Source organism: Taudactylus pleione, unplaced genomic scaffold, assembly GCF_031769625.1.
Source record: "Taudactylus pleione unplaced genomic scaffold, aTauple2 ptg000720l, whole genome shotgun sequence".
Classification (NCBI taxonomy): Eukaryota; Metazoa; Chordata; class Amphibia; order Anura; family Myobatrachidae; genus Taudactylus; species Taudactylus pleione.
Window position 1 is genome coordinate 642562 of NW_028285122.1, and position 116340 is coordinate 758901.

Genomic DNA, 116340 nt, shown 5'->3' on the forward strand with positions numbered 1-116340 from the left:
AGGTGCCCTTATTGATATATATATATTCCAAAATGTCCCGTACTCACAACCATCCAATGTACAATGTTGGGGTGCTTCCAAGGATCACACGAGGATGATCCCAAAATAGTCCTGTATATCCATCAAAGGAAGGAGGCACTCTCCAAGATATTTCTTTAAATGATTTAATTCATTGATGGGCTTTACACTTGCTTAGATGTAACAAACTCTGGTCGACGTTTCGGTTCCAAACTGAAACTTTTTCAAGACCTCATCCAATAATTACAGTAAAAACATAAACAGAGACATAATCTGTGAAAAAAAAGAAAACACATTGATATGTCTACCAGGCTCCTTATAGACAAATCCACTGCTTATATTGGGACAATCACAAATATCTAGCACATATAGTGCAATATAGAGTGCTACTACATGTACATAATATTAACATAGCACCATCACCAGGGAAACCAAGTAACCATTATTACCATGTACACACCTCAGTGTTAACCACCAAGAGAGTGGGAGTCACTAAATATAAATACCTCAATGATACAGCGCTGTACATAAAGCGCATAATACAATATAACCCATCAAGGTCCTATACCTATGGGGGACAAAAATGCTATTAATTTCAAAGATACAAATGCCGATCAATCCACAATCCATGTGGAAACTGGCTTACCTTATAGCTTAAGGCTGGCTGGTAATCATCTCTGGTCAATCCCTTCAGTGTGCCGCATGTCAGTTCGCCATACGGAACACTCTGTCTGCTCTCTCACATCGTGATTCCGGCTAGAAAAGCCGTGAAACCGGAAGTGCGCGGTAATGTTACCAAGCGCTTCCGCCTGGAACGCACGCTGATACATGTTACCTAGGCAACCAACCACGGAGTCCCAAAGCGTGTGTGCATAACAGGGGGTTATCTAAAAATAGGGGTATACAGCGCTCTCAATCCTTTTATAAATCGTCCCTAGCTGCTCCACTAATACGTATACACAAATAATAAATCGTGGTGCGCTCTAGGACAATTGGAGTATGAACAAGATATAAAGTAAAAAAGTCACTTTCTCTCTGTAATTTGGACTGCAAGATGTCCTACTAGTGTCATAAACAGAATGTCCCGACTTGAATCTGTAGGTAGGGTGTTCTTAAAAAATGTTAATCAGGCAGTTTTGAAGATGACGTGTAATCCTTGTCCCTGACCAGGAGTGTGTGAAATCAAAAAATCCTGCTGTCTCTTATGGAGAAGGATCTTTCGATAGTTCCAAGGAATGCGTCCCCCAAAGGATTACAATCTGTGATGTCTGTAGGATGGGTGTTATTATATGTGCTTGATGCCACCATAAATCTCCTTGTTCGCCTTCCACCTCAAATATAATATATTGGCACAGTATCAGGGATCATGGTGAACACAATGGTGCAGGTAGGTAAGAAATGGCTTGTACTTACCCAATACGGTGTATCAATCCTGCTGGTTCTCCTTCTCCTGGTGCTCTTTCAATTTCTTGTGAGGGTACTGGATGTGTGGAATGTGCTGCTGCACTTTTGTTGGTAAGGTGTGGAATATACTACAGACTCCAGTCTGGTTAAAACTAATTTATTAAATAAGGTATCTGACTCAGAGGAGTCTGTGAATCAGCATCCTAACCACAATATACATAAACTGTGCACCAAAAAGTCACTGAATTACATATTGTATAAACAAAGTTCTCTCATAAAAAATTATTATAGGCAAGGGATGTGGCCCAATGCGTTTCATCCGTTGTGCGGACTTTATCAAGGTGCCCACCATTCTCTTTTTCACCCTTTATATAGAGTAGATGATTATTATGACTGAGGCTCCGGTGTTAGCAGCCCACACTTCCGGGTTGCGCGCACAAGCGCATCATAACCAATTATTGTGGACTATACTCCTGACACTAGAGTGTGCTCCGGAGTCTCCATTTTAGTTCCGCGCATGCGCCATCTGTAGCAGCCATTTTGTCATGGGTTTTTCTATTGAAATGATGCGTTAGCCTGCTGTAGCTGTTGTTAGTGCTTGCAATAGAGTATATGTTGGATGTCACTCTTCCCCGGCGGCCATTTTGTCTATGATTGATCATACCAACTTGCTGTATTCTTAATAGGGGGGCCATATTGTTGGCTACTTGCAAACCATCTCAATCTGTGTATTCATGCTGCGTCCATCTCTATTCATCTGCCTGCCTCATGTAATAAACTATTAATTAAATATATGTTCTGTGGAATTCTTTTGTTATGTTATGAATACATATTATTGTATGAATGACCTAAATGACCTAAATCTGCAGATGTTTGCCTCTATATTTGGGACAATGGTGCTCATGGGTCTATATTTAATCCTTCTGGGATTAGGGTCCTTAGATTGAAGATCCATCTACTTTCTATTTTATCAATTCTGGAGTTATGGTCCCCGCCCCTCCAGTTTGGTGTGACTTGATCTATTGCAGCAAATTTGAGTCCCATAGGATCCATATGATGGGTCTCCTTGAAGTGTTCTGACACACTATGTTGTTCAAACCCTTTCCTGATGTTGCGAATCCTAATTTTCAGACTCCTAGTGGTACGCCCCACATATTGCAAGTGACATGGACATTCAAGGATATAGATGACGTCTTTACTATTACAGCTTAAAGTATGTCGTATTTTATGTTCTTGTTTAGTTATGTTGCTAATTATGCTATTAACTGGAGTAGTGCTCTGATTTCCTTGATTTTTACAGGGTTGACAATAACCACAATAATAAAAACCGGACTTAATGGTTGTACCGTCCACTGTGGATTGTCTTGCATATTTTTTGTTTTTAAGGTGATTCCTAACTAGTTTATGTTTTAAGTCAGGAGCCTTTCTATACACTACGTCAGGTATGTCAGGTAAAATTGTAGTTAGTTTGTCGTCTAAATGTAATATAGACCAATGTTTTTTTAATATGTTCCTGACTTTAGGGGCCGAATCACTATAGTTGGTGACGAAGTATACTTTGTTGCTACCAAAGTCGCCCTGCTTTTTTTTTGTCTTTATACGTTAGTAATTCCTTGCTAGAACTCACTTTCACTTTTTCATAAGCTGTCTCTACCTGTGTTTCATCATATTGTTTTGCCTTAAACTGTTCTTTCAGTCTTTGTCCCTGCACTTCATACTCTTTCATGTCTGTGCAATTCCTTCGAAAGCATGTGATTTGGCTCTGGGGGATACTGCGGATCCAGCTTGGATGGTGATTGCTTGCTGCCAAGATGTAACTATTCACATCTACTTTTTTATAGTGTGTTCTGGTCTTGATGCATAGATCTTCAATGTAAATATCTAGATCGAGGAATTCTACTCTCTCTTTACCGTATTTAGTGGTAAAGATCAAATTCTGATTGTTCCGATTTATATATTGTGTAAATTCCTGCAGTGATTCCTCATCCCCCTGCCATACAAACAACACATCATCAATGTATCATTTCCAGAGGACCAAGTTTGCACCAAGCTCGTGCGCCCCCCATACGTTCCTGATCTCCCAAAGGCTCATGTACAGGTTTGCGTAGCTTGGTGCAAACTTGGTCCCCATCGTGGTGCCGCGGCGTTGCAGGTAGAACTCTTCCTCAAACCACATGTAATTGTGGGTGAGTATGAACTCAATCCCTTGTAGTATGAATCTAACCTGCGTGTCATCAAGATCTTCATCTCGTTCTAGGAAATATTTAACACTTTCTAGGCCTTGTTTATGATCAATGACTGTATACAAGGATGTACGTCACTGGTGGCCAGCCAGTAATCAGATTTCCACTCTAGATCTTGAAGAATGTTAAGGGTCTGGGTGGTGTCTCTGAGGTATGATTTCTGCTCCTTTACATATTTCTGCAAAAAATGGTCTATATATTGTAGAGTGACGATGTCAATGAATTTATCCCTGAGGTGATGGGTCTACCTGGAGGGTTATTGCTGTTTTTGTGTATCTTAGGCAAGTAGTTGAAGATGGGTATGACAGGTTGGTCATTCTTAATAAACTCAAATTCGTGTTTGTCTAGAATCCCACTGGACTTTCCCTCTTTTAATGTCTTGTCTAGTTCCTTCTTGAATTTGGATGTGGGGTCTCCCTTTAATATAAGGTATGTGTCGGTATCGGTGAGGATGTTGTAAGCCTCTTTGAGGTAATCTTCCTTATTCAATATCACAATCCCCCCCCCCTTTATCTGCCGGTTTGATCACTATTGTAGTATCCTTTTCCAGTTCCAGAAACTTAAAACTAATACAGTAGGAATACACAAAAATCTAACAAAAGAAGAGTTGAATGCACTACAGGAAGGAGAACCAGCAGGATTGATACACCGTATTGGGTAAGTACAAGCCTTTCTTACCTACCTGCACCATTGTGTTCACCATGATCCCTGATACTGTGCCAATATATTATATTTGAGGTGGAAGGCGAACAAGGAGATTTATGGTGGCATCAAGCACATATAATAACACCCATCCTACAGACATCACAGATTGTAATCCTTTGGGGGACGCATTCCATGGAACTATCGAAAGATCCTTCTCCATAAGAGACAGCAGGATTTTTTGATTTCACACACTCCCGATCAGGGATAAGGATTACACGTCAGCTTCACAACTGCCTGATTAACATTTTTTAAGAACACCCTACCTACAGATTCAAGTCGGGACATTCTGTTTATGACACTAGTAGGACATCTTGCAGTCCAAATTACAGCGAGAAAGTGACTTTTTTACTTTATATCTTGTTCATACTCCAATTGTACTAGAGCGCACCACTATTTATTATTTGTGTATACGTTTATTTAGAAGGTTGGGATACCTCTATTAGTCGAGCAGCTAGGGACAATTTATAAAAGGATTGAGAGCGCTGTATACCCCTATTTTTAGATAACCCCCTGTTATGCACACACGCTTTGGGACTCCAATGGGATTCCGTGGTTGGTTGCCTAGGTAACATGTATCAGCGTGCGTTCCATGCTGGGAGGCGGAAGCGCTTGGTAACATTACTGCGCACTTCCGGTTTCACGGCTTTTCTAGCCGGAAGCACGATGTGAGAGAGCAGACAGCGTGTTCCGTATGGCGAACTGACATGCGGCACACTGGATTGACCAGAGATGATTACCAGCCAGCCTTAAGCTATAAGGTAAGCCAGTTTCCACATGGATTGTGGATTGATCGGCATTTGTATCTTTGAAATTAATAGCATTTTTGTCCCCCATAGGTATAGGACCTTGATGGGTTATATTGTATTATGCGCTTTATGTATAGCGCTGTATCATTGAGGTATTTATATTTAGTGACTCCCACTCTCTTGGTGGTTAACACTGAGGAGTGTACATGGTAATAATGGTTACTTGGTTTCCCTGGTGATGGTGCTATGTTAATATTATGTACATGTAGTAGCGCTCTATATTGCACTATGGCCCTGATTCAGAGCCGCTCGTTAGCGGCAGTACACTCGTTCTGAGCGATGTTCTCACATCTGCGCATGCGTACGGATTTTAGCACGCATGCGCGAACCAGTCAGTGCGGCCGAAAATCGTTTGTACGCTATATAGCGAGTGCCTGCTATTTTGAGTGACAGAATGAGGCATATGTGGGTGGTAACAGGGGAAGGTGCTTGAAAACGGGGGAGTGGAATTCGAACGCAGGCGTGCTTAAAGGTCAAAACGGGCATTTTAAGTGAGTGCATAATTAATACAGCAGCATCATTGACCACGTCACTTGTTTTTTTTTCACTCAGAACTGCTCGCAAAATAGCGGTTGAAAAAACCAACCACAAGAATAGCGAGCAGTTCATACGCTGTTCGATGTACTCGATTAATCTAATAAATAGCGGACATGACGTATGGTGCGAGCGGACAGAGGGCGTTTTTATCAAATAAACGAGCGTATGTTTTGCTCGCTCATTCAGACTTAGAGGTGTGAACAGACTGCAATGTGCGAACGGATCATTTGAATAGCCACCCCTTGTTTTTGAACGAACGACCGCAAATAGCGAATGGCTCTGAATGAGGGCCTATATGTGCTAGATATTTGTGATTGTCCCAATATAAGCAGTGGATTTGTCTATAAGGAGCCTGGTAGACATATCAATGTGTTTTCTTTTTTTTCACAGATTATGTCTCTGTTTATGCTTTTTCTGTAATTATTGGATGAGGTCTTGAAAAAGGTTCAGTTTGGAACCGAAACGTCGACCAGAGTTTGTTACATCTAAGCAAGTGTAAAGCCCATCAATGAATTAAATCATTTAAAGAAATATCTTGGAGAGTGCCTCCTTCCTTTGAAAAAAAAAATAAGTGTGTTTCCTTGATCCAAATTTGCACTTTATAGATAATTGTGGTTTGGATTCCAGATAATCCCCATTTATTTGCCTGGTGAGGTGCTACTCTTATGTGTTACAGTCTACCCCTTACTAGGGCGAAACGCGTTGGTTGATATATGGGCACGCTTGTTTGGGACCCCACAGATGTAGATCAGGGAATTTTAAGGTGGGGGAACCTCTCTAATTAAACCCATAGACAATGCTAGGCCCCACTGTAATATTACACTAATGTCATCACTGAACAATATATTTTAAAGATTTTTATCAAGAAAGATTTTTATTGTTATAATAAACATATTCATGCATATATGAACTATTGATAAATTATTCTTTTGGGTGTTTTTCCCTTGGTGCGAGGGTTTATTTTTAGTAGGTTTATCCACGTGGATGATCCTCTCCAAGTAAAAAGACATAACGTGGAGTATATGGTCTTAAAGAAGACAACAAGATCTGTGGGTCATCATTATACCTTTGCTCATAAATATATTGACACACAAAAAGGACATCTTGTTATTGAACATTATCTAGAGACTTTAAATTATTATTAGCACCCCCTCTCATTAACAGGGGATTTTTGTGAGGGGAGCAGCTTGTGGACCATTTGAGTTCTATGTTTATCTTCAATATACTCTTAATTTTATTCTCTGAAATGCAAGCCAAATGCATTGTTCTTATATATAAATGTTCTGCTACAAAGATTCTAAAGTAGAACTGGTACACTGAAGGCACCGTTCCTTCACCATTTCCTTTATATGGATATATATATATATATATATATATATATATTGTGAGGGGGGTGAATTGACAATTGGGCGACTAGTTTGCTACAATACCATGTGTAAGTATACAAATATATAACATTCTGCAAATTATTTCAATAATGCATAAATATAATAAGTACGGTGAGACAAAGTGCCAGTGCAAAATAAATATATATAAAAAATTATCATGAAGTCATCATGAAGTCTTAGGACGAAACGTGTTGAGTGTGGCTGCTGTATGCCTTGTGAACTCTGGAAAAAACTACCTTTCTCTTACACTCAGACAAGCTGCTATATTTATTATTAATTTGTTTTACCTTCATCTAAACCCATCACTGTATGAATTGTCTCTTGATTTGATCTGTTTTTAAATGTTGCCTATATTGTATGTTTAGGAAAAGCCTGGAATTTATTAAGGCTTTTTATCTTTGTTTCTAAAATAAATTGTTAACTTTCTATATACTGTATATTTATTTTGCACTGGCACTTTGTCCCTACCCTAACTATATCCTAACCCTAACCGCATCTTAATCCTACCCTAACTGCATTCTAACCCTAACTGCAGCCTAACCCTACCCTAACTATATCCTAACCCTAACTGCATCCTAATCCTAACTACAGTCTAACGATATCATTAAAAATTCACCTAGTGTGTATGCGGCTTAATTCTAATCCTATGCTAACTGTAGCCTAACCTTACCCTAACTACAGGATAACCCTAACCACAGCTAAATCCTGACCCCACTCAACTAAAGGCTAACCCAAACTGCAGGCTAACCCTAACAGCAGCCTAATCCTAACCCTACCCTAACTACAATCTAACCCTAACCAAATCCCCATTACAGCATAACCCTAACCGCAGCTAATCCGAACCCTGCCCTAACAACATTCTAACCCTAACCACAGCCTAATCCTAACCCTAACGTAACTACAGCCCAATCTAACCGCAGCTAATCCGAACCCTACCCTAACGACATTCTAACCCTAACAACAGCCTAATCCTAACCCTACCCTAACTACAACCTAACCCTAACCGAATCCCCATTACAGCCTAACCCTAACGCAGCTAATCCGAACCCTACCCTAATGACATTCTAACCCTAACAGCAGCCTAATCCTAACCCTACCCTAACTACAACCTAACCCTAACCGAATCCCCATTACAGCTTAATCCTAACCCTACCCTAACTACAGCCTAATCCTAACTGCAGCTAATCCGAACCCTACCCTAACGACATTTTAACCCAAACCACAGCCTAATCCTAACCCTACCATATCTACAGCCAAACCTAACCACAGCTAATCCGAACCCTACCCTAACGACATTCTAAACCTAACCACAGCCTAATCCTAACCTTACCCTAACTATAGTCTAACCTTAACTGCAGCCTAACCCTAAACGCAGCCTAAACCTAACCTAACTATAGTCTAATCCTAACTGCAGCCTAATGTTGGGCACAAATTTAACTATATGCTCCATGAGTGATATCGTTAAGTATTTTCCCTTGCACTGCCGGGCTCAATGTAATTAACGATATCATTCAGTGACGTCACCGGCTATAACCCCAAACTTGCAGGAGCTGATGATATCATCAGATTGTCCTGCAAGATCGGCCGATGAACGATATGATGTCTTGCATACACACTGAACGATATGAACGCATATGAACGATAACTATATGGTTAAAAAAAATCATCTAGTGTATATGCAGCTTAAATCTAACCTACCCTAATTGTAACCTAACCCTACTCTAATTACAGGATAACAATAATTGCAGCCCAATCCTAACCGCAGCTAAATCCTGACCCCACTCAACTACAAGATAACCCTAACTGCAGCCTAATCCTAACAGCAGCCTAATCCTAACCATACCCTAACTACAGCATAACCCTAACCGGTCCACAGCTAATCCTAACCCTACCCTAACTACAGCCTAACCCTAACCGGTCCACAGCTAATCCTAACCCTACCCTAACTACAACCTAATCCTAACCTAACTGCAGACTAAACCTAACTGCAGCCTAAACTTAACGATATGCTCCATGAGTGATTTTGTTAAGTATCTGCCCCTGCACTGCCAGGCTCAATGTCTATTATTAAGCTACTGAAACCATTTGAAATAATAACTACTGATGTGAGTTCAAACACTGCCAGAGTCAGGTCATACCCTTAAATAAACTACTGGAAAATAATCTAGACAAGCTAGGAGGAGATTAAACTATGCAATTCCACTAAAAATGTTGGACTTAATGTTGTACCAAGTTCTTGTTTTGCTTTAGGGGAACAAAGGGTTTGCAAGATCTTGCAATTTGATCAGTACATTTTAGCATCCATGCTTGATCCTAGATTTAAGTTGTACATAATGATTTCTTTTCAACTGACATAGATCTTAAGAGATGCAAAGAGCTCCTTGCAAGCAAGTTGTTAGCTCAAGTGGCACATGATGTGATGACATTTCCTGCTTCAGTTTTTCCTGCAAATGCTACTGCCAAGTAAAAACTGACCTTTCTCAAGAGACACACTGGTGATAACGATGAGTCAACTCAGCACACCAGAGTGAAAAATATGACATCTGGCCAAGCTTAGAAGAATTATTCACAATTACTGAAACCTCTACCATGACTCAATCTGATATGTATGCATCAATAGACTGGTGGAGGATTATTTTAATCAGAATATACAAATTAGCATGAGAGTAAAAAAGACAATTTGGAGCCTCTTCTACAAAGTAGATTTAGTTTTCTTAAGCTGTCCACCCTCCAGTGTGTACTCGGAAAGAGTGTTTAGCACAGTTGGGAACCTTGTGAGCAATCAACATAGGAGAATACTTCCAAAAAGTGTAGAAATACTGATTTTCTTAAAAATGTTGTACAAATTTGATTAGGAAGACCGTTGCCAGCAATTGCAAAGTACAGACATTTTTATAACAGTGGATACCAGTGGGGATGAGCTAATAATGTGTGATAGTTATATTAACAACAGTGACAAGGATGAAAATGATGATGATGATAATGGCATATTTTAACTGTGACAATGATTAACAACACTGTTAGCTACATTAAGCCAATTGGTAGCTTGGTTTATGGGAGCCCAAACAAACCAAGCACTTCAGCCACAAAAGTGACAGCACCTGTCAATGACATGCTTGGTTTTTTAAACTGTGCATGTCCTTTTTAATATACAACATCAGAGTGGGTGGGTCAGAGTTGCCAATTCCATTGTGCACCACTTTTCTTTATAGGCTTTGACAAGATTCTGTGTGTTTTGAGAGGCAGCATATATCATTGTACTTTACCTCCATTACCAGCTCCTTATACAGGCATATTGGCCTTATATCCTGCAGCAATTCTACAGATACAGAGTAGTATCATCAATTCAAATAATCAATAACTATCAATTTCAACTAGGCTGTTACTCTTCCTTGAATCTTTTAGATTATCCTGAAGCCTGTGATTTGCTGTTTGGATTCAGTTTCTACTCTAATAACATTGTTATTTTGAAAGCATTGTTATTTTTTTCCCATGTCTCTTATTTGTTTTTCTTGAAACTGTTAGAAATCATTCAATCAATCAATGCTATACCTGGCTTCCACTAAATACTCCACCTCCATTTACCTCAGGCCTATGATCTAGTTCTTGATAATGAAAACATTCCATAGCATCTTAAAGTTTAGTTTAGCCATCCAACTTGCTGCAGCCTTTGGCCAATATTAATCAATGAAACAATATTGTGAAATGTGCTGTGGTCAAAACTGACACGCAATGAATGTTATTGATGTTAATAATAATGTAAGAACAAAAAGCAGGACACATTTGCATGACTTTAACTGTTTTTTTTTACATTTTATAGAAATCCCAAACTAATAAATTTGACAGTTGTTTTGCAAAAACCAAAACTTTATGAAGATTTAAAACCAAAACCAAAATAAGGGAGTTCACACACTACTCTAGTAAAAAGGACTCTGATGTGAGCCGCAAATGCTCATCATCACATCAAGTTCCTTTTATCCACATCTTTGTAGGTGAATAATACCAATTCCTGTGTGGTTAAAGTAGCAGCCTAGAGTCTCAGGTAAACTGCGAGTGATCTTTAGCTGCATCAGTGATTTCAATAAGGTGCTAAATTTTAAGATAAATGTTTGCACTCTGGTCAGCGTCTCAGTAATGCCAGGCATCCCGCACCATAAATATGCTTGGTGTATGAGCAGTCCTGTAACAGGGCTATTAAGGGCCCTTTGCAGGCCACTCCTCCTGACATCATGACATCATGCGGAGGGGGCAGGACTGGTAGCTCCTGGATTTACAGCACTGCCCGGAGGAGGCTCTGACTGTAAGAGCAGCAGTGTGCACATCTGGAGCATCCACAGGACATTGCAGCAGCAATTCTGCCTTTCTAGCCAGATTCAGGGGCCAGGGGTGAGTGCCAGTGCTGCCCACAGGAGATTTAAGCTCTAAGCTCTATGTGGTGGCACCGCTCGCAGACCCCTAGTTACAGACCTGTGTATGAGGACGCATCTGTTATCACATAACCACAAAATATTCACTGTCACCTACTACATTATGCTGTGTGACATACAGTATAAGAAGACAACACAATAAATGACTGTATCTACCTTAGTATGTCAGACCATGCCATGTATCTGTGTATGTATATGGATGTATGGATATATAATATACATCTGATATAAATATAGTCACTATGGAAATAAAACAACAACTTCCCCATCTGATCTTTGTGTATATATGAGGCATTTGCTGTATCTGACATTCCCACCTAACACAATACAGTAAATACATTAGACGCATTACACGTATGTTATTGTCACCTGCACTAATAACACAATACAGTAAATACATTAGACGCATTACACATATGTTATTGTCACCTGCACTAATAACACAAAAGCCCCCTCCCCTGACAGTCACACACAGCCCACACTGACTGCTTGTGCTGCTGTATGGAGACATTTACTGCTGATAATAAAACATTTACAGATATTCTAGTTACCGTCAGTGATCGTTTCAGCCACTAAATCCAGCATCCGAAAGTGAAAGTCCCTCTGTCCCTGAGTTATATTATCTATATTACAGACATACAGAGAAGAAAAACCGGTTCCCGGCCATCGCAGCGACGCTTGTGCCGCACCTCAGCTTCTATCTGTTTTGCTGACATTTTACCACTATGCAAGCTGATGGTGACCTCAAATATTTGGAATATGTGGTTTACTCTGCACTAACAACATCATTCCGGTCACTGGTTGTTGCTGGGAATATAGGGCCCGATTCAGCATTACGACAAGTGCACTGTTGATCGCAGACTCCTTATTATCGTGAATCTGCGCGTGCACAGGACCTAATCTTCCAGTGCGCAGAAATTGGTCCTGCTTAATTGCACGCCCTTGAATGCCTCTGCCTGATTGCAGGGACTGCATGAGTGTACACATGGCCTGATTGCAGAGACTGCATGAGTGTACACATGGCCTGATTGCAGAGACTGCATGAGTATACACAGGGCCTGATTGCAGAGACGGCATGAGTGTACACATGGCCTGATTGCAGAGACTGCATGAGTATACACAGGGCCTGATTGCAGAGACTGCATGAGTGTACACAGGGCCTGATTGCAGAGACTGCATGACTGTACACAGAGCCTGATTGCAGAGACTGCATGAGTGTACACAGGGCCTGATTGCAGAGACGGCATGACTGTACACAGGGCCTGATTGCAGGGACTGCATGAGTGTACACATGGCCTGATTGCAGAGACTGCATGAGTATACACAGGGCCTGATTGCAGAGACTGCATGAGTATACACAGGGCCTGATTGCAGAGACTGCATGAGTGTACACAGGGCCTGATTGCAGAGACTGCATGACTGTACACAGAGCCTGATTGCAGAGACTGCATGAGTGTACACAGGGCCTGATTGCAGAGACGGCATGACTGTACACAGGGCCTGATTGCAGGGACTGCATGAGTGTACACATGGCCTGATTGCAGAGACTGCATGAGTATACACAGGGCCTGATTGCAGGGACTGCATGAGTGTACACAGGGCCTGATTGCAGAGACTGCATGAGTATACACAGGGCCTGATTGCAGAGACTGCATGAGTGTACACATGGCCTGATTGCAGAGACTGCATGAGTATACACAGGGCCTGATTGCAGAGACTGCATGAGTGTACACAGGGCCTGATTGCAGAGACTGCATGACTGTACACAGGGCCTGATTGCAGAGACTGCATGAGCGTACACAGGGCCTGATTGCTGAGACTGCATGAGCGTACACAGGGCCTGATTGCAGGGACTGCATGAGCGTACACAGGGCCTGATTGCAGAGACTGCATGAGCGTACACAGGGCCTGATTGCAGAAACTGCATGAGCGTACACAGGGCCTGATTGCAGGGACCGCATGAGTGTACACAGGGCCTGATTGCAGAAACTGCATGAGTGTACACAGGGCCTGATTGCAGAAACTGCATGAGTGTACACAGGGCCTGATTGCAGAAACTGCATGACTGTACACAGGGCCTGATTGCAGGGACTGCATGAGTGTACACAGGGCTTGATTGCAGAGAGTGCATGAGTGTACACAGGGCCTGATTGCAGAGACTGCATGAGTGTACACAGGGCCTTATTGCAGAGACTGCATGAGTGTACACAGGGCCTGATTGCAGAGACTGCATGAGTGTACACAGGGCCTGATTGCAGAGACTGCATGAGTGTACACAGTCTTCTGGGATCACAAGCCAGCCTGCCTGAGTAAGTTGAGGCTTAATCAGCTGGCCGGCTGTAGGTGCCATCCACCATCGCAGCCATCAACCACCGATGGTCGTTATGGTGATCCTAGCCTGCGAACTCTGTTGCAGTGCTGGTATCACAAATGCAGCAGGAGGTGTCATATAGGGGGTGTCATACAGGGGGTTTCATACAGGGGATGTCATATAGAGGGTGTCATACAGGGGGTGTCATACAGGGGATGCTATACAGGGGATGTCATATAGAGGGTGTCATACAGGGGATGTCATACAGGGAGTGTCATACAGCGGGTGTCATACAGGGGGTGTCAAACAGGGGGGTGTCATACAGGGGGTTTCATACAGGGGATGTCATATAGAGGGTGTCATACAGAGGGTGTCATACAGAAGGTGTCATACAGGGGGTGTCATACAGGAGGTATCATACAGGGAGGTGTCATACAGGGAGGTGTTATACAGGGGGTGTCATACAGGGAGTGTCATACTGGGAGTGTCATACAGGGGGTGTCATACAGGGGGTGTCATATAGGGAGGGTCATACAGGAGGTGTCATACAGGGGGTGTCATAGAGGGGGTGTCATACAGGGAGTGTCATACAGGAGGTGTCATACAGGGAGGTGTCATACAGGGGGTGTCATACAGGGAGGTGTCATACAGGGGGTGTCATACAAGGGGTGTCATACAGGGGATGTCATACAGGGAGGTGTCATACAGAGGGTGTCATACAGGGAGGTGTCATACAGGGGGTGTCATACAGGGAGTGTCATACAGGAGGTGTCATACAGGGAGGTGTCATACAGGGGGTGTCATACAGGGAGGTGTCATACAGGGGGTGTCATACAGGGGATGTCATACAGGGAGGTGTCATACAGGGGGTGTCATACAAGGAGTGTCATACAGGGGATGTCATACAGGGGGTGTCATACAGGGGGTGTCATACAGGGAGGTGTCATACAGGAGGTGTCATATAGATGGTGTCATACAGGGGGCGTCATATAGAGGGTGTCATACGGGGAGTGTCATACGGGGGGTATCATACGGGGGGTGTCATACGGGGGGTGTCATACAGGGAGGTGTCATACAGGAGGTGTCATATAGAGGGTGTCATACAGGGGGTGTCATACAGGGAGTGTCATACAGGGGGTGTCATACAGGAGGTGTCATATAGATGGTGTCATACAGGGGCTGTCATACAGGGGGTGTCATACAGGGAGGTGTCATACAGGGGGTGTCATACAGGGGGTGTCATACAGGGGATGTCATACAGGAAGGTGTCATACAGGGGGTGTCATACAGGGGATGTCATACAGGGGGTGTCATACAGGGGGTGTCATACAGGGAGTGTCATACAGGAGGTGTCATACAGGGGGTGTCATACAGGGGATGTCATACAGGGGGTGTCATACAGGGGGTGTCATACAGGGGGTGTCATATAGAGGGTGTCATACAGGGGGTGTCATATAGAGGGTGTCATACAGGGAGTGTCATTCAGGAGGTGTCATACAGGGGGTGTCATACAGGGGGTGTCATACAGGGAGGTGTCATACAGGAGGTGTCATATAGAGGGTGTCATACAGGGGGTGTCATACAGGGGGTGTCATACAGGGGGGTCATACAGGGGGTGTCATACAGGGGGTGTCGTACAGGGGATGTCGTACAGGGGGTGTCGTACAGGGGGTGTCATACAGGGGATGTCATACAGGGGGTGTCATACAGGGGGTGTCATACAGGGAGTGTCAAACAGGGGGTGTCATACAGGGGGTGTCATACAGAGAGGTGTCATACAGGGAGGTGTCATACAGGGGGTGTCATACAGGGAGGTGTCATACAGGGGGTGTCATACAGGGGGTGTCATACAGGGAGGTGTCATACAGGGGGTGTCATACAAGGAGGTGTCATACAGGGGGTGTCATACAAGGAGTGTCATACAGGGGGTGTCATACAGGGGGTGTCATACAGGGAGGTGTCATACAGGGGGTGTCATACAGGGGATGTCATACAGGGAGGTGTCATACAGGGGGTGTCATACAAGGAGTGTCATACAGGGGATGTCATACAGGGGGTGTCATACAGGGGGTGTCATACAGGGGGTGTCATACAGGGAGGTGTCATACAGGAGGTGTCATATAGATGGTGTCATACAGGGGGCATCATATAGAGGGTGTCATACGGGGAGTGTCATACGGGGGGTATCATACGGGGGGTGTCATACAGGGGGTGTCATACAGGGAGGTGTCATACAGGAGGTGTCATATAGAGGGTGTCATACAGGGGGTGTCATACAGGGAGTGTCATACAGGGGGTGTCATACAGGAGGTGTCATATAGATGGTGTCATACAGGGGCTGTCATACAGGGGGTGTCATACAGGGAGGTGTCATACAGGGGGTGTCATACAGGGGGTGTCATACAGGGGATGTCATACAGGAAGGTGTCATACAGGGGGTGTCATAGAAGGGGATGTCATACAGGGGGTGTCATACAGGGGGTGTCATACAGGGAGTGTCATACAGGAGGTGTCATACAGGGGGTGTCATACAGGGGATGTCATACAGGGGGTGTCATACAGGGGGTGTTATACAGGGGGTGTCATATAGAGGGTGTCATACAGGGGGTGTCATATAGAGGGTGTCATACAGGGAGTGTCATTCAGGAGGTGTCATACAGGGGGTGTCATACAGGGGGTGTCATACAGGGAGGTGTCATACAGGAGGTGTCATATAGAGGGTGTCATACAGGGGGTGTCATACAGGGGGTGTCATACAGGGGGGTCATACAGGGGGTGTCATACAGGGGGTGTCGTACAGGGGATGTCGTACAGGGGGTGTCATACAGGGGGTGTCATACAGGGGGTGTCATACAGGGGGTGTCATACAGGGAGTGTCAAACAGGGGGTGTCATACAGGGGGTGTCATACAGAGAGGTGTCATACAGGGAGGTGTCATACAGGGGGTGTCATACAGGGAGGTGTCATACAGGGGGTGTCATACAGGGGGTGTCATACAGGGAGGTGTCATACAGGGGGTGTCATACAAGGAGGTGTCATACAGGGGGTGTCATACAAGGAGTGTCATACAGGGGGTGTCATACAGGGGGTGTCATACACCTCCTGCTGCATTTGCATTATTGCAAGGATTGCAATCAGGGGCGCCGAGAGGGGGGGAAGCGGGTTCAAATTACCTGGACCCGGCCTTGTTGGAGGGGCTCGGCGGGGGCCCTGGTCCGGCACCTCTCCTCCCCTCTTACATCACAGCAGCTCAGCACACGCTGCTGTGTGCTGGGCTGCACTGGGAGACTGCTCGCTGCTGAGAATCAGCCACAGCAGTCTCCTATGTCTGTGAGGGGAGAGTGATCAAGCTGATCGCGCCCCCCTCTGGTTATGCGCCGGACTGAGGGGGCTCACTGCGCCCCCTTCACCAGCACAAAGCAGCGCTGCAAAACTTTTAACCTAAGGGGTGTGGCTACGCATCCGTGATTAGGACATGCCCCCTTTTTTTACCAGGGCCCCGCGCGGTTCTTGACGGCCCTGATCGCAATTGCAAAGCTGCCTCTGTGCATACATCATATATCTACTGTATAGCCTGCGTGCAGCTTTGCAATTGCCATCCTTGCTGAATCAGGCCCTTAGTTACATGAAGTAGACATTAGATACTGACAGTGAGCATATATAAACATAACGTATATCTGTACAGGATTCCTCACAATTCTCCAAATCAGTGCCAGATCCTTTAGCCTAAAGCAGCAGCATACAATAACATTCTGTAACACAGAGACACATACATAGACACACAGGGGCAGATTGGGCCTCCGGGGGCAGTTCTCACTCCGCCGGCACCACACTCTCCTCAGTGGCTTCACAACCTGGTCAGGATCCCCCCAATCCCCTGGGAAGCTGTCACTCTACATTTTGTCCAATCTGTAACTTCTATACTATCTGTTGTAGACCTGTTGGGTACTACTAGACTCAGCATGCTCTGCAACTTTGTCTTGTAGTTCCTCCACACCTGTATCTTTTATACTATGTCTTATGGACCTGTGAGGAGGTACCACAAGGCCCAGAATACGCGGCAGCTGTATTTCTTCAATTTTCTTCCAATTTGCGTAGTAATGACTTGTTGGTATATCAGTAGCTTTAGCTGCCTGACACAGGTAACATTACATACAGAGAAGTGTCCTCATACACCTAGGGGGATATTTACTAAAGTGTATGATTTAAGAAGATGTTGCCCATAGCAACCAATCAGATTCTAGCTGTTATCTTCAGGAAGGTGCTAGATAAATGATAAGTAGAATCTGATTGGTTGCTATGGGCAACATCTCCATTTCTAAAAACCCGCACTTCAGTAAATATACCCCCGAAGGCTCAATAAGCCATGCGGCATGGGAGAGTCACCAGGTCCTGTGTGACATGACTTACGCTGAGCGTCTTTCCTGCATCTTCTTTGCCCAGAAACGCGTCTTAGTTACAACTGAATGCGACAATTTGCTTCAGGAATCTGCACTGATTAATATGATAAGGACACTTACACATCTGTGTGTGACTGCGTCTGTATAACAAGCACAATGGAACTTGGCGTGGAAAAAAGGCTGCGGGAGAGAGACCAGAAGATCCATAGGCTTATAGCCGTTTACACCAAACACTTTGCTTTCCAGAGTTTGATAAATAGGGTCCAGATCATAGTCCTCTCTGATAATAATGGGGAATGAGGTTTCTGGGACATCTCTGCATTGTGCTATTAGTACATTCATAAAATCATACAGAAACCGCAGTTTTTACATAATGATAAATAGGCCCTTAAAAGAGCTCTCAATAGAACTGTTTACCCGTTACTGTTTATGTTGTGTCATACTAACTATTTCTTCCCACTTTCAGGGGAGGCGCAGCATGGCCTGCAGCGTCTCTTTGCCACCCTGGTTAGGTTAATTAATTATAAATAAAAGCTGTGACCTTTTAGCCAAACTCTTGTTGTCTGTGTCGTTATTTATTAGTTTAAGTTAAGTAACCTATACAAGGTTGTTAAGGGTTAGAAGTAATAAATAAACCAATGTATATCTTATGTATTTGTTACTATGGTGTTTTTTATACATGTATATTTATTATATTGTATGGGAAACCACCATTGTAAGCTCTCAATAGGCACAATATGCCCACTGTGTATATAATTACAGTACTATATACTATATTAGAGGAAGGGGGAAGGTACTGGGGCACAAGCTGCTTCTAGAACAATATAGAAGCTTCAATTGGATACGGGAGCACAAGCACTAGGCGGGAAAGCAGAGGAGTCTCCTGGCCAGGGTGAGAGGGTATAAATACAGCAGACTCAGTGCCAGTAGTTAGATTCCTGATCCCCCTCCAGTGCATACTCCTCTGTCTTACCTTCTCCAGTAGGCAAGTGGCAGCAGTGTAGTGACAAAGGGTGTATAGCCAATGTGGGCTTCAATAAACAGTAGTACTCAGGAGGGTCCGAGGCAGAGAATAGAACAGCAGCTCCCAGCATTACCAGCTAGCCTCCACAGAGCCTGTCAGCAGCAGTGCCCCTGCGGAAGATGTATGAGGAGAGCAGTGTCATAGGGGTGTGCAGCAGTGCCCCTGGGGAAGCTGTATAAGGAGAGCAGTGTCATAGCGATGTATAGACTGGCAGGCTGTCAGCAGCAGTGCCCCTGAGGAAGCTGTATGAGTAGAGCAGTGTCATAGGGGTGTATAGACAGGCAGCTTGTCAGCAGCAGTGCCCCTGGGGAAGCTGTATGAGTAGAGCAGTGTCATAGGGGTGTATAGACAGGCAGCCTGTCAGCAGCAGTGCCACTGGGGAAGCTGTATGAGTAGAGCAGTGTCATAGGGGTGTATAGACAGGCAGCCTGTCAGCAGCAGTGCCCCTGGGGAAGCTGTATGAGGAGAGCAGTGTCATAGGGGTGCATAGACAGGCAGCCTGTCAGCAGTAGTGCCCCTGGGGAAGGTGTATGAGGAGAGCAGTGTCATAGGGGTGCATAGACAGGCAGGCTATCAGCAGCAGTGCCCCAGGGGAAGCTGTATGAGGAGAGCAGTGTCAGAGGGGTGCATAGACAGGCAGGCTGTCAGCAGCAGTGCCCCTGGGGAAGCTGTATGAGGAGAGCAGTGTCATAGGGGTGCATAGACAGGCAGGCTATCAGCAGCAGTGCCCCAGGGGAAGCTGTATGAGGAGAGCAGTGTCAGAGGGGTGCATAGACAGGCAGGCTGTCAGCAGCAGTGCCCCTGGGGAAGCTGTATGAGGAGAGCAGTGTCATAGGGGTGTATAGACAGGCAGCCTGTCAGCAGCAGTACCCCTACAGAAGCTGAATGAGATGAGCAGTGTCATAGGGGTTAATAGACAGGCAGGCTGTCAGCAGCAGTGCCCCAGGGGAAGCTGTATGAGGAGAGCAGTGTCATAGGGGTGTATAGACTGGCATCCTGTCAGCAGCAGTGCCCCTGAGGAAGGTGTATGAGGGGAGCAGTGTCATAGGGGTGCATAGACAGGCAGCCTGTCAGCAGCAGTGCCCCTTTGGAAGCTTTATGAGAGAGCAGTGTCATAGGGGTGCATAGACAGGCAGGCTGTCAGCAGCAGTGCCCCTTGGGAAGCTGTATGAGGAGAGCAGTGTCATAGGGGTGCATAGACAGGCAGGCTGTCAGCAGCAGTGCCCCTGGGGAAGCTGTATGAGGAGAGCAGTGTCATAGGGGTGCATAGACATGCAGCCTGTCAGCAGCAGTGCCCCTGGGGAAGGTGTATGAGGGGAGCAGTGTCATAGGGGTGCATAGACAGGCAGGCTATCAGCAGCAGTGCCCCAGGGGAAGCTGTATGAGGAGAGCAGTGTCAGAGGGGTGCATAGACAGGCAGGCTGTCAGCAGCAGTGCCCCTGGGGAAGCTGTATGAGGAGAGCAGTGTCATAGGGGTGCATAGACAGGCAGGCTATCAGCAGCAGTGCCCCAGGGGAAGCTGTATGAGGAGAGCAGTGTCAGAGGGGTGCATAGACAGGCAGGCTGTCAGCAGCAGTGCCCCTGGGGAAGCTGTATGAGGAGAGCAGTGTCATAGGGGTGTATAGACAGGCAGCCTGTCAGCAGCAGTGCCCCTGTGGAAGCTGTATGAGATGAGCAGTGTCATAGGGGTGCATAGATAGGCTGGCTGTCAGCAGCAGTGACACTGGGGAAGCTGTATGAGGAGAGCAGTGCCATAGGGGTGTATAGACAGGCAGCCTGTCAGCAGCAGTACCCCTACAGAAGCTGAATGAGATGAGCAGTGTCATAGGGGTTAATAGACAGGCAGGCTGTCAGAAGCAGTGCCCCAGGGGAAGCTGTATAAGGAGAGCAGTGTCATAGGGGTGTATAGACTGGCATCCTGTCAGCAGCAGTGCCCCTGGGGAAGGTGTATGAGGGGAGCAGTGTCATAGGGGTGCATAGACAGGCAGCCTGTCAGCAGCAGTGCCCCTTTGGAAGCTTTATGAGAGAGCAGTGTCATAGGGGTGCATAGACAGGCAGGCTGTCAGCAGCAGTGCCCCTTGGGAAGCTGTATGAGGAGAGCAGTGTCATAGGGGTGCATAGACAGGCAGGCTGTCAGCAGCAGTGCCCCTGGGGAAGCTGTATGAGGAGAGCAGTGTCATAGGGGTGCATAGACATGCAGCCTGTCAGCAGCAGTGCCCCTGGGGAAGGTGTATGAGGGGAGCAGTGTCATAGGGGTGCATAAACAGGCCGCCTGTCAGCAGCAGTGCCCCTGGGGTAGCTGTATGAGGAGAGCAGTGTCATAGGGGTGCATATACACGCAGGCTGTCAACAGCAGTGCCCCTGGGGAAGCTGTATGAGGAGAGCAGTGTCAGAGGGGTGCATAGACAGGCAGGCTGTCAGCAGCAGTGCCCCTGGGGAAGCTGTATGAGGAGAGCAGTGTCATAGGGGTGTATAGACAGGCAGCCTGTCAGCAGCAGTGCCCCTGCGGAAGCTGTATGAGCAGTGTCATAGGGGTGCACAGACAGGCAGGCTGTCAGCAGCAGTGACACTGGGGAAGCTGTATGAGGAGAGCAGAGTCATAGGGGTGTATAGATAGGCAGCCTGTCAGCAGCAGTGCCCCTGGGGATGGTGTATGAGGAGAGCAGTGTCATAGGGGTGCATAGACAGGCAGGCTGTCAGCAGCAGTGACACTGGGGAAGCTGTATGAGGAGAGCAGAGTCATAGGGGTGTATAGACAGGCCGCCTGTCAGCAGCAGTGCCCCTACAGAAGCTGTATGAGATGAGCAGTGTCATAGGGGTTAATAGACAGGCAGGCTGTCAGCAGCAGTGCCCCAGGGGAAGCTGTATGAGGGGAGCAGTGTCATAGTGGTGCATAGACTGGCAGCCTGTCAGCAGCAGTGCCCATTTGGAAGCTGTATGAGGAGAGCAGTGTCATATGGGTGCATAGACAGGCAGGCTGTCAGCAGCAGTGCCACTGGGGAAGCAGTATGAGGAGAGCAGTGTCATAGGGGTGTATAGACAGGCAGCCTGTCAGCAGCTGTGCCCCTGGGGAAGCTGTATGAGGAGAGCAGTGTCATAGGGGTGTATAGACATGCAGCCTGTCAGCAGCAGTGCCTCTGGGGAAGGTGTATGAGGGGAGCAGTGTCATAGGGGTGTATAAATAGGCAGCCTGTCAGCAGCTGTGCCCCTGGGGAAGCTGTATGAGGAGAGCAGTGTCATAGGGGTGTATAGACATGCAGCCTGTCAGCAGCAGTGCCCCTTGGGAAGGTGTATGAGGGGATCAGTGTCATAGGGATGTATAGACAGGCAGCCTTTCAGCAGCAGTGCCCCTGGGGAAGCTGTTTGAGGAGAGCAGTGTCATAGGGGTGTATTGATAGGCAGCCTATCAGCAGCATTTCCTCTGGGGAAGCTGAATGAGGAGAGCAGTTTCATAGGGGTGCATAGACAGGCAGCCTGTCAGCAGCAGTGCCCCTGGGGAAGCTGTATGAGGAGAGCAGTGTCATAGGGGTGTATTGATAGGCAGCCTATCAGCAGCATTTCCTCTGGGGAAGCTGAATGAGGAGAGCAGTGTCATAGGGGTGTATAGACAGGCAGCCTATCAGCAGCAGTGCCCCTGGGGAAGGTTTATGAGGGGAGCAGTGTCATAGGGGTGCATAGACAGGCAGCCTGTCAGCAGCAGTGCCCCTGGTGAAGCTGTATGAGGAGAGCAGTGTCATAGGGATGTATAGACAGGCAGGCTGTCAGCAGCAGTGCCCCTGGGGAAGTGGTATGAGGAGAGCAGTGTCAGAGGGGTGTATAGACAGGCATGCTGTCAGCAGCAGTGACCCTGGGGAAGTGGTATGAGGAGAGCAGTGTCATAGATGTGCATAGACAGGCAGGCTGTCAGCAGCAGTGCCCCTGGGGAAGCTGTATGAGGAGAGCAGTGTCATAGGGGTGCATAGACAGGCAGGCTGTCAGCAGCAGTACCCCTGGGAAGCTATATGAGGAGAACAGTGTCATAGGTGTGCATAGACAGGCAGGCTGTCAGCAGCAGTGCCCCTGGGGAAACTGTATGAGGAGAGCAGTGTCATACAGGTGTATAGACAGGCAGCCTGTCAGCAGCAGTGCCCCTGCGGAAGCTTTATGAGATGAGCAGTTTCATAGGGGTGCATAGACAGGCAGGCTGTCAGCAGCAGTGACACTGTGGAAGCTGTATTCGGACAGCAGTGTCATAGGGGTGTATAGAGAGGCAGCCTGTCAGCAGCAGTGCCGCTGCAGAAGCTGTATGAGATGAGCAGTGTCATAGGGGTTAATAGGCAGGCATGCTGACAGCAGCAGTGCCCCTGGGGAAGCTGTATGTGGAGAGCAGTGTCATAGGGGTGTATATACAGGCAGGCTGTCAGCAGCAGTGCCCCTGGGGAAGCTGTATGAGGAGAGCAGTGTCATAGAGGTGTATAGACAGGCAGCCTGTTAGCAGCAGTGCCCCTGCAGAAGCTGTATGATATGAGCAGTTTCATAGGGGTGTATAGACAGGCAGCCTGTCAGCAGCAGTGCCCCTGGGGAAGCTGTATGAGGAGAGCAGTGTCATAGGGGTGTATAGACAGGCAGCCTGTCAGCAGCAGTGCAACAAGGGAAGGTGTATGAGATTACCAGTTTCATAGGGGTTAATAGACAGGTAGGCTGTCAGCAGCAGTGCCCCTGGGGAAGGTGTATGAGGGGAGCAGTGTCATAGGGGTGTATAGACATGTAGCCTGTCAGCAGCAGTGCCCCTGGGGAAGGTGTATGAGGGGAGCAGTGTCATAGGGATGTATAGACAGGCAGCCTTTCAGCAGCAGTGCCCCTGGGGAAGCGGTTTGAGGAGAGCAGTGTCATAGGGGTGCATAGACAGGAAGGCTGTCAGCAGCAGTGCCCCTGGGGAAGGTGTATGAGGGGAGCAGTGTCATAGGGATGTATAGACAGGCAGCCTGTCAGCAGCAGTTCCCCTGGGGAAGCTGTATGTGGAGAACAGTGTCATAGGGGTGTATAGACTGGCAGCCTGTCAGCAGCAGTGCCCCTGGGGAAGGTGTATGAGGGGAGCAGTGTCATAGGGGTGCATAGACAGGCAGCCTGTCAGCAGCAGTGCCCCTGGGGAAGCTGTATGAGGAGAGCAGTGTCATAGGGATGTATAGACAGCAAGGCTGTCAGAAGCAGTGCCCCTGGGGAAGCTGTATGAGGAGAGTAGTGTCATAGGGGTGCATAGACAGGCAGGCTGTCAGCAGCAGTACTCCTGGGAAGCTGTATGAGGAGAGCAGTGCCATAGGGGTGCATAGACAGGCAGCCTGTCAGCAGCAGTGCCCCTTCGGAAGCTGTATGAGGAGAGCAGTGTCATAGGGGTGCATAGACAGGCCGGCTGTCGGCAGCAGTGCCCCTGGGGAAGCTGTATGAGGAGAGCAGTGTCATAGGGGTGTATAGACAGGCAGCCTGTCAGCAGCAGTGCCCCTGGGGAAGCTGTATGAGGAGAGCAGTGTCATATGGGTGCATAGACAGGCCGGCTGTCAGCAGCAGTGCCCCTGCGGAAGCTGTATGAGGGGAGCAGTGTCATAGGTGTGTATAGACAGGCAGCCTGTCAGCAGCAGTGCCCCTGCTGAAGCTGTATGAGGCGAGCAGTGTCATAGGGGTGTATAGACAGGCAGCCTGTCAGCAGCAGTGCCCCTGCTGAAGCTGTATGAGCAGAGCAGTGTCATAGGTGTGTATAGAAAGGCAGGCTGTCAGCAGCAGTGCCCCTGCTGAAGCTGTATGAGGGGAGCAGTGTCATAGGGGTGTATAGACAGGCAGGCTGTCAGCAGCAGTGCCCCTGGGGAAGCTGTATGAGAAGAGCAGTGTCATAGGGGTGCATAGACAGGCAGGCTGTCAGCAGCATTGCCCCTGCAGAAGCTGTATGAGGAGAGCAGTGTCATAGGGATGTATAGACAGGCAGCCTGTCAGCAGCAGTGCCCCTGCGGAAGCTGTATGAGGAGAGCAGTGTCATAGGGATGTATAGACAGGCAGCCTGTCAGCAGCAGTGCCACTGCAGAAGCTGTATGAGGAGAGCAGTGTCATAGGAGCAGTGTCACAGACCCCGATACGGCCACCGGACAATACAGCATTGCTATGGTGTGGCGGCAGCTGATGTGAAATCAGCTGCCCCCGCGAGTGGCATCCTTACTCCTTTTGGAGCAGTGAAGCTTTTCACTGCTCCAGTCGCAGCAGTGACAGCAGAGCGCATGCGCAACCTACAGGTCGCGCATGTGCACAAGAGCCCCGACATCCGACGGAATGAGACGGACCGGTGGCGGATGGATCGCAACCTGGACCTTCTTCCCATAGGGAACAGCGGGCAGTGATCCACAAGCGAGAGTATTCGCCAACTGAAGATGGCGAATGCCCACGCAGTCAAGCTCTGAAAATATAATATTTTCAGAGCTAGATGAATTCTGTCCCCATAATAGAGTTTAGGGACAGCGGCCATTCCGCAAATTGAAGGTAAGAAGGAGATATGTGTGATACTAGTGTATGGGGACGGCAGCCATTACGGGAGAGGAAGGTAAGTAGGAGATATCTGTGATACTAGTGTATGGGGACAGCGGCAATTCCTGGAGAGAAAGGTAAGCAGGAGATATCTGTGATACTAGTGTATGGGGACAGCGGCCATTCCGGGAGAGGAAGGTAAGTAGGAGATATCTGTGATACTAGTGTATGGGGACAGCGGGCCATTCCGGGAGAGAAAGGTAAGTAGGAGATATCTGTGATACTAGTGTATGGGGACAGCGGGCCATTCCGGGAGAGGAAGGTAAGCAGGAGATATCTGTGATACTAGTGTATGGGGACAGCGGGCCATTCTGGGAGAGAAAGGTAAGCAGGAGATATCTGTGATACTAGTGTATGGGGACAGCGGCCATTCCGGGAGAGAAAGGTAAGCAGGAGATATCTGTGATACTAGTGTATGAGGACAGCGGGACATTCCGGGAGAGAAAGGTAAGCAGGAGATATCTGTGATACTAGTGTATAGGGACAGCAGCCATTCCGGGTGAGAAAGGAAAGCAGGAGATATCTGTGATACTAGTGTATAGGGACAGCGGCCATTCCGGGAGAGAAAGGTAAGTAGGAGATATCTGTAATACTAGTGTATGGGGACAGCGGGACATTCCGGGAGAGGAAGGTAAGCAGGAGATATCTGTGATACCAGTGTATGGGGACAGTGGGCCATTCCGGGAGAGGAAGGTAAGCAGGAGATATCTGTGATACTAGTGCATGGGGACAGCGGGCCATTCCGGGAGAGAAAGGTAAGTAGGAGAAATCTGTAATACTAGTGTATTGGGACAGCGGGACATTCCGGGAGAGGAAGGTAAGCAGGAGATATCTGTGATACTAGTGTATAGGGACAGTGGGCCATTCCGGGAGAGGAAGGTAAGCAGGAGATATCTGTGATACTACTGTATGGGGACAGCGGGCCATTCCGGGAGAGAAAGGTAAGCAGGAGATATCTGTGATACTACTGTATGGGGACAGCGGCCATTCCGGGAGAGAAAGGTAAGCTGGAGATATCTGTGATACTAGTGTATGAGGACAGCGGCCATTCCGGGAGAGTAAGGTAAGTAGGAGATATCTGTGATACTAGTGTATGAGGACAGCGGCCATTCCGCCAGAGGAAGGTAAGCAGGAGATATCTGTGATACTAGTGTATGAGGACAGCAGGACATTCCGGGAGAGGAAAGTACGTAGGAGATATCTGTGATACTAGTGTATGAGGACAGCGGCCATTCCGGGAGAGGAAGGTAAGTAGGAGATATCTGTGATACTAGTATATGGGGACAGCGGCCATTCCGGGAGAGGAAGGTAAGTAGGAGATAACTGTGATACTAGTGTATGGGGACAGCGGCCATTCCGGGAGAGGAAGGTAAGCAGGAGATATCTGTGATACTAGTGTATGGGGACAGCGGCCATTCCAGGAGAGGAAGGTAAGTAGGAGATATCTGTGATACTAGTGTATGGGGATCACGGCCATTCCGGGAGAGGAAGGTAAGTAGGAGATATCTGTGATATTAGTGTATGGGGACAGCGGCCATTCCGGGAGAGGAAGGTAAGTAGGAGATATCTGTGATACTAGTGTATGGCGACAGCGGCCATTCAGGGAGAGGAATGTAAGCAGGAGATATCTGTGATACTAGTGTATGGGGACAGCGGTCATTCCGGGAGAGAAATGTAAGTAGGAGATATCTGTGATACTAGTGTATGGGGACAGCGGGACATTCCAGGAGAGACAGGTAAGCAGGAGATATCTGTGATACTAGTGTATTGGGACAGCGGGCCATTCCGGGAGAGAAAGGTAAGTAGGAGATATCTGTGATACTATTGTATGTGGACAGCGTCCATTCCGGGAGAGGATGGTAAGTAGGAGATATCTGTTATACTAGTGTATGAGGACAGCGGGCCATTCCGGGAGAGAAAGGTGAGCAGGAGATATCTGTGATACTAGTGTATGTGGACAGCGTCCATTCCGGGAGAGGAAGGTAAGCAGGAGATATCTGTGATACTAGTGTATGGGGACAGCGGGCCATTCCTGGAGAGACAGGTAAGCAGGAGATATCTGTGATACTAGTGTATAGGGACAGCGGGCCATTCTGGGAGAGAAAGGTAAGCAGGAGATATCTGTGATACTAGTGTATGTGGACAGCGGCCATTCCGGGAGAGGAAGGTAAGCAGGAGATATCAGAGATACTAGTGTGTGGAGACAGCGGGTCATTCCGGGAGAGGAAGGTAAGCAGGAGATATCTGTGATACTAGTGTATGGGGACAGCGGCCATTCAGGGAGAGGAAGGTAAGCTGGAGATATCTGTGATACTAGTGTATGGGGACAGAGGGCCATTCCGGGAGAGGAAGGTAAGCAGGAGATATCTGTGAAACTAGTGTATTGGGACAGCGGCCATTCCGGGAGAGGAAGGTAAGCAGGAGATATCTGTGATACTAGTGTATGGGGACAGCGGCCATTCCGGGAGAGGAAGGTAAGCAGGAGATAACTGTGATACTAGTGTATGGGGACAGAGGGCCATTTCGGGAGAGGAAGGTAAGCAGGAGGTACAGTATCTGTGATACTAGTGTATGGGGACAGCGGCCATTCCGGGAGAGGAAGGTAAGCAGGAGATATCTGTGATACTAGTGTATGGGAACAGTGGGACATTCCGGGAGAGAAAGGTAAGCAGGAGATATCTGTGATACTGGTGTATGAGGACAGCGGGCCATTCCAGGAGAGAAAGGTAAGCTGGAGATATCTGTGATACTAGTGTATGGGGACAGCGGGCCATTCCGGGAGAGGAAGGTAAGCAGGAGATAACTGTGAAACTAGTGTATTGGGACAGCGGCCATTCCGGGAGAGGAAGGTAAGCAGGAGATATCTGTGATACTAGAGTATGGGGACAGCGGCCATTCCGGGAGAGGAAGGTAAGCAGGAGATAACTGTGATACTAGTGTATGGGGACAGAGGGCCATTTCGGGAGAGGAAGGTAAGCAGGAGATACAGTATCTGTGATACTAGTGTATGGGGACAGCGGCCATTCCGGGAGAGGAAGGTAAGCAGGAGATATCTGTGATACTAGTGTATGGGAACAGTGGGACATTCCGGGAGAGAAAGGTAAGCAGGAGATATCTGTGATACTAGTGTATGAGGACAGCGGGCCATTCCAGGAGAGAAAGGTAAGGAGGAGATATCTGTGATACTAGTGTATGGGGACTGCGGGCCATTCCGGGAGAGGAAGGTAAGTAGGAGATATCTGTGATACTAGTGTATGAGGACAGCGGCCATTCCGCCAGAGGAAGGTAAGCAGGAGATATCTGTGATACTAGTGTATGGGGACAGCGGGCATTCCGGGAGAGGAATGTAAGCTGGAGATATCTGTGATACTAGTGTATGGGGATAGCGGGCCATTCCGGGAGAGGAAGGAAAGCAGGATATATCTGTGATACTAGTGTATGAGGACAGCAGGACATTCCGGGAGAGAAAGGTAAGCAGGAGATATCTGTGATACTAGTGTATGGAGACAGCGGCCATTCCGGGAGAGAAAGGTAAGCAGGATATATCTCTGATACTAGTGTATGTGGACAGCGGGCATTCCATGAGAGGAAGGTAAGCAGGAGATATCTGTGATACTAGTGTATGGGGACAGCGGGCCATTCCGGGAGAGAAAGGTAAGCAGGATATATCTGTGATACTAGTGTATGGGGACAGCGGCCATTCCGGGAGAGAAAGGTGAGCAGGAGATATCTGTGATACTAGTGTATGTGGACAGCGTCCATTCCGGGAGAGGAAGGTAAGTAGGAGATATCTGTTATACTAGTGTATGAGGACAGCGGGCCATTCCGGGAAAGGAAGGTAAGCAGGAGATATCTGTGATACTAGTGTATGAGGACAGCGGTACATTCCGGGAGAGGTAGGTAAGCAGGAGATATCTGTGATACTAGTGTATGGGGACAGCGGGCCATTCCTGGAGAGACAGGTAAGCAGGAGATATCTGTGATACTAGTGTATAGGGACAGCGGGCCATTCTGGGAGAGAAAGGTAAGCAGGAGATATCTGTGATACTAGTGTATGTGGACAGCGGCCATTCCGGGAGAGGAAGGTAAGCAGGAGATATCTGTGAAACTAGTGTATTGGGACAGCGGCCATTCCGGGAGAGGAAGGTAAGCAGGAGATATCTGTGATACTAGTGTATGGGGACAGCGGCCATTCCGGGAGAGGAAGGTAAGCAGGAGATAACTGTGATACTAGTGTATGGGGACAGAGGGCCATTTCGGGAGAGGAAGGTAAGCAGGAGGTACAGTATCTGTGATACTAGTGTATGGGGACAGCGGCCATTCCGGGAGAGGAAGGTAAGCAGGAGATATCTGTGATACTAGTGTATGGGAACAGTGGGACATTCCGGGAGAGAAAGGTAAGCAGGAGATATCTGTGATACTGGTGTATGAGGACAGCGGGCCATTCCAGGAGAGAAAGGTAAGCTGGAGATATCTGTGATACTAGTGTATGGGGACAGCGGGCCATTCCGGGAGAGGAAGGTAAGCAGGAGATAACTGTGAAACTAGTGTATTGGGACAGCGGCCATTCCGGGAGAGGAAGGTAAGCAGGAGATATCTGTGATACTAGAGTATGGGGACAGCGGCCATTCCGGGAGAGGAAGGTAAGCAGGAGATAACTGTGATACTAGTGTATGGGGACAGAGGGCCATTTCGGGAGAGGAAGGTAAGCAGGAGATACAGTATCTGTGATACTAGTGTATGGGGACAGCGGCCATTCCGGGAGAGGAAGGTAAGCAGGAGATATCTGTGATACTAGTGTATGGGAACAGTGGGACATTCCGGGAGAGAAAGGTAAGCAGGAGATATCTGTGATACTAGTGTATGAGGACAGCGGGCCATTCCAGGAGAGAAAGGTAAGGAGGAGATATCTGTGATACTAGTGTATGGGGACTGCGGGCCATTCCGGGAGAGGAAGGTAAGTAGGAGATATCTGTGATACTAGTGTATGAGGACAGCGGCCATTCCGCCAGAGGAAGGTAAGCAGGAGATATCTGTGATACTAGTGTATGGGGACAGCGGGCATTCCGGGAGAGGAATGTAAGCTGGAGATATCTGTGATACTAGTGTATGGGGATAGCGGGCCATTCCGGGAGAGGAAGGAAAGCAGGATATATCTGTGATACTAGTGTATGAGGACAGCAGGACATTCCGGGAGAGAAAGGTAAGCAGGAGATATCTGTGATACTAGTGTATGGAGACAGCGGCCATTCCGGGAGAGAAAGGTAAGCAGGATATATCTCTGATACTAGTGTATGTGGACAGCGGGCATTCCATGAGAGGAAGGTAAGCAGGAGATATCTGTGATACTAGTGTATGGGGACAGCGGGCCATTCCGGGAGAGAAAGGTAAGCAGGATATATCTGTGATACTAGTGTATGGGGACAGCGGCCATTCCGGGAGAGAAAGGTGAGCAGGAGATATCTGTGATACTAGTGTATGTGGACAGCGTCCATTCCGGGAGAGGAAGGTAAGTAGGAGATATCTGTTATACTAGTGTATGAGGACAGCGGGCCATTCCGGGAAAGGAAGGTAAGCAGGAGATATCTGTGATACTAGTGTATGAGGACAGCGGTACATTCCGGGAGAGGTAGGTAAGCAGGAGATATCTGTGATACTAGTGTATGGGGACAGCGGGCCATTCCTGGAGAGACAGGTAAGCAGGAGATATCTGTGATACTAGTGTATAGGGACAGCGGGCCATTCTGGGAGAGAAAGGTAAGCAGGAGATATCTGTGATACTAGTGTATGTGGACAGCGGCCATTCCGGGAGAGGAAGGTAAGCAGGAGATATCAGAGATACTAGTGTGTGGAGACAGCGGGTCATTCCGGGAGAGGAAGGTAAGCAGGAGATATCTGTGATACTAGTGTATGGGGACAGCGGCCATTCAGGGAGAGGAAGGTAAGCTGGAGATATCTGTGATACTAGTGTATGGGGACAGAGGGCCATTCCGGGAGAGGAAGGTAAGCAGGAGATATCTGTGAAACTAGTGTATTGGGACAGCGGCCATTCCGGGAGAGGAAGGTAAGCAGGAGATATCTGTGATGCTAGTGTATGGGGACAGCGGCCATTCCGGGAGAGGAAGGTAAGCAGGAGATAACTGTGATACTAGTGTATGGGGACAGAGGGCCATTTCGGGAGAGGAAGGTAAGCAGGAGGTACAGTATCTGTGATACTAGTGTATGGGGACAGCGGCCATTCCGGGAGAGGAAGGTAAGCAGGAGATATCTGTGATACTAGTGTATGGGAACAGTGGGACATTCCGGGAGAGAAAGGTAAGCAGGAGATATCTGTGATACTGGTGTATGAGGACAGCGGGCCATTCCAGGAGAGAAAGGTAAGCTGGAGATATCTGTGATACTAGTGTATGGGGACAGCGGGCCATTCCGGGAGAGGAAGGTAAGCAGGAGATAACTGTGAAACTAGTGTATTGGGACAGCGGCCATTCCGGGAGAGGAAGGTAAGCAGGAGATATCTGTGATACTAGAGTATGGGGACAGCGGCCATTCCGGGAGAGGAAGGTAAGCAGGAGATAACTGTGATACTAGTGTATGGGGACAGAGGGCCATTTCGGGAGAGGAAGGTAAGCAGGATATACAGTATCTGTGATACTAGTGTATGGGGACAGCGGCCATTCCGGGAGAGGAAGGTAAGCAGGAGATATCTGTGATACTAGTGTATGGGAACAGTGGGACATTCCGGGAGAGAAAGGTAAGCAGGAGATATCTGTGAAACTAGTGTATGAGGACAGCGGGCCATTCCAGGAGAGAAAGGTAAGGAGGAGATATCTGTGATACTAGTGTATGGGGACTGCGGGCCATTCCGGGAGAGGAAGGTAAGTAGGAGATATCTGTGATACTAGTGTATGAGGACAGCGGCCATTCCGCCAGAGGAAGGTAAGCAGGAGATATCTGTGATACTAGTGTATGGGGACAGCGGGCATTCCGGGAGAGGAATGTAAGCTGGAGATATCTGTGATACTAGTGTATGGGGATAGCGGGCCATTCCGGGAGAGGAAGGAAAGCAGGATATATCTGTGATACTAGTGTATGAGGACAGCAGGACATTCCGGGAGAGAAAGGTAAGCAGGAGATATCTGTGATACTAGTGTATGGAGACAGCGGCCATTCCGGGAGAGAAAGGTAAGCAGGATATATCTCTGATACTAGTGTATGTGGACAGCGGGCATTCCATGAGAGGAAGGTAAGCAGGAGATATCTGTGATACTAGTGTATGGGGACAGCGGGCCATTCCGGGAGAGAAAGGTAAGCAGGATATATCTGTGATACTAGTGTATGGGGACAGCGGCCATTCCGGGAGAGAAAGGTGAGCAGGAGATATCTGTGATACTAGTGTATGGGGACAGCGGGGCATTCCGGGAGAGGAAGGTAAGCAGGAGATATCTGTGATACTTTTGTATGGGGACAGCGGGCATTCCGCAAACAGAAGGTAAGCGGGGGATATCTGTGATACTAACGTATGGGGACAGTGGGCCATTCCTGGAGAGAAAGGTAAGCAGGAGATATCTGTGATACTAGTGTATGGGGACAGCCGCCATTCCGGGAGAGAAATGTAAGCAGGAGATGTCTGTGATACTAGTGTATGAGGACAGCGGCCATTCCGGGAGAGAAAGGTAAGCAGGAGATATCTGTGAGATTAGTTTATGGGGACAGCGGCCATTCCGGGAGAGGAAGGTAAGTAGGAGATATCTGTGATACTAGTGTATGGGGACAGTGGGCCATTCCGAAAACAGAAGGTAAGTAGGAGATATATATGATACTAGTGTATGGGGTGTATATCTTTGATATCTCCTGCTTTACCTTCTTAATGAATTGCCCGAATACTTAATTTTCACAATTGCAGGTGATAATGTGCTTTTTCACCTACTTTTGTGACAATTAAGTGATGAAGAATAGGCCCCCAAGTGACTCACACATTAACTGTAACAGCGTCCTGTCTGGGGATATATTCAGCCTTTGACAATTAGGGACCTATTCATTAACACATAAAATTCGATGGAGGTAATTAGGTTTAGAACTTGCATGGAGTTCTACCTAATTGCAGGAGGAATTCATCATTCCTCCACTTCATAACTATCTATTCCAAAAAGCTGTCATTTTTGCGATGACAGCATTTCAGGAAATAGATAGTTTTCCCTCACTACACTACACTACATTACCGCAACTGGTCTGCCACCTTTGGCTCAAGCTTGCATACATTTTAAACATGAATATGGGTCCTGGCTTAAAGAGACAGGACCGCACCCAGGGCTATCAGTTAATAAGTACCTGGAAAAAGAAAAAAAGTTTGTCTTACATTTGAAAAACAGGGTGCCCTAGCAAGTGTGACCACAACATGTATATAAACGACAGGCTCAATCAACGGCACTCAAACCTCAAAATGTATGCAAGCTTGAGCCAAAGGTGGCAGACCAGGACCATTTCTCTGAGAATCAGTGTAGGGACTGGCCAGATGGGAATGACTGTGAAGTGGTGGTCAGCTTAACCAATTATTGCAATGTTTTGGAACCAACATTCCCTGTATTCAAAAGAGTTGCAGTTTGAAAAGCATGTGAGTGCCGAGTATGTATGATAATAGATATATATATATATATATATATATATATATAAAATGGTAATAAATAATTTATATATACAGTATATATATATATATATATATCTCAGAGGGTACTAATACAATATCAAAAATATTATATTTTTCTTTGTACACAATGTTTAGTCCACAAAATTAGTGTGGGTTACTTAGTTCTCTTGATACCATCAATCAACTCCAGAAGGATGAGCTTGATTGCTTCATTGACATCTGTAATTATAACCACTTACCAAAACAATTCACCCACAAAGTGAGCCCAAATATTAACAAATACCAATAAAACTTCTTCCAGTGTAAAATATTTTTTTATACAATGATAATTTTCTTACATAAATTGATGTTAAGCTTATTAATGTCATAGTGTAGATTAGCAAAATTTGTAGACATTAGCTTTGACATAAAATCCTTACGTGTTTTGTTCCCTTGGGGACTTTATCAAGGATAATCAATAGGAACACTGTGGCCAGAGGCCGAACACACGTGATTAAAATGGCTGTCAAGGCATTGAGGGGATTAACCCTCATGCTGTTGTGCCATTTTTAAAAGGACAGTGTAAAAGCACACTGCCCATGGTTTATAATAAACTGTATTAAAGTATATATGTATTGCTGTAATGCACTGCAGCTGATCTGCAATGCATTAGTGCATGAAGCAACATATATTTAATAGGCTATGCACTATATGGTTTAAATGTAAACTGGTTTTAAATGAACTTTTTGTATATGACATGATCAGCCTCTGTGTCTGCAGAAACTAACAGGAGGTCTGATGAATAGGAAGAGCTGTTGTGGTCAGTGACCTCTGGCTGGAAGGTTACTGTGTGAAGGTGTGAATGGTGTAATATAGCCAAACACTTCATGTACAGAACTTCCTTTTGAAAAGACAATTTGTTTTTAAGAAGATCCTTTTGGATGCCACTTCTAAAAGCTGAATGTGTTAAGGTTGGAAATGCCAAACTGATTGATAAGGATGAATGTCATTTACCATTTCCTGTGAAATGTTATATCAAAATTTGGGTGGTGGATTAGGAAGGAGGATATTGAGTGACTCCTTTGAAATGTAATATGTTGTTAATTTATATTTTGTGAGCTAGAATGATTGGCTAGAAGGAACACAGGGTGGATTTGCCCTCCTGTGATGTTGTGTGTAAGAATGACATAAAAAGAAGGACTGTGAGCCCTGTTTTTTGTACAACCCTGTAACTTCTTTGAGGAGAAGAGCTGCTGATAAGATTCCTGTATGTGGTTCATCTTTGAAAACCCTGTGTGGAGAAGAATTGCTGTAACATCTTATGTATGCTGATTATTGCCCTTCAATCCGAAGGGAGGGTCTTTTTTAAGACTGAGAGCAATAAACACCTTTGCCTTTAAATTCTACTACATCTGTATCCTGCGACCAACAGAATTGCGCAAAACGCTATTCCATTCTCCTCCTGTTCTGGGTAAGAGCTCCTTGTCTCCAAGTTCAAGCCCTCTGCCAAGCTACCGTGCAGACCTGGTCCATTGTGAGGGATCAGATGGTAACAGCCGACACCAAACAGGAGGTGTGTCCTCAGTTAGTCAACGCATATGCAGCAGAAGCGGTTCCAGGCGCCAGCGGTAAGAGCCTGATTGTACATAAAAAGCGGTTCCAAACGCCGATGGTAGAGTTTGGTGGTGGCAGCATCGTTAAACGCCCATGGTGCAGTAGGCGGAGTCAGTGACAGGTGGTCACTGATGGTGAGTGGGAGTCCAAAAGCGCTAACCCGTGACCAGGGCCAGCCTAGGCGAAAGGCATCCGGTCACAATCACAATCAGTTCATATGTGGTCACACTGGATGTTGCAAAAATGCCTCACAGATCAATGGAGAATAGATACAGGCCTTAGCCAATAGGATCACTAATGATTCATGTGCAAAGTGAAAATCTCAGAAAATAATGAAGAGCCTTAAATTCAGTGTAGATTCAGTGTAGATTTGTGCAAGCTTTAGCATATAGCTGGTTCAATTCAACGGTACACCATGGGGGAATTACACAGTCCCCTACCTATTCGTAGACTCTCTGCAGGGATTTGTGTTCATCAGCCTTAGTTTTCCTTTTGTGCACTGATTTACCTGTTGTAAAAGGTGACACCTTTAGACTCGTACGGGATGGCAGCAGTCGGGATCACAGTGGTCAGAATTCCGATGTTGGCATCCTGACAGGGTTAACATACTGTCACTTGTCAGTCGGTATGCTAGCCCACCTACTCTCCCTACCCTAACCCTCTCTCTTTGGTGCCTAACGCCAACCTCCCCCCTAGTGCCTAAAACTACCCTTCTCCTCCCCGCACCCTAAACCTAACCCTCACCCATTAAATCCTAACCCTCCCCCTAGTGCTTAACCCTACCCGCTAAACCTAACCCTCCCCTCAACCCATGTTAATTACCTTTGGCATCCCGGCCGGTCAGATCTCCTGTCTCCCCGGACCCTCTGGAAGTGACGCGGCAGTCTGTGACCAACAATATCACTACTGGAATCGCGTCCCAGAATTCCGTGTGAAGTGCTCTCTGGGGTGCAAGCATTGAAAGTAAAAGTGAGAAGAGGGGAACTCAGGGCCTGATTCAGAATTAGGAATAGAGCGAGATCTCTCTCTCAACTGATCATCTTGGTGACACCATGCTGCACTGCAGGGGGGCAGATATAAAATGTGCAGAGGGATTTAGATTTGGGAGGAGTGTTTCCAAACTGACATCTAAATTGTAGAGTAATAATAAAGTTGTGCAGTATTTGTGGGCTACATGTAAAAGCAGTCAGTATTTACCCTACATGCAAAAAAAAAAAATATTGACACCACTTGCATTGCAACATGGTTTGTCCATGTACACTGTTATGTGCTATCTCTCTCTCTATTCCAAACTCTGAATCAGGCCCTTAGTTCCCCCCCTCTGAGCACCGTATACAGAGACCAGCCACAGTCCCCTCTGCCCCATGCTCTGTTGCTCTCTGCTAAGGTGAGGGGGTGGAGCTATCCCAAATCTCCTATGTATATTTATTTAACTAAAATATTTAAATATATTTTAAAATGTACCTTTTAAACTTAATTACATTTTTTGTGCAGTTTTGATAAAAAAATTAATCAGTTAAGTGGTTAATAAGAGCATATACAGTATAGTGATTTGTTGACGAAAGCCCAGCTGGGGTCATTTGTACTAACATACAAAAGCCACAGTTTATTGGCAGTTGCCCATGGTAATCGCAAATATGAAAGTGGATTGAATGGGCTGATATGGTAATTGACCATAGTAACCTTCATTGTTGGCTATGATAATAAGTTAGTCAATACATCCATGCAGTAATCCATCTGGTAATAAGTATATCACTTAAATTAATCCATATGGATCTCCTGGGAATGCATGTCTAATATAACAGCTTAGTTGTTGAAAGCTTGGACTTGCACAAAGGTCCCAGGCAGTATTGTTGAAACAATCCACTCCGGGCAATCAGCAGCAGCAAGATGGTACCAATGCGATGGCTGACTGGTCTGAAAATTGACTTTTAGTGTGTCAAACTTTTGTCCCTGTCGATCTATTGTCTGTCTAACATCAGGGGGTATAAATTACTAGGGTTCGTTCTTTTTTCCTGTTCAATACTGCTTTCGATTTTGGTTCGATTTTTTTATGAAGGAATTTACTAAAGGCCAAATCGAATGTCAAATCGAACAGAAAAAGCAATTTGAAATGAAATCGAATTTCTGAAAAACATCGAGTACAATAAAATGAGTAAAATGAATGTAAAATTAACACAAACTGAAACTGAAAATCCCCAAATGGATAGTAAAACTTCACGCATTCATTTTTAGCATGATCAGTTCAATTTCACATGATACATGCATACATCAGCGAGATGCATGCATTTATCTTACTATAACAAGCTTGTAAAGAGTAAATGTTTTAAAAACAATGACGTGGGGTCCCCCCTATATACACAACAAGAACCTGACTTTTCATAGCCAGTCCTGGTGTGTAGAGTTCCCCTGTACTTAGAACAAGCAGCACCAGGCTCAGAAAAAAAGCGTATGGTTGCTCTGTAAATTCCACACCAGGCACCGGACCCTTTTTAGCGGGTAAGGGGGATAATGTCACAGCCAGGGGAATCGTATAATCGGGTTCCCCAGCCAAAACATTACTCCTAACTGCTAGTCAGCCCAGGCCGGTGATCCCTGTGAAGTTGGGGACCCCCCAATAAAGGGGTCCCCCTCTCCATGGCATCCCAGGCCTAGGCTGATAGCCCGGGGCTATCCCCGCCACCCATGGGCAGTGGGTGGCAGGTTGATACTTTAAGTGTAGTGTAAATAAATAATAGTAAACATTGTCTTTACAAGTAGAACTGCAGGTCCCAGCAAGCCTCTCCTTCATGATGGTACTTGGAGAACCATAAGTACCAGCATGCGGGCCATTAAGGACCTGCTGGTACCTGTAGTTCACCTGTATAGAAATGTTTAAATAAACTCAAAACACACACAATGACAGTATAGTTTTATTACATGCATACAGAATCACACATACTCACTTACATTACCTGGACTGGTCCCCTTCTCCATGTAGGCATCCATGGTTTTTGGAAAATAAAAAAATGAGAAAACCGACCCACGCAACAGGTAACAACCATGATGGTTGATACCTCCTGAATGAAGAGCACAAATGCAGCTTTTCCCTTTGTAGGTTCATGTCCCAGCATTCATTGACTCATAGAGGTCAGCTCCCTCCTCTCTCAGCCAATGAACGGCTCCCATCATTGAAGTCAATGGTGAGAGCTGCAGGGTTAATAAAGGTGATTCTGTGGATCCCACCATTGACTTCAATGGTGGGAGCCATTCATTGGCCATTCTTTGTAACTGCAAGACAATACAGAGAGCATTTTGGTGATGCCAGACAATACAGAGAACATTTTTATTGAGTACCATACAATACTAATAGCAATTTATTGACTGCCATAAGCCACTGAAAGCATTTTTTGTGCCCACAATATAAGGCAGAGAACATCACAGCAACCATCATATAATACAGAGGAAGTCCCAGTGACTGTTAAATAATGCAGAGCGTATCAGTGATCACCATATAATCGAATATAGAAAAAGAATTTCACAACATTGGGCGCTGCCTCATATAGCAGCAGGAAAGGTCAAAATATAAGTCACCAACTTACAAATACAAACATATAACATCAAAAAAATGACCTTACAAGTCCGCGCTAATGAGATGTTCAAGGATAATGAACCTTTTCACAGATTCCAAACGTATCTCAGTGAGTCCATATGTAAAAACACAGAGAAAAACAGAAGAAAAAAAAATATTCTTTTGTCAAACAATAAATGTTCCAAAATTTTTTTTTACACCTCAGGTGTCAGAAATGGATGAGGGTGTGATATTAATCCCAACCAAGGACAGCTGTAGATCTTGAGAAAGTATCCAAAATGTCCATATAGATGTACCAACACCGTGATAAGACCAAGTAGTGCTTACATGTAAGCTTACATAGGAAATGCAGGAAACAAGTACGTAGCAGTTTCTTTGCACAGCCCTTTTCCACACCACACGAATCCACTGGTTGTTCATATGAATCGGATCCACAAGGCCCCAAAAAAATATATAATAAGGGGACCGTGACGTCACAATGAATGATAAAAATTACATTGGTTAATTGAGAACAAAGTAAAAAACATGATAAACATACCCTATGTGAAACACCAGAACCTAACAGCGAAAGATGGATATCGGGTAAAACGCTGAATTAGGTGTGGTGGGACACACAAAGGTGGCAAACAGACACTAGGACGCGTTTCGACGCTCTGCGGCGTCTTTATCAACTAAAGTGTCTGTAAATAAAAGTTCCTATTAGAATGCCAAAGTATGCATTATGGTAAAAGTCTCTATAGAAGTATGGTAACACTTACCAAAAAACGGAGCATGTATGATCACACGGCCGCCATCTTGATAAACGGAACTACATTTCCCATAAGTCCCTCCGAATATATATACACAAGGTGGATGGTGCCACATGACCTTAATCAATGATGTCATAAAGACCCGCCGCGCATATCTCTAAAAATGCCGGTCACGTGGTCTAACCCTCTCAACTCTTTAATCGGAGCATATGTAATCACACGGCCGCCATCTTAAAAATAAAACTACATTTCCCATACGCATGCATAGAGGACAATACCACATGACCATAGTTAATAGCGTCATACGGACCCGCCGCGCATATCTTCATATGCCGGTCACGTGGTCTAACTCGCTCACCCCTCTATAGTACAACCCTACAAGATCCCTCAACGACGTCATCACATATAGCCATGCGCACTCCCACAGTGCCAACCGCGCGGCAAAGCATACACGCTCACTTAACTAGAATTACAAATACCATGAGATTTCTTCATGGAGTAAGAAAAATCACATGACAAATAATCAGTCATGTGATCCGCACCGGCCTATGAAAAACATATCTATAAAAAACATGTATTATATAACCGCTCATATGGCTGTAACATAATGATACCGCACAGTACCATAATGTAAGGGGGGAACATCACATCCCATAACATAAAGAAGATCTAGTGAGCCCCACCCACCATGAAGAAGGACTTAAAGAGTTCTGTACTTATCTTAACAACAATTCTCATAATATAGTCCTCACCTTTTCTGATAGGAGGAATGAGGTGAATTTTTTGGATTTACATATTTGTGTGAGAGATGGTCAAATAGAGACCAGCAATTTTAAGAAACCTACAGATTGCAACACATATATCGATAGAAAAAGTAACCATCTCCCCCTTTGGTTGGATAGTGTACCAAAGGGACAACTTTTGAGACTAAGACGGAATTGTTCCAATAGCAGAACATATGAAACTCAAGCTAACGGAATGATGAATAATTTTGTCCAAAAGGGGTATAATGTCCCTAAATTAAAAAAAGGATATGGATGAAGTACTAAAGGTTGACAGGAAATCTTTGCTGGAAAATAATAATAACAATAAAAATTACAATAATAAATTTATGGTGTCCTTCAGTACACAATTTAATAACAAATATAAATATATTGAAGGCATCTTTAGAAAACATTGGGGAATCTTATTAAAAGATGAGATTCTAAAAGAAATTTTACCAGAAAAACCCAGAATTGTATATCGTAAAGCTCCTAATATTAAAGATAGATTGGTATCTAGTGCATTGCCCAAGGATGAGAGACGCCTATTGCCTAGAAATAAAGGTTTCTACAGGTGTGGTGACTGTAGGATGTGTAAGGCATGTAAAATCTCTCAATCAAAGATAACTGAGGTATACATAAATGGACAGTGCTTTACTATTAAAGATTTTATCACCTGTCATACTAATTATGTCATATATGCGTTAACATGTACATGCGATCTAACGTATATTGGGAAGACGAAACGTCAATTAAAAACTAGATGGTCTGAACATATTTATAATATCATTAGAGGTTGTGAAGATCACCCATTGTCGATGCATTTTAAAGAAAAACACCATAGTTCAATCAAGGGTTTGAAACATTGTTGTGGTATAGTCTGGGTTAAGGACAATTGGCGAGTTAAAGATAGAGACATCAGACTCGCCAAAACAGAGATGCGTCATATATATGAACTTCAAACACTCAAACCCACAGGATTGAACTCCGATTTTGAAATTAAGTGGTTTTTATAAAGTTTTTATTTTATTTTTTGCATTATTTTTTGCATTGTATGTACAAGATGGATACTGGTTAAAATGTTTATTTTAGGTGTATCTATTATTTTATCTTGTGTGCCTTTTTTTCGGCCCTATGGTGGGTGGGGCTCACTAGATCTTCTTTATGTTATGGGATGTGATGTTCCCCCCTTACATTATGGTACTGTGCGGTATCATTATGTTACAGCCATATGAGCGGTTATATAATACATGTTTTTTATAGATATGTTTTTCATAGGCCGGTGCGGATCACATGACTGATTATTTGTCATGTGATTTTTCTTACTCCATGAAGAAATCTCATGGTATTTGTAATTCTAGTTAAGTGAGCGTGTATGCTTTGCCGCGCGGTTGGCACTGTGGGAGAGCGCATGGCTATATGTGATGACGTCGTTGAGGGACCTTGTAGGGTTGTACTATAGAGGGGTGAGCGAGTTAGACCACGTGACCGGCATATGAAGATATGCGCGGCGGGTCCGTATGACGCCATTAACTATGGTCATGTGGTATTGTCCTCTATGCATGCGTATGGGAAATGTAGTTTTATTTTTAAGATGGCGGCCGTGTGATTACATATGCTCCGATTAGAGAGGTGAGTGGGTAAGACCACGTGACCGGCGTTTTTAGAGATATGCGCGGCGGGTCTTTATGACATCATTGATTAAGGTCATGTGGCACCATCCACCTTGTGTATATATATTCGGAGGGACTTATGGGAAATGTAGTTCCGTTTATCAAGATGGCGGCTGTGTGATCATACATGCTCCGTTTTTTGGTAAGTGTTACCATACTTCTATAGAGACTTTTATCATAGTGCATACTTTGGCATTCTAATAGGAACTTTTATTTACAGACACTATAGTTGATAAAGACGCCGCAGAGCGTCGAAACGCGTCCTAGTGTCTGTTTGCCACCTTTGTGTGTCCCACCACACCTAATTCAGCGTTTCACCCGGGATCCATCTTTCGCTGTTAGGTTCTGGTGTTTCACATAGGGTATGTTTATCATGTTTTTTACTTTGTTCTCAATTAACCAATGTAATTTTTATCATTCATTGTGACGTCACGGTCCCCTTATTATATATTTTTTTGGGGCCTTGTGGATCCGATTCATATGAACAACCAGTGGATTCGTGTGGTGTGGAAAAGGGCTGTGCAAAGAAACTGCTACGTACTTGTTTCCTGCATTTCCTATGTAAGCTTACATGTAAGCACTACTTGGTCTTATCACGGTGTTGGTACATCTATATGGACATTTTGGATACTTTCTCAAGATCTACAGCTGTCCTTGGTTGGGATTAATATCACACCCTCATCCATTTCTGACACCTGAGGTGTAAAAAAAATTTTTGAACATTTATTATTTGACAAAAGAATATTTTTTTTTCTTCTGTTTTTCTCTGTGTTTTTACATATGGACTCACTGAGATACGTTTGGAATCTGTGAAAAGGTTCATTATCCAAGAACATCTCATTAGCGCGGACTTGTAAGGTCACTTTTTTGATGTTATATGATCACCATATAATGTAGAGAACATTACAGTGCCTACCATATAATACAGAGACCATTAGTGCCCACCATATGCATAGAGCATTGCAGTGCCTGCCATATAATTTAGAAAGCGTTGCAGTACCCACCATATAATGCAGAGTGCCACAGTGCCCACCATATAATCCAGTGTCACAATGCCCACCATATAATGCAAAGTGTTGCAGTGCTCGCCATATAATTCAGTGTTGCAGTGCCTGCCATGTAATGCAGATTGTCACAGTTCCCGCCATGTAATGCAGAGTGTCACAGTGCTTGTTATGTAATGCAGGGTGTGTTGCAGTGCCTGCCATGTAATGCAGAGTGTGACAGTGCCTGACATGTAATGCAGAGTGTGACAGTGCCTGACATGTAATGCAGAGTGTGACAGTGCCTGACATGTAATGCAGAGTGTGACAGTGCTCGCTATGTAATGAGGAATGTCACAGTGCCCGCTATGTAATGTAGAATGTGTCACAGTGCCTGCCATGTAATGCAGAGTGTGACAGTGCCTGCCATGTAATGTAGAGAGTGTGACAGTGCCTGCCATGTAATGTAGAGTGTGACAGTGCCTGCCATGTAATGTAGAGAGTGTCACAGTGCCTGCCATGTAATGCACAGTGTGACAGTGCCTGCCATGTAATGTAGAGAGTGTCACAGTGCCAGCCATGTAATGCAGAGTGTGACAGTGCCTGCCATGTAATGTAGAGAGAGTCGCAGTGCCCACTATGTAATGAGGAGTGTTGCAGTGCCTTCCATGTAATATAGAGAGTGTCACAGTGCCTGCCATGTAATGTAGAGTGTCGCAGTGCCCACTATGTAATGAGGAGTGTTGCAGTGCCTACTATGTAATATAGAGTGCCACAGTGCCTGCCATGTAATGCAGAGTGTCGCAGTGCCCACAATGTAATGTAACGTGTTGCAGTGCCTGCCATGTAATGCAGAGTGTCGTAGTGCCCACCATGTAATAAGAAGTGTTGCAGTGCCCGCTATATAATGAGGAGTGTCGCAGTGGCCACGATGTAATAAGAAGTGTTGCAGTGCCCGCCATGTAATGCAGAGAGTCCCAGTGCCCACAATGTAATGCCGTATGTTGCAGTGCCAACTATGTAATGTAGAGAGTGTCGCAGTGACCGCTATATAACAGAGACTATCAGCAGTGACCCGCATTTACCACAGATTATATGAATACACCCTTACACACAATATTAATATACCTCCTCCCCCACACAACATTAATGCACTACCCTACCACCACAGACAGTATTAAAACTAGGGGTGAGCGGGTTCGGATTTCTGAAATCCGAACCCCCCCGAGCCCCCCCGATCCGAGTCCGATCCGAATCAGGCTCGACTTTTCCCGCCTGACTCGGATCTGAAATCGAGGCAAAACGTCATCATCCCGCCTTCCGAGTCTCGCGGGTTTTGGATCCTATATAAGGTACCCACGTCGGCGCCATTTTCTCACTCGGCTGTGGACAGTGAAGAGGGAGGGTGGGAGTTAGGGCTGTGTAGTGTAGTGTAGTGTAGTGCTGCTGTTGTCCACTACTTCAAAGTCCATAGGGGCTGGCTGTGTTGTGCTGTGCTGCTGTTGTTAATAGGGGCTGTGTCCACTACTTCAAAGTCCATAGGGGCTGGCTGGACTGTGTTGTGCAGTCAGTTCTCCATAGGGGCTGTGTCCACTCCAAAGTCCTGTGCAGTGTCCCAGTCCTAAAGGAGTGCTGCAGTGTTGTCCAGGGGGTGCTCTGTCCATCAGGGGTGCTCCCCCCAAGTGCTAAAAAAATAATATATTTTCTGTGTTTGTGAATTGTGTGCGCAGTAGCCGCACGTGCATCAACAAAGTAGTGCCAAGCGTGCGCCTGTGTCATAAGTAAAGGGCCGGCTGGCTTGACCGTTAAAGGGTGCTGTAACCCCCGAAAGTACACTCCAGTCCAAACCAAAAAAAAATTATTTTCTGTGTTTGTGAATTGTGTGCGCGGTAGCCGCACGTGCATCAACAAAGTAGTGCCAAGCGTGCGCCTGTGTTATAAGTAAATGGCCGGCTGGCTTGACCGTTAAGGGTGCTGTAACCCCCGAAAGTACACTCCAGTCCAAACCAAAAAAAAAATTATTTTCTGTGTTTGTGAATTGTGTGCGCAGTAGCCGCACGTGCATCAACAAAGTAGTGCCAAGCGTGCGCCTGTGTCATAAGTAAAGGGCCGGCTGGCTTGACCGTTAAGGGTGCTGTAACCCCCGAAAGTACACTCCAGTCCAAACCAAAAAAAAAATTATTTTCTGTGTTTGTGAATTGTGTGCGCAGTAGCCGCACGTGCATCAACAAAGTAGTGCCAAGCGTGCGCCTGTGTCATAAGTAAAGGGCCGGCTGGCTTGACCGTTAAGGGTGCTGTAACCCCCGAAAGTACACTCCAGTCCAAACCAAAAAAAAAATTATTTTCTGTGTTTGTGAATTGTGTGGGCAGTAGCCGCACGTGCATCAACAAAGTAGTGCCAAGCGTGCGCCTGTGTCATAAGTAAAGGGCCGGCTGGCTTGACCGTTAAGGGTGCTGTAACCCCCAAAAGTACACTCCAGTCCAAACCAAAAAAAAAATTATTTTCTGTGTTTGTGAATTGTGTGCGCAGTAGCCGCACGTGCATCAACAAAGTAGTGCCAAGCGTGCGCCTGTGTCATAAGTAAAGGGCCGGCTGGCTTGACCGTTAAGGGTGCTGTAACCCCCGAAAGTACACTACAGTCCAAACCAAAAAAAAAATAATTTTCTGTGTTTGTGAATTGTGTGCGCAGTAGCCGCACGTGCATCAACAAAGTAGTGCCAAGCGTGCGCCTGTGTCATAAGTAAAGGGCCGGCTGGCTTGACCGTTAAGGGTGCTGTAACCCCCGAAAGTACACTCCAGTCCAAACCAAAAAAAAAATTATTTTCTGTGTTTGTGAATTGTGTGCGCTGTAGCCACACGTGCATCAACAAAGTAGTGCCAAGCGTGCGCCTGTGTCATAAGTAAAGGGCCGGCTGGCTTGACCGTTAAGGGTGCTGTAACCCCCGAAAGTACACTCCAGTCCAAACCAAAAAAAAAATTATTTTCTGTGTTTGTGAATTGTGTGCGCAGTAGCCGCACGTGCATCAACAAAGTAGTGCCAAGCGTGCGCCTGTGTCATAAGTAAAGGGCCGGCTGGCTTGACCGTTAAGGGTGCTGTAACCCCCGAAAGTACACTCCAGTCCAAACCAAAAAAAAAATAATTTTCTGTGTTTGTGAATTGTGTGCGCAGTAGCCGCACGTGCATCAACAAAGTAGTGCCAAGCGTGCGCCTGTGTCATAAGTAAAGGGCCGGCTGGCTTGACCGTTAAGGGTGCTGTAACCCCCGAAAGTACACTCCAGTCCAAACCAAAAAAAAAAATATTTTCTGTGTTTGTGAATTGTGTGCACTGTGGCTGCACGTGCATCAACAAAGGAGCAGCGCCAAGCGTGCGCCTGTGTCCCATAAGTAAAGAGCCGGCTGGCTCATTTCTTAAAGGGTGGTGTAACCCACAAAGTGCACTACTCTCCAGCAAAAATAAAATAATATTTTCTGTGTTTGTGTGCGCTTTAGCCGCACGTATATATATCAATATAACATAAATGGAGGACCAAACTTTCTCCGATAAAAATAAAATAGGGAAAGATCAAGAACCACTTCCTCCTAGTGCTGTTGCTGCTGCTGGGAGTTGTTCATCATCCCAGAGAGGAAGTAGGAACATCACTACTTTTACTAAACAATTGACCCTCCAACAGTCCCTAGCGATGAGGATGAAGTACGACAGCAGTCATCCTGAAGCAAAACGTATAACTGAGGCCTTGACTGCTATGTTGGTGTTAGACGTGCGTCCGGTATCCGACATTAGTGCAGTGGGATTTAGACAATTGATGGAGGTAGTGTGTCCTCGGTTCCAAATCCCGTCTAGATTCCACCTGCATCCTCAAAGCAGCAGCGACAAGCGTGCGTCTGTCTGTTAAAGGGTGGTGACACCCTCAAAGTGTGCTACACAAACAATTAAAATATTGTTCTTTTTTTTTCTGTCTTTGTGAATTGTGTGGGCTGTAGCCGCACCTGCATCGTTAAAGCAGCAGCGACAAGCGTGCGTCTGTCTGTTAAAGGGTGGTGACACCCTCAAAGTGTGCTACACAAACAATTAAAATATTGTTCTTTTTTTTTTGGTCTTTGTGAAATGTGTGGGCTGTAGCCGCACCTGCATCCTTAAAGCAGCAGCGACAAGCGTGCATCTGTCTGTTAAAGGGTGGTGACACCCTCAAAGTGTGCTACACAAACAATTAAAATATTGTTCTTTTTTTTTCTGTCTTTGTGAATTGTGTGAGCTGTAGCCGCACCTGCATCCTTAAAGCAGCAGCGACAAGCGTGCGTCTGTCTGTTAAAGGGTGGTGACACCCTCAAAGTGTGCTACACAAACAATTAAAATATTGTTCTTTTTTTTTTGGTCTTTGTGAAATGTGTGGGCTGTAGCCGCACCTGCATCCTTAAAGCAGCAGCGACAAGCGTGCGTCTGTCTGTTAAAGGGTGGTGACACCCTCAAAGTGTTCTACACAAACAATTAAAATATTGTTCTTTTTTTTTCGGTCTTTGTGAAATGTGTGGGCTGTAGCCGCACCTGCATCCTTAAAGCAGCAGCGACAAGCGTGCGTCTGTCTGTTAAAGGGTGGTGACACCCTCAAAGTGTTCTACACAAACAATTAAAATATTGTTCTTTTTTTTTCGGTCTTTGTGAAATGTGTGGGCTGTAGCCGCACCTGCATCCTTAAAGCAGCAGCGACAAGCGTGCGTCTGTCTGTTAAAGGGTGGTGTAACTCTCAAAGTGCTCCAAAAAATAAAAAACTATTTTTTTAATGTGTTTGTGACTTGTGTGCGATGTAGCCGCACCTGCATCCTTAAAGCAGCAGCGACAAGCGTGCGTCTGTCTGTTAAAGGGTGGTGACACCCTCAAAGTGTGCTACACAAACAATTAAAATATTGTTCTTTTTTTTTCTGTCTATGTGAATTGTGTGGGCTGTAGCCGCACCTGCATCCTTAAAGCAGCAGCGACAAGCGTGCGTCTGTCTGTTAAAGGGTGGTGACACCTCAAAGTGTTCTACACAAACAATTAAAATATTCTTCTTCTTTTTTCTGTCTTTGTGAATTGTGTGGGCTGTAGCTGCATTTGCATCCTCAAAGCAGCAGCGACAAGCGTGCGTCTGTCTGTTAAAGGGTGGTGTAACCCTCAAAGTGTGCTCCACAAACAATAAAAATATTCTTTTTTTTTTCTGTCTTTGTGAATTGTGTGGGCTGTAGCCGCACTTGAATCCTCAAAGCAGCAGCGACAAGCGTGCGTCTGTCTGTTAAAGGATTACATCGGTGACAGCATCCAAGTAGGCATGTCAGACAGTCCGTACCTGTACTGGCAGGAAAAAGAAGCAATTTGGAGGTCCCTGTACAAACTGGCTCTATTTTACCTGAGTTGCCCCCCCTCCAGTGTGTACTCCGAAAGAGTGTTTAGTGCAGCCGGGAACCTTGTCAGCGAAAGGCGTAGGAGGTTGCTTCCACAAAATGTGGAGAAGATGATGTTCATAAAATGAATTATCAACTCTTCCAGGGAGACCAGCCTCCAGAACGTACAGAGGGACCTGTGGTTCCAGCAGGGACGAATTAATACTCTGTGAGGATGAGGATGTACACACTGAAGAGGGTGAGGAATCGGTGGATGAGGAGGATGAGGATGACATCTTGCCTCCGTAGAGCCAGTTTGTGCAGGGACAGATAAATTGCCAGCTTGTTTTGTGGGGGCCCAAACGAACCAATCATTTCAGCCACAGTTGTGTGGCAGACCCTGGCGCTGAAATGATTGGTTTGTTAAAGTGTGCATGTCCTGTTTATACAACATAAGGGTGGGTGGGAGGGCCCAAGGACAATTCCATCTTGCACCTCTTTTTTTTCTTTGCATTATGTACAGTTTGGGGCCTAGTTTTTCAATGCCATCCTGTCTGCCACTGCAGTTTCACGCCTAGATGGGTCACGTGTTTGTGCCGCCCACTTGTGTCGCTTAGCATAGTCATCCAGCTACCTCGGTGCAACCTTTTGGACATAAAAACACTATTGTGAGGTGTGAGGTATTCAGAATAGACTGGAAACGAGTGGAAATTAAGGTTATTGAGGTTAATAATAGCATAGGAGCAGAAAAACCTACAAATTCTGTGATTTTAGCTGTTTTTATGCTTTTTTTCAAAAAAATACAGATCCAAAACACAAAACCCAGAACCCAAAACACGCAAGGGTGGTTTTGGCAAAACCAATCCAGATCCAAAACACGAAGAAAGATCCAGATCCAAAACCAAAACACAAAACACGAAAAGTGGCCGGTGCACACCCCTAATTAAAACATATGACCCTTAAAAATTAAATAATGAAACACACATTTTATATAACACACGCACACACACGTATATTATACACTTACATACCAGATACTACAATGTAGTTGCTGACAGAGGTGAAGGATCCAGAGATTTGCGGGGAAACTTAAAAATGGGCGGATCTAATCATAATGTCTCCGCCCCTGCATGCAAGCAGCGTAGGAGGGGGGGGCTGTTGTTTTCATTATATGTGCCCATCTGTAGCTGCCGGGAGCCCCCCTGAGTGCCCTTCAGGAGCTTGTCTCCTCCACCCATGGATCCTTTGTGCTGCTGCACACAGCCACACACACACCCAGATGAATGGCCACTGCCGGCAAGCAGCTGCAAGATGCCCGGCGGGCCAGTCCGACTCTGGCACTGCAGGCACTTCCTAATAGGTGGTGGAGAAAGGCTGGTGATCACCTCCATTCTCTCCAGCAGTTCCACCCCTGAATACAACCTCATATGACACATTGTCTATTGGTTGAACCTGTTTCCCCTTCAACCTAAGGACCTGGCAGTGACGTCAGTGAGGGCAGAAGTTCAATTCCATGTCCATAATGGCCAACACAGGTTTATATACCCCCTCTATGCCCACGTGGATAGTAAAGAATGATGTTGGACAGTAAATTATAACGTCAGGGTCCGCGCGGTGAAGGGCATCTAGATACTACCATTGTCTAATGTATCCCACATTAATGAGAAATGCAGAATGAAATGAACCTGAGTGCAAAACCATGACATTTGTGTGTCAGCCCATGTCTAGCTGTTGCCCCGCAGGAAAGTCACAGCGTTGTCTGACTGAGTTTTTTGGCACAGATGATAAAAATACAGTTTATTCTGTCCAAATCAATTGTCTGTCACCTCATACAGTTTAATAAATACTTCTACCCATTCCCTTCTCAGTCAATGGTAAATAGAATTAACTATTCAGTGCTAAGAATAAGTCGGACATGTAACCCGCATATAGGAGCTGATTCAGACCCGCTCGCTAGGATGTGATCGCTCGTAGCTGGCTGATTTCTGCAATCTACGCATCTGTATGCATCACAATGCACGTGCGCAAACCAGTGCGAACGCTCGGGAAAAGATCGCTTGCTAGACAGCCCAGCAGAGTGAGTGACAGGAGAAGCCATTTGTGGGTGGTGACAGGGGCAGTCCACTAGAAACGGGGAAGTGGAAGTGCGAACGCAGGCGTGGCTGAGTGTCCCACCGCTGTTTCAGATGCGTGCATAATTGAAAAGCAGTGTCATAGTACACGTCACTTGGTTATATTTGATCGCAGTGCTTGCGACAGGGTATAGTCAACCTCAAGCGCTGCGATCGCATCTGATGGTGCACTATGTACCAATGTTTCCATGCTCTTCCAGGAGATGACGTGCGCACGTGGGCGTCTAATGAATGGCTGGTGGGCATCTGCATACACAAAGTGATCGCTTGCCAAGACATAGTGGGCGTGCTAATGCCTTGCCATGCGATCGCCTGCCTTGCTGGGCATGTGCTGGATTTGCATATGCAGGGTGTGAGCGAACGCATCTAGCGAGCATGTCTGAATGAGCTCCATAGCACTAAAGTGCTAAGGAGGAGTTCTGGTCATCCTGAGCCCTCATGGGATTTAATCATATAAAATTAAAAGTAGAAACTGCAAGTAAACGTTGCCCATGAGGAAGGGGTAATGCATGATGTCAGCAAACCAGTGCGCAATGACATCACAGTGTTCACAATCCTCTAGAGGGCACTAAAAGGTTGGAAAGATGTGGCCTGTCAGAATGTAGCACCTGGTGAGTATATGAAATCGATGGACACTTATTGTACACTTGTAAGAAATCCAGGGTTGCGGGAGGATGTAATTCATGTCTTACATTCTGGCTTCAATAAACTCACAGGCAGGGCTACCACCATAAATTGTGAGGCCCGGTACTAATAAAAATAGGCAGGGCCCCCCTGGGGGAGAGCATAGGGCATGGAAGGCTGAACCTTATTGGGGGGGGGGGCAGGTTAGGAAAGGCTGGAGTAGGAGGGAGGCCTGGCATGGTACATGGGCAAAGTGGTGACAAAGGGTTAAGTTGGTCTTATACTGTGCAAGGATCTGGAATACTTGTGCACTTGTGAGCAAATGGTAGAGGCAGAGGGCAGGGGATGCTGCCTGGACTTGGGGGGGCCGAAGTACAGTGAAAGGCTCCTTCATTAGGAGGACTTACCTATGGACTGACTTCAGCTGGTCCGGAGAGAGCGAGAGCAGCAGTGCAGTTATGCAGCAACAGGCAGCTGGAAAGCATTGGTGTCACTTCAGATATGGCACTGACCGCAAGCCAATCACAGCTCGCGGACCGGCAGCCAATCAGGAGAGCCCACTGCTGATTGGCTGCTCGCGGGACAACCAATCAGGAGTTGTCGCTCCTGATTGGCTGCTTGTAGAACGACAACCAATCAGGAGCTGCCGCTCCTGATTGGCTGCCGTTCCGCAAGCTCTAATTGGCTCTCCGGCTATCTATTTATTTGGAATACTGCCTGCGCTGCGCAGCGCTGAGTCTTCTCGCTGGATGCAGCTAAAATCCTTTAATGCTGACATCCGGGCCCCCTCTATCTCCGGGCCCGGGACTACAGGCCCGGCAGTCACCCCCTGATGGCGGCCCTGCTCACAGGTACAGTAATTAGAAAGAGGTTGAAGTCACCACTTTGCAGTTATCATCTGATAGTAACATGTCATCACCAGACAATCATATAATCATGTGTTATGACCAGATAAAAAAGTGTAAAGGTGCATACACACACAAAGATTTTTTGAACGATTATCGATAATGATATCATTTATCGTTCAATCGTTGAAAGATTTTTCACTTTCTGAGTTAAAACGATGAACGATTATTGTTCATGTGCGTTCACGTTTGTAGTTTGCAGTTCAGTCAGACTAACCAACTCAACGATCTTCAGTAAGGCAATACGCAAAAATCGTTTTAGTTCAAAAAAATCGTTCATTACATTTAGTAAATGAACAATTTTAGTAATAGATTTTCATTCATTTTTCCCTTGAAAAATTAAACAAAAATCGTTTACTAAAATCGTTCATTTACTAAATCGTTGTGTGTGTGTATGCAGCTTTACTTTATAGAAAACATTAAGCAGTTCAGTATCAGGAGTAATGTCAGACTTAAAGACAGGAACATAGGAATACCAGTAGCCTTAGTGCTATCACTAAGCCTCAAACATTTGGGGAGATGAATCAAATGTTGCAAATAAATTGCTATCTCCCCTTCTACTCACTTGCAGAACTGCGTTTTTAATCTCCGGTAAACAGGAAAACCTTCTACTGATGTAAAGCCGTCCTGGAAATGTATAGACCACCAGGCTTCAGACCATTGTTTTAGAGTAAGAAATACCCAAGTCACAAGAAACAGAGAGACACAAATTCAGATAGGTACACCTTGCAGATAAGGATTGGCATGTTTAGCAAAGACTAGCTCCAGATAGGTACACCTTGCAGATAATGATGGTGTTATCTAGCAGAGACTAGCTCCAGATAGGTACACCTTCCAGATAATGATGGTGTTATCTAGCAGAGACTAGATCCAGATAGGTACACCTTCCAGATAATGATGGTGTTATCTAGCAGAGACAAGCTCCAGATAGGTACACCTTGCAGATAATGATGGCATTATCTAGCAGAGACTAGCTCCAGATAGGTACACATTGCAGATAATGATGGCGTTATCTAGCAGAGACTAGCTCCAGATAGGTACACCTTCCAGATAATGATGGCGTTATCTAGCAGAGACAAGCTCCAGATAGGTACACCTTCCAGATAATGATGGTGTTATTTAGCAAAGACTGGCTCCAGATAATTATGCTGTTATCTAGCAGAGACTAGCTCCAGATAGGTACACCTTCCAGAAAATGATGGCGTTATCTAGCAGAGACAAGCTCCAGATAGGTACACCTACCAGATAATGATGGCATTATCTAGCAGAGACTAGCTCCTGATAGGTACACCTTCCAGATAATGATGGTGTTATTTAGCAAAGACTGGCTCCAGATAATTATGCTGTTATCTAGCAGAGACTAGCTCCAGATAGGTACACCTTCCAGATAATGATGGCGTTATCTAGCAGAGACAAGCTCCAGATAGGTACACCTTCCAGATAATGATGGTGTTATTTAGCAAAGACTGGCTCCAGATAATTATGCTGTTATCTAGCAGAGACTAGCTCCAGATAGGTACACCTTCCAGATAATGATGGCGTTATCTAGCAGAGACAAGCTCCAGATAGGTACACCTACCAGATAATGATGGCATTATCTAGCAGAGACTAGCTCAAGATAGGTACACCTTCCAGATAATGATGGTGTTATTTAGCAAAGACTGGCTCCAGATAATTATGCTGCTATCTAGCAGAGACTAGCTCCAGATAGGTACACCTTCCAGATAATGACGGCGTTATCTAGCAGAGACAAGCTCCAGATAGGTACACCTACCAGATAATGATGGTGTTATCTAGCAGAGACTAGCTCCAGATAGGTACACCTTGCAGATAATGATGGTGTTATCTAGAAGAGACAAGCTCCAGATAGGTACACCTTCCAGATAATGATGGCATTATCTAGCAGAGACTAGCTCCAGATAGGTACACTTTGCAGATAATGATGGCGTTATCTAGCAGAGACTAGCTCCAGATAGGTACACCTTCCAGATAATTATGCTGTAATCTAGCAGAGACTAGCTCCAGATAGGTACACCTTCCAGATTAAGATGGCGTTATCTAGCAGACACAACTCCTGATAGGTAAACCTTCCAAATAATGATTGGCATTATTTAGCAAAGACTGGCTCCAGATAATTATGCTGTTATCTAGCAGAGACTAGCTCCAGATAGGTACACCTTCCAGATAATGACGGCGTTATCTAGCAGAGACAAGCTCCAGATAGGTACACCTACCAGATAATGATGGCGTTATCTAGCAGAGACTAGCTCCAGATAGGTACACCTTCCAGATAATGATGGTGTTATTTAGCAAAGACTGGCTCCAGATAATTATGCTGTTATCTAGCAGAGACTAGCTCCAGATAGGTACACCTTCCAGATAATGACGGCGTTATCTAGCAGAGACAAGCTCCAGATAGGTACACCTAGCAGATAATGATGGTGTTATCTAGCAGAGACTAGCTCCAGATAGGTACACCTTCCAGATAATGATGGTGTTATCTAGCAAAAACAAGCTCCAGATAGGTACACCTTCCAAATAATGATGGTGTTTTCTAGCAGAGACAAGCTCCAGATAGGTACACCTACCAGATAATGATGGCGTTATCTAGCAGAGACAAGCTCCAGATAGGTACACCTTCCAGATAATGATGGCATTATCTAGCAGAGACTAGCTCCAGATAGGTACACCTTGCAGATAATGATGGCGTTATATAGCAGAGACTAGCTCCAGATAGGTACACCTACCAGATAATGATGGCATTATCTAGCAGAGACTAGCTCCAGATAGGTACGCCTTCCAGATAATGATGGTGTTATTTAGCAAAGACTGGCTCCAGATAATTATGCTGTTATCTAGCAGAGACTAGCTCCAGATAGGTACACCTTCCAGATAATGACGGCGTTATCTAGCAGAGACAAGCTCCAGATAGGTACACCTACCAGATAATGATGGTGTTATCTAGCAGAGACTAGCTCCAGATAGGTACACCTTCCAGATAATGATGGTGTTATCTAGCAAAATCAAGCTCCAGATAGGTACACCTTCCAAATAATGATGGTGTTATCTAGCAGAGACAAGCTCCAGATAGGTACACCTACCAGATAATGATGGCGTTATCTAGCAGAGACAAGCTCCAGATAGGTACACCTTCCAGATAATGATGGCATTATCTAGCAGAGACTAGCTCCAGATAGGTACACCTTGCAGATAATGATGGCGTTATCTAGCAGAGACTATCTCCAGATAGGTACACCATCCAGATAATGATGGTGTTATTTAGCAGAGACTAGCTCCAGATAGGTACACCTTCCAGATTAAGATGGCGTTATCTAGCAGACACAACTCCTGATAGGTAAACCTTCCAAATAATGATTGGCGTTATTTAGCAAAGACTGGCTCCAGATAATGATGGCGTTATCTAGCAGAGACAAGCTCCAGATAGGTACACCTTCCAGATAATGATGGCGTTATCTAGCAAAAACAAGCTCCAGATAGGTACACCTTCCAAATAATGATGGTGTTATCTAGCAGAGACAAGCTCCAGATAGTTACACCTACCAGATAATGATGGCGTTATCTAGCAGAGACAAGCTCCAGATAGGTACACCTACCAGATAATAATGATGTTATCTAGCAGAGACAAGCTCCAGATAGGTACACTTTCCAGATAATAATGGGTGTGGCCACATTGCAGCCCAATAGAATTATATGTGTTTTTTATTCCATATGGGGATCCATATGTATTGTGGTAAGCCTCAGAAAACTGCAGGTTTTTGTAGGTTTTATTATGTTTCCTCTTTGATACATCCTGCCCCTTATCCCCAGGTACTAATACCCTGATTCATCTGTTTCTCACTGTGACATTTGGGGCCAAATGTAATAGGGTGAGAGTTTATTAAATGTGAGAGTTTAGCAGTCCGAGAATATGGAAACTCGCATGGTTTTAAACTAAAAAACTCTCACGATTTAAACTCTCATCCAGATGTTTTCCCATATGAAGATAAAACTCAATCAATGTGAGAATTTACTGCTAAACTCTGACATTTTCTAAACTCCTATCTGACTAAATTTGGCCCCAGGAGTCCGAGAGTGTCAAAGCATTCTGAGTTAGTCTGAAGCATAATCACATTTTGAGATATTTTTTAAAAGTTGCATCTCTGTGACCTAAAGATGTGCCCTCATACACTGCTGCTGTAGTTGCAGCAAATATACCCTTCCGGCAAGTCAGGTCTCGGGTGACTTGGCCGCACTGAGCGCCTCTCTCGCTCAGATTATGGGGCGTATTCAGTTGGGTGTTAGAAGTGCAAGAGCCCTGCAGCTGTATGGTTTTTCCAGCAGGTGCAGGATTTTTGCAATTCAATTTGGTGCAGGTTTTCTCTTTTTTGAGTGTCGGGAGTTTCACCTTCCACTTCCAGAGCAAGGGTGATTATTCTTAAAATTGTTAACATTAGGAAAAATCAGTGGGACTTGCTCTGGGACCCTGGCGGAACCCCCCCCCCCCTTTTGGACTAATTAAGCAATTGGAAGTTTCCAATTAGCTTAATTAGTCCTTAATTACTTACCTTCTGTAGCACTGTCTTCTGCATCCAGCGTCTGAAAACAGCTTTTCTGCAGCAGGGTGAGTATGTCACTGTGTGTGGTGTTTGTAAGTGTGTATGAGTGACTGTGTGTGACCCTCAGTGTATGTGTAACCCCCCCAAGTATATGTGGCCACCCGGAATGGGCCACATATACTATGAGGTTAGGGTTAGGCTCTCCTAAAGGAGGGTTAGGGTTATGGGGGGAGAGGGTTAAGCAGTTAGGTATAGTAAACAACTCTTACCTGTCGGGATCTTGTCACGCCATTCTTCTGGCTTCGGAGTTGAACCAATACATAACGATTTCCAATTGAACAGTGGTTGTTACAGCATTTTACTGACTTACAGTCTAATGGACATTACATCTTCTGTATGTAAACAAACTATAACAATCTACACGTCTAAAACCAGAAGGCACAAAGTCAGTGGTGTAACAAGCTGGCCAAGTGCCCTCTGCTGGCCCCGCCCCCCTGAGCATATGACATCATAATATCACACAAAGGAGTCAGAGCCACTAGCCCTGGGAAGTGCAGTATCCTGAGAACGCTCTGAGTGGCTGCACAGACTGTATGGTGCCTGTCTGTAGTGGACTGTAGGCTGCCTGCCTGTAGTAACATAGGGACGCTCTGGGTGGCGTTACTACCCCCAGGGCCCTCCGCCCTTTGTGATGGCATATGTCGCCCTGTGACTCGCACACCCCTAGTTATGGCCCTGCGCACAGCACAAGTAACCTGGGCCTATAAAATGTGCAAATTACTAAGCAAACACTTTATGAATCTCAGAACTCAGCGAAGAATCCACGAGTGACACAATGTTTATAGGCAAAAAGAAAATTAATACTGTGATAGTTTTCAAATCATTTATTTATTGTATCACCTTCTACTTAGATATGTATTTCACTATAAGAATGTCATTTTCTCCTTAATTTGCTAGGGGACACTGGAGTCTCAGTACAGTGGGGTATAGATGTGGGATAACTGGGAGCTGGCACTTTAATAAATTTGAATAGTAGCTAGCTCCTCCCCCTCTATACCCCCCTACAGGTTAGTCTAAATTTTGTGCCAAGGGAGCTGGTCACATACAAGAGCTCTCTGCTATAAATCAATGGATCCTTGATCAGCATGAGGATCAGACAGGCAGCTCACTGCCCCTGCCTGTCTGCTTCGTTGGAGCTGCTGAGAGACCTCATCGCTGCTGCTTGAAGCGCACGCTGGGGTCTTCAGCTACAGAGACCACTGTCTCTGGGGGGTTGCCGGACGCGCTGCGTGTGATGTTTGTCGTGCTCCCCCTTTAGCAAGCCTACCGCCGGCAGCATTTGGCAGCAGAATGTTAGTGACTCCTGGCACTCTGATTAGCAGGTTGACCAGGAGGAAATGACAGATGGGCATTAAAAACACTAAGCAGCAAGAATGGAGGGGGAGGAGCCTAACACACAGTTCAGCTTCTGCCTTCCAGCAGCCCCAGCGCTTCCAGAAGGAGGCTGGTGGCCACTTTACAAACACAGACTGCTGACACATGCAGAGAATAATATCTGTCTGCCCAGATTGTGCCTGCACAGTGGGGATAGACTTGTGAAGATCAGGTTGGACTGTGTTTATACAGTGATTACAGAATTATATTGTGTTCATAGCACTGGTCTCTGAAGCAGAGCTGGTTGGGCAGGGTTGATAGCATAATCTCCCTCTATGCTCCTATCTCTTCTTCAAACAGTGTCTCTGTGTATGTGTTTGTCTGTATCACTATTCTCTGTGTGCTGTGTACAGTGAAGTGGTAGAATGTCATCTAAGGGGTCTAAGGCTGCACAAAAAACTTTCTCCTGTAAGAATTGTGCAGAGAAGTTTACACAGGGACTATCATCCAGTTCCCTGTTGTGTGAGAAGTGTGTTTCAGAAACACAGACTGCAATATCCCCACAAAATTCATGGACTGATCAAATTACATCAGTTATGTCTCAAATGTCTGCAGAGCTGGAAGATCTCAGAGCTCTGCCTTCTCTGAGCCAAACTGGGTGCGGTCTTTAGCCAGGTCTGTAGAAGGGCTCACAAGGGTTATGTCAGCCCAGGTTCCTCCTGTGGCATCGTCCTCTAGTGTCCTTATCAGGAGACATACTGAATCCTCTTATGTGGAATGAGCCAGAAGAGGACGACATGCCTGATACAGAGGAAGGAGAGGTACAGGACCCTATAGAGGAACAGGCGCCAGAGGAAGCAGAGCCTGTATCTCAGGGAGTAGAGGCGCTGATTGCAGCTATACGCCAGGTGTTACATGTTGAGGACAGGGGTCCTGTAGAGGTTAGGCCATCTATCTTTAATAAAAAGCAAAAACTGTCAGCCTCCTTTCCAGTGTCTGAGAATTGGACGAGATCCTTACCTCAGTGTGGAAACACCCTGATAAAAGGTTTCAGATTTCAAGAAAGCTTTTATCATACTATCCCTTTCCTGCAGAAAGCAGGCATTTATGCGAAACACCTCCATCAGTGGACCCTTCAGTGTAACGTCTGTCTAAAAAGACAGTGCTCCCTGTTCCAGGTGCAGTGTCTTTAAAGGAGTCTTCTGACAGGAAGTTAGAAACTACCTTGAAGTCAATGTACACTGCAGCAGGGGTGTCTCTTCGACCAACATTAGTCAGCTGTTGGGTCAACAAGGCGGTGGAAGCATGGGCTATGCAGCTCGCTGAGGGCCTTAAGACTGGGGCTCCGGTGGAGGATCTGGTTCCCCTAGTGGAACAGATGGCAGAGTCTGCTGCTTTTCTTGGAGAGGCTTCTAAGGATATTTGTAGTCTTTCCTCTAGATCCTTGGCCTTGGTTGTCTCAGCCCGCACAGCCCTGTGGCTGTGACAATGGCAGGTGGATGCGGAATCCAAGAGAGCCGTGGAAGTGCTTCCATTCACAGGAGAAGCTCTGTTTGGAACGGAACTGGATATCTCAAGCCACAGGTGGTAAGTCCACTTATCTCCCATCTGCTGCTCCTCCCCCCAGGAAGCCATTTGTCGGACCATCCTTTCGGTCCTTCCATATTCCAGGGAGATTCAGGGGCCATGTCAGAGGTGTTTCCTCTATCTCCCATAGTCCCAGAGGCAGGGGTAGAGCCACTGCATCCTGCTTCAGTTAAGCCTCCAGCATGACGCGCTCCCTTCTCTCCTGGGGGACCCCAGGGTGGGAGCTCACCTTTGCTACTTCAAGGAAGTTTGGACCAAGTCTTCCCAGGACACGTGGGTCTGGGACATCATTATTCAGGGGTTGAAGCTGGATTTTCAGATCCAACCTCCTCCTTGTTTTTTACAACTGATTTGCAGGCATCTGCAGACAAATGGGTTGTTATACAAGAGGCAATACAAACGCTACTGTCTTCTCGAGTGATAGTGCATGTCCACCAGCAGGGTCAAGGTTTTTATTCCAACTTGTTTGTGGTTCCCAAGCCAGATGGCTCAGTGAGACCCATTCTGAACTTGAAACATCTCAATCCTTATTTGCAGATTTTCAAGTTCAAGATGGAGTCCCTGCAAGCCATCATTGCAGGGCTAGAGAGGGGTGAGTTTCTCGTATCCTTAGACATAAAGGATGCTTATCTCCACATTCCCATTTGGCCTCCTCATCAGGCATTCCTTCAGTTTGTAGTGCGGGCCTCTCATTTTCAATTCCAGGCCTTACCTTTCGGTCTTTCATCAGCACAAAGAGTGTTCACAAAGGTCATGGCAGTAATGATGGCCCTTCTTCAGATACTAGGGGTTACTATTGTCCCTTACTTGGATGACCTATTCCTCAAGGCTCTGTCATTCTATCAATTACTGCAGGACAGCCGGGTAACACAGAGTCTGCTGTTGCAACACGGATAGATCCTGAATTAAGAAAAATCTCATCTGCGGCCTACACAGCATCTGCCTTTCCTAGGGATTATTTTGGACACAGTGGAGCAGAAGGTATTTTTTCAGCAGGAAATATCACCTCCATCCAACACATGGAGCTATTGATACTGCGTTGCAGGGTGTCAGTGCACCTGTATATTCGCCTTCTGGGAAAGATGGTTACATCTTTCGAGGCCATCCAATATGGGAGATTCCATGCCCGTCCATTCCAACTGGACCTTCTCTCTCAGTGGTCAGGGTCCCACCTCTTCCTTCACCAGCAAGTTCAACTGTCACCCAGGACTCTGACATCTCTCCTTTGGTGGCTGAATTCCTCTCACCTATTGGCAGGCAAGAGGTTTGCATTGTGGGAATGGATACTCCTCACCACAGACGCAAGTCTGAGAGGATGGGGGCAGTGACTTAGGGAAGACACTTTCAGGGCCGCTGGACTCAGCTGTAGGCCGTACTGCCCATAAACATTCTGGAACTAAGGGCCGTGTTCTATGCTCTTCAGGTGGCACATCCTCTGTTGAAGGGCCAAGTCATCAGAGTGGTATCCGACAATGCCATGGCTGTGGCGTACATCAACAAACAGGGCGGTACCAAGAGTTGGTCCGCCATGAGGGAGGTAAGCCGCATTCTTCTCTGGGCAGAGGAATATGTGGTAGCAATATCAGCAATTTTCGTACCAGGGGTAGAAAATTGGGAGGCCAATTACCTCAGTCGACAGGACATTCATCCGGGAGAGTGGATGCTCAATCCGCAGATCTTCCAACAACTGATTCAGCATTGGGGTCTCCCTCAGGCAGATCTTATAGTGTCGAGACTGAACCATCAACTGCCATGTTACTGCTCCAAGACAAGGGATCCTCAGTCAGTGGCGGTGGATGCTCTAATAGCTCCTTCGCGGTTTCAGTTTGTCTACCAGTTTCTGCCACTCCCACTCCTTCCTCGTCTGCTGTAAAGAATCAAAACTAGAAGGGGTAAAGGTTCTGTTGGTGGCTCCAGACTGGCCCAGACAGGTGTGGTATTCCAACCTACATCGTCTACTGATAGACGACCCATGGCCTCTTCCTCTGCAAGAAAATCTACTGCAACAGGGTCCGTTTATATATCAGGACTTAAAGCAGCTTAGTTTGATGGCGTGGCTGTTGAAAGGGCTCTCTTAAGAAAGAAGGGTATCCCTTCCAGGGTGATTCCTACTATGTTAAGGGCTAGAAAGGAAGTTACCTCTAAGCACTATCATTGCATATGGAAGGCATATGTCGCTTGGTGTGAACGCAAGAGTGCGCCACCATCAGCATTCAACTTAGCCAGGCTGCTTCTTTTTCTACAGGCTGGTTTAGCAGCAGGTCTTCGTCTGGGATCTTTAATAGTTCAAGTATCAGCTATGTCGATTTTCTTTCAAAAGCGACTAGCATTATTACCATATGTCCAGACTTTTCTACAGGGGGTTGTCAGATTACAACCTCCATTTCTACCTCCTACTGCCCCATGGGATTTGGATTTGGTCCTCTTTTCTCCAATGTTCCCTATTTGAATCTTTACAAACTAATTAACATTTTTATCATGGAAAGTGGTTCTCCTGTTGGCGCTCGCCTCTACTAGGCACTTTCTTTTTATCCGACTTACCTCATTTTTCATGAGGATAGGGCTGAGCTACGTACGCAGTTATCCTTTTTGCCTAAGTTAGTGTCGGCGTTTCACATCAACCAACCGATAGTAGTTCCAGTGTTTAAAGAGGATTCTTTGGCTTCCAGATCCCTAGATGTGGGCTCTTCGGATTTATGTTGATAGGACAGCATCCCTCCAGAAGTTGGATACGCTGTTTGTTTGATATGATATGGCACAACCAGGCTGGCCAGTTTCTAAGGCTACTATTTCTAGATGGATTCGTCTGACAATCAGACAAGCCTATCTGGCTGCATCAAAGCACCCACCTACTTCAAACCACAGCACATTCTATGTGCTCGGTGTGTCCTTCATGGGCGGTTGCCCGCGGGGTTTCCTTGACCCAGCTTTGTTGAGTGGCCACTTGGTTGGGCCGGCATACTTTTACAAAGTTTTCCCGTTTTGACACATTTGCGGCTTCTGCTTCATAGTATGGCCGTGCTGTTTTGCAGGGTTCTCAGTGCTCTCCCGTCTTGGATGTGACCTCTGGGACATCCCCACTGTACTGAGACTCCAGTGTCCCCTAGTGGATGAAGGAGAAAACATGATTTTGGTACTTACCGATAAATCCCTTTCATTGATTCCACAGGGGACACTGGACGCCCACCCGGCACTGTTCCACCTGCATTTGTTATTGTTCTGCCAGGTTTGGACAGTCGGTTTTTTCTTCAAGGTCTGCTTGATTTGTTTGCATATTTGCTTGTTGTTTAGGTATGTTCTAGTTCTCTTCTCCTCTTTTATTCTATTTCCAGCTCTCCTCTGGCACAGTTTATTTAGACTGACCTGTAGGGAGGTATAGAGGGGGAGGAGCTAGCTACTAAATTTATTAAAGTGCCAGCTTCCAGTTATCCCACATCTATACCCCACTGTACTGAGACTCCAGTGTCCCCTGTGGAATCAGAGAAAGGGATTTAACGGTAAGTACCAAAATCCTGTTATTTTTTCTGCATATAATATATTCATTCTCATTCACTTGTTAAAATTATTCCATTATTTATTTTATTTGTTCTGTTTTTTTATAATTCATATATTCTGCCTTTTCACCCAGCGTATTCCCTTAGTCACACTGTAGGACCTCCAGGCAGTGCTGACAACACATTACAGTATTCTGATGTCACAAAATCTGTAGTTATTTACATAATTTCCATTAATATAACATTGTCTTTATCTATTTCCGGATTATTACTGTATATTTTCTATCATCTCCTTAACTCTCTGATCCTTTACCGGCTGTTTATCTAATTACAATTTATAACTCTCATTCTATTGTCTACTAAGATATGTACTTTTATTATACACTCATTTGTGTTTTGCAAAATTTTCTATATCTATATTAAGCAATATTTTAACAATTTTTACAAATTTTATGATTGATCCTGTCTTCACCCACCACAAGTGAGCAGTTTACTTAGGGGCTGCAGCCCCTCCCCATTAAAATCTGCCATCGGCATTGACTGCCTGCTCGACAGAGCCAAACAGGCAGCCCCAGGGGAAGGTGTTTTCTCCCCAGGCACTCCCAGGCCATACTGCGATAGCAGAGAGCGCCTCCCATGGGAAGTCTCCACCCTGCTACTATGGCGTCACTTACCAGCTTCTAGGGGCTGTAACCGATGCAGTGCACAGAAGCCAGAAAATTTGCTTATTTGTGCACATGCACGAGATTGTGATCCTGCGCATGTGCACAATTACAGAACATCCCCCGTCCCCGGCCAGACAGGTAAAGATCCCCTGCTGCCCACAACCAGCTCCCTAATACCTCCAGCACCAGTTGTTATATTATTATTATTATTATTATTATTATTATTATTATTATTATTATTATTATTATTCCCTTACAAGGTAATATTTAAAACCTTTGAATGTACAATGTTACAGTAACAGAAAACAAACTAGCAGAATACAATGATATAAAGACAGAACAGGTTGTGGGGTTATGCTTCCAACACTAGCAATTGTATGTTAATGATGGACAGTCTTCAACCAAACAAGTAATGAACAAAAAACTATAAGTAGCAATAAAATAAATACAAAAAAGATTAGAAGCGTAATCTTCAGTCCCGCGTTCTTCCCCTGAAAAAGAAGAGACCGAATCAATAATGGCTAAAAGTTGTACTTTACTATTTAATTTACCAATTTTAATTTGACCCGGACACAACTAATCAGCTGAGATTGACTCCACATAGAAATTTGAAATGCTATAAATTACTTGGGATGCTGGGATGACAGTGATATAGCGCATAGACCAGCTGCCAGCGCTTGGTATTGAGGGACTCTGGTGAAGCCAATGTGAGCTGATGAGGGATAAATACTGTAAGCTTGGTAACTCCTTCGCTGCTGAGGGTTTCTTGCCCCTGTGCTGATGCCATTTTACGACGTTAGATCTTATCACATTCCAGAATCAACATCACTGATTTTTTTTATGCTGCGCACACACACACACACACACACACACACACACACACACACACACACACACACACACACAATCACACACAATCACACACAATCACAGACACAGACACACACACACACAGACACACACACACACACAAAGACACACACACACACACACACACACAAAACTATGTATTGTAATAATTCACATTTTTAAAATAATAATAAAAAAATCAGGATTCTATTGATATTGACAAACAAATCTGTACTTGAAATGAAAATGTAATTTTGGCTGTCTCGATGTAAACGCTTCCTATGTGTAGGTAGAATATGGGAGCATGACAAAGCCTAACCTTTCATTAACTAGACATCCTTCTGTACCGCATTAACTGAGGGTCACTTTTTTATATTTCACATAAGATGGGGGAAATTTGAGCTTAAGATTCCCTCATCTGTGATAATTTTGTTTATCAGATATCATTTATTTTCAGTTAATGTCTGGTGATCACCAGACAATTACCACCAAGGGGGCAAACTGTTTTAAAGTGGAGACCCATCTCTTTTATATGTGAGTGCCCCAAGATTTATAGGTACAATGATGGATGTGATAGGGGCACGCAGACGGTTATGCACAGTAGCTGCATCTTTGCACTGTGTAAAAAAAATATGCTAACGCCAGCAGGAGGTGTCTAAGGTGAAGAGACGCCTCCTGCCGCCATCTCAGATACGGTTCCTGTGTCCGAAGATGCAGGATCTGATCAACAGCGTGACCATCGATGTTTGCAGCAACAGCCATGGGCCATAGGAGAAAGCCTAAGATTACCCAGACTGGCCACCTCCTCTTGCGAGGACAAAAATATGTGAATCACAAGACGCAGACACTGGCCTTAGCACTCTAAAAAATCAGGACCAACACGTGAAAGTAGGTAGCGTTGCCCCGTTATTGCCCCCAAATAGTCGCAGCCTATCAATCATGTTGCAGCTTGGGGGCACTGCACATGAGCTCTCAGAACCCGTTCTGCACAAGCGCAGTCCTCCCGTTATATCCTGCAAAATATTGGTTAATCCCAGCAATGCAGGTGCTAAGATTTGGGAGATTTTAAATCCCCTCTCCCTACTCAAGCAATATTGTATTCACTTTAAAATGACATTGGTGCTTATATGCAACAACATCACAGCTCCGGGACCAGCCTCTGACTCTCGGGACTCCCCACCGGTGATTATTACTGGTGGGGAGAAGCAATCGTGGGGGGGGGCTTTGCTGTGGATGACGCGTGGGACTTGTCATCTGCAGTAATAGAGTATATATGGATGAAGAGTCCCACCAGTCCACCACAGAGGAGGCAGTGAAGGGGTTAAAGAGAAACACTAATATGACTAATCCTTACTTGACACATTACCATATATACATTGGTGGCCTAATGTCTGTTCCTATAAGAGTGACGCTCCCCAAGTGTAAAGCACTGTGACCTATTTATACCAGACATCAGACATATACATCGGTTTTACTTACCAATAAACTGTTGTGACCTATAAGAGATAAAAAAAAAAAAAAAAAAAAATCTTAATACAAATCATTTTACAACTAATTAGTAATGAGCTATATATATATATATATATCAACAGGCAACAGCACACACCCCACAAAAGGTATTTTGCAAGGGTGCTATAATCCTAAATAAATCAATATAACAAGCTTTTAAGTTCCAATTGCAAAGCAAAAACAGAGGACCAGCACATCACTTTCATTGCAAAATAGTAATTAGTTTAGTTGTGTAGAAAATACAGCCATATTAAAGTGCATCAACAAAATGCCTGTCACAGTATCATTAACATGTAGCAGCAGCCAAGGAGAAGTGCAAAATGATGCATGAATGCAGAGCAGCGTATACATAGCAACAGCCTGGTGACAATATGCAGGGGCTGGCTGGCAACTTTTAGCCTTGGGGGCAAATGCATGCAGGTGGCCCTGGCAGAGGAGAAGCGTGTAGCCAGGGTGCCCAGAGCATGTAATTAGAAAACATAATTAAAAAACATTGGAATGTGCTAAGAAAAGATCTCATTCTCAAAAATCATCTCAGAGAGAAACCCCATATTATATATAGGAAGGCGCAGAATTTAAAAAATGTATTAGTTAAAAGTGCTCTACCTGTTGATAAAAGACTTTCCCGCATTAATTCAAAAGGTTTTTATAGATGTGGCATACGCAATATGTGCAAAAATTGCAAAACAGAAAATAAGATAACTGAATATAAATCAAATGTAACATCTAAGTCTTATCCAATAAAAGATTTTATCACATGTGCAAGTAACAATGTAATATATCTATTAGAATGTGAGTGCGGATATCAATATGTTGGTAGGACGGGTAGAATGTTAAAGGAACGTACATCTGAACACATAAGAAATATCAAAAAAGGTTATGAAAAACATAGTGTTTCCTTACATTTTAAAGAGAAGCACACATGTGATATAGGAAAATTGAAAAGTTTTTGTGGTATTAAAATCTGTAAAAAGAACTGGAGAACTAATGACATGGAAAGTACTTTAGCTAAGTTAGAAATGAGGACCATTTTCCAATTAAGAACCCTGACACCTAGAGGCCTTAATATGGATTTTGAATCAAAATGGTTCATATAAACACTCTAGGTTTTAATGGTGGATAGTATCTCCATATTGTCATACTACATTATATCCTGTGTAGATGGCTCTTCCCATTATATTTATCATACATATATATTTTTATTTTATCGATTGAATTTTACTGATGGTATTTTTATTATATACTATATACTCTGTTTGTACTATCACAGTCTAATTTTATAATGTGTTATACTTATCTTTTAATTAGTGTATTCAATGTTTATATCTATTAATGGATGTTTTTCTTATTTATTTATTTTTTGAATGGATGAGACCCGATGTTAATGCCCAAATGGGTTAATTATACGGCCTGGAGTATCTCAGCTGTTGGAATTGAATTCATTTATGCGGCTCCGTGATCTGGCCGTTATGATTGGTTAAGAATATCCATGTGACCAAGGAGACCGGAGGATAAAAAACCGGTTGCTCAGTAGATACGGCATGTCTTGACAAAGGAGGAAGCAAGCTCCGAAACGCGTTGACAGTGTGACCGCTACAGTGAGACCACCATCCGGAGGAAGCAAGCTGCCTATATTTTTCCATCACATCCTCAGTCTGCAGCGTGGATGCTAAGAAGTGCGGCTTTATCTTCTTTACCGGAGCGGTGAATATCCACTGACTTTTAACCTAGCAAAGTTATCTGGATTCCTTTTTTAGTGTTTTTTATACCCACCTTTTGCGGACTATGGCCCTCATTCTGAGCCGTATGCTCTGAGCAGAGCGCACGCTCTGAATGAGGGCCACCCTCCATAAAAATGGAACGTCCTCCTGGATGCTTGTATAGCTGTGGGTCACCACCCACAGGCTATACGAGCGTGCAGTTTGATGGCCGCGATGGTCTTGACCATCGCGACCATCGAAACTGCGAGCCGGAGCCTGCAGTTGAGGTTTTCAACCGCAAGCTCCGGAGTGATTTTGGCTCTATCAGAGCCAAAATCACTCCCACTGACATCACTAGTGATGTCAGTGGGCCGGCTTCTGACGGGAGGCGTTCCCGTGGGAACGCCCCCATCAGGGAGGCACGCCCCCGGCACGCCCACCAAAGGGGGCGTGCTGTCAATCAACATCGACAGCACGCCCCCTTTGATCAGACACAACGAGCGAAGGACTTTCCTTCGCTCGTCACGTCTGGCGCATGCGCACGACGGAGCTCCCTCCGTCGTGCGCATGCTCAGTGCAGAACATCGACCCACCTGCAAGCGGACAGCCGCTCGCGAGTGGGTCTGAATCAGGGCCTATATCCGTTATTTTGATGTATCTTGAATAAAGTGGCGATTTGATTGATATACCTGGTGTCGGTAATATGGAAGTCTGGGATCTCAATTGCTACAGTTCAAGGTTTTAAAGAATATCTGATGTGAACTCGGGACTGAATTAGAAAGTAAGTTTCTGTCTAATAGAACAGTATCCATTTTTCTACACTTCATTGTATCCAGTTTCTATTGCATTAAAGAAACCTTTTAGGACAAGCGGGATAGAAATAGAATGTAAGTTTTGTCACATCAGGGGATTTCTTCCCCATACATTGTGGTTGCCTGTGTAAAGATACCTTTTTATATACACCAGTCAGAATATTAATGTAAGTGGGACTCCAACTGAGAGGAAGGAGAAAAGAAAGAATATCTATATTAGAGGAAAATAACGTCTAGCGCTGGTTGTTCCACATCCGTTTTGTCCTGTCTGTAGAGTATTGGGTGTTCTCATTTTTGGAACTATACTGCAGCTGGTCTGTGTACACAGAGGCGCGGAGTTCAACACTTTTATCCTGCTTCATGCTGATGGTTCGCCTCTTACCAAATATCAGTTCCAATTCATTTTTAGACGCTGTTTGCGTCACATTGGCCTCTCCTCGGGTGGATTTCGGTAGCCATTCTTTTAGAATTGGTGCAGCTACTTCTGTCGCCACGGCTGGGTTGTCAGTTCCGCAGATCATGGCCTTGGGCATTGGAAAGCTGCTTGTTATAAGCGTTATGTTAGGCCGGGGACGCTGGCTGAAACTACTGTTGCGTTTTCTTAATGTTTTGTTTACCTATGTGTCATGTGTTTGTTTATTGTTCTTCTTGTTCTATCTGTGTGTAGTTTGTCTTGTTATGTCTCCCCTGTCCATCCTACTCAGGTAATACTTGCCACTTGTCGCTGGTAACAAGTGGGGGTCTTGAGGGACTTTACTTTACCTGACTAGACGGACTAATTCGGCCAAACATACAGTCTCTCAGCAGGGTTTTGGTTTAACTCTTGACGAGTTGTTTTCATTTTTTCCTCTCTCCATCCAACCCTCCCCCCCCTCCCCCCCTCCCCCCCCCTCCCCCCCCTCCCCTTTACCCTCCCTGGTTTTTCCTTATCATTCTCTACTGTTGTCCAAACTAATTTAGATTAAACACTTAAAATTAAAATGTGTTTGTTCAATGTTTCATTAGGCAGCTAAAATGAAACTGGATATACAATATATCATAATTAGCTTTAATTTTATACTTTAAAGTTTGTCATTTAAATTAAACATTAATTACTGCTTAGTTTAGAATTTAGTTATAATCAAAACATTTTGTGTTACGCTCCTGTCTGTTCTGTCTGTTATTTACTCTCTTAAATTATTAATTTTTATTGTAGCCGCAGTACGTCAATTTGGTGTACCCAAAGTGCTGGTGATACATCTAGGTGGGAACAATATTGGTTCCTGGATTGCCCTTGATTTACGGCTTAACATTGTGTCAGACCTCCTCCTCATTATGGGTGCTTGGCCTTTCTGTACGGTTAGGTGGTCCTGCATTACCCCTAGGCAACAGTGGTGGGGCACTCCTTCTCCTAAGGCTTTGGACGAGGCTCGTACAAAGATTGAATGCTGCAGTGACAAAATTTATGCTGTCTCATCGAGGTTTGGTTATTACACATCCGTTAATACGGTACCATGATAAGCATCTCTATAGGCCGGATAGGGTGCATTTGACGGAGGTTGGTTTTGTTTTTGTTTGAGGGAAGTTTGTTCGCTAGCATAGGTCAGGTGGCTTAGTGTGTATGGTGGCGGGCTGTGATTCTCTGAGATAGAATCTTGCATTGGCGGGAAGTACGGCTTATCATCAGCCCGGGTGTAGTGTGTGTGCATTGGGTGTGCTGACCTTCTATCTATGTGTAGAGAAGTACTGTACCACCTATACGGGGGCAGTACAGCCATCTAAGGATGGTTTTGTGTTTGGTAGAAGGTCTATGCTTAATTCCCAAGTGCAGGGTTTGACATCCAACGAGCGGACTCCGCCCGCAATGCCGTGTTTTTTTGTTGAGTTTGCATTGTTTGGTTGCTCTGTGTAAGTGCCGTCCTTCCAGCCAAAATAGAATATTTAAAATAATTAAATTATTTTCTTAAATAAATAGCTGACCTGTTTTAAAATCCATTACTGTCTCCGTGTGTTTATTCTTAGATAAGTTTGAAGTGTTTATATTGTTATGGTATAATGATCACACACACTGGGCACACATCAGCCGTTACTAGGTTTAGGAGCAGTGAAGCCGCTCATAGGAACAACTGATTTCAAATCAACTGTCACCACGCCGGAGCAATGATGAATTGCTCCGGAATCCGTGGCGATTTTGAATGTTAATTAGTGGGTTCCGATAATTAGCATCATGAATAGGCCCCTAAGTGCTAATAAATACTTATCACACAGAGGGATTAACTCTCCCTTAAGAGGTAACTCAGTAAAACCACTGATAATTAGTTGTGATGTTGATCACTTTCTTACCATTAATCAGGTTTGTGATCTGCTGCATTTTTTTCCCAGATCTTATCCAGTCGTGTTGTGTATCAGATATGGGGAAGCCCTCCTTATCCTGGGCGCTGAAGAGGAAGATGTCCTGGGTCCACAGCCCAAGGCTGGTCTGTTTCATGAGGATCCGGGTCTTCTCCCCATCACTGCTGTCCGACACATCATCGATCACAACAATTACATTCTTTCTCCCTGTACACAGAGAAATACAGCATCACTTATTTACCAATTAATGTGCAGCCAGAGTACAATGTAGGAGCACAGGTAGGAGGCTATACTAATGTTAGTACATTGACGCTGGGAGAGTTGTCTCTACTTCATCTACCGGTCGCTGGCCGGTCCCTTGTCACCGTATTACAAGTTCAGCTTTATTAAGACATTATAGTATATAATTAGACATCAGGACTTATAGATTGCGCCAAAGGAATACCCAGACCTGCAGCCAGCAGAATAGAGGTCTCATAACTTAGGGATGACACTATAAGAACAAGGTTGTCTCTGATGCTGGGAGAGTAATATAAAGCTTAGTCATGGAAATCGTTTCTGTGTTGCCTTTATTACCCTGTATTGTACTCTGGGCCTGATTCAGCAAGGAACGCACGGATGCAGACACGCACAATCGGTTGATGTTTATGCTCTGCGCATGCATCGCAGTGCGCGAAATGTGCGAACCGGGCAGTGCGGTGGAGTATGCATACGGTGAGAGTCCGCAGCCCCAGGGACAAGTGATTGACAGGAAGTGACATTTGTAGGTGGTGATGGAGGAGTGGTCGGGCAAATGCAGATGTGCCTCTGTGATTGGACGGCATGTCAGGGGCGTGCGTAATGAAGCCCTTGCGGTGACAGACGCAGCCTGAGGTCTAGCTGCACACAGGAAGTCTCGCTATGTCTCTAGCCTTTTAAATCTGCTCGGTAATTAACTACTGCACCCAACATACTGATTAAACAGTATTTCATATTATTTTTAAATCTGTATCAAGGCAGGAAATGACTCTGTATCTGTGTTGGTATATTGTCCTCTCACCATTTGTTTATATTACTGCTGACCCTTTGTTGTGTGAGGAGGGTGTTAGGGGAGGGGGTGGAATCAGTGTGGACACCTGGTTTGAGTCATACTTATTTGTCACTACTAGGCTGCCATAGCTGGGGCTGCTACAACATCAGAGCCTAGTTTAAAGTGTCAATAGAACATTTAGGGCCTGATTCAGAGCCGGACGCTCTGACCAGAGCGCTCGCTCTGAATCAGGGCCCTCCTCCATGAAAATGGAGCATCCTACTGGACGCTAGCATAGCTGTGGGTGACCACCCACAGCTTATGCGAGCGTCCATGATGATGGTCGCGATGGTCAAGACCATCACGACCATCAGGCTTGCGACGGAGACCCTGCGGTAGGGTCTCGCTGCCGCAAGCCCTGGAGTGATTTTGGCTCTATCAGAGCCAAAATCACTCCCACTGAAATCACTAGTGATGTCAGTGGGGCCGGCTTCAGACGGTAGGCGTTCCCATAGGAAGCCTCCGTCTGGCAGGCACGCCCCTGGCACGCCCACCAAAGGGGGTGTGTTGTCAATCAACATCGACAGCATGCCCCCTTTGGTGCGAGACCCGGAGTGATGGAGAGCCTGTCTCTCGCTCCGTCGTGCGCATGCGCAGTGGGGGAACATCGACCCGCTTGCGAGCGTCCTTTGCTCGTGAGCGGGTCTGAATGACCCCCTTAATTCAAAGCTGGAGTTATTCAGGAGTTGTACAGGAGAAGAACAGAAGGAGAATTTAACAGATCACCAATTTCTGCTATTAAGGACTGCTCTTATCTACCACCACACTATCACCATGCCTATGGCTTATGCCTGCACCTGGATCTACATTGCTGCCCGCATCCCTCCTGATCTCCCCATGCAATCTGCTTATCCACTCCTACTATACCTTACCGAACCACGCAGCAAGATGACTTCTCAAATGGTCCTTGGCTCTGGCCCCCAAATCAGGAGGCTTGGTGCAAGTTTGCTGTACTCATTGTTTTTTCCTCTTAAGTTTAGACTAACCTTTCCATACATGTTAGAGTACTGTGACCCTTGTATCCAGCCCATCTGTGTCACCCCTGTCTGTCTGCCCCCTCCCCTTTAGAATGTAAGCTCTCACGAAAAGGGCCCTCTTCCCTCATGTGCTTCTCCTTCACTTAATTATACTCTAATTCAGTGTTGGCTAACCTTGACACTCCAGCTGTTATGGAACTACATAACCCAGCATGCACTGCTACAGTTTTGCTATTAGGGTATGCTAAAACTGTGGCAGGGCATGCTGGGATATATAGTTCCACAACAGCTAGAGTGTCAAGGTTAGCCAACACTGCTCTAATTTACAACAGCACCCAACCCTTGGTTACAGACACCATGCTGCTATCTAAGTGTTATGCAGCAATGTATAAATCGTGTAACTGTCCTGTATTGTTTTTACTGTTCATTTCTGTTTTCTTGTGCGCTTACTTGTTTATGTACTGTGTAAGGCGCTGCAGAACCCTTGTGGCGCCATATAAATAAAGGATAATAATAATAATAATAATAATAATAATAATAATAATATGTCTACAGGAGGGTCAGGTCAACCACTATTATACGTATGGGTCTGATGATTCTTGATGTTACCTATGTTTCTGCTGACTTTCCAGGTATAGAGGACGCAGGTAAAGGGAAATGGGTGGTATTATCTAGAGCAGGGTGTCTGCTTATTCTGCCAGGGCCCCTCTGAGAGCACCCAGTCATATGCTGCCAGCTGTGCAGAGCCCCTGTGAGAGCACCCAGTCATATGCTGCCAGCTGTGCAGAGCCCCAGTGAGAGCACCCAGTCATATGCTGCCAGCTGTGCAGAGCCCCAAGCCCCAGGGAGAGCACCCAGTCATATGCTGCCAGTTGTGCAGAGCCCCTCTGAGAGCACCCAGTCATATGCTGCCAGCTGTGCAGAGCCCCTCTGAGAGCACCCAGTCATATGCTGCCAGCTGTGCAGAGCCCCTCTGAGAGTATCCAGTCATATGCAGCCAGCTGTGTGGAGCCCCTGTGAGAGCACCCAGTCATATGCTGCCAGCTGTGCAGAGCCCCAGTGAGAGCACCCAGTCATATGCTGCCAGCTGTGCAAAGCCCCAAGCCCCAGGGAGAGCACCCAGTCATATGCTGCCAGTTGTGCAGAGCCCCTCTGAGAGCACCCAGTTATATGCTGCCAGCTGTGCAGAGCCCCTCTGAGCGCATCCAGTCATATGCTGCATGCTGTGCAGAGCCCCTCTGAGAGCACCCAGTCATATTCTGCCAGCTGTGCAGAGCCCCTCTGAGAGTATCCAGTCATATGCTGCCAGCTGTGCAGAGCCCCAGTGAGAGCACCCAATCATATGCTGCCAGCTGTGCAGAGCCCCAGGGAGAGCACCCAGTCATATGCTGCCAGTTGTGCAGAGCCCCTCTGAGAGCACCCAGTCATATGCTGCCAGCTGTGCAGAGCCCCTCTGAGAGCACCCAGTCATATGCTGCCAGCTGTGCAGAGCCCCTCTGAGAGCACCCAGTCATATGCTGCCAGCTGTGCAGAGCCCCTCTGAGAGCACCCAGTCATATGCTGCCAGCTTTGCAGAGCCCCTCTGAGAGCACCCAGTCATATGCTGCCAGCTGTGCAGAGTCCCTCTGAGAGCACCCAGTCATATGCTGCCAGCTGTGCAGAGCCCCTCTGAGAGCACCCAGTCATATGCTGCCAGCTGTGCAGAGCCCCTCTAAGAGCACCCAGTCATATGCTGCCAGCTGTGCAGAGCCCCTCTGAGAGCACCCAGTCATATGCTGCCAGCTGTGCAGAGCCCCTCTAAGAGCACCCAGTCATATGCTGCCAGCTTTGCAGAGCCCCTCTGAGAGCACCCAGTCATATGCTGCGAGCTGTGCAGAGCCCCTCTGAGAGCACCCAGTCATATGCTGCCAGCTGTGCAGAGCCCCAGTGAGAGCACCCAATCATATGCTGCCAGCTGTGCAGAGCCCCAGGGAGAGCACCCAATCATATGCTGCCAGCTGTGCATAGCCCCTCTGAGAGCACCCAGTCATATGCTGCCAGCTGTGCAGAGCCCCTCTGAGAGCACCCAGTCATATGCTGCCAGCTGTGCAGAGCCCCTGTGAGAGCACCCAGTCATATGCTGCCAGCTGTGCAGAGCCCCAGTGAGAGCACCCAGTCATATGCTGCCAGCTGTGCAGAGCCCCAAGCCCCAGGGAGAGCACCCAGTCATATGCTGCCAGCTGTGCAAAGCCCCATGCCCCAGGGAGAGCACCCAGTCATACGCTGCCAGTTGTGCAGAGCCCCTCTGAGAGCACCCAGTTATATGCTGCCAGCTGTGCAGAGCCCCTCTGAGAGCACCCAGTCATATGCTGCCAGCTGTGCAGAGCCCCAAGCCCCAGGCACGCACCCAGTCATATGCTGCCAGTTGTGCAGAGCCCCTCTGAGAGCACCCAGTCATATGCTGCCAGCTGTGCAGAGCCCCTCTGAGAGCACCCAGTCATATGCTGCCAGCTGTGCAGAGCCCCTCTGAGAGTATCCAGTCATATGCTGCCAGCTGTGCAGGGCCCCTCAGAGAGCACCCAGTCATATGCTGCCAGCTGTGCAGAGCCCCTGTGAGAGCACCCAGTCATATGCTGCCAGCTGTGCAGAGCCCCAGTGAGAGCACCCAGTCATATGCTGCCAGCTGTGCAAAGCCCCAAGCCCCTGGGAGAGCACCCAGTCATATACTGCCAGTTGTGCAGAGCCCCTCTGAGAGCACCCAGTTATATGCTGCCAGCTGTGCAGAGCCCCTCTGAGAGCACCCAGTCATATGCTGCCAGCTGTGCAGAGCCCCTCTGAGAGTATCCAGTCATATGCTGCCAGCTGTGCAGAGCCCCAGTGAGAGCACCCAATCATATGCTGCCAGCTGTGCAGAGCCCCAGGGAGAGCACCATGTCATGTGCTGCCAGTTGTGCAGAGCCCCTCTGAGAGCACCCAGTCATACGCTGCCAGCTGTGCAGAGCCCCTCTGAGAGCACCCAGTCATATGTTGCCAGATCTGCAGAGCCCCTCTGAGAGCACCCAGTCATATGCTGCCAGCTGTGCAGAGCCCCTCTGAGAGCACCCAGTCATATGCTGCCAGCTTTGCCGAGCCCCTCTGAGAGCACCCAGTCATATGCTGCCAGCTGTGCAGAGCCCCTCTGAGAGCAGCCAGTCATATGCTGCCAGCTGTGCAGAGCCCCTCTGAGAGCACCCAGTCATATGCTGCCAGCTGTGCAGAGCCCCTCTGAGAGCACCCAGTCATATGCTGCCAGCTGTGCAGTGCCCCTCTGAGAGCAGCCAGTCATATGCTGCCAGCTGTGCAGAGCCCCTCTGAGAGCACCCAGTCATATGCTGCCAGCTGTGCAGAGCCCCAAGCCCCAGGCACGCACCCAGTCATATGCTGCCAGCTGTGCAGAGCCCCTCTGAGAGCACCCAGTCATATGCTGCCAGCTTTGCAGAGCCATTCTGAGAGCACCCAGTCATATGCTGCCAGCTGTGCAGAGCCCCTCTGAGAGCACCCAGTCATATGCTGCCAGCTGTGCAGAGCCCCAGTGAGAGCACCCAATCATATGCTGCCAGCTGTGCAGAGCCCCAGGGAGAGCACCCAGTCATATGCTGCCAGCTGTGCATAGCCCCTCTGAGAGCACCCAGTCATATGCTGCCAGCTGTGCAGAGCCCCTCTGAGAGCACCCAGTCATATGCTGCCAGCTGTGCAGAGCCCCTGTGAGAGCACCCAGTCATATGCTGCCAGCTGTGCAGAGCCCCAGTGAGAGCACTAAGTCATATGCTGCCAGCTGTGCAGAGCCCCAAGCCCCAGGGAGAGCACCCAGTCATATGCTGCCAGCTGTGCAAAGCCCCATGCCCCAGGGAGAGCACCCAGTCATACGCTGCCAGTTGTGCAGAGCCCCTCTGAGAGCACCCAGTTATATGCTGCCAGCTGTGCAGAGCCCCTCTGAGAGCACCCAGTCATATGCTGCCAGCTGTGCAGAGCCCCAAGCCCCAGGCACGCACCCAGTCATATGCTGCCAGTTGTGCAGAGCCCCTCTGAGAGCACCCAGTCATATGCTGCCAGCTGTGCAGAGCCCCTCTGAGAGCACCCAGTCATATGCTGCCAGCTGTGCAGAGCCCCTCTGAGAGTATCCAGTCATATGCTGCCAGCTGCGCAGGGCCCCTCAGAGAGCACCCAGTCATATGCTGCCAGCTGTGCAGAGCCCCTGTGAGAGCACCCAGTCATATGCTGCCAGCTGTGCAGAGCCCCAGTGAGAGCACCCAGTCATATGCTGCCAGCTGTGCAAAGCCCCAAGCCCCTGGGAGAGCACCCAGTCATATACTGCCAGTTGTGCAGAGCCCCTCTGAGAGCACCCAGTTATATGCTGCCAGCTGTGCAGAGCCCCTCTGAGAGCACCCAGTCATATGCTGCCAGCTGTGCAGAGCCCCTCTGAGAGTATCCAGTCATATGCTGCCAGCTGTGCAGAGCCCCAGTGAGAGCACCCAATCATATGCTGCCAGCTGTGCAGAGCCCCAGGGAGAGCACCATGTCATGTGCTGCCAGTTGTGCAGAGCCCCTCTGAGAGCACCCAGTCATTCGCTGCCAGCTGTGCAGAGCCCCTCTGAGAGCACCCAGTCATATGTTGCCAGATCTGCAGAGCACCTCTGAGAGCACCCAGTCATATGCTGCCAGCTGTGTAGAGCCCCCCTGAGAGCACCCAGTCATATGCTGCCAGCTTTGCCGAGCCCCTCTGAGAGCACCCAGGCATATGCTGCCAGCTGTGCAGAGCCCCTCTGAGAGCACCCAGTCATATGCTGCCAGCTGTGCAGAGCCCCTCTGAGAGCACCCAGTCATATGCTGCCAGCTGTGCAGAGCCCCTCTGAGAGCACCCAGTCATATGCTGCCAGCTGTGCAGTGCCCCTCTGAGAGCAGCCAGTCATATGCTGCCAGCTTTGCAGAGCCCCTCTGAGAGCACCCAGTCATATGCTGCCAGCTGTGCAGAGCCCCTCTGAGAGCACCCAGTCATATGCTGCAAGCTGTGCAGAGCCCCAGTGAGAGCACCCAATCATATGCTGCCAGCTGTGCAGAGCCCCTCTGAGAGCACCCAGTCATATGCTGCCAGCTGTGCATAGCCTCTCTGAGAGCACCCAGTCATATGCTGCCAGCTGTGCAGATCCCCTCTGAGAGCACCCAGTCATATGCTGCCAGCTGTGAAGAGCCCCTCTGAGAGCACCCAGTCATATGCTGCCAGCTGTGCAGAGCCCCTCTGAGCGCACCCAGTCATATACTGCCAGCTGTGCTGAGACCCTCTGAGCGCACCCAGTCATATGCTGCCAGCTGTCCAGAGCCCCTCTGAGAGCACCCAGTCATATGCTGCCAGCTGTGCAGAGCCCCAGTGAGAGCACCCAATCATATGCTGCCAGCTGTGCAGAGCCCCAGGGAGAGCACCCAGTCATATGCTACCAGTTGTGCAGAGCCCCTCTGAGAGCACCCAGTCATATGCTGCCAGCTGTGCAGAGCCCCTCTGAGAGCACCCAGTCATATGTTGCCAGCTCTGCAGAGCCCCTCTGAGAGCACCCAGTCATATGCTGCCAGCTGTGCAGAGCCCCTCTCAGAGCACCCAGTCATATGCTGCCAGCTTTGCAGAGCCCCTCTGAGAGCACCCAGTCATATGCTGCCAGCTGTGCAGAGCCCCACTGAGAGCACCCAGTCATATGCTGCCAGCTGTGCAGAGCCCCTCTGAGAGCACCCAGTCATATGCTGCCAGCTGTGCAGAGCCCCTCTGAGAGCACCCAGTCATATGCTGCCAGCTGTGCAGAGCCCCTCTGAGAGCACCCAGTCATATGCTGCCAGCTGTGCAGAGCCCCTCTGAGAGCACCCAGTCATATGCTGCCAGCTTTGCAGAGCCCCTCTGAGAGCACCCAGTCATATGCTGCCAGCTGTGCAGAGCCCCTCTGAGAGAACCCAGTCATATGCTGCCAGCTGTGCAGAGCCCCAGTGAGAGCACCCAATCATATGCTGCCAGCTGTGCAGAGCCCCTCTGAGAGCACCCAGTCATATGCTGCCAGCTGTGCATAGCCCCTCTGAGAGCACCCAGTTATATGCTGCCAGCTGTGCAGAGCCCCTCTGAGAGCACCCAGTCATATGCTGCCAGCTGTGAAGAGCCCCTCTGAGAGCACCCAGTCATATGCTGCCAGCTGTGCAGAGCCCCTCTGAGCGCACCCAGTCATATACTGCCAGCTGTGCAGAGACCCTCTGAGCGCACCCAGTCATATGCTGACAGCTGTGCAGAGCCCCTCTGAGAGCACCCAGTCATATGCTGCCAGCTGTGCAGAGCCCCAGTGAGAGCACCCAATCATATGCTGACAGCTGTGCAGAGCCCCTCTGAGAGCACCCAGTCATATGCTGCCAGCTGTGCAGAGCCCCTCTGAGAGCACCCAGTCATATGCTGCCAGCTGTGCAGAGCCCCTCTGAGAGCACCCAGTCATATGCTGCCAGCTGTGAAGAGCCCCACTGAGAGCACCCAGTCATATGCTGCCAGCTGTGCAGAGCCCCTCAGAGCGCACCCAGTCATATACTGCCAGCTGTGCAGAGACCCTCTGAGTGCACCCAGTCATATGCTGCCAGATGTGCAGAGCCCCTCTGAGAGCACCCAGTCATATGCTGCCAGCTGTGCATAGCCCCTCTGAGAGCACCCTGTCATATGCTGCCAGCTGTGCAGAGCCCCAATGAGAGCACCCAGTCTTATGCTGCCAGCTGTGCAGAGCCCCTCTGAGAGCACCCAGTCATATGCTTCCAGCTTTGCAGAGCCCCAGTGAGAGCCCCAGTCATATGTTGCCAGCTCTTTGGGGCATTTGACCAGTGTGGTCGAACAGGGCCGCTACCCCATAGAGGGTGCACCCTTCCTAACCATCCTGATTTTAGCAGGACAGTCCAGTTTTTTGGGCACTCTCCCGCTGTTCCACCTATGGCCCAAAGTGTTCTGCGAGAGTTCAGGAGGTTGGGGACCCCCATCGCCGCAGCTCTGCTTTGCTAAACAGAGCATGGCGGTGCCGGCACAGCTTAATGGATATCCAGTCAGTGCTGGGAGATGGCTGGGGGCAGCCAAGCTGCTGATGGAGCGCTGGGGTTGCCCCTAGCCTGACGTGAAGTTGGAGGCATATCATACAGACATGCCCTCAAGTAACATCATCTAAGGGACGTGGTCTTTGAAAAGTACAGTAGGTCATGCCCCCTTTTTGGATGCACATGGCAAAGCCGCGTGTGAGAAGTAACTGGAGCCATTCAGTTCTTCCACAGGGTGCGGCTCCTCCTGGTGTGTGGGACTTATAATGATATATCTTGTGCACTGTGGACCTCATTCAGAGGCAGTCGTTGCGGCCTCACGTTCGTACGCCACCGATGTTCGCTAAACTGCGCATGTGTAAAGTTCGCAATGCGCGTGCGCAAACTAGCTGTTACGATCAGAAATTTCTCTCTCCTTGAACACAGCCAGGTTGGTAGTTTGAGTGACAGTATGAACCATTTGTGGGTGGTAACAGGGGAAGGTGCTTGAAAATGGGGGAGTGGAGATCCGAACGCACGCGTGCCTAATTATGCGAACGGTGTTTTATGGGAGTGCATAATTAACAAAGTAGTGTCATGGCACACGTGACATGGGATGTTTTTACACTGACTTGATCGTAGTGCTTAAGAGAGGGTATGGTCAACCTTAAGCTCTATGACCAGCTCCGATGGTTCGCGATGCTCGCGATTAATCCTTATATCCCAGGAGATGACGTGTGTTGTGATCGAGAAGGGGGCGTGATTTAGTGTTACCGCTGTTTCTTACCCTCAGTCGTTCAGCTAACGATCTCATTTTAGGATTGCAACTTGTGATCACTTCATTTGCATATCCAGCCCCTTTCCCCTAAAACCGTGCGGCCGCAACGATCGACTCTGAATGAGGTCCTGTATGTACAGTCCCATAAAAGTGCAATGGAGTTTAAAATAGATACACAGAAAAGTAGTAGCTCAAATCAAGTTTTGGTCCATCACAAGTCCATGTAAGGAAGGGGTTAATCTAGACTAGAAGAAATCAAACAAAGAATTTCACCCAGCACATTATAATGGACCAGCAAATGAGACATACATTCTACATGATAATAGTAATGCAGGGATCTCAGTTTCATATAGCCTCCAGACACATCAAGGCGTCTCTGCTCTGATGGTCCTACAGTACATGATAATAGCTCCTATATTTGTACATTCATTTATGTATTTGTAAATTGAGGGCCAATATACCTGGATATAACCCAAAAGATCCTCCAAACCTAAAGCTGATGACACACAACCAACTGCATGTTCCAGCTTCCCACCGCACCGAGTAAAGACTGTATATACTCTTCTGGAAAACACCCCAGACACTAATCTCCACTCCCAGAGTATTGACCTGAGGGAATTTACCACCATAGTAAGTAGATAAGTAGATGAATAATGACATCAAAATAAAAATGTACACTGGTGCAAAGTGTAACGTCATGACACATGAACTTATCCAGTGCAAAAACCCCAACACACTTTAAAAACTGGTCTCACACTGTGAATCTAAGTGCCTATGGTGGCCAGTAAATAAAGAATATGGATGTGGAAACACTGATTACTATTCTCTGCACCCCCTTCACACTGCCTCCGCACATATTCAATGTTTCATGCCCAAGCTCCAAAAGTACCATCTGGATGTGGTGTACAAACTTGGTAAGGACCTCCATGTGCTGACACCTTATCATGTGCTCACCTCCTGGACTGAGATGTCCCTGATGCTGTTGATGACCTGTAAGTCATGGAGTTTGATGTGTTTTCCTCCAGGCCAATGGAGGAGCTCTGTGATGTAAGACTCAGGGATGACCTCTGCCAATGGTTATTTTGTGTTGTCCTGTAGGCTGCCATTCTTCCTCCAATGAACTGTGTTGTGACCTCAAGTCTTTCTCTGCCTTCCACCATGAATTAACAATCTGAGACGGCATCCTCCTGCATGTTCAGCATTTTGTGATACTTTCTGCCCTTCAAGGATTCTATGTGCAGCAGACCAACAAGGGTCACCTCAGGTGTGCCCATCAGGGGCAAATTGCAGGCTTAAGATGCCTTGTTTTGGCCCTCGATGGCTACAGACATTGAACGGATTTATCTGCCTGTGCCCCCAGCAATGCCCCCAGCAATGTTTGTGGGCTTATCATGCTGAGTAACTGGTCAGTCTCCATGAGGTTCCTGATATCCCTTAGTCCATCCTTGCTGCAGTTCTCTTTGAATGGAAGGGGAAATATCACCTTGTGTTAGTGGATTCTAATTCCAGTTGGATCAAGATAGATTATCTTCCCAAACTTACAAGTGTCACAATCATCAACAAAATGAAATTAATGACACTTTTCTGCACATCGCTACTGTCACAAAGTCCGGTTCCTAAGATAAACACAAATGTGACACACACCATGCAAACTACTTACTGACAAAGGCATGTAGATCATACGAGGTGAGTTCCACATTTTTAACAGTGAATGGGACATCTCACGTCACCAGCAGTCCCCAGTACCCACATTCCAATGGATCAGAAGAAAGGGCAGTACGTTCTGCAAAGCATCTGTTAGATAAATGTTATAGAGATTGTTCTGACGAGTTTATGGTGCTCCTCAATTTAAGAAATACTCCAAGAGAAGGACTTCCCTCTCTGCTCAACGCCTTCAGTCCAGGTGCACCTGCACCATCATTCCTATCATCAAGTTCAAACTGAGGGCCCCATTTACAAACGAAAGGAAATACCAACGGGAATTTTCGTTTAGTATCACTGTGATACAAACGAAAATTCCACTGGCATTTAGTAATACTTACCCCTCTGGCGAGGTCCCGCGAAGTCGAAGTCCTCAGCGAGGTCCTCAGCTGGGTTGCTGGCAGCCTAACGCTGCCAGCGACGGGCTCCAGTGTCATGCGCATGCGCGACGGTCCATCTGCACATGTGCATGACAGGGAGACCCAACAGTGCCTGGATGGCTTTGTTGAAGCCGGAAAGGTACCGCCGGGTCTCCATTGCCGGCAATGTGGCCCGCATCGCTCTCGCCATCTTTTAGATTGTGAGAGCGATGCTGTACACACAGCGGTAATCTAAGATTACCGCTGTTTACTAAATACAGCAAGATGGTATAACCCCTTTGTAAATGGGGCAGATTTGGGAATAGAGTAAGAATTAGCCAATAACTGTGCACCTTTGTAAAACCATGCTGTACTGCAGAACGGGAGACAGGGTCGGATTAACAATGGGGCAAGTGGAGCTACAGCTCCAGGCCCACCCACAAAAATAGGCCCACAGGATCCTCTGTAGTTTTGACATTGTCACCACTAACAGCCGCACTGCAAAGCCCATTTACCTCCGGCTTTGCTAGGCTTTGCCCATCCAGCCCCGGTCGTCCAGAAGCTCTGCAATGCTTGGATATCAGAAGCACCACCCAGGTGTCAAAAACACTGCCCGTTCAACCAGCTCTATGAAGCCCCGCCCATTTGTTACATCTGTCGAAGCCCCGCCCACCCGTGGCACTTAAGCCCCGCTCCCATATCATCTAAAGATCCCCGCACATTCTCTTCTCACAATCCCTCCCTCCTCAGCAACTCAGTTGGTGGGCACCTGGTTCCAGGCACTAAAAATTAGGGATGTGCAGGCTCGGATAGGTTTGAGTTTGCACATTGAGTTCGGATTTTTTCCTCCAAAAAAATGGAACTCAGAAAGAGGCTAAACGTCATCTTACATGGACGAACATCATCATTCCTGGACAAAAGTCCAGGAATGATGATGTTCATCCATGTAAGATGACGTTTAGCCTCTTTCTGAGTTCCGCTTTTTTGGAGGGAAAAATCCGAACTCAACATGCAAACTCGAACCTATCCGAGCCTGCACATCCCTACTAAAAATATATGAAAAGTGGAGCCACATAGAGCTGCCTTGAGAAGACCTGATGGATGGAAGCTGGCTGAGAAACACATGGGCACTTGGCAGCTATAACCATCTGTAAGGTAAAGTCTACAATAATCTAGCAAGTCAGTCACAGTGTAATGCATGGTGCTGCTCTTCTTTGTGTGTTATGACTAGGGGTGTGCACCGGCCACTTTTCGTGTTTTGGTTTTGGATCTGGATCTTTCTTCGTGTTTTGGATCTGGATTGGTTTTGCCAAAACCACCATTCGTTGTTTTGGGTTCTGGGTTTTGTGCTTTGGATCTGTATTTTTTTTAAAAAAAGCATAAAAACAGCTAAAATCACAGAATGTGTTGATTTTTCTGCTCCTATGCTATTATTAACCTCAAAAACCTTAATTTCCACTCATTTCCAGTCTATTCTGAACACCTCACACCACACAATAGTGTTTTTATGTCCAAAAGGTTGCACCGAGGTAGATGGATGACTATGCTAAGCGACACGAGTGAGCGGCACAAACACGTGGCCCATCTAGGAGTGACACTGCAGTGGCAGACAGGAAGGCAGTTTGAAAAACTAGGCCCCAAACAGTACATAATGCAAAGAAAAAAAAGAGGTGCAAGATGGAATTGTCCTTGGGCCCTCCCACCCTCCCTTATGTTGTATAAACAGGACATGCACACTTTAACAAACCAATCATTTGAGTGCCAGGGTCTGCCACACGACTGTGGCTGGAATTATTGGTTCGTTTGGGCCCCCACAAAACAAGCTGGCAATTAATCTGTCCCTGCACAAACTGGCTCTACGGAGGAAAGATGTCGTCCTCATCCTCCTAATTCACCGTTTCCTCACCCTCTTCAGTGTTGTGTACATCCTCATCCTCACAGAGTATTAATTTGTCCCCACTGGAATCCACCACCACAGGTCCCTCTGTACGTTCTGGAGGCTGGTCTCCCTGGAAGAGTTGATAATTCATTTTGATGAACATCATCTTCTCCACATTTTGTGGAAGCAACCTCCTATGCCTTTTGCTGACAAGGTTCCTGGCTGCACTAAACACTCTTTCGGAGTGCACACTGGAGGGGGGGCAACTCAGGTAAAATAGAGCCAGTTTGTACAGGGGCCTCCAAATTGCCTCTTTTTCCTGCCAGTACATGTAAGGACTGTCTGACATGCCTACTTGGATGCTGTCATCGATGTAATCCTTTAACAGACAGACGCACGCTTGTTGCTGCTGCTTTGAGGATGCAGGTGCGGCTACAACCCACACAATTCACAAAGACAGGAAAAAAAAGATTTTTTTATTTTTTGTGGAGCGCACTTTGAGGGTTAAACCACCCTTTAACAGACAGACGCACGCTTGTTGCTGCTGCTTTGAGGATGCAGGTGCGGCTACTGCACATACATTTCACACACAAACACAGAAAAATAGATTATTTTATTTTGGTTGGAGCACACTTTGGGGGTTACACCACCCTTTAACAGACAGACGCACGCTTGTCGCTGCTGCTTTGAGGATGCAGGTGCTGCTACAGCCCACACAATTCACAAAGACAGAAAAAAAGAAGAATTTTATTATTGTTTGTGGAGCGCACTTTGAGGGTAACACCACCCTTTAATAGACAGACGCACGCTTGTCACTGCTGCTTTGAGGACAGTATCATATGCAGTGACAGTATACTTGTCAGAAATTGTTGGCACGTCCTTCAGACCGGACCAGATGTCCAAACCGGCCCTTCACTTATTATTTTATTTTGGTTGGGCACACTTTGGGGGTTACACCACCCTTTAACAGACAGACGCATGCTTGACATTGCTGTTTTGAGGATGCAGGTGCGGCTACAGCCCACACATTTCACAAAGACAGAAAAAAAAGAAGAATTTTTTATTGTTTGTGGAGCGCACTTTGAGGGTTACACCACCCTTTAACAGACAGAGGCACGCTTGTCGGTTCTGCTTTAAGGATGCAGGTGCGGCTACAGCCCACACATTTCAAAAAGACAGAAAAAAAAAGAATTTTTTTATTGTTTGTGGAGCGCACTTTGAGGGTTACACCACCCTTTAACAGACAGATGCACGTTTGTCGCTGCTGCTTTAAGGATGCAGGTGCGGCTACAGTCCACCCATTTTACAAAGACAGAAAAAATAGAAAATTTTTTTTTTTGTTTGTGGAGCGCACTTTGAGGGTAACACCACCCTTTAATAGACAGATGAACGCTTGTCGCTGCTGCATTAAGAATGCAGGTGCAGCTACAGCCCACACATTTCTCAAAGACAGAAAAAAAGAAGATTTTTTTTATTGTTTGTGGAGCGCAATTTGAGGGTTACACCACCCTTTAACAGACAGACGCATGCTTGTCGCTGCTGCTTTAAGGATGCAGGTGCAGCTACAGCCCACACATTTCACAAAGACAGAAAAAAAAGAAGAATTTATTTTTTATTTGTAGAGCACACTTTGAGGGTTACACCATCCTTTAACAGACAGACGAACGCTTGTCGCTGCTGCATTAAGAATGCAGGTGCAGCTACAGCCCACACATTTCACAAAGACAGAAAAAAAGAAGATTTTTTTTATTGTTTGTGGAGCGCAATTTGAGGGTTACACCACCCTTTAACAGACAGACGCATGCTTGTCGCTGCTGCTTTGAGGATGCAGGTGCAGCTACAACCCACACAATTCACAAAGAGAAAAAAAATAAGAATTTTTTTTTTGTTTGTGGAGCACACTTTGAGGGTTACACCACCCTTTAACAGACAGACGCATGCTTGTCGCTGCTGCTTTAAGGATGCAGGTGCAGCTACAGCCCACACATTTCACAAAGACAGAAAAAAAAGAAGAATTTATTTTTTGTTTGTAGAGCACACTTTGAGGGTTACACCTTCCTTTAACAGACAGACGAACGCTTGTCGCTGCTTCATTAAGAATGCAGGTGCAGCTACAGCCCACACATTTCACAAAGACAGAAAAAAAGAAGATTTTTTTTATTGTTTGTGGAGCGCAATTTGAGGGTTACACCACCCTTTAACAGACAGATGCACGCTTGTCGCTGCTGCTTTGAGGATGCAGGTGTGGCTACAACCCACACAATTCACAAAGACAGAAAAAAGAAGAAGAATTTTTTTATTGTTTGTGGAGCGCACTCTGAGGGTTACACCACCCTTTAACAGACAGACGCACGCTTGTCGCTGCTGCTTTGAGGATGCAGTTGCGGCTACAGCCCACACAATTCACAAAGACAGCAAAAAAAGAAGAATTTTTTTATTATTTGTGGAGCGCACTTTGAGGGTTACACCACCCTTTAACAGACAGACGCATGCTTGTCGCTGCTGCTTTAAGGATGCAGGTGCGGCTACAGCCCACACATTTCACAAAGACAGATAAAAAAAGAAGAATTTTTTTATTGTTTGTGGAGCGCACTCTGAGGTTTACACCACCCTTTAACAGACAGATGCACACTTGATGCTGCTGCTTTGAGGATGCAGGTGCGGCTACAGCCCACACATTTCACAAAGACAGAAAAAAAAGAAGAATTTTATTATTGTTTGTGGAGCGCACTTTGAGGGTTACACCACCCTTTAACAGACAGACGCATGCTTGTCGCTGCTGCTTTAAGGATGCAGGTGCAGCTACAGCCCACACATTTCACAAAGACAGAAAAAAAAGAAGAATTTCTTTTTTGTTTGTAGAGCACACTTTGAGGGTTACACCATCCTTTAACAGACAGACGAACGCTTGTCGCTGCTGCATTAAGAATGCAGGTGCAGCTACAGCCCACACATTTCACAAAGACAGAAAAAAAGAAGATTTTTTTTATTGTTTGTGGAGCGCAATTTGAGGGTTACACCACCCTTTAACAGACAGACGCATGCTTGTCGCTGCTGCTTTGAGGATGCAGGTGCAGCTACAACCCACACAATTCACAAAGAGAAAAAAAAGAAGAATTTATTTTTTGTTTGTGGAGCACACTTTGAGGGATACACCATCCTTTAACAGACAGACGCACGCTTGTCGCTGCTGCTTTGACGATGCAGGTGTTGCTACAACCCACACAATTTACAAAGACAGAAAAAAAAGAAGAATTATTTTATTGTTTGTGGAGCGCAATTTGAGGGTTACACCACCCTTTAACAGACAGACGCAGGCTTGTCGCTGCTGCTTTGAGGATGCAGGTGTGGCTACAACCCACACAATTCACAAAGACAGAAAAAAGAAGAAGAATTTTTTTATTGTTTGTGGAGCGCACTCTGAGGGTTACACCACCCTTTAACAGACAGATGCACGCTTGTCGCTGCTGCTTTGAGGATGCAGTTGCGGCTACAGCCAACACAATTCACAAAGACAGCAAAAAAAGAAGAATTTTTTTATTATTTGTGGAGCGCACTTTGAGGGTTACACCACCCTTTAACAGACAGACGCATGCTTGTCGCTGCTGCTTTAAGGATGCAGGTGCGGCTACAGCCCACACATTTCACAAAGACAGATAAAAAAAGAAGAATTTTTTTATTGTTTGTGGAGCGCACTCTGAGGTTTACACCACCCTTTAACAGACAGACGCACGCTTGTCGCTGCTGCTTTGAGGATGCAGGTGCGGCTTCAGCCCACACAATTCACAAAGACAGCAAAAAAAGAAGAATTTTTTTATTATTTGTGGAGCGCACTTTGAGGGTTACACCACCCTTTAACAGACAGACGCATGCTTGTCGCTGCTGCTTTGAGGATTCAGGTTGAATCTAGACGGGATTTGGAACCGGGGACGCACATCTAGCACCAACATAGCTGTCAAGTCCTCAGTTATACGTTTTGCTTCAGGATGACTGCTGTCATACTTCATCCTCCTCGCTAGGGACTGTTGGAGGGTCACTTGTTTAGTAAAAGTAGTGGTGTTCCTACTTCCTCTCTGGGATGATGAACAACTCCCAGCAGCAGCAACAGCACTAAGAGGAAGTGGTTCTTGATCTTTCCCTATTTTAATTTTATCGGAGAATGTTTGGTCCTCCTTTTATGTTATATTGATATATACGTGTGGCTAAGGCGCACACAAACACAGAAAATATTTTTTTATTTTGTTTGGAGTGTACTTTGGGGGTTACAGCACCCTTTAACGGACAAGCCAGCCGGCCCTTTACTTATGGGACACAGGCGCACGCTTGGCTCTGCTCCTTTGTTGATGCACGTGCAGCTACAGTGCACACAATTCACAAACACAGAAAATATTTTTTTATTTTGTTTGGAGTGTACTTTGGGGGTTACAGCACCCTTTAACGGACAAGCCAGCCGGCCCTTTACTTATGGCACACAGGCGCACGCTTGGCGCTGCTCCTTTGTTGATGCACGTGCAGCCACAGTGCACACAATTCACAAACACAGAAAATAAGTGCACTTTGGGGGTTACAGCACCCTTTAACGGTCAAGCCAGATGGCCCTTTACTTATGACACAGGCGCACGCTTGGCACTACTTTGTTGATGCACGTGCGGCATCTGTGCACACAATTCACAAACACAGAAAAAATATATATTTTTTTGCACTTGGGGGGAGCACCCCTGATGGACAGAGCACCCCCTGGACAACACTATAGCACCCCTTTAGGACTGGGATACTGCACAGGACTTTGGAGTGGACACAGCCCCTATGGACAACTGACTGCACAACACAGTCCAGCCAGCCCCTATGGACTTTGGAGGAGTGGACACAGCCCCTATGGACAACAGCAGCACAGCACAGCACAGCACAATACTACACTGCACTACACTACACTACACAGCCCAGCCAGCCCTAACTCCCACCCTCCCTCTTCACTGTCCACAGCCGAGTGAGAAAATGGCACCGACGCGGGTACCTTATATAGGATCCAAAACCCACGAGACCCGGAAGGCGGGATGATGACGTTTTGCCTCGATTTCAGATCCGAGTCAGGCGGGAAAAGTCGAGCCTGACTAGGATCGGCACCGGATCGGGTGGGCTCGGGGGGTTCAAATTTCAGAAATCCGAACCCGCTCACCCCTATTTATGACTTTCCCCTGGGGCAGTCTGTCTGTCTGTCTGTCTGTCTGTCTGTCTATCTTTCTCATATCTATCTCTCTAATATCTATCGATCTATCTTTTTCATATCTATCTATCTTTCTCATATCTATCTATCTATCTATCTATCTATCTATCTATCTATCTATCTATCTATCTCATATCTATCTATCTCATATCTATCTATCTATCTGTCTATCTATCTCATATATATCTATCTATCTATCTATCTATCAATCTATCTATCTAGCTAGCTAGCTAGCTAGCTAGCTAGCTAGCTATCTCATATCTATCTATCTCATATCTATCTGTCTATCTATCTCATATCTATCTATCTATCTATCTATCTATCTATCTATCTATCTATCTATCTATCTCATATCTATCTATCTATCTATCTATCTATCTATCTATCAATATATGCTCATATATTATTCCTGAGTGCTGCAACTTTGATGTTTGTAAAGATTTATTTTGGGGGCACCGTCAGACGGTATAATTTTGTACGGGAGTGCCAGACCTGCTGCAGTGTGTTTATATGGGATGTAATACCGGTGCCAAAATCCCGGCACCAATATCCCGACCGTCGGCATCCCAAAGGTAAGTATTGGGGTTCAGGGGGAGGGTAGCATTAGCTAGTGGGGTTAGGCACTAGAGGGAGGGTTAGGCACCAGAGAGGGAGGGTTAGGATTAGGTTGCGGGGAGGGGGTGTTAGGTTTATGGGGAGGTTAGGTTAGGCACTAGGGGAGGGTAGGCACCGGGGAGGGAGGGTTAGGGTAGGGGTTAGAAAAGTACTCACCACAGCGACCTATGGGTGTCGGTATTCAGGCTGTCGGGATGACGCTGTCAGTATTATGATCAGCGGCATCCCGACAGCTGGGATATCATACCCAACCTGTGTGTATATATACACACGCATATATATTTCCTATCCCCCTCTGTCCCACCCCATCTCTATTCCCACTGCCTCCTCTCCTCTTCTGCCATTCCTGCTCCAACATACAGGACTGGGGTTCTAGACCAAGCAGAGCTCAGGCCGAGATTTTCCTTTGGCGCTACCCCATTCATACACCATCTGCCACCAAGGCCCTAAGCTAAGTACAAACGAGATGATATTTTGGATGATTTGTCATTTTGGGATGAATCAGAATGACAAATTGTCCACATCATCCCGTGTGTATTCACTATTGCGCGCTCCTGCGCATCTTTCGTCGCATGTTCAGATCTGCCTGCAGTGCAGGACAATCTGGATATCTGGTGGCCGACACCATGGTTCTGGATACTGCAGGGGAACAATATACAGCAGATCGTACAGTGTGTTACGAACTGCATGATTTATATCGGGCCATCGCTGAGTACACACATTGTCTAGGGTACTCCTTCTAAAATCCTGGGGATGCTTAATATTTGCAGTGGCACATTATAGGCTCTTCAGAAATTTCAGCTCCAGGCCTATGTAAACCTTAATCTGGCACTGACAGGAGATGTAACATGTGCAGGGAGACATAGGTGTGGGAGGGGTGTGTCCAAACTGACATCTAGATTGCAGTGTAAAATTAAAGCCTTTGTGGGCTACATGCAAAAGAAGCCAGTATGCAAAAATAATGTATGTGTTTGCTCCCCCTGCATTGCATTATGGTTTGTCCAGGTGCACAGTTACTTGCTCTATCTTACTCTATTCCCAAATCTGAATCAGGCCCTTACACCACAAACTGAGAACAATACGTAGATGCTCTACAGAATTCCAGGTTATGCTCAAAGCAACTCATTACAAAACTTCCCATCCCTTAAGACTGTTGTACTCTGGACAGACCGTGCTCATCCAGATCTCTGACGGGTTGGACAGGGCTCTGTCGGGACTGTGCAGGAATCTTCTAATAGGCCCAATAGCTATGTAATGCTATCTGACAATTCTAGATGAGTCCTCATCCAACAGTGTTCTAGGAGCGTCACATAGCCCCTGTTGCTGGACCAGGCTTCTTGTCACTTATCCGTGGCAAGCATCTTTATTTCAAAATGTGCATCTTATTCACACCACTAAAAACTATAAGTAGCAACAAAAACCACATTGCTAGCAGGGTCGGGCTAGCCCACAGGGGTACAGGGGAATCTCCTGTGGGCCCTTCATGCCCCTTTCCGACATTGATCACTAGTGTACACTGAGCACTGGGCTAGTGGCACTTGTACATCTGTATGACTCAGAGATATACAGTAATGAATGTTCAGCGGCTGTTTATAAATATGCTAATGCTGTAGCTGCCTCAAAGTGTATTCAGACGTTCACTGGCGGCTTCGCAGATCCAAACAAACGTGTCCAAACCTAAAGCAATGGTCACAGACTATCCGATATCGGCCATCTGAGTAGCACCTATGGTCACATACAATGGCGCCTTAACTGAGCCATCAGAACCACTGTATTTGCATATGGACTCACAGATTCAGGATACAACATTCCCCGAAAACATCTGGGACACCCCTGCATTTCCCCCCCGCACTCCACATAACGTCCCCAAACGACCCCTGAATGTTAATCACTTTGCAAAGAAACCCTCACTGCGACCAGCATTGCTAAAGCATCTTGACAAGTCTGCAGTGCAGCCGTGATGGATGCACAGTCCACCGATAATCACTCAATTGCGTAATATCGGTATTGTATACACATCTGAATAAGGCCATTGGTGCACAAAATAATGATTAGCCCCAATTCAACTAATGAAATGTTCAAACATTACCTGTAATCATTAGAGATGAGCAGGTCTGTACCCACCCGAACATTGCAATTCCGAGTCGGATCCAAGTCCGGCTTGAGAGTTCCCGTCTGACTTGGATCCAAAAACAAGGCAAAACATCATCATCCCTCTGTTGGATTTGCGTGGGTTTGGGATTCTACAGTATAAAGGTCCCGGTGATCGGCACCATATTCACTCTGGCTGTGGAGAGTGTACAGAACAGACTTGTTCTGTTCTTATCTGCTGTTCAAGGGTGCAGCATTGTCGGGCTGGGGCTGTAGTACGTAAAGTGGGGGTGCTGCTCTGTCACTGTTGTCCTATCAATCAAGGGACTAGGGAAGCAGTACATAAAGGGGTGCTGTGTTGTCCAGGGGTGCACTTCCCCAGTGCAAGAAAGATAAAAGTTAAAATGAATAATTATCATTCCAAAAAAAATAAATGTTTTTTTTGTGTGTGCTAGCTATGCTATAATTGTTTGCTGACACTGCCAGCCAGACTGTAGTTTATCATCCACCTATTTTTGATTCTACAGGTGGTCCATCTGCACTCCGGAGGGGTGCTTTGTTGTACATACAGGGGTGCTGTGTTTTTCATCAAGGGGCTGCTACCTCATCCAGGGGTGCTCTTCCCCAGTGTAAAAAAATAACAGTTAAAAAAAAATTTGCATTCCACAAAATATAAAAAAATATCTTTTTTTTCAGTTTTTTTTCTGTGTGTGCTAGGTACGTTATTATTGTTTGGTGACACTGTTGGCCAGACCACAGTTTATCATCCATGTATTGTGACACTATAAGCATAGCGCAGTGTGTTAATCTTATACATAAAAAATCTTGTGACACTGTAAGTGATAGCACAGTGTTTTACTCATAAAAAATATACAGTGACACTGTAAGTGGTAGCGCAGTATGTTTTTATTTTCTTATTCATAAAAAAATATTGTGACACTGTAGATCATTGATACCGCAGTGTAATATTTAAAATTGGTACAAATTGACGTGTGTGCTGTACCCCACTTCATTCGTGTTTGTTGATATGGAGAATGACCAGTTGAGAGGAAAGCAGGAACCACATACTAGTGCTGGAGCTGCTGCCAGTGGCAACAGTCATGATGATACTAGTCCATCTCCATCATCTACTAAAGCCAATGCCCAAGGGCATACAGGGCTTAGGTGAGGGCTTCTAACATCAAGAACCAATCTTTTACAGTGGCAAAGAAAAAAACATAAAAAGGAAACTTAGCTGCAGAAAGACATAAAATTGGCAATAGGACTTTCACCACACAAAGTGGCAGGGAAAGGCTAATATTTATGACTGGTGGCTCTGTCTCGTATGATGATGTAAGCACAAGTGAACATGCTGACGTAGAAATTGAGGATGCTTCTGTGGAAGTGCACCAGGATGAGCAGGATATTTGTGTAGCTGATGCTAAAAAGGATGTTGATGATGAGGATGTTGATGATGAGGATGTTGTTGATGATGATTTTATTGATGAGGATATTTTTTGTGTAAATTAGGCACCAGTGGAAGAAACAGTTGTTGACCATGATAAGGAAAACTCTTGTTATGATATCACATGATGAGATCGCAGGATTGCTGACTAGGAGAAGACTGGATCGTGATGTGGCAGTCCTTCCACAACTGGCTAACTGGAGTGAGGCTGCAGGTAATAGTACTAAAACAGTTGTAATAGACAGTGTACAATAGCAGCAACAGATGATGGGTCTCAGGAATGTATAGGGACTATCGTGCAGCTAGGACACCAGATAAGGAGTGGCTGGACAATAATAACTAGCTGCTAAGCAGGAGAGACCAGGACTGTGGTATTGCAGGATTATAGACTAGACTAGACAAGATAGAACTGGCAAAGTACAGACAAGACAAGACAGGCAAGATATGGATAAGTACTGGACCAACAAGAAACAGTCAATTTACAATGATAAGGCAAGAACACTGGCAGTTCAAGGTGCGGCTAGCAGGCATAGGTGCGGCTAGTGAGCCAAAATGGTTGCAGACTATGATGTGGCCTAGTAGCTAGAGACAAGACTTGAATAAAGTGGCCTTGAGGGCTGTGTGCGACTGTAACAACTAAGATGTGGCCACTGAGCCAGCAAAGTACAGATAGAGTTCAATGCAGCCTTGCGGGCCATTATGTGGCTTAAACAGCCAGGATGCGGCTACTAAGCCATGATGATACAGAGTATGATGCAGCCTTGTGGGCCGTGATGTGGCTTAGATAGCCAGGATGCGGCTACTTAGCCATGATGGTACAGATAAAGTACAACCTGGCTTTTCAGGTCCTATGTGCGGCTTAGACAGCCGGGTTGTGGCTACTGAGCCATGATGGTACAAACAGAGTTTGATGCAGCCGTACAGGCCGAGGTGCAGGAACCAGATGGCAGACAGGAGCACTGAGGTGTGGCAGGAAGACAAGCTGGAGGCAGCACGGTGGAGAACTATGGATGGATTAGCTAGAATTAAACAGACATAGCTTGATGCGGCCTTGCAGGCAGATGTGTAGGAACCAGATGGCAGACAGGTGCACTCAGACATGGCAGGACCACAAACTGGAAGCAGTTAGGTGGATAATAATGCAGGTAGAAGAGCTGGAACAAAACAGACCAGGCTTGATAGGCTGCGGTCTGAACCTGCAGTATCCACAGGGCTGGATACTGACAGGTTCAGAATATAACTCTGTAGAACTAGGAAGACCAGCTAGGACTCAGACTTCTGAGGACAGACCAACTAACATAGCATGTCAGACAGTATAACCGGCATTGAGTGAAGGGCTGCCTGTAACTTAAGGAATACAGAGTCCAATCAAAACCATTTCCTGCAGAGAGCCTTTCCTAATCACAGGTTAGTGTGCACCTGAGATGCATACAGACAGATGTTGATTAGTGAGCTCTTGAGACAAACACGCAGACAGACAGGAATGACAGGCTATGAGCTAAACACAGACAAGACAGGTATCCCGTTGCCTGCAACAGCCAGAACATGGATCAGGATAAGATACAGCGTCCTAGTGATTACTATAGCTTAAACCTGCCACCAAGATGATCCACTGTTTCGGACCCTGACAACCCCTTTGTCATGCCTGGATACAAGACAAAAAAAGCCACTTCTTATTTGTGGAATTATTTCTACCCAAATCCTGACAACAATTGTCAAGCCATCTGTAACCTTTACAAAGCCAGAGTAAGTAGAGGTAGAAACCTTAACAATCTAGCAACCTCCTCCCTGTGCAGCTTATCCATCCAAAAAGTTTTTTCAAAATTCATAAAATTTGGCTTAAAAAGTACCAATAAGCAGTCCAGCGTCAGCCAGCTCTCTTCTCTCTGCTAGATCCAAGCACCTGTCATCACCACCACCAACACCTTCATCAACAATATCAATCATTATGCAAGTGGTTTGTTTGGGCCCCCACAAAACAAACTACCAATTGGCAGCTGACATTGCTGGCAATGATTTCTACATGCACAAACTGGCTTTACAGAGGCAAGATGTTGCCATCATCATCATCCGATTCCTCACCCTTATCAGTGTGTACATCATCATCATATAATTTACATTTTTCCCTGCTGGAATCCACCATTACAGGTGCTTTTTAATTTTTGGATGTAATTGGCATAGAATTTGTAGTTCATTTTGATGGACATCATCTTTTCCACATTTTGAGGAAGTAGCCTCCTACGCCGATCGCTGACAATGTTCCTGGATGTGCTGAAAACTCTTTCTGAGTTCACAGAGGATGGTGAGAAGCACAAGTAAAGCAAAGCCAGTTTGTGCAAGGGCCTCCAAATTGCTTTTTGTCCTGCCAGTAGTCAAACGGACTGTCTGATATGCCTATTTGGACACTATTATTAAAAAATTTAAATTAGTCCATAACCATTCTTTGAATGGTGACCATGTCAGATGGAGTCATGGCAGAGGTCTCATTAATTGTAGCCAATTCTTTTAGACCTGACCAGATGTCAAAACTTGGTTGTGTTGACTCATCTCCATCACCAGTGGGTCTTTTGGGGAAGTTTTTTTTTCTCATCAGATGCAGTTGCTGGAGAACTGAAGGAGAAGCCATAGCTGCATCATGTGCCACTTGAGCTGAAAATTTGCTTATCAACAGCTCTTTGGATCTCTTTAGATCTGTGTCCATTGGGAAGAAAGACACAATGTATGACTTAATAATAGGATCCAGCATGGTCACCAAAATGTATTGATCCGATTGTAAGATCCTAACAACCCTTGGTTCTTGGTGAAGCAAAATACAGGACTTGATCTAAAAGTCTGATGCACGTAGCGGAATCGCTTTGTTTCAGCTCCTCCTTCAGTTTATCAAGCTGCTTTTCCAACAGTCTAATGAGGAAAATTACCTGAATCAACATGGCAGTGTCTGAAATCAGGACAGGACCTGATTCAGGTTGGTTCACAAAACTGAATTTGCATGCACCCGCGTGCTGTGAAAATATGCTAATGAATACAATCGTACAGCAACTGCAGCTCTATACCAAGACGCCCACCACTGTATAAAACCACCCACTTCCCATGTCATGCATCCGTAAATCAGCAAAAACATTGGTAACATCGAATAACATTGGAACCATCCGCACAGTTGTGGTTGATCTGACTCTACCACAGAAACTGCTAAACTTCCCGTCACCATCTAGACCTCTGCCAGCATATTCTATCATAGGGGCTTAATTATGCATGCCCCTGTAACGTCGTTTAAATGACCCATGCACACCTGCATTTCTCTAACCTCCCCCATCACCACCCTGAAATGGTCACTTCCTGTCAATCACTGTGTGAAGACTGAGTGCTCACTCTGTTCAATAATGCATGTGCAGAATGCAAACATTAGTTGGCTTCATGCGAACGCAGCCTTGCAAACCAATCTGAATCAGGCCTTCACTTCATAGGTCACTACTTCGAATGGTTTCAGCACATTGCACAACATGGGAATTATTTTCCACTGATCTTGAGTAAGGTACATTCCCTCTAATCTTTCTATGTCATAGTATGCTGTGTAGCTTGGATAACTTTTTGCTGTTCATCCATCTGCTGAAGCATATAAAGGGTGGAGTTCCACCTTGTAACTACCTCTTGATTCAGCTGGTGACAGGGCAAATTCAACATTTCCTGCAGGTGCTACAATCTTCTACATGCGCCTGCTGAATGGCGAAAATGTCCAGAAATTTTTCGGGCCACAGAGAGCATCTCCTGCATGGCCTTGACATTTAAAAAAAATTGCACCACAAAGTTTATTGCGTGAGCAAAACATGGGACAGATTGGAATTCACCCAGTTGTAATGCTCTCACAATATTGGTGGCATTTCCAGAAATCACAAATCCTGAGGAGAGTCCAAGAGCAATAAGCCATTTTGCAATGACTTTCCTGAGTTTTTCTAAAAGGTTTTCAGAGTATCCTGTCTCTGAATGAGCTGCTGTTTCTTAGATGCTGCTGCTGCTATTGTTGGTGATGCAGAAGGCAATACACTCACCCAGTGGGCTGTTAAAGTCATGTAATCTTGCGTTTGCTCTGTGGTGAAGTGGAGAGTGGGTACAACAGCATTTTGCAAGCTTCTATTTAAGTTTTTTTAACGTCCCTGTAAAGGTTGGGAATTGCTTTTCTAACGAAGTGGAATCTAGATGGGATTTGGTAGCGAGGACACAGGACCTCTATTGTATTATTGGCGGATATTGGATGGACATCTAATACCAGCAAAGATGTTATGGCATCAGTGATCCACTGTGCAATTGGGTGACTGATGTCTTACTTGCTTCCCCTTGCAAAGGATTGTTTACCAGTCAATAGTTTTTTAAAATACTACTAGTAGTCATCCTGGTCCCATTCTGGGATGAAAATCCATTCCCTGCAGCAGCAGCATCAGGCATAGTGCTCAAGGATTCTTCTTGGGGGTTGGGTATGAAATACCAACTGTTGGGATGCCGCTGGTCAGAATACCAACAGCAGCATCCCAACAGCCAGAATCCCGACACCCATGGGGAAGACTGGTAAGTGTTTTCCTAACCCCTACCCTATCCCCTACTTTAACTTTCCTTCCCCAATGCCTAAACCTAACCTCTCCCCAGTGCCTAAGCCTAACCTCCCCCTCCCAACATCCTAATCTTAACCCTCCCTCCCTGGTGCCTAATCCTAGCTCTCCCCCTAGTGCCTAACTATAACCCTGCACCCTAACCTCCCCTAATACCCCGATACTTACCTTCAGGATGCAGGCAGTCAGGATTCTGGTGCCAGGTTCCCGACCTGTTGGGATTTTGGTGCCGGTATTCAGACCATTGGCATTCCATACGCTGGGTTGCCAACTACATCCCCTTTTTGGGCAAAGACTGATGTGAATGATCTAAATATTTTTTTGTAAATGGCTCACCTCCTCCCCTCCTACCTCATAAATTTGCTTCAGAATCAAAATATTAACTTAAAATGTACTAATAATCAAATCTCCATTTACCTGCCATCAACTACATACATATTCCAACTCCCTCAGGCCTCTTGAATAATAAAAAACATTTGTTTCATTATGTGCCATGTTGGAAGTTCAACTGCCACAGCTGCTGCAATCTTTGACATGTGGTTGCTGAATGCCAAAAATGTCTAGAATTGTTTATGGTCACAGACAGCATCTCCTGCATGCCCCTTTAATTTCTCTAAAATATTCTGAACCACTAAGTTGATTTTGTGGGCAAGACATAGGACATATTGTTTGCCCATGCTCTCCCCTCCTCCCTCCTAAATTTACTTAACAATAAAAAAAAAAAAAAAATTTACTACCAATGAACCCTTTCTGTCCCTGCCTTCATCTACATACATACTCCATCTTCCTCAGGCCTTTTGATTAATGAAAACATATGTTTCGCTATGTTCCATTTTGGACGTTGAACTGCCACATGTTTGTGTCGCCTGCTGCTGCCACTTATCTGAGTCAGCCAGCTAGCTTGGTGCAAATTTTGGTCTTCAACCAGATGAAAACAATATTGTAAGCTGTGAGGTGCTTAGAATTGACTGGAAACGAGGGGAAATTAATGTTATTGAGGTTAACAATACTGTAGGAACAAAAAAAAGCCAAATTATGTGATTTTAGCAGTTTTATCAATTTTTGAAAAAAATATACAGATTATTATTATTATTATTATTATTATTATTATTATTATTATTATCATTTATTTATATGGCGCCACAAGTGTTCCGCAGCGCCTTACAAAGTACATAGACAAAAAAGTAACCATTGACTTACAATACAATACAATACAGGACATGGATAAACATTGCTATATTAGTGACATTAACGCCTGCATAAGCAGCCAAGTGTTAGTTGCCCTAGTGGCTGGTAAGAGATAAATTAAATTACAGTAGGGAGAAGCACAAGAGGGTAGAGGGCCCTGCTCGAAAAAGCTTACATTCTTTAAGGGAGGGGAAGACAAACAGGAGTGACACAGAATGGGGTGGGCCGGGAGAAAGGAAGATGTAGCAGCAAGTTAGGATGAGAGCTGGAAGGCTTTAATGAAGTAGTGGGTCTTAAGAGCTCGTTTGAAAGATGGTAGAGAGGTGCAGAGTCTGATAGGGAGAGGGAGGGAGTTCCAAAGGTGAGGAGCAGCACGGGCAAAGTCTTGGAGGCGGGAGTGGGAGGAAGTAATCAATTGGCATGAAAGGCGGCATGTATTAAGTGAATGAAGAGGGTGGACAGAAGAGTGAAGGGAGATGAGATCAGAGATGTAAATGGGAGAGGAATGGGTGAGGGCTTTGTAAGTGAGTGTAAGAGCCTTGAATTGGGTTCTGAAAGGGAATGGGAGCCAGTGGAGGGCTTGCAAAAGAGGGGAGGCTGATGTAGAGCGTTTGGAGAGGAAGATGAGCCGAGCAGCAGCATTGAGCACAGACTGGAGAGGAGAGAGATGGGATTTGGGGAGCCCAGCTAGGAGAAGGTTACAGTAGTCCAGTCTGGACATGACCAGTGAATGTACAAGGGTTTTGGTAGCATCCTGGGTGAGAAAGGGTCTGATCTTGGAAATTTTCTTGAGATGGAAATGACAGGACTGTGAGAGGTTCTGAATGTGTGGTTTAAAGGAGAGGGAAGAGTCCAGGATGACTCCAAGACAACGCACTTTGGGGCTAGATGAGATAGTAATGCCATCTATTAATAAAGAAATAGTGGGACATGATGTTATGTGGGAGGGTGGGAAGACTATCAGCTCAGTCTTAGACATATTAAGTTTGAGAAATCGCTGGGACATCCAGGAAGAGATAGCAGAGAGACAGTTGGAGATACGAGTCAGTAGAGAGGGGGAAAGATCAGGTGAGGAAAGGTAGATCTGAGTATCATCAGCATAGAGATGATAATGGAGGTCAAAAGAGCTGATGAGTTTACCTAGAGAAGACGTATAGAGAGAGAATAGGAGAGGTCCAAGAACAGAACCTTGGGGAACACCTACTGTAAGAGGCTGTGGGGGGGAGGAGTTGCCATGAGAGGAAACAGAGAAGGAATGGTCAGAGAGGTAGGAGGACAGCCAGGAGAGAGCAGTGTCACGTAGACCAAGGGAGTGAAGTATATGCAGCAGTAGAGGGTGGTCCACAGTGTCAAAAGCAGCAGAGAGATCAAGGAGAATGAGCAGTGAGTAGTGGCCCTTGGATTTGGCAGCAAGGAGGTCATTGCTGACTTTTGTGAGGGCAGTTTCAGATAAAAAACAAAACACACAAGGGCGATTTGGCAAAGCCAAATCCAGATCCAAAACACAAAGGAGATACAGATCCAAAACCAAAACACGGGGGTTGGCGCACATCCCTAGTAATTAGACTACTAAAACTGATATTCACCACTATATTAAATAAGCCCCTATGCATTAAAAATTAATCATTACTGGAATACAAAACTAGACTATAACGGACTTTTATAATGTGGAATATTCACTAGTAATTATTTTACATTAACTAAGAGTCTTAACAACAGGGTAATTATTTGTCTGGGAATGGTAACTGTGTATGTGAGGAGGGGTCTTCCTTTTAGTGTGGGCTATTATCATAAAAAAAAACTGACAAATAATAAATAGTAATGATTTCTGTATGTGTTTCCCTCACCCAGAGCATCATGTAACAGCTTCAACTCGTCATCATACAGAGAGTCGGTGACATCGGTGATGTTCAGTCTCCCTCTGTGAAGTGTGTGGTACAGAATGGCAAATGTACATTGTTTGATTTCATGGTTGAGGTGAGCGTAACTTCCGGAGATACTGACAGGATGGACGTCTGTAACTGCTGAGGAGCTGAGGAGGAAGTTGATCAGCCATTTGTACACATTCTGGTCCTCCAGTGAGAAGATCCCAACCACTGATTTCTTCCGACACATCTTCAGTCTGCTCCTCCTATAAGATGGATACAGAGCATTACTCACATGTATTACAAATAAATCAGATTACAAATTACCCAACTCCGAATCACACCCACTGTCATCAACTGTATACTTTCCCAATCCCCTTTCAAAGATTATTGTATTTATCTCTTTTTTTAGCACTTTCTTATTGTCTTATTGCTTACAGGATATGAATACACAGAGTATAGATAATAACCACTTAGAGTCTGCAGAACACAATCACATGGAGAAGTGACCCATTGGATAGAGGCTGATACATTGTATGCAAACAAATCATAGGTCTTTATATCTCCTCACAGGGGGCCTGATTCAGACTGTATCTGTGCACAGAGGTACTGCAAATATATATTAATGGCACAGCTGCAGGGATTTGTACGGAGACGTTTCTTTAATGCGTTGCTTGTATGGACAGAAGCAACATCGGTCACACCATCGCCCTATGGCTGCTCACAATGTCATTTGGATGCTGGGGCCAGTAAAGCTGCAAATGAAGACACAGTCGCTGGCTGCAACGCACCCAAGCATCGCACACCCCATGTTTGACAAGTCCCCCCCCGTTACTTACCAGAAGCACACACTGCCAATCCCTGCATCCAAATCCTCTCTCCGACTGCCATCGGTAATGAATCGTCATGTGTGCGCAGTGTGACTGATACGCATGAACAGGACAATAAAAGATCGCTCCACTGCACATACACCAGCATTGTGGCCACCTCCGAATCAGGCCAATGCTGGCAGAAAGTGACCACAGTCACCATAAGAGTGTGATAATATATGTAACGTGTGTGGCTCTATATTCACTAGAAGTCGGCTTGTTCCCAGTATATGCACATGCACAAATCTCTCATCAGTGTTAGGGCAGAGAGAGATCCAGCATATACCAGTAAATATAATATAAAATTCTATGAAAAACTATTAGGTTGATTAGGAGCAACCACTATTTTGTATTGCTGCTCCGAGAGGCATGGATGGGACCAGCATTGGGAGGATGTGCTGGTTTCTGTAGTGCTATACCTCCAGTACAATATGATGGTATTAGATGCTGGAAGCACCTGCGCTTGTGTATGGGACGTCCGTGAGCATTAAGTGTCCTCACTTGCAGAGAGCACACCAGTCCCCAGTGTACACAATCAGCTGCAGCGTGTCTCCCTGTGTAAGCCGGCTTTGATGTCTGGTTGGCAGGAGTGTGAGACCTCCACTGGCACCTAGTATGACCACCTGCAGGATGCACATCGACCTTCAATGTAGCCGGTCAGCTGTGCCCAAGCGTGTCTCTCTGTGCGAGCATGCTTTGATGTCTGGAGGGCCAGTAGCGCATGCAGGGGGGGGGTTCTGAGTACATAGAAAACCCCTCTGATGGGCTGTACAGTGATGCTGCTGCCACGATCGGATCACTCAGACAGAGAGCTCTGCTTAGATCAGTAGCCTCAGCAGTGGTGAATACTCAACTGCACTGAGCTCTGCAGTGGCTTCAGCGGGGACCCGCAGAGTGCAGATGATCCTGACTGCAAGTACAAAGCAGTTGGTGTTAGGATCAGCAGCTGCAGGTCCCCCTGTCAGTGTCAGTCACTGTGATTACTTACTAGCGGCAGCTGTAGAGTTTGGACCCCCTTCTCGGAGTAGAGGAAATCAGAGCTTCTCTGCCTGACCTGTCCAATGATCATATACTTCTTGCCCTGTGTCTGCAGACTAGGAGGATGGAAGTCTCCTCTCCCCATCCCTCCCTGAGTAAGTCCCTGCCTTTCCTGCTCTGCATGGTATGTCCTCCCCAGCAAACAGTGTCATCTTCCTGTCCCCACCACGAGTCCCTGCCCCCTCCTGCTCTTCCTGGTATGTCCTGTCCCCTTCCAGTCCCCACCCCTTCCAGCTCTGCAAGGATTGTTCTTCTCCCTTGCGGACAGCTTCCGGTGTGTGAGGGAAGACAGACAGACAGAGCTTACTACAGTACTGCAAATAAGGGTAAGTACCAAAGGATGGCAATGTATTCATTCTTTGCAGGGGGTAGGAGGAGTAAATTATAAGGGGGGTGCAATTATATTATTTGGTAAGGGAGGTAGGTCATACATGCCTACTCTCCTGGAACTCGTGGGAAGTTCCCAATTTTTTGGGTAATCCCCCACACTCCCCCAGAAGGATAGTTATTTCTCCCTTATTTCTGACCACTTCCTAGTAAAGTGAGCAGAATGGGGAGCATTTCCGCGGTGATTGTGGGTCTCCATATATGGGGGCAGGGCTTAATGATGCAATTCTTCATTAGTTGCGCCATTTGGCCCCACTCCCTATTTCAATTCAAGCCAATTGCGACAATTTACCATGAGGATCCGGGCTTGATGACGTGAATCATCAGGCCTCGCCCCCAGTCACCACCCTCCTGTTTCTCCTACCCGGCCTTCTCCCGGAAGAGAAAAAAAGTAGGCAAGTATGAGGTAGGATGGGGGATGTAGTAATGTATTGTGGAGGGTTCATACGGCAATATTTTTTGGGGGGTTAGGTGGGTTGTGGGTTGTAGTACTGTATCAGAGTTTGTGCAGTAGTATATTGTGATCGGTGGGGCATATTAATATTACAGGTTGTATACTATGTTCTATTGGGATATATCGAATGTATATGGCAATTATATACTGTATGTATACACACAGTATATATATATATATATATATATATATAAAAATATATATATGGGTGGATAGTGCTGTCATGTGAGAGATCATCTATATCTGGAAACCCGCCCTTACAAATCCTGCATTTGCCCTTGGGGTGGGTATTTCCACAGACTAACTGCCGTCACTGCTGGTCTCTGGGTGTCAGGGTCCACAAGTACTGAAGGGATTACCAGCAATATGTAGCAACTGTGTATGTATATGTGTGTCTATATACATATATACTGTACATACTAAAAACTGGTTTTGATTAGAGATGAGCGAGAACCGGACCCACCCGTACTTTGGGATCCGGGGTGAGAAATGTGTCTGGTTCAGGTTTTCCTGCCAGACTCGGATTTCAAAATGAGGCAAAATGTCATCCTCCCGCTGTCGGATTCTTGCTGGGCTTTGGATCCTATAAAGGTCCCCGCTCTCACCGCCATTTTCATTCCAGTTGTGGGGAGTGAAGACTATGCTAGGGAGGGGCTGTTGTCCATAGCGGCTGTGCTGTTGCTGTGCATAGGGGCTGGCTGCTATTGTCACAGGGACTGGCTGCTATTGTCACAGGGGCAGTGTTATTGTCTATAGGAGTTGTGCTGCAGACAGAAGAAGAGGGGGCTTCAGTGGCTCCTGTGTCACTGCAGTACATAAAGGGGTGCTGCTGTGTTGTCCAGGGGGTGCTCTGTCCATGAGGGGTGCTCTTCACCTCCAGTGTGAATAAAATAAAAATAAAAAAGTGGTTTTTTTGTGTCTGTGTGCGCTTTAGCCGCACCCAACAACATAGCTGCCGCCAGGCGTTAATCAAGGAGCTGCTGCCTTGTCAGAGGTGCACTTATTAATATTTTTCTTTTTTTTCATTTGGGGGGAGTGCACCCCTGAACAAGGCTGCAGCCCATTGATTAATGATACAGGTTGCACGCTTGGCACAGCTACGTTGTTGATAAGTGCGAGTAATGCGCACCCACATACAGAAAAAAAAAACACTTTTATTAATTTTTTTTTTACACTGGCGTGGTGAGCACCCCTGAAAGAGGCAGCAGCCCCTTGATAAATGACACAGGCAGCACCCCTGCGCAGCTACATTGCTGATAAGTGTGAATAACGTGCACAAACACACATAGAAAAGAAAACACTCATTAATATTTTTTTTTTGCACTTGTGGTGTTTTCATTTCTGTGTGTGTGTGTGCATTAGCCACACTTATAAGCAATGTAGCTGTGCCAGGGGTGTCATTTATCAATGGGCTGCTGCCTCTTTCAGGGGTGCTCTTCCCCAGTTTTAAAAATAGTTTTTTTTTGTGCGGTTGTGTGTGTTAGCTGCACTATAATTGCTTGGTGACACTGCTGTAAGACCGCAGTGAGTATGGAGGACAGTCACATGACAGGAGAGCAGGAACCACAAACAGTACTAGTCTTGTAGCTGCGAGCAGCAGTCATGATGACGATGCAAGGCCGTCAACGTCATCTATGAAGGCCGATGCCCCAGGGCTTATGTCAGGCCATGTAAAATCAACTTTTATCCTGTTAAAGAAAAAAAAATCTAAAGCTAAGTCAGCTTTAGAGAAACAAAAAATTGGCAATATGCCATTTACTACACAAAGTGGCAAAGAAAGGATAAGGCCTTTGCCTTTATTTATGACTAGTGTTTCTAGTTGTGATGATTTAAGCCTTTCTGCTTGTAGTAGACATATAAAAAAAAAAAAAATTGTTAAGACACTGGAACCAACTGTGTGCTCTGAAAAATCACAAATCCTCGAGGAGAGAGCAAGTTTGTCCGCGGTTGCCATGTGTGAGCCTGATTTTTCAAATAGTGTACTTAAGAGGATCCTCCTTCCAACATTTGTGTGCCCTCTGTAAATGTGGGGAAGGGCAGTGAACATATTACTGACATAGAAATTGAGGATGCATCTGTGGAATTGCACCAGGAGGATGAGGATGATATTTCTGTAGTAATTGGCACTGCCGCTAATAAGGATGATGAGGAAGTTGCTGATGAGGATGTTGATGCTAATAAAGATGTTGTTTGTGCAAATCAGGCAACAGTTGCTGCCCATGATATGAAAATCCCATTGTCATGCCAGGGCAAAAGACAAAAGAATCCACCTCTCATGTGTGGAATTATTTCCACCCAAATCCGGACAAAAACTGTCAAGACATCTGTACCCTTTGCAAAGCAAGAGTGAGTAAAGGTAAGGACCTTAACTGCATTGGAACCTCCTCCAAAAAGTGTTTGCAAAATGTAGACAGTTTGGCTAACAAAAATGAAAAAATGAGCAGTACAGTGTCCTCCTCTCTGTTACATCCAAGCATGTGCGATCTCCACCACCAATACTTGCATCATCAACATTCTCAATCTTTAATGGAAGTAGTCCTGCATCCAATTTCTGAAGAAGAATGACTTACTCTTTTCCTATCCGTGATTCCTTAGAAGGATCCTTGAGTGCTACGCCTGTTGCTGCTGCTGCTGCTGCTGCTGTTGCTGTGAGTGGATCTTCATCCCAGAAGGGGATCAGGAGGAAGACTACTTGTAGCACTTTAACAAAACAATTGACTGTCAAACAATCCTTTGCAAGGGGGAGCAGTTATGACAGCAGTCACCCAGTTGCATAGAAGATTACTAATGCCATAACAGCTATGCTGGTTTTATATGTGCGTCCATTATCCGCCATTAATGCAGTGGGTTTTAGACAGTAAATTGAGGTCCTGTCTCCCCGCTACCAGATCCATTCTAGATTCCACTTCACTAGAACAGCAATTCCCAGCCTGTACAAGGACATTTAAAAAACATTAATAATGTCCTCCGAAATGCCATTGTACCCAATGTCCACTTGCCCATTGATATGTGGACAAGTGGGACATGGCAGACTAAGGATTACATGACCATGACAGCCCACTGGATAGGTGTATTGCCTACAACAGCAACAGCAGCATCTACCAAATGGCAGCTTATTCAGAGGCAGGCTACTCTGTGCATCAGCAGTTTCACTAAGAGGCATACCTCGGAATACCTCTTAAGAAAGTTCAATGATATCATTGCAAAATGTCTTACCTTGCTTGCACTCTCCTTGGGATTTGTGATTTCTGACAATGCCACCAATATTGTGAGAACATTATATCTAGGCAAATTCCAGCACGTCCCATGTTTTGCTCACACAATTAATTTGGTGGTGCAACATTTTTTTTAAATACTAGGGGCGTACAGTAGATGCTCTCTGTGGGCCAAAAAAATTTGGGACATTTTTGACATTCAGCGACTGCATGTCGAAGATTGCAGCACCAGCAAGTACTGTTGAATTTGCCCTGCCATCAGCTGAAGCAAGAGGTAGTAACTCTGTGGAATTTTACTTTCTATATGTTTCAGCAGATGGAGGAGCAGCAAAAGGCCATCCAGGGCTATACAACGGCCTATGACAATGGCTGTGGAGGGGGAATGCACCTTACTCAAGCACAGTGGAGAATAATTTCGGTGTTGTGCAAGGTTCTCAAACCCTTTGAACTTGCCACGCGTGAAGTTATTTCAGGCACTGCCAGCTTGAGTCATGTCATTCCCTTTATCAGACTTTTGCAAAAACAGCTGGAGAAACTGAAGGAGGAGCGATTCCGCTAAGTATGTCAGACTTGTGGATCAAGCCCTTGATTCACTTTGCCAGGATCCAAGGGTCGTCAATCTCTTGAAATCAGATCACTATATTTTGGCGACCATACTTGATCCTAGGTTTAAGTCATACATTGTGTCTTTTTTTCCGATGGACATAAATCTGAAAAGATGCAAAGGGCTGTTGATGAAAAAATTGACAGCTCAAGTGGAACGTGACATGGCAGCATTTTCTAAGGCTGCCAGGAAAAAGCTACATTTTCCTTAGAGACCCACTGCTGGTGGTGATGCAGATTAGTCAGCAAAATCTAATGACATCTGGTTGGGTCTGAAAGAACTTCCTACAATGAGTGACTCGTCTACCGTGACTTTTTGTGATACGGTCACCATTCAGAGAATGGTGGATGACTATTTTAGGGATAACATCCAAATAGGCATGTCAGAATGTCCTTTTCATTACTGGCAGGAACATGAGGCAATTTGGAGTCCCTTACACAAACTGGCTTTGCTTTATTTAAGTTGCCCACCCTCCAGTGTGTACGCCCAGCGTAGCCGGGAACCTTGTCAGCGATCGGCATAAGAGGTTACTTCCCCAAAATGTGGAAAAGATGATGTTCATTAAAATTAATTACAAGTTCCACAAGGAAGACTTTACCAGCAATTCACTCAACAAAATACAGATGTGCCTATAATGGTGGATTCCAGCGGGGACAAATTAATATTGTGTGAAGAAGATGATGTACACACTGATGGGGATGACGATGACGTTGTCGACATCTGATCCATCTTACCTATATTGTAAAGCCATTTTGTGTATGGAGAGTTCCCAAAAAAAATCAGTCATTTCAGCCACAAGTGGCAGCCCCTGTCCCTCAACTGATTGGTTTGTTAAATTGTGCATGTCCTGTATACTTAAGAGTGGGTTGGAGGGCCCAAGGACAATTCCATCTTGCACCTCTTTTCTTTGCATTATGTGCTGTTTGGGACATTGGTACCTGACATTTTGAATTTAATAGTTTCTGAAACTGCCATCCTGTCTGCCACTGCAGTGCCACTCTGTGACATGTTGAAAGCTGAACTGCCACATGTTAGTGATGTCAACTGCTGTCACTTAGCTTAGTCAGCCAGCTAGATGGATGCAACCTTTTGGCCTAAACTGGATGAAATCAATAGTGTGAGCTGTGAGGTGGTCAAAATTGACTAGAAATGACAGGAAATATATGTTATTGGGGTTAATAATACTGTAGGAACAAAAATGGCCCAAATTACAGTATGTGATTTTAGCTGTTTTTATGATTTTTTAGAAAAAAATCCAGATCCAAAACCAAAACACGTAAGGGTGGTTTTGCCAAAACCAAATCCAGATCCAAAACATGAGGTAGATACAGTTTCAAAACCAAAACATGGGGGTCCGCGCACATCTCTAGTTTTGTTTTCTTTGTTATAATATGACATTACTATACTATACTTACTGTATATGATATCTAGTAATTTTCCTCTCTCTTTGGTCAGCTCTTTTCATGTCTTATGCACATATGGGGAGATTATACATGTGTACACACTAGTGTGCATACATGCTAAAAGATAGCTATATATACAATCTAGACCCTAGATTATAGAGCAAAAGAAAATTACATATATATATATATATATATATATATATATATATATAAATGAACTCTGATAATGTAATAAAAAAAATGTAAAGGCGCACATCCACTTGCTGACCCAGGGAAGACAGTACGATTATGACATCGTAATCGTACCGCTGTTCCTCTTCCCCTGCAGTGCCTACACTTAACGATATGTTGTTCAGTGTAGGCACCCTCCGTCATCCCTGTCGTTATTGCCAGATTGACCAGCATGTTCGGGCGATGATTAATGTAGGAAACGACCAGCAGGAGCGCACATCGCTGGTTGTTTCCGACATTTTAGTGCCCGATTCATGCACAATTAATGAGCAATTGCACGATATCGTTGTCGTTCAATCGCTCACTGAAATCGGCAAGTGGATGTGCACCTTTAGATTAAAGTTTTTCTTTTTCTTTATTATTATTATTTATTATTATTAGAGTTAATTATTATTATTGCTATTATTCTTATTATTTATTATTATCATGATTTATTGTTATTTATAGTTTATATACAGGTATGTCTATTGGTAATTACATACTATATATATATATATATATATATATATATATATATATATTTATTTATTTATTTATTTTTTGTTTGTTTGTTTTTAGTTTATTTTAAATAGGTGAATTTATTTTATAATTCCTTAAATGAATGAAATTGTCTATTATAAGCCATTATTGAACTCTGCCTAAATGAATATTCATGTTTTTTATAGTTAATTATGTAAAACTTATTTATTATATACAGTATGTGATAACTTTATATAGGTATTTTCTTTTTTTTTATACATAGATATGCTGAATTCATGAATAAAATATGTATTATTATATTAAAAATGGAAGTTTAAATAAGTGAAATATTGTGAATATATAGGAATGAAATTTGTACCTGCATTTCAAGAGTTAATAATATGGACTCACAATTCCAATTTGCAATAGCCAATCAGATTAAGGATCCTGCTACTTATAGTACTATAGATGGAGAAGGAGCAATCAGCTTGAAAAAGGTCACAGGAGTGATCGAAATGCGTATATGCTCCATATTGCTGATAATCCCTTCGGTACTTGTGGACCCTTACACCCTGAGACCAGCAGTGATGGCAGTGAGACTGTGGAAATACACGCCCTCCAGACATCAAAGCCAGCTCACACAGAGAGACATGCTTGGGCACAGCTGACAGGACACATTGGAGGTCGACATGCGTCCTGCAGGTAGTCATATTAGGTGCCAGCGAAGGTCTCACACACCTGCCTGCTTAGCATCAAAGTTGGCTGACACAGGGAGACACACTGCAGCCACAGCCACAGCTGATTGTGCATGATTGTGACCGGTGAGCTGGGTCGGACTGGCCCACAGGGGTACAGGGTAAATCCCCAGTGGGCCCTACTGCCTGAGGGCCCCACCACCTCTTCTATTGTCAGATTTCAGACAGTGCACTTAAATACATTGTTACTCTATTACAGAGTCAGCTAGTTGGGTAGACCAGGAACATGGATGAACAGACCATGCAGTGTAGTATCCATGTTGTCTACAGACAATTGTCCTCTATAATGGTTAGCCAAGTGTCTGTGGTGACTGGTCACACCCCTCTGGAGGCTGGTCACACCCTTTAAGCATGGGCACCTACCACTGCCTTCCGCCGATGGGCCCTTCACGCCCCAGTCCGACATTGCTGGTGAGCTCTCTTGGGAGTTGGTGAGGACACTGAATGCTCACATAGGTCCCATACACAAGCCAGGTGCTTCCAGCGTCTAAGGTCCAGGTCTAATGCCAGCATATTGTACTGGAGGTAATTACCATTGCAAAACTGTCTGCCCCATGCCATGAAGTAGCCTCAAATACGACCATTACATCCTTTAGCAAAACAAGTGCATTTAAATTTACCCACTTGTAACATCATCTGATACATATTTGGTATAGAAAGTCTGAATGTATTCTTCTAGAACAGGGATGGGGAACCTGAGGCCCGGGGGCTAAATAAGGCCCACGGAATCATTTGGTCTGGCCCTCTGAGCTTTTTTCTGCATGCCTCATCTGGCTAGCAGGGTGCCTAGAATGGCACCCTGCAGTCAAAATCTATGCAGCTGTGCTGCCTGGAGCATTCATAGGATGCTTCAGATGGTCACACTGCTGCCCTTACAGCTCCCTGGACACCTCTACCATGACTCAATCTGATACAGTAAACCTTAATATAATGGTGGAATCATTTGGTCTGGCCCTCTGAGCTTTTTTCTGCATGCCTCATCTGGCTAGCAGGGTGCCTAGAATGGCACCCTGCAGTCAAAATCTATGCAGCTGTGCTGCCTGGAGCATTCATAGGATGCTTCAGATGGTCACACTGCTGCCCTTACAGCTCCCTGGACACCTCTACCATGACTCAATCTGATACAGTAAACCTTAATATAATGGTGGATGATTATTTCAATGGTAGTGTACAAATTAGCATGTCACACAGTCTCTTTGATTACTGGAAGGTAAAAAAGGGATTTTGGAGACCATTGTAAAAACTAGTTTTGGTTACTTAAACTGACCACCCTCCAGCGAACTACAAATTCTATGAGGAAGACATATGCCTGCAATTAAAAAGTATAGAGACTTCTGTAACAGTGGATTCCAGTGGGGATGAGCTAATATTGTGTGATGATATTCACAACAATGATGAGGGTGATGATGAGGATGTTAGTGACATCTTCCAACTATCAGGATGATTAACAACAGTGTTTGCCACCTTAAGCCCCTTGGTAGCTTAGTTTGTGGGAACCAAGTACAAACAAAGTACTTCAGCCACAACATTGGCAGTCTATGTCACTGACATGCTTGGTTTGTCCTTTTTACTATACAATATAAGGGTGGGAGGGCCTAAGGAAATTCCATCATGCACTTCTTTTCATTATGGTTTTTGACAAGATTGTGAGTTTTTGAGAGGCAGTGCATATTACTGTACTTTACTGAGTGTGTTATATTTTTTGGTATCATGCAAGACCATCCATCATCAGCTTCTCATCCAGACTACAAAGGCTCAATTTCCTGCAGCTTCTTCACAGATATAGAGTAGTATCATCAAATCATATAATCAAAAATTATTGATTTTGACTAGGCTGTTACTCTGCCTTTAATCTCTTGTATTAACCTAAAGCCTGTGATATGCTGTTCGGATTCAGGGCCTGATTCAGAGCTGGACGCTATTTATGCTCGCTCGTTATTCAAATTAACCATTCGCTCTTTGCGGTCTGTTGACACCTCTATGTCTGAACGAGCGAACAAAACTTGCGGTCGTAATTTTGGAAAAAAAGCCCCCTGGCCGCTCGCATCAAACGTCATGTCCGCTATTTATTAGATTAATCGAGTACATCGAACGGCGTCTGAACTGCTCGCTATTCTTGTGGTTGGTTTTTCCTACCGCAATCTTGCGAGCAGTTCTGACTATAAAATAACCAAGTGACGTGGTCAATGATACTGCTGTATTAATTATGCACACCCCTAAAATGCCCGTTTTGACCTTTAAGCACGCCTGCATTCTGATTTCCACTCCCCGTTTTCAAGCACCTTCCCCTGTTACCACCCACATACGCCTCCTCCTGTCACTCAAAATAGCAGGCATTCGCTATTTAGCGAGCACACGATTTTTGGCCGCACTGACTGGTTCGCACATGTGTATTAAAATCCGTACGCATGCGCAGATGTGCGAACATCGCTCAGAACGAACGAGCGGCCGCTTACGAGCGGCTCTGAATGAAGCCCAGTTTCTACTTTAAAAATATTATTGTTATTTGTATAGCTTGTTTTTTAATATTTTTTTCCATGTTTCTGATTTGTTTTTTTTGAAACTGTTAGCAATCAATCACTTTACCTGGCTTCCACTAAAAACTCCACCTCCATTTACATGTGGTGGCCTTAGGGCTCTGATCTAGTTCTTGATAATGTAAACATTCTATATCATCTTTGTACATATTCCTGTGTGGTCAAAGTTGCAGCCTAGCATCTCAGGTACACTGCGAGTGGCTTTGTGCTGCATGAGTGATTTGACTTGGATGCAACATTTTGAGAAAAATATGGCACGCTACTCCTCTCAGACCATCAGTTATGCCAGGCATCACGCGCCATATGGCATAAAGATTCTTGGTGTATGAGCAGTGCCATAATAGGGCTTTTCTGTGCCCTGTGCAGGCCACTCCTCCTGAACCCATGACAAAATGCGGAGGGGGCAGGGCCTGTAGCTCCTGGAATTACAGCACCGCCCGGAGGATGGTCTGGCTGTAAGAGCGGCAGTGCGCACCTCTGGAGCTTCCAAAAGAAACTTCAGCAGCGATTCTTCCTTTCTAGCCAGATTCAGGGGCCATGGGTGAGTGCCAGTGCCGCCCGCAGGGCTCTGTGCTCTATGTGGCGACACCACTCGCAGACCCCTAGTTATAGTCCTCTGTCTAAGGACACATCTGTTATCACATAACCACAAAATATTCACTGTCACCTACATTACACTGTGTGACATACAGTATAAGAAGAGAACACAATAAATGACTGTATCTACCTTAGTATGTCAGACCATGCCGTGTATCTGTGTATGTATATGGATGTATGGATATATAATATACATCTGATATAAATATAGTCACTATGGAAATAAAACAACAACTTCCCCATCTGATCTTTGTGTATATATGAGGCATTTGCTGTATCTGACATTCCCACCTAACACAATACAGTAAATACATTAGATGCATTACACATATGTTATTGTCACCTGCACTAATAACACAAAAGCCCCCTCCCCTGCCAGAGACAGTCACACACAGCCCACACTGACTGCTTGTGCTGCTGTATGGAGACATTTACTGCTGATAATAAAACATTTACAGATATTCTAGTTACCGTCAGTGATCGTTTCAGCCACTAAATCCAGCATCCGAAAGTGAAAGTCCCTCTGTTCCCTGAGTTATATTATATATATTACAGACACACAGAGGAGAAAAACCAGTTCCCGGCCATCGCAGAGAAGCTTGTGCCGCACCTCAGCTTCTATGTGGTTTGCTGACATTTTACCACTATGGAATCTGATGGTGACCTCAAATATTTGGAATATGTGGTTTACTCTGCACTAACAACATCATTCCGGTAACTGGTTGTTGCTGGGAATATAGTGACATGAAGTACACATTAGATACTTCCAGTGACTATATACAAACACAACGTATATATGTACAGGATTCCTCACAATTCTCCAAATTAGTGTCTGATCCTTTCAGCCTGCAGCAGTAGCACCATACAATAAAATTATGTAGCACAGAAACACATACAGAGACACACAGGGGTGGATTTGGCCACCTGGAGCATGGGACAGTTCCCACTGGGCCGGCAACAAGCTCCTCTCAGTAGCTTCACAGCCCAGCCTGGCTCCCCCAATCCTCCTGGAAGCTCTCACTCATATACTATGTCTTATGGACCTATGGGGGTACTACAAGACCAAGGATGCCCTGCATCTGGGACTTGTGGTTCCACCTTTGCATCCAGTGCAAACTGTATCTTTTATACTATTATGGAACTGTTCAGTAGCGTAACTTCATCCCAGGTGCCCAGAGGCAAGATAAATGTTGGTGCCCCACAAATGAAAATGTACCACCCCCCCAGCACCTATGCCAGCCCCAGCTGCCGCCACCCCCCATGCGGTTCCTTTTATACAATGCCCCTAGT

General features: G+C 45.8%; 1 protein-coding gene across 1 annotated transcript; it reads right to left on the reverse strand.

Moving 5' to 3' along the window:
• Nucleotides 1-58260: 58260 nt before the first annotated feature.
• On the reverse strand, nt 58261-115667 carry LOC148477379 (uncharacterized). The gene is made up of 5 exons (XM_088456818.1): nt 115522-115667; nt 102484-102767; nt 71670-71885; nt 66806-66822; nt 58261-64968 (listed from the first exon to the last, which is right to left on the reverse strand). Exons 2-5 carry the CDS (start codon nt 102749-102751, stop codon nt 64858-64860), a joined length of 612 nt encoding a protein of 203 aa, XP_088312944.1. The 5' UTR covers nt 102752-102767; nt 115522-115667; the 3' UTR covers nt 58261-64857.
• Between the last annotated feature and the right edge of the window lie 673 nt (nt 115668-116340).

Coding starts and splice junctions, on each gene's coding strand:
- LOC148477379 (XM_088456818.1), bottom strand. CDS start 102,751: ATGTGTCGGAAGAAATCAGTGGTTGGGATCTTCTCACTGGAGGACCAG. Junction 71,886..102,483: donor GCTGTTACATGATGCTCTGG/GTGAGGGAAACA, acceptor CTCTGTGTACAG/GGAGAAAGAATGTAATTGTT.